This window comes from Gopherus evgoodei, chromosome 6, assembly GCF_007399415.2.
Source record: "Gopherus evgoodei ecotype Sinaloan lineage chromosome 6, rGopEvg1_v1.p, whole genome shotgun sequence".
In the NCBI taxonomy this organism is placed as follows: Eukaryota; Metazoa; Chordata; order Testudines; family Testudinidae; genus Gopherus; species Gopherus evgoodei.
Window position 1 is genome coordinate 100,928,546 of NC_044327.1, and position 140,051 is coordinate 101,068,596.

Below are 140,051 nucleotides of genomic sequence, written 5' to 3' on the forward strand. Positions count from 1 at the left end.
AGAGCTCTGAGTTACTACAGAGAATTCTTTCCCAGGTGGCTAGTGGGTCTTGCCAACATGCTTAGGGTCCAACTAATTGCCATATTTGGTGTTAGGAAGGAATTCTCCATCTGGTCAGATTGGCTGAGAGAATGAGGGGGTTTCGCCTTCATCTACAGCCTGCGGCACAGGTCACTTGCAGGTTTAAACTAGAGTAAACAATGGATTCTCTGTAACTTGAAGACTTTAAATCATGATTTAAGGGCTTCAATATTTCATCCAGAGGTTTAGGGGCCTATTGCAGGGGTGGGTAGGTGAAGTTCTGTGGCGACATGCAGGAGATTCAGACTAGGTGATCACGATGGTCCCTTCTGGCCTTGAAGTCTATGAACTTATAACAGTCTGCCTAAGAAAATTATGAACAACACAGTCTTTGATCCATAGCAGAGCTCTTGTCAGTGTCAATAAATTATGTTCAGCCAGACTGAAGGCAGCTGACCTTTTTAAAAAGTAGTATTTAACAGGGACAAACTTGGAAGGAGGTTTCAACCCTGGCTCTAGTTTATTCTGAATAGTCTTAAATTACTGAAATATATTACATAGTTTCAAATGTTTAAAAAATAAGCAAAGCATTTTATGATACCATAAATATATAGAGCACTCATTATTTTGCTACATGGGACAGTTGTGGAAGAACTACAAAACATCACATGTAAGGAATCTGTCAAACAGCCTAAAACAGGCCTGAATCCAAATTGAAGAGATCCAAACAAAAGATAACGCTTAGAGAGAGCAAAAAATTTGCTGGACAGTAGCAAGTGGAGGAGAATTGGTGAGTCTCTCTGACATCCCTGTTGTGAAGACCTTGAATTGTCTTCCTAGTAGATTAGTCTTTGTGTGTAATCATCATAGCCCATGGGAGTGTGCCTGCCAGGAAGCCTCATGTCAGGGGTTTATATGTGCCTGACACATTGTGGATGAGGTTGAAAAGAGGGAATCCACAATTAAAATTCTAACAACTTGTGGCACCAAAACAGCACATTAAAATCAGACATATGGGAATCCCAAGAAAGTGAATTAAGATCAGAGTATCTTCTTTACTGTATTTCTTCCAGTTTCCCTGTCCAGATCCAATTTTATTCACTGATACTGCCCTATAAAGGCCGATATCTAACTTTTTAATAGGCTCTGTAGGTGGTTGGTCCCCTTCTGGATCATGCCTCTTGCAGAAACAATTTGTTTTCCACCCCATCATACTATTGCAATGTGGTGTAATGTGCAGAACCTGATGCGTTTGCAATGGAAATCATAAAGGGCAGATTGTGATTCTAGGCAGAGCACTGAGCAAGGAGTAGCACATAAAGTGCATCTCCTCATAAACAGCACTGGGAAGCACTGTGACCAACAAACACATCCTGAGCTGCATTTCCTCCTTGCTCAGAGGAAGTATTCATTTACTGCACCGGGAGTCCAAATTTCTTGGTCAAGATTCAGACTCCAAAGATGATAATGATGAAAAGTAAGTCAAAAGATTTCAGGGTCTGTTCAAAAAAGTCTAGTGGTCTAGATTTGGCCCACGGTCCACCTATTTACAACCCCAATTACTGCTTACTGATACTAGCAGTAACTTAGCTACTCTGGCGAGTGAGTATGAGGAAGTGGAGCCAGGCTCTACTCATTCCCCATCTACTTGCTCCTGGCAGAGTTATCAGGCAAGTAGCCCCACTTACTCCTGTGCACCTGGATGCAAGATCTGGGTAGTTCATAAAATGTACAAGAGGCTGTCTGTGTACAGGGGGGAATTCTTACTCCCACTTGTTCTCTTGCACAGGCATGTAATCCAAGTGTCTGGCAAGCCCATAGTTTGACTTGGCAGAATTCAATTTTTATTTAATAATTTCAACAGATATCAGTTTATTTTCAACCTTTTTAAAAAAATTATCTGTTTTTTGTTTAATTTTCACACTTGAGGGAAATTATGGGGAGGAAGTGTCAGACAATAATTGTTTAATGACAGTAGATGTTGAGGTTCAGAAATTTAAAGGTCTGTAACTGTAAAGACACAAATTTGTCAACATCACCAGACAAAATATGCAAAGTAAATATCCTTAATTCAAAGTTCTCAAGCAGAATGTTCGTACTCTCCCTATCTGGAAATATTTTTTTCATAGGCTTGTGTGTGTGTGCAGTGAAATCACCATATGCACACATTGTTTACTGACATTTGCCAATAAAGATCAAATCCGTCCAAGCCTGCCCATAGTGATGCAGAACAAAAGCTACCTTTCAGCGTGGTTTTTACTCCTCACAGCAGAATGAGTTCTGCCTTCTAGAAAATACATTATGTACAGTACTACACAAGGGCCTGAACTAATACCCCAGAGTCAAACACTGGTTCTTGATTTAGGATGTCTTTTAAGACTAACCATGTTAAGAGCAGGGGTGTCTGTTTGCCTTATCACAGAGTTCAGAGGCAGCTGCAATATTTGGATACAGATGTCAATCCATTCCCCTCCCTCTCCCATATTAATGCTTGGATCCTCTTTGGGGTCTGTCCCATCTCAAATTAAATGCATATTCTTTCTGAAATGCGTATTTAATATATATTTCATATATATGCAGGGTCTCATCTGTTGCATTTTTTTTTCAGGCAGGTGGAACAGGATAAAATAACATAACCCCTGTGATGGACAGGGTGTCCACTTGAACACAAACTCAGACTAATATAATATATACCTCAGGGCCTGCAAGTGCTGCCTGTCTGCACTGTTGTCTAAACTCTACCCTTGACCTTTGCATAAGGTCAAAGGGAGTTAAACATAGATAGGGCAATGTATGACCCACAGGCATATGGAGAACATTAAAAGAGTTAATCTTTAGGTTTCCTTCCTACCCCTGTAGTTTAGGCATGCCAAAGCAGGTTCAATACTGTAGATATATATATTAAAAAAAAAGTCAGATGAACTAAGAAATCTGGATAGTAGACATGCTGGTAAACTTGTTTCTTTGAATTTTTAAAAGCATGACTGTTGATGAAAAGGGTTGGAGGGACAGCCTGAAGCCTTTGTTTATCCATGGAATGGGTACATTCATCAAATAGAGATGCAAGCTTCCTCACACAGCCCAACCAACCAGCCTCAATCCCATCCTGTAAAAGCCCCTGTTTCTCTAGGGGTCCTGACCCAAAAGGGAGTCACAAGACTATTGTGTGCGTATTGGGGTGGTGGGGGGGGAGATTTGCAGTATTTTTACCCTTCTGCACTGCTGTCAATGCTGGGTGGCTGGAGAGCACAAAAAAGGGACTTTTTGAACTTTCCATTTAAAGTTTAAACATGCCCTTTGTCATAAGGTGATTACGTTGTAAAAAGACCACAATCTGAACAGTTCCTGTAGCCTGATTTGTGCCTGAGCTACCCTGAAAGCTGGTCAGGCACCCAGCTCTGAAGGCAGCACTGGTGTCAGCAGAAGTAAGGGTGGTGTAATATGAGAGGGTCGTCACTGTTTAGGGGCATGGAGTCATCACAGCCTGAAATATTTTCGGGGGAGGGGGCAGCCAAAAAAGTTTGAGAGCCCCTGCCCTAGGCCGTCTCACTCCCTCATGCACACCCACTGTGAGGAGGCAGTTTTAGCCCTACATGCACACACCACTCTAGCACTTCCTCTTTACTACCAGATAGTGCAAAGCAGACAAATGGCCTCTGAAATGAGCCCATGGTTGGGCTTCCTGAATGAAATGTGTTTTTAAGTAGGTATTTGAAGGGGACGGGAAGGAAAATATTTGGCGCACGGAGGTGGGAGGCTGTCTCAATGTGTAGTGGTGGCAGAAAAGAAGTTACAAACCGCTGTCTTAAGGGACATGCTTATATTTAATCCACTGTAATTGACAGAAGATGAAAAGCAGTCTAATAGCCAGCTGGGAACCACAGTGTTTCTTCTTGTGTCTCTACGGCTGTTTTCTTGTTGTAACAAACCAGAGCAAAGTACTGCTTGAACAAAAACCACAGCCTTTTGATTTTTCTCTTATCTACAGCATTCTGTATTTTTATCAGTATAGCTATGTAGATGGGAAAAAAACTATATCAAATGGACCTTTTGGCTAAAATGTGGCAGCTGGTTTATGTCAAACGTGAATAATTTTACATCTTTGATCTTGCAGCTAAGGCAAGTAGGCCAGCACTTTTAATGACTCACACTAGACAGAATGAAGTCTGTCGCTGAGAAAACAGGAGGGGGACCATTAATCTATTTATTTTTAAATAAACAGAGTTGTAATAGCTCTTTAAGCTGAAGAGGATAGATCCTAAGCTGGAATGAAGCACCTAAGTATCAGCCAAGTTCTGTGAATAGTGTGTATATAATAACTTATTGTGGTAGTGCTTTTTTGTGATCTACAAGAACACGTTCATGATGTTACCAATTTAGCAACTGCATGAGAGAGAGAGATTTGTAATCACTAGGTGCATTGGCTACACATTTTCCTCCCTCCACCCCCCCAAAAAAAAACATTTTAGTGGCTTTTTTCTTTATCTATTCAGTTTTCAGAATATGTATATTGTATTGTCCTTTCATCTAAAGGACCTCAACTTAAAACTAATTAAAATCAGACATTTCTGATGCATGTTAGTTCTATAGTGACTAGAACACATTAGACTACATCAAGAATCGCTGTTAACTAAATCTGCCAGTTCCGCTAAGCAGAAGCCCAATATAATGACTATAGCAACAGTTTTTCTCTCTTTCTAATCCAACCTGCCTATCCCAGTGGCCGCTAAATGTCATTTTCTTCTGAACCTTAAGAAACAGGTGGCTTTCAGGGTAGCTCAGGCACAAATCAGGCTACAGGGACTGTTCAGATTGTGGTCTTTTTACAACGTAATCACCTTATGACAAAGGGCATGTTTAAACTTTAAATGGAAAGTTCAAAAAGTCCCTTTTTTGTGCAAAAACTGTGGGAGTGTCTACACTCAGAAGTTTCACTGCAAACAGAAAACTACCTCCACGAAAGGCGTACAGCTCTTACCAGTGATACTTTTGTGGCAATGTGCAAGTGAAGACACTTTCTTCCTGTTTACACAGCTTTTAGCCTCCGGAGGATATCCCACAGTGCCTAGGTGACCACTCTGGCCACCAGCTCTGCTGCTGTCATGCCAGGTAAACAGACATCTGCCCCTCCCCCTGTAAAGCCCTGGGAACTTTGAAACTCCCCTTCCGGGTTCTTGGCAAGTGCTCACTCATCTGTCCAGATGACAATGCCTGCTCCACATGATCCCCTGCTTGGAGCAATGCTGAGCTACTGGAGCTGATCTGTGTTTGGGGAGAAGAGGCCGAGCAGGGACCCAGGATGCCCCGTGATCATCCCCCCTACACGAGACCTTGTCCTCAAAATGGAGAGAGCTGCCCTGTGAATAGCTGCCCTCAGTGGTGATGGAAATGCTGCAAATGATACCTGTGGAAGTAAGTGAACACAAACCAGTTCCCTATCACCGGTGAAACTGCCAATGCAAAAACTCTGCAAGTGTAGACATAGCCAAAGAAAAGGTAAGCCTGTGTGTTGATTGTTAGAAAAAAACAATCCTCCATATGGTCTAGGCTGGCTTAGTTTTAACCATGTGCTCAGGACCTTGCTAAATGCAAAGTAACTCATTACAAGCTGTTCTGGAAAGTCACCAGCACCTTGCCAATGGACTGTCTTAATATGGTTCACTAACAAGCTTCAAATCTGTCAACCTGCAACAGTTCACTGGGTTTTTAGTTAAGCCACTAATCCATTCAGCTAACACGATTTAGGTTCCACGAAGACTTGTCTTGATGGGCTTTTGTCAGACTGAAAAAATAGTACCAATAGATTAAAATATGTGTAAGCAAAAGTGCCTGTAAATGGCAACAGGTCATGAGAAGAAAGTCACTAGCATGATACAATGTGGAGAGAATTCCCTAGTGTCACTAGAGCATTTAACAATCGCTAGAATGATCTCAGGGTTCAGTTCCAAGGTTTTTGCTTTCTCAATTTTTTTATTGATGACTTTGACTTAATGAGTTGGATCTGTGTATGGGGGTCTTTCCATTGACTGGAGCTGGATTATGCCTTTAGAGCTGGACTGCACCTTTAGAGTGGTAAAAATTTAATATCCACAATGAGTATGTATTCAGTCTTTACTCAGTCCTAACTCAAGCAAACTCCCATTGAAGTCCACAGTAACTTTGGCTCACTCCCACAGTAAATAAGTATTCTCCGACGGCATAACTGGCCTTGGTAATCAATGGACCGTTTCTGGAATCCTTGTAATGAGGCAGAGTGGCCTCTGTGCAGATCTGAGAGGGAGGGACCATTACACTCTCCCAGGTGGACAGAGCCAAACGTGCCCTGCGCCGCTCACCAGAAGTACCAAGGTGGGACAGCATGTAAAGGGAGGGCTCTGTAACTCGGGGCTGGACCAGGGAAGGAGGTGGTCATTTCCTTTAGGGAGCCAACCCCTCTGGTGGATCCCAGACCAGCAGCCAAGCAGACCAGCGCCCTACTTACAGGGAAGCTGGAAGGTTCCAAGGAATTGCTGGAGATGATGCTGCCCACCCACCCCCAATGCTCGGCCCCGTCACTCACTCCTCTTCCCCCCTCCCCTGTTGCTTGCTGGATTGTCTCAAGAAGCCTGTCTGCAGGTAGGAGGTGGCCCTGGCAAGCAGGGTTGGTGCAGATCAGTGACCCGGCACCTCACCCATCCTGCAGTAACTGGACTTTTGGTATGGGTACCATTTAATGCTGCCAGGTCCCCAAAAATCAGGCACCCCTGGAAACCCTAAATGGCAGCTGGACACAGAAGCCAAAAACCAGACTGTCTAGGTAAAAGGTGGACAGGTGGCAACCCTACTCCCTCCAGACCCGAGAGTGAGGGACCATTACAGTCCTGTATGTATTTTAATGGTGACATTTCAGTAGGATCTGGTTTGATTTCACATAGGACTCGTAAAAATATGTCCTGTTTGTCACACTATATTTCTCTCTAAAGTATTGCTCCAGCACCCTTAACTAAACTACCTTAAAATATAGCAAACTGTATCACATTAAAATATCAGCAAAATGGGCAGCGTTGTAGCATGGTTCCCCTATTGCTTACACCAGTGTCACTCATCTAACAAGCAGTAGCAGCTGTTTGAGGCTTTGCTGGTTGGCTTCCGAACGGAGGAGAAATCAGTGATGTGAAGTCTGGGTACAGTCTGAGTGTAACATGTTTTATTTACACATATCCATCCATTCTGGAGCAGAGAGCACGCAGGGCAGTTGGGAATTTCAGCCTAACTGGTGTCCTGTTCCCAGAAGGCAGAGCTGCCTTAAGAATGTTTTCCAGTCAGAGACCACCATACTCTCCTGCTGCTCGCACAGCTCCCTCGTCAAGGACAACACCACCATCTCAACACTGACCCTTCCACATCCAAAATGAACACCACAGCATGTCTGAACATGTTTGCACACTGAGAACTAGGAAGACTATATGTAACAGGGCCACCTACATGGCACCTGCAATAGCATTGCACTATTTATAAATATACATTTAGCATCTATTACATTTAACAGAATATTAAACTATCAAAAGTACAATAGAGAGAATATATTTTCCCCAGAAAATATTTATAACATTATCAAAGATTATAAATTCATAGTCAATAACTTACCTCCAGCTTATTTTAGTGTTTCTTAGTCAATGTTATCATCACTCCAAACGTACAAGGTTTTCCACCATTTCACACAGTATTTTATGTGGTGGGAAGCAAAATCCAGACAATAACTATCTTCTGATGGAATTGGAGTTCTGTTTGTGCCAAAGATCCTGTTAATGATTTTCTATATTTATTGATTAAAACTCGTTTGTTCTGTCTCCATCAATTAGACGTTTGGATCAGCTAGCCAGGGATCAGACAGCGTGTACTGAAAATGTAACAGATGCCCTGAAAGCATATCCTGCTCTCCTAATCTTGTGCCCCTTTCTTTTGCTAGTTAATGTGAATTTGTTTCTAAATTAGCAAAAGGCCAGTAATCAGCAAATGTATACAGAATGAAGTTGAAATGGATGGGAGACAGCCTGTTCCTTTTGGACTAGTTATTCAGTCCAGATGTGTCTTGCATAATTATTTTGCATAAAACCTTAGACATCTAGACATGCTGGGCCAGATTTTTGTTTGCTGTAAATTGTCACTGCACAATTGACTTCAGTGGAGCTATGCTGATTTACGCCAGCTGAGGATCTGACCTGCTCAATATATATTTTTGGAAAGAAGGAATCTTATCTATGTCCTTGAAATAGAATAACTCCAGGTGCCACCAAACCTGCTGTGTCTGGAGACCTGGGGCAAAGCAGACATTTTGAGTTCTATTTGTTTTGACTATAAGTCTGTATCAGCCCTAGAGGAGCTGGCATAATGGGGAGTCTGAAATAGAGGATTTCCTTTGCCTCAGAGCACAAGCCTCTGCTACTTAGCTGATTTGTGTCTGACATACCAGCATGGCCACCTGGCAGACATTTCAGTTCACCTCTGCCTGAGACATAGCAGCATCAATTGTGTTCATGGCAGCTAGTAGAAGAGAAAAGTTCAGGCCAAACTGAACCCAAAGAACCAAAAACTGTTCTAGGAAGGGTGTAAGGGAAGTATTGTTTATTATTTAAGCTAATTTACATGGGGAGGGGTATTTTATTTTTGAGAACTTTTGTGTGAGGGATAGCTACTCACATGAGCTCCATTAGTCTTAGCAATGGAGAAAGAAAGGAAAAATAACCAATCTAAATACATTTTAGACTTTGGAAGATAAGGAGCTGAGTGGAATATTTCTGGTGGGACCAGGGGCATGACTTTGATCTTGCTAATGCTAATGTATAAAAGAAGTAACTCAGTGGAAGTCAATGGAGTTACAACAGGCCTATGGTTTCCAATCATGGCTGATTTACTGAGCTGAATATAGTATGTATGTGAAGCACAGGAAAAATAGCCCAACCTTGTATTCACTTGGAGCTGGGCAGGGAATCTTCCTCTCTTCCCCTCCTCCACTGAACAAACTGCTATAAGATGTACATAAAGCTGTTGCAGAGATAATAACTAAAGGATTTGCAGCAGGTGTTGAGCATTATAGTACCATCTGGGCCTGTCTAATTCAGCCAAAACAATCTCCTCTGCAATTGCACAGAAGGGTAGAGATCTGATAGTAACTAGTAGTAAATCAAAGTGAGGACAGGGGGAAAGGACAGCAGAAGCCCTGGCTCAAGCATGGAGACTGTTACGGAGGCTAGTAAGGTGGTGGTGGTTCCATTAATCATAAGGAAATGTCAATGCTAGTGGCCAGCTTGCATTCTTTGGCCAATAACTTTTTTATTTCTGTATCATGAAATTTTAAATTTGCCCTGGCTCAGGACTGTTAGGGCATGTGCCAGGTTTCAAAATCAATGCAAAACACACCAACAAATAAAGGAACAAAGAGTTCCCTGCCCGAGTTCAGTTAAAATATTTTCACTTAACTTAGACATAAGGCTGAGAAAATAGATGGTCCATACACAATGCTCTGAAACACAACCATCACTTAGAATTCACTGTCACTGTGTCCTGAATTGCAGCCAGAAAATGACTGGAAATCAGTAGACTTCAGATGTAAAAACTTCAGCAATAGAGAACTCATGACAACTGGTCCAGGACTGATGGGGTGGAGACAGCTGGGGAGGAGAGACAATTGTAATGAGACCCTGAGCTCAGGGGGCTCCCGAAAACATACCATCTATGTAAATAAAGAAATGGGAGAGCTACTGTCCCAACAAACATGATGTACCAGGGCCCCATACTTCTCTTGACAAGCCTGTGGGAGTGGCATCGCTAAATAACCTGCATTCTGCACCAGCTGCAGCTTTTGAGTGAACTTAAGGACTCTCCCTCTCACTATAAAATGTGGCAGCTGTGGGATGTCTGTGCAGCAACTGCACAAAGAAAGACACACACAGACACACATCTCAACCCTGAGCTCCTCCTGTACCCTAAACCCTTCATCCCCAGTCTAGAGCCCCCTCCCACACCCTGAACCCTCATTCCTGGCCCTACCTTGCAGCTCTCACCCCTGCAGCCAAACCCTGAGCCCCTCCCGAGCCCCTCCTAAACCCCTCATGCCAAGCTCCGTTGGGTCATGAGCATCAACAATTTTCTTCAACCGAGTCCCCAGAAAAAAAGCTTGAAAACCACTGCTGTAGGCTACATCACAATAGCAAAGTTGGGGAAAATACTCATAAATCTCATTACTACAGGAATATAATTGATTCTGCAACTGTTCTTACTCAAAAAATAAGAACTAGACAATGGATAGTCATTAAGAAACCAAAAGTTCACTGTTGAAATGTAAATGTAGAGGTAGGACCATACTTCAAACACTTATCAGAAGCCAGAGCCCTCTGTACTACTCCATGAATTATTTGTAGTAATGTATGTTAGATAAATAGACATGAGCAGGAAATGAAATACCCTTGTAGCTCACAAGGTTTGAAATAGGGCACTATGACCCAAACTAAATACCTAAAAATGGTTAAGAACTGAGTGCCTGTTTCAATAACTAACTTGTGACTCCTGATGCTGAATCTTGAAGCAGATGATCTAACAAGGAAACAGGTATCAGGACACCCAATGAATGTCATGCCAGTTGAGACTCTTAGTCCTTAATGCTGTTTTCTGCAATGGCCAAAATTTGATGTTTCAGAGAGACGTTGGGAAGCCCATTACATTATCTTACTGCCATAGACTATGGGTGGGATAGTCAAAAGTCCTCCGTATTGGCATAACTGTGCTCTTTCTGATGTCAATGGGAGCAGAGTTAGGCTGCTTTTAAAAATCTTACCCTATAAATGCAGAATCTCCTTCCAATGTAAATATATAGTCTGGAAGCCTGTATTAATTTAATTTATTAATTAATTTAGTTACTATGCTGCAGCTAATCACTGATTCATCAATATTTCTTGCTAGCTTTCATGGAGGTGACTGATTTGAAATATTTTCTCCTTGATTTTGTTTTTCTCTTATGTATGTTAACATTTTTATAGAGGAAAAGAATTAATAAAAAGATCTTACAAAAAAATTTAGGGTACAGAATGTTGCAATACAAATTAGCCTGGATACTCGTAATTGCAGCATTCATATTGCCTAGGAGAAAATACTGTGCCAGTGGGGCTTGAGCTAGCATGCTAACAATAGCAGTGTGGACATTGTGGCTCGGGCTCTCAGGTCCCCCAGCTTTAGATCTGGAGCCACACTGCTATTTTTTAGCATACTAGCTCGAGTCTGTCTATCCAGGCTGAGTGGGTAGCTCAGTTCTCCTGCTATGGTTATTTCTGCACTGCAGCTGGAAGCAAAAGTATAATGAGTGTATGTATTAACTTCCAGCCCAGCACATCATAGCCTGCACTTTTGCAGGTCATGGAATGCCAGCTTTCAGTAGCCAGAAGCCATATTTCTTCCTTGGCAGCTGAAAGTGTTAATTCCCATGACGTGATAACATAATCATGTTATCTTGTGGTGCTGAGCAGATAATGCATGTCTCCATTGTGAATCCAGGGCTTCCTGGGGGGAGAGGCAAGCAGGGCAATTTGCCCCAGGCCCCACAGGAGCCCTCACGAGATTTTTCAGGGCCCCTGGAGTGGGGTCCTTCACTCGCTCCGGGGGCCCCGGAGCTTCTTCTGCTCCGGGTCTTTGGCAGCAACTCGGCGGTGGGGGGTCCTTCCGCCCCGGGACCCGCCGCCGAAGTGCCGGGTCTTCGGCGGCAATTTGGCTGCGAGGGGCCCCCTGAATCCTCTGGATGGCCCTGTGTGAATCTTTTATATCTTGCCCAATTTTTGTTTTCACAGATTCTGATTTTAAATGAAGTGTCTACACAGAGCTTTCTAGGATCCAAATGCAGGTTTTGGTCATAATCAGTATAGTTTTGGACTCTCCTATCAATAGGTGGGTAATAGTACTCATTATTTATTAATAATCATGTTTGTCACAGTTTCAGGATTAACCGCACCTTTGACACACATTCCCAGTCTTCCTTAAGAGCACTCACTTAAGATTTTAGGCTTTTCACCTGTTGTTTCTCTAGGGGTGGAGTTTTATGTGCCCCTCCCTTCAGATGGGGGTTTTTAGGCTTGGAGTCCTTCTACACCGCACTACAATTTTCCAGCAGGTCTGATCAGTGTCTAGCACCTGTGTTTAACTCTCTTTCTTCAGGGGATAACACAGTATATGCCAATTACCAGCCAACCTTCACAAAACAAACCATTTAATATTAGGGCAAAAGCATTTACAGAGAAAATATATAAAAGAACCTCCATGTATGCTAAAAGTGTTCCAGAGGTCATCCCCAAATCCAACCTAGGGCTCTCATTGACATCTGTCTTTTAAACTGGGTTGCAGCTACCAATGCAGAGTATTAAAATGTTCAGTCTAGAAGTGGGGTACCAGAACATCAGAGCAGGAGTACACAAGTACACTAGAGTTTGTTCTTGAAAGGGGGTTAGCAAGGGTGTCATGTCTCTGCCAGGCCAGAAACAGTGGTGAGTGATCAGCAGTCAATAATGATCTAGTCAAAGTAGCACATCTTGGGACAGTGGGTTTGCTCTAGCTGGGAGAAGACACTTCCTCCTCTTGTCTGAAGGGATGGGGGTTGGGAGTAATGTGAAGTTACCAGAAGCTTCACAGCTTTGGATGGAGTGCTGGGGTGTGTTTAAGTCCTGAGCAGTAGGAAGGGTCAGCAGTGTTCCCAAGGGGCTTGGTGGCTGGACAGTGGGTTCCAATGCTGAGGTGGGGAGTGCCAGACATTAGGTCTGCAGAGGGTGTCCCTAATGATCCTGAGAGTGGGGCACCGGCTGGACTCTATTCAGGCTCCAGGAGCATGAAACACCCCAGGGATCCAGAGTGGCAGAGGTTTCAACTCCTCTCACAACAGGCCTAGTGGGTAGCCAGGAAGGGGCGGGCACTCACTAGGATCAGTAATGGTTTATTACAATATTGTCTAGGAACCAACTGAGATTGGACCCCATTATGCTAGGCTCTGTACAAACACAGAGTAGTAGATAGTCCTTGCCCCTAACCCATGACCTGTCTATCCAACAAAATAATTTCCTAAACTCTTTTGCATCATCTCTCAGAGCTCTGGAACAGCTCCCTATGATTGATTATGTATATTGCTTTAAACTTGATCCAAACTGTTAGTGCCCATGCTTATAAATACTGGCCTCGCTCCATACAGCATGTTTTCCTATGTCTTATCACAGATTATAGAAACTAGATCTTTTCCTATTTTTTATTTTCTATCATCTTGTCCCTCTCTCTGTTAGTTCAGGAATGTTCCCTACAATATATTTCAGAGTATCTTTTCCTGTTTAGTTTTAAGTGACCTTCAGGCTTCCATCAGACTATTTTGTAGTCTAAGAGATCATTGCTAGGAAAAAATTCCAGATAGCCTAAATTTTACTTTGTTCAGTTTCATCCCACTATTTCTAATTGTTATCTTTGCTTTTACTGGTAAGTAAAGGACCTGGATCCCTTTTAGGTTTTGGCTTCTTGGGAAGTGTAAAATAATTCTGGAGTTAGGTGCTGTGGAAAATCCTAAAATAGATAGGAAGTATAAGCAGGACACAATAGGTAGAACAGTACTGAATATTTTGGAGCTATGCAGCATGGATCTGCCTCAAACTTAAAAAAAAACATTATTGACGTTTTATGTTTGTTCGATTGAATAAGCTTTCTTCCTATTATTCCACTTACTGTCCATATTGTCCACCTCTGCTACAAAATTCAGTGGATAGAATTTGTCCTGTAAATATTACTCTTTTTTTCATCCTTCCATCTATTTTTAATCCATTGTTTTAAAAAAAAATTGCAATGTATGTTCCATGTTTGCATTCAGGCCCATACCCTTTGACCCTATTCTGATAGAGCCTCTTTTCTTCCAAATCGTTCTGCTCCACCACCATCCCCTTTAGAAGGAGTCCAGTGGATAGGCCAGCCTAATTAACAAGCAGTATTATCTAGATAATCTCATTAGACTTCATAATCCTGATTAAAATGTGCAGCCAACAACAAATGACAGTTTGTGGCTAAAACAGTTTCACAGGACTGCAATTTTTAGTTGTCCTTCTTATTTCAGAATATGAGGGCATTTTTTTCTGGCATAGTTTCACTCTGAAAGCAGTAAAATATGACAGGAAAAGGCATAAAAAACACATTGCCAATTCAAAATTAAGATAACTAGATATTAATTCATGTTAAGATTAGTTTGTGACTCATGAAAGTTTCTTGAGTCACAAACAAGATTATCTGGTCACATGGCTGCCAGAATACTTGTGATTAACTAATGATTCCACAGTCTCATCAAACCAAACTAAAGGCTTTAAACAGTGGAAGTATGTACAAATCAGTTCCTTTACTACTTCTGGACAGCGCCCCTAATGTTGATACACCTCAAATCCAAGCATCTTTCTCTTAGAATTAAAAAAAATAAAACACACCAAATCTAATCCATAAAAATCAGCCTTGAGTTTATAACTTGAACTATTAGTAATAAAGTTAGTCTCATGTTTTCTCCCATACACACAGCCTCGTTCCTCCCCCAGATAATGTGGTAATTAATAATTTGGGACTATAATCTTCATAACTGTCACTCAGTTAAAGAAAAGAGAATGAGCTACTATTCTGTAGGAATGCAATTGTACCACAAAGTGAAGATTAAAAACCTGCTTAAGGAACTTTTAAATACTACTAGGACTAGTCAGTGACACTACCATTTAAATAGACATTCACACTATCTTGCGTTTATTTCAGTGCTGTCCAAAGGTTGTCTTTCAAAGTCATCTTTTTATGGTGGTTTTTCAGAGTCCATGAGCTAATGAGATGACAGTCATGCCTTCCTTCATACCAGGCTACACTCAGATTCTTCTCTTTCTGCTTTCACTGCCTTTCTGTTAATTCATGTTGTACCTTAACACTACATCAATACTCTGAAAGACTGAGACACATGTTACATAGCTTGACATACGTGGAGAGGGGGAGAATGAAGGGTCAAATCACTCCTTACTTTGTTCCCTTTAAAACAAAGATGAAGCAAAAATGCTTGCATGACTAGTAGCATAGTACAGTCAAAAAGCAGGTGGGGTGTGCCTGACACTTCTGTAACATATGTTTTAGCATGTGATAAAAAGCTTTCATTTGGCACCTACTCTTCATGGTCTTCTCTCCTAAAGAGTTAAATGATCAGTATTATTTAAGACTCTTGTTTTGCTCCGCTGAGGAAGTCATGTGACTTGCACACAGCAGGTGCTTCAAATAGTGTGTAGGAAGAAGGGTGTGCTTGGCAGTTGAGCTACAGGCAGACATGCTTGGGATGTGCTCTGATGCTATCTGTATCACTGCTACTATTTAGTGAGAAACTCAATAGGTGATCATACATGTGACTAGACTGAGTATCCAAAATAGGGGATATTGCAGAATTGTCTGAGATAATCAACTGTGGGAGGGGCGGGGAAACCAGCATTGATTATCTCTCTGATTTTCCATCATAAACATAAATGTGCTTCAGAATATGTCTCCTAGTTAGGAAGATACTTGGTGTGGTTCTAGGATGGAATATCACTCGAGCCTATTCTGTATTTGGCAGCCGAACAAGCCAACATATGCTTTAAATCTTACCTAAAAATATGGGGCCAGCTTTTGACAGAATATTAACCATGTGTTCTCAAAGCGAATGAGAACCCGTCTGACAGTCTGATCTGTTTACTGAGATTCATGTTCCCATTGCCCCACTCACACACAGATCAGCAGCCAATTGGGAGAGCAGCCTGGGTGTCTTGTCAGCAGAATTTAGCTCTTAGGATGGATCTACGCTTGGCAAAACGAGCAAGTCACAGTGACTTTTCTTAGTCAGACAAGGAGCAACTCTGACACCAGCTGGCCGCTTGAGTGTCCTGCATGTAAGGATCTCAGGCACACAGTTCTATTTAGCAGTGAATATTATGTTTTGGTTACTGGGCCTTTCTATCCTTAATGCTGCTTTAATCAAATAAATATTGCAAGAATATTTCCCCTGAACAAGCCACTTGCAGAAAAGTACATGTTTGTTTTGTATTGTTCCTAAGGGAGTAAAATCTCACCCATATCTTTCCGAACACTTGTTTTCTCTCTCATCCTGTCCAGTACATGCTTTACTTTAATTTTTGTTGCTCAAAGTGAGAAATGTTTCTCTTTCCATTGAAAACAGAAGAATGGCAGTTTTGCCAGAACGGGATATGTGGGTGTGATATACCTTGAGCATTACTCCTAATGCAGACTCTGGATTTGGGATGAAGATTTGCAGTTTCATGTGTCACCTAGTGTACCACATAAAACTTAATTCAATGCGAAGTACTTTGCACTTAAATATTGCACTGAGCCATGCAGCGCTGCTATTCTGATCAGGTGCTATGGCTCCATAAAATGCCAAGCTAATTATTGCCTCAGGTCAAACTGCAGAGTTGCAAAACCCTAGTTTAGGGGTTGGTTATGTCATATGGACATAGTCCTGTAGGTGAGGCTGTGCAGAGCCACAGTACTCTAGAAGGAACAATGCCTCTGAGAGCTCCCCATTACACAGAGGCAGCATTCTTCTGCTGTGCTCACAAGGTTTAGATTCCTACTCCCTCTGTGGCCAACAGGGCCGGCTCCAGCTTTTTTGCTGCCCCAAGTGGTGAAGGAAAAAAAAAAAAAGCTGCAATCTTCATTCTTTGCCAGCAATTCGGTGGCCGGTCCTTCCCTCCGAGAGGGACCGAGGGACCCACTGCCGAATTGCTGCCAAAGTCCCAGACATGCCACTCCTTCCCATTGGCTGCCCCAAGCACCTGCTTCCTGTGCTGGTGCCTGGAGCTGGCCCTGGTGGCCAAATGCTGAGGTGAGAGGAGTCATGGCCACACACTCTCCCATCCTTTCTGAAGTGCCTATGAGAATAAAGAGGGAGCTGGCCCTGCTTTTTTTTCTTCACACAGGTACTCCAATTCTTCCTGCCCTTATACACATTGCACAAAGGGTTGAGGCTACTCTCACACTCACCAACTCTTGGATGCCCATGTAAGAGTCATGCAGAATCTGGCTTTAGTAAGTACAAAGTGACCTAAATATTCCAAATATCTCTCTCTCTCTCTCACACACACACAGTTTATATGGTATTTCATCATGATTAAGGCTACAATTTAGTCATGAATATTTTTAGTAAAAATCATGGACAATAAACAAAAATTCATGGTCTGTGGCCTGTCCATGACTTGTACTTAGAGCCCTACCAAATTCATGGTCCATTTTGGTTACTTTCACGGTCATAGGAATTTAAAAATCATAAATTTCATGATTTCATCTAATTAAATCTGAAATGTCATGATGTTGTAATTGTAGGGTCCTGACCCAAAAAGGAGTTGTATTTGGGGGGGGGAGGGTACTACTACCCTTACTTCTGTGATGCTTATGGCAGCAGTGTTGCCTTCAGAGCTCGGCAGCGGAAGAGCGGTGGCTGCTGGCTGGGACCCCAGCTCTGAAGGCAGCAACACAGAAGTAATTGTGGCATGGTATGGTACTGCCACCCTTACTTCTGCACTGCTGCTGATGGGGTGCTGCCTTCAGAGCTGGGCGTCTAGCCAACAGCTGCCACTCTCCGGCCGCTCTACTCAGAAGGCAGCATAGAAGTAAGGGTGGCAATACTGTGATACTCACCCCTTAAAATAATCTTGCGACCCCCCCCAAAACTCTCTTTTTGGGTCAGGATCCCCAATTTGAGAAATACTGGTCTTCCCCCATGAAATCTGTATGGTATAGGGTAAAAGCACACAAAACACTAGATTTCACAGGGAGGAGACCAGATTTCACAGTCTATGATGCGTTTTTCATGGCCGAAAATTTGGTGGGACCTTACTTATACTATAAATACCCATTACTAAATCTTGGGTAGAGGGGGCTGCTGCTGGGGTGCCAAAGCCAGCGGCACCAGGTGCTGGGGCTCGCCAGGCAGCATTTGCCCCAGAACTACTGCTCCAGCAGTACCTGGGGCCAGCTGCCCAGGGCCACCTGAGCAGCAGCTGGTGTGGCTGGCTCTGGGGGCACCTGCTTACTTGTTCTCATGTTTGGGGTTTAGGGAAGCACTTGCTTTGAAATGTAAAAATATTTGATCATGTATGGGGTAGTGTTATTTTATTTTTATATATATATAATATATACCTTATAAATCTGATATTTACCTAGTTAAACGTGGTCTAACCATGTAAAAAGCAAAGTTAAACAAGACATTATTAGGCTTATATCATTTGACTTTCACCTGCTTCCACACAGGTTTTTATGTTTGAGTTTATGAACTATGGGATAGGGATCAAAGACTGAAAAGTCAAACAAATTTGTTATGGTTTATAGTAACAAATATATGCTGCTGCCTGGTCATTGTATACAGTCTCTCCCTTTGGGTTTTGTTTTTGTTTTAAAACTGTGTGAAGTTCCATTCTTAATTTTAAATTATATTTGTAGCTGCAAACATCCCAATCTAAACAGGTTTTTTTCCTTTTTAATTTTGCAAAAAATGTTTTACCTTTTATGTAAATAAACCTAAAATTCTCACTTGTTTTAGTAGTATCCCAGTATCTTCCACTCTATTCAAACTGGCTTCATAAGATAGAGATGAAGACCCTGGCACAGTTTCTGGCACATTCCTAATTACTAGTGCCAGGAGCACTCAGGAATAATGGGAGATTTCAACTGTCCCTATATTGACTGGGTACACGTCACCTCAGGATGGGATGCAGAGATGAAGTTTATTGACATCTCAAATGACTGCTTCTTGGAGGAGAGGCAATTCTTGATTTAGGCCTTGGTGGAGCACAGGACCTGGTCCAAGAGGTGAATATAGTTGGACTGCTTGGTAATAGTGACCATAATATAATTTAAATCTAACATCCCTGTTGCAGGAAAACACCACACTGGCCCAACACTGTAGCATTTAATTTTAGAAAGGGGGACTACACAAATATGATGAAGTTAGTGAAACAGAAATTAAAAGGTACAGCGCCAAAAATGAAATCCCTGCAAGCTGCATGGAAAATTTTTAAAGACACCATAATAGAGGCTCTACTTAAATATATGCCCCAATTTAAAAAACATAGTAAGAGAACCAAAAAAGTGACACTGGCTAAACAACAAAGTAAAAGAAGCGGTGAGAGGCAAAAAGGCATCCTTTAAAAGATGGAAGTTAAATCCTAATGAGAAAAATAGAAAGTAGCATAAACTCTGGCAAATAAAGTGTAAAAATTATAATTAGGAAGGCGAAGAAAGAATTTGAACAGCTAGCCAAAGACTCAAAGTAATAGCAATATATTTTTAAGTACCTCAGCAGCAGGAAGCCTGCTAAACTACTAGTGGGGCCACTGGACAATTTAGATGTTAAAGGAACACTCAAAGACAATAAGACCACTGCGGAGAAACAAAATGAATTCTTTGCGTCAGTCTTCATGGCTGAAGATGTGAGGGAGATTCCCAAACCTGACCCATTCTTTTTAGATGACAAATTGGAGGAACCATCCCAGATTGAGGTGTCATTAGAGTTCCATTAGCGTGTTGGAACAAATTGATAAATTAAACAGTAATATGTCACCAGGATCAGATGGTATTCATCAAGAGTTTTGAAGGAACTCAGATTTGAAATTGCGGAATTACTAACTGAAGTCTGTAACTTATCGTTTAAATCAGCTTCAGTTCCACATGAGTAAAGGATAGCTAATGTGATGCCAATTTTTAAAAAGGACTCAGGACGTGATCCTAGCAATTACAGGCCAGTAAGCCTGACTTCAGTAGTGGGCAAACTGGTTGAAACTATAGTGAAGAACAAAATTGTTAGACATATAGATAAACATAATTTGTTGGGAAAGAGTCAATATGGTTTTGGTAAAGGGAAATCTTGCCTAACCAATCTACTAGAATTCTTTGAGGGGGTCAACAAGCATGCGGACAAGAGGGATCCAGTGGATATAATGTACTTAGATTTTCAGAAAGCCTTTGACAAGAACCCTCACCAAAGGCTTTTAAACACAGTAATGGGATAAGAGGGAAGGTCCTCTCATGGAGTGGTACCTGGTTAAAGGTAGGAAACAAACCGTAGGAATAAATAATCGGTTTTCAAAATGGAGAGAGGTAAATAGTGGTGTCCCCCAGGGTCTGTTCAACATATTAATAAATGATCTGGAAAAGGGGGTAAACAGTGAGGTGGCAGAATTTGCAGATGATATAAAACTACTCAAGATAGTTAAGTCCCAGGCAGACTGCAAAGAGCTCCAAAAGGATCTCTCAAAAATAGGTGACTGGGCAACAAAATGGCAGATGAAATTCAATGTTGATAAATGCAAAGTAATCTACACTGGAAAACTTAATCCCAACTATACATATAAAATGATGGGGTCTAAATTAACGGTTACCACTCAAGAAAGAGATCTTGGTGTCATTGTGAATAGTTCTCTGAAAACATCCACTCAATATGAAGCGGCAGTCAAAAATGTGAACTGAATGTTGGGCATCATTAAAAAGAACTAGATAAATTCATGGAAGATAGTTCCATCATTGGCTATTAGCCAGGATGGGCAGGGATGATGTCCCTAGCCTCTGTTAGCCAGAAGCTGGGAATGAGCTACAGGGAATGGATCACTTGATGATTACCGGTTCTGTTCATTCCTTCTGGGGCACCTGGCGTTGGCCATTGTCAGAAGACAGGATACTGGGCTAGATTGACCTTTGGTCTGACCAACTATGGCCATTCTTTATGTTCTTATTGAACTAGCTACATCACTCAGGCAGTGAAAAATTTCCTGCCCTGAGCACTGTAGTTATAGATCTAACCTCCGATGTAGATGCAGCTAGGTCAACAGGAGAATTCTTCCATCACCCTGGCAAAAGCCTCTTGGGGAGATGGATTAACTACAGTGATGGTAAAACCCATTCCTAGGTTTCTTCTGACAATGTCTTTCAACCTAGTGCTCCCTGTTCTCTGTTTAGTTTTGCCCATTTGGATTTGCACACTTCCCAGGTTAAACCATCCATGTGTCCCATTCCACAATGAGAAGAGGCAAAGTGATCAAAGTTCACCATCTAGTGGAATTTGGCAGCATTACACTAATGCTATAAATCGATGAGAGGAATTGCAGTGTTGACTATGATATGTTACTGTCTAATAGAATCTTGGCAATATAACAAACATACCGTGCAAATCCTAGTCCCGCTGAAGTCAATGGCACAATTCAGACTGATTCAGTAGGACCAGGATGTGGCCCTGTATATCAGTGGCTAAATGAAAAATCTGAAAAAATAAAAATGTTTTAGTTCAAACCAAAACTCTCTTGTTTCACATGACAAAATGTGAACACCCCTCCCCTCCCCCCAAAAAATCATTTGAGTCCAACAAAATTCCATATGATTCAAAATGAATTTTTTTCAGGTTTTGTTGCTACTGCTGCTATGGTTGTTACATTGTCAAGTGGTTTTTACCTTTTTAAAAAAAATTAAAGAAATCTAGCTAAATTTCTAACCCCTATCACTTCAAAACAGAGTAAAAACATTTTTTCCAAATGTTCAAAATGATCTGTTTTGACTCTTTAAAAAAATTTTTTAATTCATCCTAAACTGTTCTCAAATAAAATTTAGTGAATAGTTTTGGTTGTCCAGAAACTGCCTTATTTGGCAAATAAACTATTTGACTGAAAAATTTCTTTCAGCTCTAGTCTGATTATTTTATATTTCATCTGCTATATCTCACGATCCAAAATTGGCTTCATTCTTTACTTCTCTAGTCACTTTTTTATCATTAACTGTTTGGTAGAGGAGCATACATAGGACTGGAACTTAGAATCTCCTAGTGGTGCATGAAGCAATCCATTTTCCCACTGCTGTCTATCCAGAGCAAGATGTTTGACTCCATTGTGAACTGTCTCCATGATGGGAGCATTGTTTTTGATCATCCTGCAATAGGTCATTCTTTGTCCTCCAGGTAGAATCTTGTCTAAGTCATACCTTGTGCTGCTGTCACAGGATTGCCTGATGACATGGCCAAAACACTACAGCTGTCTTTCTCTAATTATTGAGTCCAGTCTGCTGACTAGGGCTGCCAACTTTCCAATCGCACAAAACCAAACACCCTACCCCTTCTCTGAGGCCCCACCCTGTGCTCACTTCATCCACCCTCCCTCCATTGCTTGCTCTCCCCCACTCTCACCTACTTTCACTAGGCAGAGGGTTGGGGTGCAGAAGGGGGTAAGGGCTTGCTCTGGGTGGGGTTGGGGATGAGGGGTTTGGGTGCAGAAGAGGGCTCCAGGTTGGGGCAGGGAGTTGGGCTGCAGGAGGGAGTGAAGGCTTGGGCTGGGGATGCAGGCTCCGGGCTGGAGCAGGGGGTTGGGGTATATGTGGGTCTGCGGGGTCTGAGTGGTGCTTACTGCATCTCCCAGGAATTGGCCATCAGGTCCCTACGGCCCCTAGATATATGGGTGGCCAGGGAGCCTCAGTGCACTGCCTCTGCAGCTCTAGTTGGTCTAAGTTCCAGGCCAATCGGAGCTGTGGAGCTGGCACTCAGAGCCTGCCCATGCATTTAGGGGCTGCAGGGACACGGTGACTGCTTCTGGGAGCCACGTGGAGCCAGGGCAGGCAGGGAGCCTGCCTTAGCCCTGGGCTTTTAATGGCCCAGTCAGTGGTGCTGACCGGAGCTGCCAGGGTCCCTTTTTGACCAGGTGTTCTGGTCAAAAAACAAGACACCTGGCAATCCTACTGCTGATCCATGTAGTGCAGCACTTCCATATGAATTCCCAAGAATTTTCTTAAACAATGCTAGTGGAATGCATTCAGCTTTTTGTTGGCTACTTCTACTTTTTTTAATCATACAGTAGTGTTGGAAGGACAATAGCATCATACAATCTAATTTTAGTGTGTAGATCTATCTTCTTACTCTTCCAGATAATTTTACAAATGGGAAAATATCAAGTGGCTTGACCAGTTCTTACCTTCGCTTTAGTGAGCTGGCCACTATCTGCTATTGTACTTCCAAGGTAGACAAAGTCATCAACTTTTTCCTAATCTTCTCCATTAATCACACATCCACCAGTGTTGACAGCATTCTCTGTCTCCATGGTCTTGGGTCTTCTGCACATTCATATGAAGTCCCACTTTAGCAGCTTCTGTTTTTATAGTCATAAAAAGTCTTTCATTCCATCCAAGTTAGTATCCAATACGTCTGTGTCATCTCAAAATCAAGTCTCTCAGCTTTTCTCTCGCCCAAACAATACCAGTGTCCTTGGCAGCTGCAGTCTTTGGCAATGCAGAAGAGAAGTGGGGATAGTATGCAACCTTGCCTTATGCCACTAACAATTTAAACGTTCTGTGTCTCCACTCTGTCCTGCTTCAACCTACAGATTTGTCCTAAAAATTTTATTCTAAATTAAAAATCTTCACTGGAATTCCCTAGTGTCTATGGGGATCTTCCAGAGGGTTTCTCTGTGGACATTATTAAATGCTTTCTAAAATCAAGGAAGTTAAAAACCACCTTATGCTCTGAATACTAGCAGTTCTCAGTAAATCTTCTCAAGGTGAAAATCTGGTCTGAATATAACCTACCAGATCAAAATCTAGCTGCTGCTTCTCTGAGTACTTTGTCAACAGCAGTTTTCATCCTATTCAAAATGATAATGCAAAACACTTTTTATTGCCAGGCACAAATAGTTGTCACCTCTCTCCAGGTATCACAAATAAACTGCTCCCCCTTTTTAGGGAATCAATAGATGACATCTCTTCTCCAATCTTTAGGATAACTCTGTTTCCCAAACCATCCAGCACACGTAACTCACCATCACTTGCTTTCCACCTTTTTACATTTCAGCTTCTGTCTCATCAAAGCTTGGTGCTTTACCACTCTGCAAGGGTCCTCCTGGGTCATCGAGTCCAGGCACTTGCTATTGCAGGCAGCCACATTATATAATCTCATTCATAAATTTATCAAGCTCCGTCTGAAAACTGCCCCCACTGCTCCTGTTGATTACAGAATGTCACTTCTCTGATGGTTAGAAACCCTCTTCTAATTTCCAGCCTGAACTTGTTCATGGCCAGTTTATATCCATTTGTTCTTGTGCCAAGATTGTCCTTTAGCTTAAATAGCTCTTCTCCCTCTCTAGTATTTAACCCTCTGATGTAGTTCTACAGAACAATCACATTCCCTCTCACCCTTTGTTTTGCAAGACTAAACAAGCCAAGCTCTTTGGATGTGTCTGTGCGGCAACTAGGAGCCAGCCTGGGTAGACAGACTAGGGTTGCCAATTTTGGTTGGATGTATTCCTGGTGGTAACATCACATGACAATTTTTTGTTAAAAATAATTAATCTTGGAGATTCCAGGACAATCCTGGAGGGTTAGCAACCCTAAAACACTCATACTAGCTCTGCTCAAGCTAGTGGGCTAAAAATAGCCAGGTGGAAGTTGTGACTCAGGTAGCAGCATGGGCTTGCAAGCCCACTTGATCCTCTTCAGTCCAAGGTTTGGTCAGTAGTCCAAGGTGCCACAATGTCCACACTGCTATTTTTAGCACACTAGCTCGAGTCAACCTAGCACAAGTCTGTCTTCCCAGGCTGGGAGGTGCACTCACAGATGCAGTGTAGACATACCCTTTGACACTTTCTTCTGAGCCTCAGCTAAGTGTTCAGATCACGGAGCCACAAGGCCCACTTGGATTGAGTCAGTAATCAAGCCCTATCGTAATATTTATCCACATGTGGGCGCTTACTGATACCTTTGTCACTTCTTGACTTGCATGCTTAAGCATGGAACCCTCATGTTCTCTGATTGCCAGCTGTCTTGCAACAATTGCTACTCTTTCACTCCTTGCTCTGTATCCAGGATCAACCCCTCTGCCTCTTCCTTTAGAAGGCAACATAGTAGCTAAAGCTGCACAAAAAAATCTTGTATTTCAGTTTTCATGAAAAATTACAGTGTTGAGACTTTTTAACAAAAAGAATATACTGAACTTTGTGATGGTTCCTCCCCCCCCCCCCCCCCCGCTTTTCTAGTGGCACAGTGGAAGAGATGGTGGGAGGAAGAAAAGGAAAAAAAACTGAGGTGGTAAGTTTGTTTTTAAAAAATCAGACTACTGAAAGAGAGAAATTTTCCCAAAAAGCCCCTTTGTCAATAGTTTAGAACACAAAATATTGTCCCGCTCTAATCATGACAGGTTTGTCCAGCCAGAAGCACAAAGTGTTTGTCTCTTGGCTCTATACTCAAACAGAAACTAATTTAGGTTTCAGAAGCATGTGGTTGAATGTTCGTATGTAGAATTTGTACGTGAAGTTAATGGTCTTTCTTCTACTGTGCATCTTTCATTCATAGTCAGTTTTAAGACTTATATTCAAACTAAAAAGCTATGGAAAAATTTACAGAAACATCTCCCTATTAGTTACCATCTGTTGCCATTGTCCCTAAACTGTGGGGTGCACAGGAACTTCTTGGCGGGGAGGGGGAGATGTGGCAGGGCCCAGGCCAATCCCTACAGGGACCAGGGAGGGCGCACCACCCACCCTTACCCCCCATTGCAGCCCTGGCCACAGCTCCCAACCGCAGCCCCACTCCTGATCCTACACTGAGCAGGTTCCTGCATCATCCACAACTCTGTCTTTTGCTGGCCCAATTGTGTTCTCATGAGGCCAAAGTAAATTCAGAGTAAATCCATTTGATCATACTTATACAATGGTAATTGCAACTAAACATTGACCTAGTATAATGCAAAGATCTGAAGGGCTTCTGTCCTGTACATTGCACAGAGTCCACCCTGCACACTGAAGGAGGCAGCCAGGCACAGGTCCTGCAGAAAAATATATAACACAGGCCATAGAACTTCCACAAAATAATTCCTAGGGCATATCATTTAGAAAAAAATCTACTCTTGGTTTAAATATCGTCAGTGATGGCAGATTTCCCATGACCTTTGGTAAGCTATTCCAATTACTCTCACTGTGTGATGGGGAATGCACTGGGACTGCAGTTAATTCCTCTCTTTGAGCAAAGGAAGATCCACCCCCTCGACCCTGCTGGGTATGCTCTGGTGGGAGGTAAGGTATAAAAGGGAGCAGCCCAGTTCATTTGGGGCTGACCACTAGAGAGGAAGGAGGTTTGCTGTAGACTCCTGCTGAAGGATTGCTCACACTCCATGCCAGCCAGATGGCAGCAACCCACAACCTCCAGGCTCCAGATGCCACAGAGGGAGGAAAGCCCAGGGGCGCCACGAGACCACAAGCTGCAGAGAAGTGGATAGGAAGTAACACAGGGAGGTAGTTGCTGTATTTTGACTGGATCCCCATCCCACCACCGACAGGGCCCTGGCTTGGCACCCCCTATCCTGGCTGCTGCCCACCCTGGGGTGGCAGCCTGCCTCACCAGCCCTACTGTCTCTAGCCACTAGGCCACACAACCCTGATTGCGAGGGCCACGCTACAGACTCTGGCTGCTAGGCTGCACAGCCCTGATAGAGAAGGCAGATAGGACACATCACTCTGAGACCAGAGGGGTTGTGCAGACTTGCCGATGGGCCTCTAATGACCCGTGCCCCATCCCAAAAATGGACGGGGCATGTATGACCTGCTACACACTTTTAAAAAATATATGCCTTATTTCCAGTCTGAATTGTCTAGCTTCAACTTCCAGCCATTTGAGCACATTATACCTTTCTCTTCTAGAGAATATTTATTAAATATTTGTTCCCCGTGGAGATACTTAGAGACTATAATCAAGTCACACCTTCTCTTTGTTAAGCTAAATAGATTGAACTCCTTAAACCTTTTAGTAATAGACTTGTTTTCTAATCCTTTACACATGCTCAGGGCTCTTCTTTGAACCCTCTCAAATTTATTAATATCCTTCTTGAATTGTGGACACCAGAACCGAACGCAGTATTCCAGCAGTGGTTGCACCTATGCCAAATACAGAAGTAAAATAACCTCTCTAATCCTACTTGAGATTCCCCTTGTTTATGCATCCCAAGATCATATTAGCCCCTTTGGCCAAAGAATCACACTGGGAGCTCATGTTCAGCCCCCGCAACCTCCAAACCTTTTAAGTCACTGCTTCCCAGGATAAAGTCCCCCATCCTCTAAGCAGGGCCTACATTCTTTGTACCTATTTATATACCTTTATATTTAGCCATATTAAAAGGCATAGTTTGTTTGCAGCCATCTTAGCAAGTCATCCAGAACACTCAATGAGTGACTTTTCCTCTTCATTATTTACCATTTCCCCCAATTTTTGTCAGTTATGATTTTGTGTTTTCTTCCAAGTCATTAATAAAAAGGTTAAATAATGTAAGACCAAGAACAAATCCCAGCCAGATTCCACTAGAAACACTGTTCAATGATGATTCCCTGTTTACAATTAAATTTTGAGACCTTTCCAGATTTTAATCTATTTAATATGTGCCATGTTAAGTTTATATCTATCTAGGTTTTTTAAATCAAAACATTGTGTAGTATCAAGTCAAATGTCTTACAGAAGTCTGTAAAAGCAGCAAAGAATCCTGTGGCACCTTATAGACTAACAGACGTTTTGGAGCATGAGCTTTCGTGGGTGAGTACCCACTTCCTCAGATGCATCTGAGGAAGTGGGTACTCACCCACGAAAGCTCATGCTCCAAAACGTCTGTTAGTCTATAAGGTGCCACAGGATTCTTTGCTGCTTTTACAGATCCAGACTAACACGGCTACCCCTCTGATACTTTACAGAAGTCTAAATATATTATATCAACATGTTTGCATTGTAATCTCAACAGAGAAAGTATCAAATTAGTTTGATGGGGTCTATTTTCCATAGTCTTTGTTTATTAGTACTAATTATATTACCCTCATTTAAATTCTTTATTAATCAAGTCCCATATCAGCCTTTCTATTATCTTGCCCAGAACTGATGTCAGACTAACAGGCCTACAACTGGACTCCCTCTTCTTTGGCTTGGACATAGGACTTGAAGAGTAAATATAAAATGTGTATATTACAAGTTGCATTGGAATATCTCATTAAAACACTGCCTAAAACACACCAAACATGTTTACATTAAAAAGGCTTTCTGTTGCAATTGACTGTAGTTACTGAGAACAGTTATATAGAACTTTTAAACCTTATCTATTAAGTACAGCAATAAATGTCATTCCCTTTTATTTATGTTCTCCATGCTATTCAAAACTCACTCAGTTAAATAGGTGGGTGGCTGATTAATTAATAGACTACAGAATGTATGCCTACTACAATATTTATGTAATAGTCAGTTAAGACAGTATTGTCTGCGAACACAGCGTATGCAGTTTTGGCTTCTAAAATGAGTACATCCAGCATCCAAATTGCATTGGCAGTTTTGCACATGCTCTGTTTGCCAAAGTGAATCCTCATTCACTCATTGAGATTTCTGTTTGTTTAAAGCCAGCATTCTTGTTGCTGATGCTGGGTGATCTGCAGTGTCTTTTTCTCAGGCCTGATCATAGACAGCTTGCCCTCTTAAGCTAGTGTTTTTTCAAGACCTAAAAGCTTAAGTAGGCTATTTCTGGAGACATCTTTTTAACAGGGCCCGTAACTAACAGAATATGCCATTCTTATTATGTGAGTGACCATGTCTTTGCCTTGACAACAATCTGCAGCAGTAAAGTGAATTGAATTCTCAAACAAGAAAATTGGTGACAGCTATCATTGCATATATTGTTTACTGTAATATATGGGATTCTTCCATGGAAACCACGGAAATGGTATTTGCCTGGTCTAACAGCAAATAATGAGATAGACCACAATGGATTTTAGTACCTCATCAGTGTTTGATCAGCACAAAGGTAAGTCACTTGCTATTAATTTCAAAAGCCATTGGTCCTAGCATGCCTGTTGAAATTTTATGGTTTTGGCTAGTAAATCAATGCTGCATATTTTATGGTGGAGGTCTGTTCTAATGTGTATTTCTTATGTTTATCATATGTTGCTTCACTCTGTCTGTACAAAAGGGACCTTCTTGCATCAGTGTTAAGGACAGTTATTTTTGCCTACTAGTATTGTTTAAAAAATAAATCTATGATTTCATCAGGAAGAATGACAGCATTTTTTTTTAAGGTCAGCTCTGAGATTTGTGTATACAACAGTTGTTACATTAAACTAGAACCAGTTAAAATGTGGTATTTGACTTGTACAAAGCTAAGTGCCCATTCTCCTAATTAAATTCATGAATTTTGGAATTATAAGCTGTAAATAGTGAAAGAAATACACACTGACAAGTGATTTATCTTCAGGAAATCTTTAGATGCACTGCACAAATATTACTGTGTCTTAACATATGAAATCTAAAATAAGCCCTATCGCAATGATAGTTTTTCTACAGGAATAGGTTGCTATGGAAATATAGATGGATCTTAGTTATCTGTTTTGTAGTTAGATTATTTGAATTGTATTTGTTAGGGTGAGGGCTATGATATCTAATATAATTTACATCCTTTCTTGCTTAATTCACTAAAATTCTATATTTTCTATATTCCCCTTTATTCACAAAGCAGGAAATTTTCATTGTTTAAACAACTATGTTACATCAAACCTCTCTGTCCATTTACAAAGCCCCAAAATGACTTATGTGCAATCTTCCCAGTCACCAGTATGCACCTGTAAGGTGCACATGGTGATAAAGCAGAGTTGGCCGTAAAACAAAAGGTTGTGACTTGCTGCGTAGGTGAAAAGGCTAACATCAAAATTCTTCAAAATGCAAGTGATACACCCAGAATACTGCTTGTTTAGTCTCTTTAACACATCAGCATCCCATTCTGGTATTTGTGAATAAATTGATATAAATCAGATACATATGCATCAAATTGCAATGGGAATCAGTGACTGTGCAAAACCCAGTTTTGTCATGGTCATTTTCTGGATCCATTTTGATTTGAGTTTTTTTCTCTTAGTGTTCTATAGCATTAGAGCATAAGAATGGCCATACTCGGTCAGACCAAAGGTCAGTCTAGCTCAGTATCTTGTATTCCGACAGTGGCCAATACCAGGTGCCCCAGAGGGAATGAACAAGTAATCATCAAGTGATCCTTTCCCTGATGCTCATTCCCAGCTTCTGGCAAACAGAGGGTAGGGACACCATCCCTGCCCATCCTGGCTAATAGCCATTGATAGACATATCCTCCCTGAATTTATTTAGTTCTTTTTTGAACCCTGTTATAGTCCTGGCCTTCACAACATCCTCTGGCAAACAGTTCAACAGACTGACTGTGCGTTGTGTTAAAAAATACTTCCTTTTCTTCATTTAAAACCTGCTGCCTGTTAATTTCATTTGATGACCCCTAGTTCTTGTGTGATGAGGAGAAGTAAATAGCAATTCCTTCTTTACTTTCTCCACACCAGTCATGATTTTATAGACCTCGATCATATCTCCCCTTAGTCGTCTCTTTTCCAAGCTTAAAAATCCCAGTCTTATTAATCTCTCCTCATACAGAAGCCGTTCCATACCCCTAATCATTTTTGTTGCCCTTTTCTGAACCTTTTCCAATTCTGATGCATCTTTTTTGAGATGGGGAGACCACATCTGCACGCAGTATTCAAGATGTGGGCATACCATGGATTTATATAGAGGCAATATGATATTTTCTGTCTTATTATCTATCCCTTTCATAATGATTCACAATATTCTGTTCAAATTTTTGACTCCCGCTGCATATTCAGTGACTGTTTTCAGAGAGCTATCCACAATGACTCCAAGATCTCTTTCTTGAGTGGTAACAGCTAATTTAGATCCCATCATTTTATAGATATAGTTGGGATTGTTTTCCAATGTGCATTATTTTGCATTTATCAATACTAAATTTCATCTGCCATTTTGTTGCCCAGTTACCTAGTTTTGAGAGCTCTTTTGTAGCTCTTCGCAGTCTGCCTGGGACTTAACTATCTTGAGTAGTTTTGTATCAAAACAGAGATAGACAAGACCTATTACTTCATTGTGTTGGCTCTAGCATTTGGTGGGATTCCTCTTCCTACATAAGCATTCTTGCCAAACTTTGTTATTGGTCATTCTGTAGGCCTGGCTTCACATGAATAATTGGCCATGGGGCAGCCTTATTTTTTGGGAGACAGGATTAAATAAATCAGGGGGCTGGACACAGAATATCTGTAGTAGCTAAGATAAAAGGTAACATCATTTACAATGGACAAGATAACAATGGATAAAATAAGCCTGGAATATAAATGAGGTAAAGAGTAAATTGTGCATGGACAGAGCACGCTGTACAGGAATTGGTTCCTACAAAGTAACCAAGCCAGTCCCAAAACATGTAATGCAAGGTATAGTAAATGCAGTGTAATGTGCAAGTGTAGCAGAAGTTTGTTTTGTAACTTTTGGAGGTGTGGTATGCCCTGTACTTACCCCCTACACTTAGCCTGATTAACTCAAGTGTAGTTTGATTGTATGTTAATAAAGACACCTCAGTGATTAGGTCTGGGAGGCTACTGAGTGCATAAGTTTTCAGAATTCACCCCAAAAGACTCCTGAGTGGAAAAGGTCTTGAGGCTACCCCAACATACTGGTGCCGTGACTCAGTTTGACATTCTATACCTTGGTTGTGATCTTACATATAAAGTATGCCTTGTAAGGTACCAAAGAAAAGGTTATGATCTGCTGAAAGACATTTCTCTGTCATATGAAGTTCTGAGAATTGTGTTGTATGGTGGTCACTAAAACATGCTGTAAATTGGGGAATCAGCCACATATTAGTTACCCAGAAGCAAAAGCAAGGAAAGTAACCAACACCCAGGTGGGGTGTCAATCAGCCCATCAACAACCATTGTCCAGCAAGGGAGCTACAATGCAATGACTCACCTGGATAAGGCCACACCAAGGGAATTGCTTAACCTTGCCCGGTGACTCAGCAATGCCCACCCAGACTGCCTGGACTTGTGTTTTCCAAGCACATGGACGGGGTATAAAACTGAACACAGAGGGCCCAGACTGGGCCTTTCTCCTTCACCCACTTATGTGGCAAGGAACAAGGAGACTATGAATACTCCAACTGAGGGGACTGCTCCAGATTTCAAGGGTGAAATCTGTGTACTATGAACTGCAGTACCCAGTGGGGTGAGAAACTGCTTAATCTAGCTGTTGCCAACTCTAGTAGTGTTGAAAGTTTAGACTGCATGCTTTTATTTTATTTTGGTAACCAACTCTGACTTTTTTGCCTATCACTTATAGTCACTTAAAATCTATCTTTTGTAGCCAATAAGCTTCTTTTACCAGTGAGTTTATCTGAAGTGTGTGGCAAAACTGCCCAGGTTTGCAAAGGCTGGTGTATATCCACTTTCCATTGATAAAGTGGTGAACCAATGAATAAATTTGCACTGCTCATCTTGAGCAGTGCAAGATGGCATATTCATGGGGTACAGTGCTGGGAGCTGAGGGGATTTGACTGGTGCCTTTCCCTGTGTGATTCCTGAGTGGCTATGGGAGCATTCCTGCAATCTAGCTGGGTGAGAGGTCTCCACATGTGGTTGTACTGAGTGATAACAAGACCTGGATAAGTTTGCTGCTGGTCACAAGCAAGGCATTGTTAGAGACAGCACAGGCTGAAGAAAATTAAGGGGAGACAGTGGTCCCACGGTCCCAGGCTGCACCTCGGGGTTCCCATCACACTCAGATCCTCTAGTCTGGAGTAGGTAACATACACTTCATAGTGTAAGAGTCACCGCCTAGCGTTAAGGGAATGGCACTGGAAGGATTTAAGGGTTTAAATAAGAACAAGTTGGTACCATGCAGGAGAAGTGGGTTAAATATAAGGATGGACCCTCTGGACTCCTAAGTGAAGTATTAAGGGCAGATTGGGACCAGGTGAAAAAGGAACTCCAGAGAATATTATGGGTGAGGGGGAATGCTTGGAAGAGCACAGCAGAGATCCTTTGGATGCCACTGAAATTTCCAATATGGATTAACTGCTTCTGAATATACTATGGGGGTGTAACCTAGGTACAGTTGTGTTTAAAAAAAAATGGAGTGAGAAGGGAACACCTAGTAAGTTTAAAAAAAAATACTGCCTGTCACAAATTTCAATGTAACAATCAGCTTACTAAAGCTTCAGCTAGCTGAGCCACAGAATTAAAATAAGGGAGTTAAAGAGAGCAGTTATCAGGGCGCAACCAAAAAGTTCTCGCTTGTGTTTTTTTTTTGTCTTCTTTTTGTTTTTTTTTAAATTGATCATTTTTAAACTGCAATTTTTATATTTAAGAAAATTAAATGGTATTTGCTTATAATTTGCAATTTACAAAAGGAAAATGTCAGACATGTAAAAGCATTTAAAAAAAGAAGAAAGTTCAAAGGCTCAGCTGACAAGGCTAAGCCAAAGCAAAATTAAAAGATTTATTTGGTCTCTCTTACTAAATTGCTTACAGCATAGCTAGGGACCACAAAATTTAACAAAACACCTATTTAATAGGTGTTCTAATAATAACAATACATGTAGTAGGTGGCAATACATGCTATATCAGCGGTTCTCAGCCTGTGGGCCACGTGCAGCCCAGCTGTGTGCTAACTGGGCCACAACCATGTGATTTAAAAAAAAAAAAATCAAAATTTGCTAGTCTGGCAGGGGCAGGGCTGTCTGAGGGGAGGAGGGAGAGAGAGAGAAGTAAGGCAGCCTTCAGGAGCACTGCTCTCACCGGCTGGTGAGTACTTCAGGGGGCAAGAGAGAGTGAATCTGTGGGTAGGTTGGTGGGGAGGAGCACTGGGATTTAGAGTTTTGCTGGGATACTGGAGCACCCCCAGGGGTTCAGCTCAGGGGTCAGTTCCAACTCCTCAGCCCATTGTTGGGGGTGGAGGGTCCAGGTCCAGATGTGACCCGCCTGGCCCTGTGCAGTGCGGTCCTGGAGTCTGGCCACCTGGCCCTGTGATGTGAGGTCCTGGTCCAGCTGCTAGCTGTCCAGGTTAGGCTGCCTAGCCCCCATGCAGCAGGGTTCCAGGGTTAGGCTCCAGCTGCTAGTCACCTGGCCTGGCTGCCAGGCCCCACATGGGGGTGGTGGTCCCATGGTACAGCCATCCAGCCCTGCACTGCAGGGTCCGGATCTATTCCCCCCATCCGGCCCCACATCTCAGGTTCCCAGTTTCTGGCTGCTGGCCCCTTGGCCCTGCACAGTGAAGTCCCAGACTCCAGCTGCCTGGCCCCATGCTGCAGGGTCCAGGTCCAGCCCCACACAGGGGAGGGGTGTCCCACATTCCAGCTGCCCAGCTCCACATGGGAGTCTGGTGTCTGGCCCTGCTGCAGGGCCCAGGGTTCAGCTTCCCAGTCGCACATGGGGATCTGGGTCTTGGCTGCCCGACCCAGCACCCAGAGTTCTGCTTTAGCCCCACAGGGATTGTAGAGGTGTTAAGGGGGGCATGGAGTGGTTCTCAGTCTGCAGCCCGTAATGATAAACAGGTTGAGAACCACTGTGATATACAAAGTGAAAGCAGCCTTAAATGCTATGGAAGCAAGAAAACATGCATTCTTTTATCTTGACAGAAAATCTAAAATTTGGCACAAGAGGTGACACGAGTTGGTGCAGGGTGTAAGAAAATTAACAAAGGCCCAATACCATGAAGTTAAATGAAATCACTGTAACATGTACATTGAGGAAGAAGTTTGTTTTCCCTCCTCAAATACTGTTGTAAGACAATGCAAGGTCTGGAAAGTGCCAGGCTTGAACTGCTGTTTGCACCTGGACGACATTTGCATGTGCAGGTGTAATGTCTTACAAACAGAATTGCTGGCATGTGGATTCACTCTGAGGGAATAGTCTCCAAATTTCACGGTACGGTTGAGATGTTGAGAGGCTGGTAAAGTAAAAATTGCCTATGCTGCTGATAAGTTTTTTGTGGTGGCTAAAGAGGGCCACTTCTGGTACAGACCCAGGGAATGCTATTTTAATTGGCCTATGTTCTGTTTCACACCCAAATCTCCTGTGGTAATAAATGGAAAGATTTTTTGATATTTTGTACCAGTTTTTTATACTATAATGAAAGCAAATTACAGAAGGATGCTTTAAAGGCAGAGCAAGCTTCTAATGTGGAATTACACCCTGGTGAACTCTACTGGAAGAGGTGAGCTTGCACCGCCTGGTTTGTACTTTGAGCCCGATATTATGGTGGTTCAAATGATCACAGCTACCAGTCTTGGGAATGTGTTGCTGGGTAGTGAACTTAAAAAATGAAACGAATGCTAATATAAAAAAAAAGCAGTGGAATGTAGGCCTGGCTTGACATGAGTAAATGGACATGGGTGGAGCCTCATTTCTTGAGGGAGATGATTAGGGAGGCAAATAAATCAGCAGGCAAGAAACAGAATGTTGGTACTAGCTAAAATAAGGGGAACACCTTGGACACCATTAACAATGAATAAGACAAGCCTGGAATGTAAAATGAGATAAAGAGTAAGGCGTGCGTGTGACGGATTGAATCCTCTATCCGGGGTGTCACCTGATGTGCTGAGGTCCCACTGAGCCCACCCGTTCCACTAGCTTAGGCTTCCTCCCCCTGTCCTTGTTGTACCTCAAGCCTTCTCTAGCATATGCACAAGTAAGGCCACACCCAGCTGCAGACACAGACTGAAATCAGCTCTGTGTGGGAGGATTCAGCTCGGGGATTTACCCAGAGCTCACGTGCATATCTCCTTTGGGGAGTAAACCCAAAATAATATAGTCTTATGCTGTATAGAGAGATCTGTACCACATAAGCTCATAAAAATTGACCCCTCCCTCAATGTGGAGGAAGATATGCACAGATTTTTGTCCCCCCATCTCCCAGATATGAATTGCACCAACTGGGTTTTGGAATAAACAAAAACAAGTTTATTAACTACAAAAGGTAAATTTTCAGTGATTATAATGGATAACAAACAAAACAAAGCAGATTACTGAGCAAATAAAACAAACACACAACCTAAGCTTAATTTACTAAAGAAACAGGTTAAAAAAAGGTAATTTTTCACCCTAAATGTTGTTTTAGGCAGCTTGCAGAGTTTCTGCAGCTTAAAGTTCCAGTAATTTCTCTTCACAGGCTAGACCCTTATCTCAGCCTGGACTCAGCCCTTGCCTTTCCACAGCTTAGTTCCTTTGTTTCTTCAAGCGCTTTCAGCAATTTTCCTTCTTAGGTGGGGAGGTGTAGTGAGGGGGCCCCACTCCCCCGCGCTCCTGAGGGACATAGGCCAGAGAAGGTGCGGCCACAGGCGGAGGCCTCGCCGCCTGTTCCCGCCCCCCCGGAAGTCAAGGGGCGGGACAGGAAGTCCAAGGCCCGTCCTGCCTGTCCCCACCCCCCGGAAGTCAGGGGGCTGGACCAGAAGTACAAAAGCCCAGCCCCAGCACTCAGTTAGGAGGAGGCTGCCAGAGAAGGCAGACGTTAGGGCCCGAGCTCCTGCTGGGCCCGGCCTACCCCATGCCCGGTACCCGGAGGGGTACTGGCCTGACCTCCCCTGGGGCCAGTACTCAGAGGAGCCGACTGAGCGGTCCAATGCTCGGCCTGTGGAGGAGCTGTCCAGACCTCCCGGCGCCTGGTACCCCGAGGAGTGGACCGGACCTCCCGATGCCTGGTACCCCGAGGAGTGGACCGGACCTCCCGATGCCTGGTACCCCGAGGAGTGGACCGGACCTCCCGATGCCTGGTACCCCGAGGAGTGGATCGGACCTCCCGATGCCTGGTACCCCGAGGAGTGGACCGGACCTCCCGATGCCTGGTACCCCGAGGAGTGGACCGGACCTCCTGACACCCGGTACCCCGAGGAGTGGACTGGACCTCCTGATGCCAGACACCCTGAGGAACCCATGATCTGGGATCCCCCGGACTACGCTGGCAGAGGGCAGGTACCCAGTGAGGGGGAGGTTGGAAGTGGCCCGGGGGCAGCCAACCCCAGTCAGGCTGCAGGCTCACCTGAGCCGATGGCAGTGTGTTTCGGTCAGGATCCCCCACTGACCGCTAGCGGTGTTGACCGCTACTAGGGCCCCAGGCTGGAACGCAGTGGAGTGGGAGGGCCTGCGTTCCCCCTGACACCCCTTCAAGGGTGGCAGACTCCCTCCTCCCCTGACCTGTGGAGGCTATATACTGTTCCCCTGTGCTCAGCCCCGCTGACGAGGCCTGAGCCTCGACTGTGTGTGTTGCCCCGCCCTGCCTAAGGGCCTGGGCCACTTGCTAACTGTTGTGGGTTCACTCCGCCCCACAGCAAGGCATGGACCTCGAGTTGATGGAGCGCGGTGGGCCGGTGTGGCTCCCCTCCACCTGCAAGGAGGGTTGAGCCCCAGCGCCACTCTACTACAGGAGGCAATGGAGAAAAACCTTGACTGACTCACTTCCCAGCCTTAAATAGGATTTAAGTGGAAAAATACCATCAGTGTCCAAGACGGTACTCTGTACTAGGTGACATTATCACATGACCTTACAGTGTTAAAGCAACTATGAGACCAGTTTTATTTGTAATGACCACAGGAAGGAACTCCATGAAGACAAGAGATCAACATCTTCATAGACCTATTGTCTTTCCTAATGGCTTATCCAGGCTGATTGCATACTGTCTAGTGGGTGCTTCCCAGGTGCAACCACAGTTGTAATTGTTACATAGTCAATATTCCTAACTTCAGATACATAAATGATACATGTATACAAATAGGATAATCATATTCAGTAAAACATAACCTTTCCAATGATACCTTACATGACCCATCTTGCATAAAACATATCTTACTTATGCTATATTTATATCATAACAATATTTCTATGAAGAATATGGGGTGTAGCGACACAGAGCATATGGTACAGGAATTGAGTTCTTCAGAATAACCAAGCCAGTCCCAAAACATGTGAGGCAATGTAATGTATAAATGTATATAAAGAAAGAGGTTTGCTGTGTAACTTTGGATGTCTGGTACACCCTATATGCACCCCTACACTTGAGCTTGATCAGTTCAAATGTAGTTTGATTGTATGCCAAAGAAACCTCAGTGATAAGTTTGGAGTTGAGCTGAGTTCTTGGGAACTGAGTGGACAAAGTCTCAGAGGCTACCCCAACACTGTCATGGGGGAGGTCTATGTTGGATAGTAGAAAACATTATTTCACTAGGAGGGTGATGAAGCACTGAAATGGGTTACCTAGAGAAGTGGTGGAATCTCCATTCTTAGAGGTTTTTAAGGCCCACCTCGACAAAGCCCTTGCTGAGATGATTTACTTGGTGTTGGTCCTGCTTTGAGCAGGGGATTGGACTAGATGACCTCCTGAGGTCTCTTCCAACCCTAATATTCTATGATTCTACCCCCTGTTGGGGGTGCTGCCAGGATAGGTGGGTACTAATGTAAGGGGGCTGTTATCCCCTTACTAACATTCATTGGGAGTGTTTGGTTGCTAGCTCCCAGCACTAAAAGGGGAAGGATCAATGGCAAATCAGGACCCTGAGACTGACAGTCCCCAGGAACAATAGCGAGAGGCCAATGCTCCAGGTCAGCCTGATTGACAGGGCGAGCAGGCTAATCAAGGAGACAGAAGGCCAGGGTGGGTCCCGTCCTCTGTGTGAGCTGGAATTACCTGGGTCAGACAGAGTGGGGCCGAGCTAAGACGAGAGTAAGGGCCCAAGCTAAGCTGCTAGGAGCAGAGCTGCAGCCCAAAAAGCCAGAGCACAGCCCAGAGAGAGCAGACCTGCCCTGGGAGCAGAGCTGCAGCAACCAGAGCCAGAGGGGCCAGACATGCAGCCCAGGAAGCAGGTGCTGAGAGAGATTCACAGAAGCAGCCTGCAGAGCAGACCTGCCCTGGGAGCAGAGCTGTAGCAACTGGAGCCAGAGAGGCCAGAGAAGCAGCCCAGGGAGCTGAAGGCAGAGCAGCAGCGGCGCTGAAGCAGTGTGGAGCTGGAACGGGCTGGAGCAGTCCGGAGCTGGGTGCAGTGAGCAGCTGGGGAGAGCGAGGGGGACCCTCGGCAGTGGGCCCAGCACAAGGAGACGTCTCAGCCAAGAGGCTCTGCAGGCCAGACTTGGAGGGGGATCATAACCCTGACAGAGCAGGGGTGACACTGGGAAGAAGGGTCCCTGCCACCCAGAGCCTGAAAGAGTGTGGCCACCACCAGAGCAACTGTCTGACCCGCAGCATCCCTGCAGCACAGCTAGGGCCTGAGAATGAGGCCTGGGACCTACAAGGAACAGACTGTGAAGTGCCCTGATGTCCAGAGACACTGTTTGTGATGGTCCCTGCCACAGAGCAGGGTGATGTTTTCCTTTAACCTTTCCCATTTTTCCTTATTCTTTTTTAAAATTATTTGTTAATTAAATAACTTGTATTTGCTTTAAATTGTATGATGTGATCAGTGGGTCAGGGAAGTGCGCAGTGCAAAGAGAGTACCCCGGAGTGGGGACACCCTAGCCCCTGTCCTAGGTGACCACAGCAGGGTTGGGGGTTGAGCCCCCCCAGGAATCCTGGGCCCAGCCTTGTTGGGGTTACGAGGACTCTGTTAGACAGGAGAGTGGAAAGGGAGTCCTCAAGGGCAGGGAGGCCTCTGGGTAAAGGATGTGGGAGCGAGGACTCAGATCCTTTCGCTAGCCCACTGCACTACCCCGGTGAAGAAGCCAGGAAAGTTCCCCACAATAGCGGGACCATTCCCCCGCTTACACTATGCTAGTCCAAGAGCATGCAGAGGAGAGAAGATAAAACACATGGGGCGGGGGCTTGGAGGGAAAGAAATGGAGGGGGAGGCTGACATTTCTAGTTTATTTACGAAGCATAGGAGGGAAAGTGTCCCATTAAAAGTCTGTGAACCACTAGGTTAAGTGTTGTTTAAGCTCTTGCAGCTCCTAAGATGATCTCTGGGTCATCCATGTGGGATAGAGGGGGCACTACCTGGTAATGGGCCAGTAGGGCCATCAGCCAAAAAAGAACCTGATACTCCGTTAACAGTACACTCTGTTAGATTGTCTCAGAATGACATATTGTTGCATGTAACTACAGGTTTAGGCACAAAATATTTGGGCTTTGAAAATCCTGCTGTCTTTCCCTCAGATAGTAATGCTTATTATAATTTATTTTTATTATGGCAGCACCATTAACCAACCAAGATCAGAGTCCCATTGCTCTAGGTACTGTACAAGCGAGTGAGCACCAGTCCCAAAGAGCTTTTAGTCTAAGTAAGAAAAACAGACACTTGGGAGAGGAGGAGAAAAGACAATGTGATGGTGAATAAACATCATGTTTAGGTCCAGGACTTTGGGGGTTTCTTTAATAGAGCAGAGAATCATATATTGTACTCCTGTCTTCTAGGTATAATTCACTTTCAAAATGACAATCCCAAAGAACAACATGTAGTTTCATGACTGTGCATCAAAAATTTTATCTTTATGGATTGAAATTGTCATGTACCTACTCTGGCATACTGTGATGGTTTTGTTGGTGTGTGTTTTTATTTATTTTCATAAAGAAACAAAGAAAAAATACACCAACAACAAAAAGGTTCGCAACTTGTATATGTTACCAAATGCCCCACATTTCACAGGATATCAACACAATCATATAACTTGTCAAAGTTGTGAGACCAGTCAATATAAAATCCGAAAATGTTACACAGACATAGCATATTAGGGTGGTGGTAACAATAACACCAAAAAAAAAAAAAAAGCAGGGAAGGAGAGAAGGGACTTGGGGGAGAGTGGGCAGGAAGAGGGAGGGGAAAAGCAGAGAGGTATTATTTGAGCTATCTTAACATTCTTTATCCAAATGTATCAAGAGATGAGGTCTAATTTTTTTTTAATCCATACAATTGGTCTCTCCATTAATAAGTTGTTCTTTCTTACATTGCTAACTCACAGGTCTGAATAACACAAGGATGTTTTAAATAACCAAATCCATAAAATAAGAGAATTAAGTGATTTCTGAATTCTGTGTTCATACACTGCATGCTGTTACTTGAGTATTAATTAGCTGTTGCTGGAAGGCCGAAGAGAATACTAACATTCATGACACAGGTTATCACAGTACAGCCAGAAAGGAAAGCATGTCCCATTACTTCAAGCATCAAAGGGATGGGGGAGATGGATGCTTGTTGTTAAGCACTGTTGTTCATGCTGATCTGCTGTGAAGTGAGCCTGATATGTCATATTTCACTATCTGCCAGACACTGGTGGTCTTTAGAGGAGACCAAGCAGCATCTTACTGATGATGGGGAAAGCAAATAATAAAAATACATAATTCTTCACAACATTGAACATGTAACACCTGGATTTTCAACTTTTCTGTTTTACAATCACTAAGAATAATACCATAATTAATAATGTATAAATGTCTTGTCAGTAAGATCATATACATTTAGCTCCAGCAATTCTTTGAGGATGTTAACAACTGAAGTCTAGTCTAACAAAAAGATCACGTGCACATATAACATATTCCTTGTAAAACACTATATTAAGATCATATTGTATACACTTCCTTTCAGAACAAACTGCTAGTATTTAATGTCGTGAAGGAAATTATATCCTTGTGGAACGCTACTACATATTTCAGAAATGCTGAACAGAAATGTCAACCTTTAACATTCCTTTTTCCTGAACATTAAAGATACACTAGAAGTGTTTAGTGTTTTTTGTTTTTTAAACACAGATTTGTAATGATGACAGCATCCTGTACCCATACATCATTTGGCTCTTTGCCCACAATGGTACCTGCAGCTCTTTCTGTAGCAGTGCTATGTGTAGCCACACTACAGGCTTCTCCTAACACTTGACCCATATGCACCTTTTGTGCTTCTGAGAAGATAAGTGACAGCTTCCATTCAACAGTGCCAGACAGTAATTTCCCAGATAAAACAGCCTAATAGTCAGCTTAGATGAAACAAATGTAGCATTTATTGATGTTTTTAACAGAATAATGAGAAAGCAAATTAAGTTAGGTAAATACACTTGAATGCAGAGGACCTGTTCCGCTGCTGGGGTAAATTGGTGTTGCACCGTCACAGTCTGTTCACTCCATCTGAGAATGTGACCCCAAACGTGCAATAAAAATCCACAAGCTGGTACTGTAAACAACTTACAAAAGGAGATGAAAAAGGTGATATGTTACCTGACTGCAGTATTAGTCCCCTTTTTGACACAATTTCTCAGTCTGTCAGTTACCTTCTAGTGACATGTCTGCAAAAAGAAATTAGGTGAGCTTAGCAAAGGGAGCATTTATAGTTCAACTTGTCTGTGATGCAAAAGTTTAGCATGTTGCAAAGGAGGTACAGGAGATTAGAGGTATGTCAAAACACACAGCTCTTGTTTAAGCCACCTTTCTGAAATCAAATCAATGGAATTAGCATTCATTAAAATGTGTGTCAAATGATATATTATGGCTTTGATGCAGTTAGGAATACATAATATGCTCATTTAGTCATTCCTGTTATTGGTTAAGGATTCCCCACCTATCCCCATGCCTTGTGCTAGGATTTACTGGCTTTGGGCTATGTAAATCTTATAAAGAGCCCTATGCCACTGACAGCAGTAGAGTCAATATTTTTTGGAGGGGAGAAAGGGGAGAGAGAGTCACTGAATATTTCTCTGGCTCTCCTGGGGTGGGAAGAAGGTTGCTATAATGTTGCTATGGGGATTAGGATGGCAAGGTTAGGTTACTGTGGCTAGGAAGGTTTGTTGGTTGGTTTGTTTGTTTGTTTGTTTTTCTTATGTGGGAAAGTGCATCTAAGAGCCACCTGCTATAACTTAAATATTAATGTTCTATTGCTTTCATTTTATTGCTCTGTGGCAGAGTAAGTGCCTCACATACTCAAGGACTGGAGAATTTGGCTTCCTTTTCTAGATGGATCACTCCATGTCTCTGCCAAGAGTTGGCCTGCCTACGCTTTATAAAGCCTGAAGATTTTTGCATAAAACTTGCATATGCAAAGTGTATGCAATTTTAAAATCCCAGGTGAGCACCCAGGCTACAAATACCTCAATTTCATTAGTTACCCTCACACAAAAAATTGATCCTGCTCCTTTGTTCCATCAATTTCTTCCCCTTGCCACCCCCATAACATTTCCAACCATTTATAACTGTGAAAGATTCCCACTGACAGCACTCAAGACGGAATTCCCCATCTAGCTGCAGAATAGCTATAGCAGGAGTACCAGTAACATAAACGTCACCTCTCTGCCCTGCCAATTTGCTTCAAACTTGATGTAGCAGATGCTCCTTTTGGAGTACGAAATTAGAACTGATCTCCATGACATAATCAAGTCTTGGCCTCTCTGCCAAAATTACCAGTTGTGATAGTGGTTTGTGTAATATGGAAATCTGTTTATTATTGGACACTGAACTGAAACCACTGCCATTATTTCACATACTTGTATGCTGCTGAGCATCCATCAAACAGTAATGGCTCTTAGTCACTTCTGATCCCACCTATCTTGAAAGCTGTGACCTACAGGTCAAAGGCTCAATATCTACTTAACAACCCCAGAACATTCCTCTTCCACTACTAACTGGATTTTAAATTAAAATTATCAATTTTTATTTATAAGTTGTTTAAAACGTGCAATTTAAGAGACTAACTGAAAGAAAAACAGCCTGTGCTACAGTCTCAATTTAACAGTAATGGAATGGGAGGGTCTGTATTTCTGGAGGCAGATTTCATGTCAGTTGTCTACATCTACCAAGACTATAAGCACTAACCTTGAGTGGGGCCTGGTCTACACTACGCGTTTAAACCGATTTTAGCAGCATTAAACCGATTTAACACTGCACCCAGTCCACACAACGAGGCTCTTTATATCGATATAAAGGGCTCTTTAAACCGCTTTCTGTACTCTTCCCCGACGAGAGGAGTAGCGCTGAAATTGGTATTACCATATCAGATTAGGGTTAGCGTGGCCGCAAATCGACGGTATTGGCCTCCGGGCAGTATCCCACAGTGCATCATTGTGACTGCTCTGGACAGCAATCCAAACTCAGATGCACTGGCCAGGTAGACAGGAAAAGCCCCGCAAACTTTTCAATTGCATTTCCTGTTTGTCCAGCGTGGAGCTCTGATCAGCACGGGTGGCGATGCAGTTCCAAATCCAAAAAGAGCTCCAGCATGGACCGTACGGGAGATACTGGATCTGATCGCTGTATGGGGAGACAAATCTGTTCTATCACAGCTCCGTTACAGAGGACGAAATGAGAAAGCATTTGAAAAAATCTCCAGGCTATGATACAGAGTCCACAGCACAGTGCTGTGTGACAAGCCTAATGGAAAGCCAAAGAATCAAATGGACGGTCATGGAGGGAGAGAGAGGGTACTGAGGACTCCAGCTACCCCACAGTCCCCGCAGTCTCCGAAAAGCATTTGCATTCTTGGCTGAGCTCCCAGTGCCTGTAGGGTCAAACACATTGTCCAGGGTGTTTCAGGGTATATGTCATCATCATTATTGTGCTTTGTGTGACCGTGTGCACTCGACTTTATACAATCTGTTTTACAAAACCGGTTTATGTAAAATCGGAATAATCCTGTAGCGTAGACGTACCTTGGGACAGACTAACTTTTCTCAAGGTGAGAGTTGATTCAGTTTCCCTGGTAGCCAAGTTTTAAAAGTAAGAATGATTGTTTCCTAGGGAGAGAAGGTCATGTGTGAGGAATTATGCTGGATGGGAAATTATAATGTGGAGCTAATGGGAATGGAGCCGAGACCACATAGGATCATGGATTGGACTTGTATGTCAAATAATTCTTAAATATTTTAAAGACATTTTATCACGTATTCATCCAGGAAATAACAATAAGCATTTGTTTGTATGTTAGTAAATAGTTTGAACAAGCTTCTTTAAAGCTGCTTGGACTTTTTTATCCTACAAATAATTTTCAAATGTAATTATGTTAGCACAGAAAATTATGTGCGTAAGGCTATGCCACCCTTAACTTAGATTCCCTTTCCATTGGTCAACTCCTCCCATTCACGTTACTTAAACATCACTTTTCTGTCACCTTCCCTTGCTAACATTGTAGTCCAGTGGCCTGACAAACTTCACTCTAAAGAGCTAAGGGCCTGACCCTCAGTTACATGAATGGGCCTTAAGGTAGCTGGTCAGCTTATGTCACTCTGGTAGTGTAACTGAGCATCAGGCCTGAAATCTATTGCATAACTGAAGCAGGTACTTTGTTGTGCCAGAGATATGTCTATGTTGCTGTTGGGAGCAAACCTCTGAGCCCCAGATATAGAGACTTACACTGGCTTGGCTTGAACTAGCGCACCAAAAATAGCAGTGTGGACATTATGACTCAGGCTGGAGCTCAGGCTCTGAAGCCTAAGGGGTCAGGTGGGCTTGAGAGCCCAAACCTCAATGTCTACACTGCTATTTTTAGCGTGATAGCTCAAGACCTACTAGTGGGAATCTGTCTACCTAGTCTGGGAGGCTTGTTCCCAGCTGCAGTGTAGACACACCTTAAAGACCAGACTGTAACAGGCCAGCAGCATTTACCTAAAACCTCACACCACAGTAGCAGATGTGAGCCTGTGGAGAAAGAGTAGGAGAGTTCTCTTGACTTATTGAGAAAGATGACTCCTTACCCTACCAGATATAAGGGAAGAGGAGGGGGGCTTTCTAGAGAGACGCCCTAGGGTGTGAGCTACACAGGCTGGATGGAGGAACCCTAGAAGAAGAGGGAACGATTGAGCTGAACTTTATCTTATTATTAACTTCTATGTTAATAAAAATAGACTGCATTAAAGGGATGAGTTTGGACTGTATATAATATTTTTATTTAATATTTGAACTGTGTTTGAGAGCAGGTTCAGAAAGACATGTTCACATGCACTTTTTTGCTATTGTAAAAGCAGTTCACTCTGTCTTACACTCTTTTAAAGTTTATTTAAAAACTCAGTATGAGATCATAAAGAAAATACAGAAACATCCTTAATCATTGTGTCAATAAATGATAGGAGACTGCAAAGGAAATTCTGAAACAGCCTGAGACATGTTGATGCTACTGAGCACTGAAGAAGGAGATTAAAATTGAAAATACATTCAGAGTCCAACTTAACATCTTAACGCTAAAGCTTCATAAATGCTCATCTTCATTTCCCAGCAATTTTGCTAATGTGCAAAATGAAATTGCCATTCACTGTGCCGCATGAGAGATTTCTTAGATATGTCAGAAGTTTGGGTAATAATAATCAGATCTAGTACACTTTCAAAAGCAGATTAGTTGAAGTGAAAGAAACTCTAACTACTAGGAAATATACCCCATGTGGCTCTTTAATAGGCACCCAGTAAAACCTCTGAAATGCTCAAAGATGTAATTTATCTGTAAGAATTACTCATGGCCAGTGGAGAACATGCTTATTTTTCATTAGCATTGGAACCAATGCCATCTGTGGGCTTGGGCAAACGATCTGGTTTCTCTGGACCCGTCCTGTAGTCCTTTCTAAGAATAAATGTCCTGGACCCCTTTGCCTTAGTGCCCCCTTCTTTAAAATAGAAATAATTATAATTATCTACATCACAGAGGTGTTGTGAGGCTTTGAGGGGGGTTGTACTGTGAAGACATAAAGTGTTACCTAGCAACATTTATAACATTAAAAGTAGGGTTGGGTGGAGGTTGGGTTTGGGGTTGGTTCTTTTTTTGTTGTTGTTGCAATTTTGACAATATAGATTTGGTTTCAGTTTTTAACTATCTTTACTTTTACAAACCAACAAAGAGTCCTGTGGCACCTTATAGACTAACGGCAGTATTGGAGCATAAGCTTTCGGGGGAGAATACCCACTTCGTCAGATGCATGTAATGGAAATTTCCAGAGGCAGGTATAAATATGCAGGCCAGAATCAGGCTAGAGATAACAGGGTTAATTCAGTCAGGGAGGATGAGGCCCTCTTCTAGCAGCTGAGGTATGAACACCAACGGAGGAGAAACTGCTTTTGTAGTTGGCTAGCCATTCACAGTCTTTGTTTAATCCTGAGCTGATGGTGTCAAATTTGCAAATGAACTGAAGCTCAGCAGTTTCTCTTTGAAGTTTGGTCCTGAAGTTTTTTTGCTGTAGGCTGGCTACCTTAAAATCTGCTGTTGTGTGGCCAGGAAGGTTGAAGTGTTCTCCTACATGTTTTTGTATATTGCCGTTCCTAATATCTGACTTGTGTGCATTTATCCTTTTACGTAGGGACTGTCCAGTTTGGCCGATGTACATAGCAGAGGGACATTGCTGGCACATGATGGTATATATAACATTGGTGGATATGCAGGTGAATGAAGCGGTGATGTTGTAGCTGATCTGATTAGGTCCTGTGATGATGATGCGGGTGTAGATATGTGGACAGAGTTGGCATCAAGGTTTGTTGCATGGGTTGGTTCCTGACATAGAGTTGCTATGGTGAGGTGTGTGGTTGCTAGTGAGAATATGTTTAAGGTTGGCGGGTTTTCTGTGGGCGAGGACTGGCCTGCCTCCCAAGGCTTGTGAAAGAGAGGGATCATTGTCCAGGATGGGTTGTAGATCACTGATGATGCATTGGAGAGGTTTAAGCTGAGGACTGTAGGTGATGGCCAGTGGAGTTCTGTTGGTTTCTTTCTTGGGCTTGCCTTGCAGAAGTACATATCTGGTTCTGATGATTTGTTTCCTTATTTCCTCGTGCGGGTATCGTAGTTTTGAGAATGCTTGGTGAAGATCTTGTAGGTGTTGGTCTCTGTCTGAGGGGTTGGACAAATGCAGTTGTAAACCTGCTTCTGGGAATTTCCATTACATGTGTCATGGTATAATTCCCCACTCTGAACCTTAGTGTCCAAAAGATGGGGTACCAGCATGAATTCCTCTAAGCTCAATTACCAGCTTAGTACTTGTAGCGCTGCCACCAACCAGGAATTCCAGTGCCTGGTACACTCTGGTCCCCCTAAAACCTTGCCCGGGGACCCCCAAGACCCAATCCCTCTGGATCTTAACACAAGGAAAGTAAACCCTTTCCCTCACCGTTGCCTCTCCCAGGTTTCCCCTCCCTGGGTTACCCTGGAAGATCACTGTGATTCAAACTCCTTGAATCTTAAAACAGAGAGGAAATTCACCTTCCCCCCTCCTTCTCGCTCCCCTTCCCAGACTCTCCCTGAGAGAGAAAGTAATCCTAACACAGAGAGAAATTAACCTTTCTCTCCGCCTTCCCTCCTTTCTCCCCACCAATTCCCTGGAGAATCCAGACCCCGTCCCCTGGGATCTCACACCAGAATAATAAAAAAAAAAAATCAGGTTCTTAAACAAGAAAAACTTTTAATTAAAGAAAGAAAAACAGTAAAAATTATCTTTGTAAATTTAAGATGGAATATGTTACAGGGTCTTTCAGCTATAGACACTGGGAATACCCTCCCAGCCTAAGTATACAAGTAAAAATTAAAATCCTTCCAGCAAAATACAAATTTGAACTCCTTCCAGCCAAATACACATTTGCAAATAAAGAAAACAAACATAAGCCTAACTCGCCTTATCTACCTAGTGCTTACTATTCTGGACATATAAGAGACTGTATCAGAGAGATTGGAGAGAAACCTGGTAGCACATCTGGTCACTCTCAGAACCCAGAGAGAACAACAACCAAAAACTAACAGCACACACAAAAACTTCCTTCCCTCAAGATTTGAAAGTATCCTGTCCCCTGATTGGTCCTCTGGTCAGGTGACAGCCAGGCTTGACAGACTGAGCTTGATAAGTTTCTGGAGGCGAGTATGATGAGGTTGCCTACAATGGCATATTGTCCATCCACAACTATTAGCAAATACCTCCAATGTCTGAAGATGGGGAGGGCTCTGAATTACTAAAGAGAATTATTTCCCAGGTGTCAAGTTGGTTGATCTAGCTGATGTGCTCATGGTGCAACAGATCACCAAATTTGGGGTCTAGAAGGAATTTTCCCCAGGTCAGAATGGCAGAAAAGCTGGAGATTTTTTCCTTCCTCTGCAGCATGGGGCACAAGCACTTGCTGGTTTGAACTAGGGTAAATGGTGGATTTTATGTAATTTTAAGTCTTTAACTCAATATTTGAGGACTTCAGTAACTCAGCCAGAAGTTATAGGTCTATTACAGGATGAGGTAGGTGAAGATCTGTGCAATGTTTAGGAGGTCAGGCTCATAATGGTTCCTTGTCGACTTAAAGTCAGAGTCTGAGTTCAAGAAAGAACAATGGCTGTTTTACAGCCCTCAAATTGGGCAATATCACATGCATTATATAGTCTAGCCAGTCTGTTCTCATTCTCCCTCTCTTATGCGTACAGACTGAAGACTAGAGATAATGGGAGAAGAAAAGAAGTTACCAAAATGACAGAAGGCTCAGGTGAATTCATGTTAGTGTTAAGTGAAATAACCTTCCGTGAGGAACTCACTTGTTCAGCTTTTTAATTTAGCTTTATCATGAAGCAATTTTGCTCTTAAACTACTTCTTTCCTAAAAAAAAAAAGACTTAAAATTAGCACTTTACTTAAATGGTGTTTTTTTGCTGATGAAACGAGTTACATGTTCACACCTTGGAAGTATTCTAGTAATTTGCCCTATAAGCAACATATATGCAACATTGTATGTAAACTGGGAATACTCTTCACAACTTGAGACTCCAACTGGTGTTTGTGCCATTTCATGCAGTGTAGATTTGGCAGGTGGCTGAAAATCAGGTTTCCCTGAGGGGAAGCCAGGTTTTTCATGAGAAAAAGATACTGGGTGGGATTTTCAAAGTTATGACCAAGCAATTGCACATGTACCCTTCAACTCATTTGCATATATTCAGTGTGAATCCACAAATAACGTATTTGCACGTGCACATGGACAGATAGGCACCTACTGGCTATGTAGGCATGAAAATAACTTGTTTGTGTATATAAATAAAGCACATACTAATATGCCGTTTTAGACACGCTTGCCTAACCTTGAAAATGTAACGTATAATAATCTGGGAGTTAATCATAATTTTTATATATTCAGATAACAGGCCACATTCTCACCAAAATGAATTTGTGTGTGTGTGTGAGAGAGAGAGAGAGAGTATGCCCATCGATCATTTGCTTTTTCTCTTGTACAGATAGCTGAATGTTTTTAACCATTTCTGGGAGTGGAGTGAGAATGTTACAGATTCAGTGACTTTCAACTATGTCGCTGCATTTTTGGATTACAAACTTGAAAATCTCATCATGGTATGATGAATTAGGAGTCTTTTTAGTTTTAAGCTTATATGGGTCTAGAAATACTGTATTAAAACATGTATGTTTTTACTTTGTTTTCACTGTTATTTAAATTTACTTGGACATTATTTTTCCTCATCACTGGTACAGAAGGTTCAGAAGAGTGTGCTCATAATTCAGTAATAGATGTCACAGAGACTGCAACCTCTGTCTAGTGAGACAAAGCTGCCTTTTGGAATAAGGGCCACCAGTGAAATTATAGATAAATTCCAAAAGAATCCCAACATGAAAACAAATAAGATTCCCAGAAATGAAGGAGAAAATTAGATTAGAAGAGACTTTCACCTGCGTTTTCAAAACATTTTGACCGGTGAAATTTGTTGTAATTGAAGCAGAACTCAACTATTGCTAATAAGCAACTGCTTTGCACTTGATCTTCTGTAACTGTTAATGAAACCAGTGTAACCTCCTCTGAAATGAGCCTCCTGGATTTTTCCTCTGACCAAGCTGTTATCCCTAAGTAATCATAAGGGCCTTTTTGTTTGCCTTCTCTATGAGTTGCTGTTGATGATTAATTTAAAAAGTACTTTTTTCTGAAGGATTGCACTTGGCTAAATTAAGTCATTTCTCTAGTCAACCCATTATTGTTTTTTGCTTTTTACTTTTTCCTTGCCAGCCACACAACCCTTTTAGGACTCTAATCTATGCATGGCAGTAATATGTAAGCAGGACTTATAGTTGCATGAAATCCAAATGCAGATATAGGCAAAGTAATGACTGACCATTCACTTTGGTAAGGGTAGACTCTATTTACCAGCCTTTCTGAAACAGAATTAAAAACCCAGCTGCTAGAATAAAATGACACATGGAGCACAATCAAGAGAACCTGGAAGCAAAATTTTTGTGTTTGAAGACTAGAGCTGGTTACTTATGATATAACAGACAAATGGTCTGATTATTTGAAAATATTACATGCAAAGACCTGCTTGCGGTTAGCTTCCAGTGTAACTTTACATCAGTATTAGATTGTGCAAGGAAGATATGTTAATCCATATTTTCTATTCTTTCATTTTTAAATACAGATAAATAGTGCAGAATGTTTCAACAGAGTAAATTATACTCTGGATTTCTATAGTGCCTTCTATCTAAGAATCTCAAAGTGCTTTACAAACAACTAAGTCTCACATCCCTGTGAGTTACAGAAGTATGGTACTTGGCTGGATTCTCCAGCAAACTAAGACCACTCTGCATGGCCATGGTACAAAGTGGCTTTAAAGCAGCTGGAGATAGCCAGTGTCATAGTCCCTGCACAGGCAAACTCTGCACTGATGGCATGCTGGCAGAGATGGCTCCAATAATTTTTTTCACCAGCCACCCCACCTTTACCCCTCAGGGAAGCTTCTTTTAAATCAGACCAATGTCCATGTAAGTTTGCAAACCATCATCAGGATCACCTGTCGGAATATGTTACTTCAGTTTTAAATCAGTGTTTTTGTACCACCTGGCACTATAGAATGCAAAGAGAAAATAAGGATTATACAATTCTCATTGATTTTCACCAGCCAGTTTACACTTCTTTGTTTTAAACACTGTTTGCCTTTAAAACCAACAGTGAAATTGGAAACATTTATATATCCTGGAGGACGATCAAAATACTTCAGGGAAACAAGTGCATAGTCTCCACTTCATGTTTTGTGGTGAGGTAATAAAGAAACTGAAAATACCTCATTATATCATACATACATATATACATATGTGGCTGCTAATCTTTTGAGATGGGTTTCTTTTTTTTGCAACTTAGTGTTTTTCACTCCAGACTTGATTCTGTGCAATTAATATGGCTTTCATGAGTTGAGTCATAAACCTAGCCCCGTCAGGAAATTGCTTGTGCATACGTCTCAGCGACTCTGTTTGAGAACTCGTAGGAGGTTGTTGATACTGAAGAACATGATTCAGATGACTAAATGCAACATCATGTTGGTTGGATCTGTTTTTGGTTGGACCTCTCATGAGTTATGTGGTCAACCCAGCCTCATGAAAATAAATGGGATTATTTTCACCATTCATCATTTGTAGAGTTTCCCCACATAATTAAATGTATCTGTCTCTAGGTGATTCAGCAGAAGAAACTGACCTGACTGTGGTTTACCAAGCAGCTGCCAATGGCGACGTCAACACACTGACTGCAGTGATTCGTGAAGATCCTTCAATATTAGAATGCTGTGACAGCGAGGGTAAAACTGTTTAGATTGTTCCCAATGGGTTAATCAATACAATATGTGATTGAGCTATCATCTTTTTTCATTTTTAATAATGATTTTAAAAATTAGTGAAACATCATAAGTAGAATTATATCTAGTTTTCCCCTTTATAAGCAGTAGAATGGGAAATTGGTATTTTCTTTGGGCTATCCATTGGGAATATTCATTTTGGATGTCCCTGGATGGCCATAAAATAATATTGTTGTTCTTCCTTATAAGTCTATTTATTTGCATATAAATAAAAATATCCCATGTATCAGACAGTGGACATGAGACACAAAGTCCTCTGCCATGAATTTATATTGTTTGTCATAAGAAGAGAAATGCTGGAAAGTTGCTGAAATGTCAGGGGAGGATGGAGAAATATTTATTCTAGTCAAATCCAAATTATATATAGTTATGGACATATTAAAGACTCATTAGGCCAAATTTTAAAAAGTAGACACCAGCAGTTATTTGTGCTTGCTGAATATGGGCACAGGTACAAACAGACAATTAATAAAATGGTAACATATAGAGTTTCTTGCCAAAAGAGCAATTGCATGTATAATCAGTTACCTGTTTTATGCTTGAAGCTGCATACTTTTTTCTATTCAGGTTCTCATGCCATGCCTGACATGGTGTCATCTGAGTGCATGCAGTTAGTTGGTTGTCTTTACAGGCATGTATTTTCCAAGTGAATCTGAACCAGAGATCTTTAAAAGCTTGTCCCTTGAAGTATTTTGTGTTCAATCAAGGGTCTAATTTTTCCACAATGGCATTTTCCCAGGATTACCATGAAAATTGCAGGGTTCCCAATCATTTTTAAAAAACCCAAACCCCTGCAGAGATCTGTTTCTGTTTCAGAAAACTGATTGTAAAATCTAGATTCAGAAATTGGGATCCTTGTATTACCTTCAAATAGTTCTCTGGATCTCGGTAAAGTCAAGACAAGGGCTTTTTGATCTTCTGGCTCCTAAAGCAGAAAAATAAAGGCAGGATGTCTAACTGCCTGCAGTAGACTAATCATTACCTTTCAACTCCAGAGTAACTCGGTTGAAATGGATTCACACACTGATGTAACTGAGATAATCTGTGTGACACCCCATATTCACCATTGTAATATAATTATATGTTTCATACACAGTATGCCTTGTAAGGTATTATTCTAAAAGTCTTGATCTGTGAGACATTAATATATTATTGGATTGTATATGCTATCATTGTATGTGAAGTTATGAAGTTTGGCTATATCTGTGTTACTGAAACATGTGAGGTTGAGAACACCCACAAGCAGCCTTTCAGGTACAACAATAAAAAGGCAAAACAATGTTGATGGTTTATTGAGGAAATACACACAAGCACCAGGATTACCCCAGGAACTGTGTACAATAGAAACCTCGCAGAGATAGCACTACACAATGGGAACTGTTTGACCCAGGTCACAGCAAAAGAGCTTTCCAGCAAGTTGGAAGAAGATATAAAAGGGGGAAGGACCATCATGACTGGATCTCACTCTCCCTATAATACAACACTTGAAAGTACTGGAGGAAAAAGACTGAACTGGGTGGGAGGGTGAATACTGGTCCCAGGCAGGAAAGAAGGCAGAGGCCTGCCTGTATATGCAAAAGCTAACCTGCTTGTACTATCTAACTGAGACACTGCATGATTCAAATCCTAACTAGTACTTAGATTGCGGTTTTGTTTTATTTCTTATGGTAATCTACTTTGATCTGTTTGCTGTCACTTATAATCACTTATCATCTATTTAATTAATTAGTATCTATTCCCTCCCAAGGTTGTACCCCCTTGATGCATGCTGTTTCAGGACGCCAAGTCGATACAGTGAAATTGCTGTTGAAGATGGGAGCAAATATTAATATTCAAGATGCCTGTGGACGCACCAGTTTATCTCTTGCAACGTATATGGTACCAAGACTTTTGTCTGTTACAGAGCACTTTGGGAGGGCAAGAGGGTGAAGTAATAAAGACTAGTTTTGTATTTCAGAAAGGGGAGAGTAAGTATAACACATGTGTGGTCCTAGAGAGCTGTGCAAAGAACAGTGCTTCACTGTGACATTTCCAGCTAGAAAATGTGTCAAAAGTATCAGAATGGGCAATCGGTTCAAACATATTAAATACGCATGTTGCTTTCAAGAATAGATATTTTCTTTGCCAGATATTTTCAAAAAATCCCATGATACTAACATTCTGTGTTTTCCCTTCCTCTTTTCCTGAAGGGGCAAAAAACATCTGTGGAAAAAAATAAATGACCGGAAAACATTCCAATCACTCAGGCTGGCTTCATGGCTTCAGAATTCCCCTGTTTTAGCTGAATTTCTTATCCTTACGGTCTCTAAGGCTAAACAGGAGGCATAAGATAAGGATGACAATTTGCTTTCCCACCCCAAAAGGTTAATTAAATTATAGCGTGACTAGTGCCACAGAATTTACATAGGCTAAAACCCCCATGGATATCCTAAGGATTAGGCTCACAATCCTTTGCAATTTAATCAGGTGCCTGGGGTAGGGAGAGTGAATCATTGTAATATACTCCCTTGATTAGCATTAAAGAGACAACAAGAATAAGAGCCTTGGATGCATGGGGAAATTTCAGATCCATGAGCCTTATTGTGAGTGTGCTACATGTGATTTAAATTTGTGAGTGATGGTTTCTATGCTGTATGTAGTGTGAGACCTAGTGAGAATCTGGGTGTGATGTCTGCCCAGAGGATTGACTTCAGTGGGTTTGCATGTGTGCATGAATGCAACTGAGTGCTAGAATTAACCCAGTTTGCAAACTTCCCTGCAACAAAACTTTGATCAGTGGGCAACACAAGGGTGCTTTAATTCCCTCATTCCATCTCTCCCCAGGAAATACTGGTCATGTTAGGCAGGCAGATGACTTGAGCTGCAGGGGAGTGACCCTGCGGAGGTCCCAGTTTGAGAAAAGCACTTAAGCACATGTTTGACTTCCTTTGGACTCAAACACATACCAAAATACTTTGCTTAGTGAGAACCAGAGTGCCCCTCAGCTTTGGTTTGTGTTTGAAGGTGACAGTGCAGCATTTTACTTCCGTCAGTGACCAATCCCCATAAATGATGGTGCCATTTTCAGTATAACGCTTCTATTTCAACTCTGTAAAAAGCCATTTGCTAGAACAAGAAGGAATTGCTGAAAGCAAAGCCTAAAATAACTCCAATTCTCAGGCTTTTCATATCGATTTACTACCTCTGGTAACCTCTTATAAAGAAAATAAGATCAAATGCTCAGGCTCTTGGCTGACTCTCATTTAAATAAAATCCATATGCAGGAATGTACATAAGAGTTTCTAGTACAACAGCAATTAACAACATTTTTAGTGCCATGTCTACTGCAAATCTTAAAACAGCCCTCCAGTCCCACCATAGCCAAAGAAAGGCCAAAATGCAGTGGAACTAAAACATTTAATTACAGCAATGGATGGATGAACCAATCCAGGATTTGAACCAAACATGAACCATCTTTGAAGCTCTAACAAGCAAGATGTTTTTCTGAAACCAAGGTCACATCCTCAGCTGGTGTAAACAGAATTACACCAGCTGAGGATCTGACCCCAAATCTTCTCCATTCCTCTTTGATCTTCAGTACTTTCTTTCCTAGGGGTGGCTTGAAGGCTGTGTCAGTCTGCTCCGAAATGGTGCCAAGCAGAACATACCTGATAAAAATGGGAGACTGCCACTGCATGCTGCTACCGCAGAGCCTGATGTAAGGTAAGCCCCCATATTAAAAGGGCTTTTGCTTAAACATCTTCTCGGTCCAGTACATAGTCACCAAAAGAACATGGAGACTGACTGATTGGAGGCAGTGTAGGGCAAGCAAGCTAGTTGTGGCAATTACTCTTGTGATTTGCTATTTCATCGGGTGATCATCATACATTTAAATGAAGAGGCTATTGGGACTTTAGACCTAAGTCTAGGGCTCTTTGGGCTGCACTTGTTTTACAGGAATGTGTTCAGGCAGGATGAAGAATCTGATTTAAACCTCACAAAAGCAATGGAACTCAGAATGGAGGCTGAAGCTCCAGATTTCCCATAGTGAACAATCACCACCAACGTGATCAAGCCATCCTCTATACTAGAAATACCACAGGAAATTTGTTCCCATGATAGTTCAATGCTGTATTTTCCCTAGCTAACTTGGTGCCGGTGTTCAGGGTGTTCTTTAACTCAGGCTTCAGCATTATTTACAAATGCAGGTCTCCCAGCAGGTGTCACAAAACCAGTTGCCCTCCACTCTATGTCCACTGAATATTATATAAATTTAAATGTTATAGGTTGTATGCTAAAGCAGAGGTTCCCAAAATGTGGTTCTTGTTCGTGGTTTGTGGAGAGGTGGCTGGTCACATGGTTCTGGCTCCTCGTTTCCAGCTGCATTAAAAGACAGCTAAAAATTATTAAATATTTTCCTAATGTTACTTTCTCATGTAAGTAATTGCTACAGCTTCTACCATATTATGTGGATGATGTTAGTGGGATTAAAGAATAAATATTTGTATTATTATTAGAATTTATTAGTATTATTATAGTGCCTTGGAGCCCCAGTCATAGAACACGTTTCTGTTATATAACATATATATATAATATATTTATAATATGATGTATTTATATTATTGTTTTGAATATAATAGTTTATTGTTGGGAGGGGAGGAAGCCTGTGGGATTATGAATGGGAGGAAAGTTGTCCAAAAGACAAATTCTGTTAAGATTTGGTCCATCCTATGGAAAGTAGTTCTAAAGGATCAGGTAAGATGTAGTACAGTTGATTTTTGACAACTGTTACTAAAGTCTGAAGGGCAGTTCTCCAAAGCAAGTCACAAGCAAATGTGCTATTTGTATCATAGTTTCTGTTGTGAACAGGAATGCTTCTTAAAGCCTTTCAAGTCCTGATTTATATAAACTGATTAAATTCATGCAAAATCTCTCCTGAGTAAATCATTTATGGGTGGCTGAAAAAAGCTGGGTTGAAAATGTAAGTTGCAAGAAATGCATAGAACTTAGTGGTGGTTTGACACATCTGAAGCAGCAAAGCTGTAACTTGATGTTCAAGTTACGGGTAAGTATTGTGACAGTCTATAATGTCTCCGTATATATTAATTTTACACCTTCATAATTGTTTTTCATGCATCACTTGGATGGTACAGTTGGAGGGTTTCAGAGCAAGAGTGCATTATTACACAAAGCCTCCACAGAGAAAAGGCTATGTTTGTGCAACACTGCACATGCAGATATTAGAAAGGAAACAGTAATTGACTTTAACAGCAGCACACAGAGTTCCCTGAAGTTTTTTCACAGTCCCCATGGAAACAAGCAGACCTTTGCTCCACACAAGAGTGTGCCAGCTGCTCAGCTTTCTTTCTTCTGTCTTATTAGCCCAAGTCAACAAAATTAGTTCTGGATATGATTGCCCTGTTACCAGAAGGCACAGTTGGAGTGCCATACCCATTAGTGAGATTTTTCCATTGAACTCATTTTTGCTCTCTGCCAACTATTTAGATTTGAGAGGAAGACAAAATGTGGTGGCTAATTATGAAGTGCTTCCTCACCTGAGTTTAAGAACTGGCAGCCCATTGCTATGAGTCAATAGCAAATTGACTTACAGCAAGGAGGAATAGTTAGCAGCACACAGACCACACTGAAATTGACAGGCTGTAATCAGTCCATTTAAACACTTCAGGCACAAGGGCTGGCAAGTTTTTAAACTTCAATACATGTTTCGTAGAGTGGCTGAGCCTTCAGTGAGAAATGGGATAAAAGGACTCTACTGACTCTCCACATGCTACATGTGTAGTTAAAATTAGCATATCTCATCTGGGTGGTTTCAGGATTTCAGCACTGGGGCGGCTGTATTGGTTGGATCACCAATTACATTGCCATGGAGTAAACCTGAGAGGAAAAGCTGTGTATAGTGTTTGATAGATTGGGATGGGCTGAGAAGAGCCCCAAAGGCTAATCAGCCCATTACTCAAGAGGCAGAAAAGACACAGGAAGGATGTCCCTCAGGGAGAAGGAAAAGACTGGTGGGCCCTTTAGGGTCTGAGTCTGGAATTGGGTGAGTGGAGGTGTGTATGCTATTGTAAAATTAGACCTGCAAACATTTATAAGGGTGGTGAGGAGATGACTGTGAAGAATTGTACAAGGTGTTTGACCAGAAGGAGGTCTCTGAATGGTTTATGGCTAGAAAAGAGACAGGAGTGGGAATTGGGATGATGCTGCTGGGTCACAGTTTGCTATATTTTTGCAATCCACACATCATATGTCCACCTGAGCTTTACCTGTTTTAAGATGAGCATGAGGTATGCCACTGGAATACCATATAAGAATGATAGGCTTTGAATTTATCAAATGTGTTTATAGAATGTTATGAAATAACTAATGTTCTAACTTTGGACATGTATTTATTGCTTTAGTTACATAGCCTGTCTTCTGTTAAACCTAAGACTGATAGAACGCATTCTAGGGCAACTTGATGCAGAAAATATACTGTAAGAATTCAGGATTGTCCAGCTAAGAAGTGGAGTAAAAGATCTCAAAGGAGAAAAGAGCCTTTCTCTTGTATTTTGTTTGAAGGGGAAGTAAGTATTCTCACATAACTCACCATGCCTTGGATGAGCATTATGATTCCAATCTGACAATGGGCTTCTGCTAGCACAGACCCTTACGTCTGCCAGTGTCACATGGATTCTACTCTGGCATAAGGGTCTATGTTGGCTGATTCTGATACAAGATATGAGGTTGTGACAAGATTGTCTGTCTGGAGTGATATCTCCACACTTTAATGAATGCTCAGTGCCCTTCTACAAAACATAATTTGCCTCCTCCAAATCCAGTGACTTCAGACTATTTTCACAGTTAAGTGCAGTAATTGAAGGGTGATTATGAAAATCCTGGGGCAAAATTTTTCAGGTTATAAAACTTTGCTCCACCTACAGCATGGTCTACACTACACCGTCAGGTCCATGTAAGACAGCTTACATCAACCTGATTATGTCAGTGTAAACACTACTGACTAGTCCTGCTAATGTAAGTGCCCTACTACATAAACATAATAACTCCACCTCCATGAGAAGCGTAGGGCTTATGTTGGTGTAGTTAGGGCGACGCAGTATCTGTGTAGACACTATGTTACTTACATCAGCTGTTGGCTGTCTTGTCAATTTTAGGGCTTCATAACCTAAAAAACCTCCATCTCATGTGTAATATTTCTAACTGTTCCCTCCACAACATGGGAGTGTTTACTCTACTTCTCTACAAAAGTAAACAGATGTACAGCTCCATAAACTCTGGTTTATGGCATAATAATTGCCTTACTCCCAACAGAGAGACTGTGAGCCGTAATCTAACTCTGTGTGTGTGTGTGTGTGTGTGTGTTCTTATAGGGGCTTGTTAATCAAAGAATACAAAAGTGTAATAGGAAGGTAATAAATTTGCATTTATGTTTAAAACAGGATCACATTAAATATTTCTATGCTATAAAAATGGCTCAGGCATTCACTACATTCTGATATTTGATATTAATTAATATTCTGATACTATTTTAAAAACTAGCACTGGAATTATTCCTGATTGTATCCGCTTTTGCATTTGCATAGAGATGGCCTCTGATTCCAAGTGAGTTTGTGTTCTGGTTTTAGTTAGACATAGAGTAAGCCACAAACTTCAGAACTGGATCTGGGTTTGGCTTTCAAACATGAACGTGTACCAGATTTGGGGTTCTGGTTCACATCCATCACTGCTATTAATTTTGCTTTCAATTGGGGGCTCTGTTTCTCTTAAAAAAAAAAAAAACACACCTCTCATCCAGTTTTAGCCTTGACTGTAGCATATTGAATATATCTTTGCTTCCACAGGCTTCTAGCAGTGCTGCTTCAGCAATCTCATCTAAGTGACATTAATCATCGGGACAATGAGGTGAGTAAACATGCACCAGCTGTAATGATCCCATGCAGCAGGTAATACTCTTCCCTGTTACTTAAAATGGGTCCACAGAACTACTGCTTTTATTACCGTACATTACAATTAGGGTTGTCAATCGCAATTAATGCCTGCAATTAACTGAAAACAAAATTAACGTGTTAATCACATTCCTCTGGGGGGGAAGGGAGGCATCCACTGCAGGAGCGGGGCTGAAGCCCCATCCCACAGCTAGGGTGGGGGAGGGCTGAAGCTCCAACCCACAGCTTGGAGGCAGTGACGGGCTGAAGCCCTGAGCTGAGCTGGAGCCCTGCATCCAAGAGGGGCTGGAGCCCCAAGAGCAACTGAAGCCCAGAGCCCCGCACCCTGAGGTGGGGAAGCCCCATGCCCAAAGGGGGGGGGGGGTGAAGGCAGGGGTGTCACAATTTTTTCTAGTGGGGAAGGTCAAAAAATATTTTTTTAGTCCAAACAGGGTCGCCAGCACAAAAAGTTTGATAAACGCTGTCGTAGAGAATAGTGGTCTGGCAAGCCCACGCTCCCTGCATCAGCCTTTCCCCACAGCCCCACTTCATGCCAAGTTGAGGTAAAATCCACCTGCCCTTGCAAACGAAGGCTCACTCAGCTGAAGGGTGTTATGTAAAAATAATAATAATACATTTGTAAGTTCAACTTTCACGATATATTGCACTACAGAACTTGTACGAGTTGAATTGAAAAATACTGTTTATCTTTTTATAGTGCAAATATGTGTAATAAAAATAATATGAAGTGAGCACTGTACACTTTGTATTCTGTGTTTGTAATTGAAATCAATATATTTGAAAATATGGAAAACATCCAAAATATTTAAATGGATATTTTACTATTTAATACTGCGATTAAAACTGCAATTAACTTTTTTAATTGCTTGACAGCCCTAAATATAATATTATGCACTGATCTAGCACCTCTAATCTAATGGCCTCAGAGCACTTTACAGAAGCCGGTTTCATTTTTCCCAGTTTATACACCTAGTGGATTGCCTCACCGTGAATCTCCTGGCTGACTGCTCTCAAATGGAGCTGGCAGATGCAAATGGAATCTGGGCCAATAAACCCACACTCTCCACATGCGCAGGGAAGCAAAAGTGGTGGCATCCTTCCTACCTCACGTGCCAAGATAGGGATTTCTTTGCTTATTTTCAAGTTAGATAGATTCTCTGTTTTCACTGAGCATCTCACCATCAGGCAGATGGTTCTTGAGAGATCTGCCTGAAGCCCTGTTGTAGGTTACAGCAGCCATTTTATGCCAGATTGCTATGGTCCTTAATCATACATCAACTAAATATACCCCTGGGCCAGGGAGATGGATTAGATATGCTGGCTCCACATCCCACACCAGAGGAACTCTTGTTTGCCACACCTGGCTGCTTACCAGCTCCATCCATTCAGCACAAAGGAGCCAGAACACAATAGAAAATCTGGTGCATTGCTTCAGCTATGTGTGTCTTCCAGCCTGGCAGCAGCTTGAGGACATTGCTGAAGGGCACTAACTTGCAAATTTCCTTCCTGCCTTGTACTTCATGCCCATTGTCACTGTGGTTTGCAGAGCCTATTTACTTGGCTCTATGGAACTTACAGCAGCCTGAACAGGACCTAAGATTTGGCCCTTTGTTGAAAATGTGGGTTATATGGTCAGCGAGTTGCACAGAATTAAAACTTAATGTGAACCATGAAGGACACTTGGAATCCTCAACACTTTCTCTGTACGTGTAACCACATTCAGCCTAAAATCTCCAGGATCAGAAGTATATTAAACACCCCTTGGCATCAAGATCATATTTGGTTGAAGGCTCAGTGCTAGACCCCTGGTTATTCATGTTTGCTTGGAAATGTGCTCAGATTGTCTGCACTAACCAAGCTCTTCTCCTAGCTATTGCCCAATTTAAAGGAAAAAACTCAAGTTTTTCTGTAACTTTATAAAACTACACCCCCAAACCAAACACATTTAATAGTAAGAAACACAGCTGGCAGCTGCACAGTTTCTATGACTGTGGCTGTCTCTCTAAGGACTTTCAGTGGAGGCTGCCAGGAGATGTGTATCAAAAATCCCCTCCACCCCCCCCCTACCCTGCCAAAGCAGGGCAGCTGAACAAAAACCAGAGGCACACAATTCCTCAGGAAGGCTTCCTGAGGGTGCAGTTTCCAACGCCTGTCAAAGTTATAAAGTGATTATCTGTCCCCACTTGCTCTCCTGATGGCTTTGTTTAACTTGCGTGGCAATGTGCTTTTTTTCTTTGTCTTTGATCACACCTTGCTTAATTTATGCTGGAGACTCATTCAAGCACATTTCTTTGTCTGGAACTGGCACTGTTGACAAATACATTTTCTGAACATATTTCTAGCTCATCTGTAAATTCTGTTGTGGGTTTATTGTATGTACATCACATGCAAATATTAATGATCAAGGAGCTATTAGTTTTCTAGTAATACATTACATGCCCCCTTTGGAGAGGACACAGACGGCAGCAAAGAAGTTTGGGTATATGAGCTGCTACCTGCAGGCCTGCTCATTAGGGGCCAAAATGGGAGGTGGGTAATTTTTCAAGGTGACACCTGACCTACCACTTTTATCAGCAGATGGATGAGAGGAGGCTGATCTGGAGTCCAGTAGCTTGCCCTGGTTACACTGACTCATTGTTCCCCAGAACTAGCTTCGTACGTACTTCTCAGGGTGGAAAACACTGCTGTAGAGCCTCAGGTCAAGAGTCCCAGGATTTTCAGTGTCCATCAGCAGTGTCAGGTCCCTGGGGTGAACTTCTGGCACCATTGAAGTCTACGGAAAAACTCCCATTAACTTAAATGGGGCTGGATTTAACCCTGGTTTTTATTTTTACCAAAAACAAAACCCCAGTGATGAAGTCTTGCAAAACCAAAATAACCAAAACCTGGTTTGACTGCTCTCTCCTCCCTATTTGTATTTGGATTTCTCAACCCCTGCCCATACCCGATAAGCCGAGAGAAACTAATGTTAAGGAATTTGGACTTTATTGGCAACTGTTTCTGTACACACGAATGGCATCATACAGGTGAAACAAATGACAAGTCTTTTCACCAGGGAGCTTGTGATCTAATTTGTGGAGTTTTATTTGAAGTTTGTTAATTTCTCTTCCATTCTACATGATTTGGGTTTTTACCCTCTTGGAAACTAAAAGAAACAATGGAACTAATTTCCACACATTGTGTAAAGTATCAGAGGGGTAGCCGTGTTAGTCTGGATCTGTAAAAAGCAACAACGAGTCCTGTGGCACCTTAAAAACTAACAGATGCGTAGTCATTGATGCCTGTGCAAGGTGGGTGTATAACAAGCCACCAAACAAAAATGGTGCTTATATTATGTTTCTTAAGACTGATGTTGCTTAGATAACTTGATAGGAAAAGTGTGTAACATAGATTTAAAGTGTGCATGTGGACTTGCTTTTGATGCTGATTAATGTGCACATACAAGGTAGATTCTTGGTCTGCTAAGACCAGTTTGCACTGTATAAGAACAGCTTGGATAGAGCAGAGAATCAAGTTCTCCGTTCGTTTTGGTTTTTTGTTCTCTTTCAAAATGATGCCTGTGATGTGTTTGGTTTTTTTTTTGTTTGTTTTTTGTTTTTTTTTGTTTTTTTTTTGTATTTTGAGATTACTGTTAAAATAATTGGCCCACTTTCTCAGCTGGCACAAACTGAAGTCTGTGGGACTAGACTGCTTTACACCAGATGAGAATCTAGCCCATAGTAATTGCTGTGAGTTAGAGATAAGGCTGTTGCACTGTGATAAAATACAAGCCTAAAAGAGGGCTTTCTATTGGAAACTGTGTAAAACCTTAACCTATGAGGAACTTTATTATGCTTCTGACTGATGTATTACTTATAATATAAGCAGGCTATAAACATTTACAAATATTAGATACATGCCTCTTTTATATCAGTCTTCTATAGTAGTCAACTTTTTTTTATTGGCTACTTCTTTTTTTGATACAACCCCATTAAGCCAGAAACTGCTTCAAATTATTCCACCTTGAGAAGGTGGATTTCCCCACTCCAGACTGATCTCCAAATAGTCCAACTCATCTCTAATTAAAAGGAAAATTAAATCCTTTGAAGTTTTAAATCTTCCTGTGAATGATAATTCTTTACTGTCGTGGATTGTGATTGATTTTATTTATTTATTTTATTTTTAGGGAATGACCGCACTTCACTGGGCTGCTTTCCACAATCGGCCCCAGCATGTGCAAACCCTGCTGCAGAAAGGAGCAGATCCAACTCTGGTGGACAAAGACTTTAAAACAGCTCTTCACTGGGCAGTGCAAGTGAGGGCCCTCTACCAATATTTTAAAAATATGCCATGTGCATTACAATGATTGTTTGTTTGTTAGAAATTCTAAGTCATGGGACATCAGAACTGAAGAAGAATTTCAGTTTGAAAGTTGGAAAGACTTAGGGCAGGAATCCTCAGCTGTGTAAACTGGCCTGCATTGCTCAAAGCCAGTGGAGCTGTGCCAATTTACACTGGCTGACAATCCAGCCCATGTTTCCTATGGCAAAACACCATCTTTATTAACCAATATTAAATACGGACTTGATGCTGCAAGGTGCTGAGCTCTCTTGCCCTGATCCAGCAAAGCATTTAGTCCCTGGAACTAGTCCTGTGCTGAGCATTAAGGACATGCCTGTTTTTGATGGATCAGGGCCAGAGTTCTCCACACCTGTCAGGACTGGGCTGTAAACCAGTGACTCCAGACTATGGAGAATTAAATAACATACATGTAGTGTAAAATGGCAAATATTGTTGTTACAGGACAGTGTTCTAAAGGCTTGAAGCTCTCATCCTGTGGAAATCCTAACTTCATTAGAGTGTAACATTAAACACTCTTCCTATCAAGTTATAAACAAATCATTGCTATATGGGGCAATCAGGGAGCCTCTTTTGGGACCTCATAGGTCTCTACTACCCATCACAAATGCTCCCCAAAATGTACAACAGCTAAGAAATTACTGACGTACTTATTAAAGATGGAAAAATACAGCAGGCAAATATCAGATGTGACTAGGCACTGTAGTAATACTTATAATAATTAATAATAGCCTATAGAAAAGTGGATGGTTTCCTTAGGATGTATCATGTTAAGCAATTGATAAGGCATCATCTATAATACTGTTTAAGTGTCCTGCATGTACTTTGCTTCAGATAACTTTTTAAAGCTAAATACAAGTTCTGTCTGTGGGTTACATTACAATTATCCAAATACTAAAAGCTGTGTTATCCAGCACTTTATCAACCAGAAAGCTCTAGAAATCGGCAATTCTGATATCTCCCAATACAAATCCCCAGAGGGTTGCCAGGTGTCCAGTTTTTGACTGGAAGGCCTGGTCAAAATTGGGACTTTCCCTATAAAATTGGGACACTTGGTCACCCTATAAACAGAAAACACGAATTGCGAGGAGAAGATACACTGTGATTAAACATCCCCGTTCTCCCATTTTTGGTCTTAACTCTACTATGCTTAAAATATATCAATTTTTTTGTCTAGAATAGAATTCAGGTGTGGCCTTTATACGTATCATTACTTTCAACTACATTTCCTCTCTGATTTCATATTTTTCTGATCATTTCAAAACTATACTGTGCTTTATAGATTTTGCCTTGGAAGCCACCCCATTTGCAGGGTCCTAGGACCTGTGTCCTGAGCAGTTGCTGACCCAAGTCAGATTGATTTGTGTGTGGATGGCCCAGCTTAGTGTGCAGTGTAGACATACCTACTCAGTTCACATCCCCCCACACCTTCCTCTCAGAACAACAAATGTGCAAGGCAAGTTTTGGGAAAACAGGGGCAGTTGAATGGTGCAAATAAGCCCTCAGTTTCCTGTGGTTAACAAATCCCTGCTCTTGCTCCTTTCAAGTCACATACTTACAGCTGGATTAGTCTTCTGCCTGCCTGAGAGCAGAGGGGATACATGTTGTTTCACTGCTGTGATTTGTTCTGTGAAATTTCTGTTAGTGAACCCAGCTGGCTTGCAGTCTTTACTTCTTGGGGGTGTGGAGTGGAGAGGGATGGGCAGGTTTAAATATCTGGACCAGGCATAGTCTCTTTAGGTCAATTTAGGGCTGTAGTGTAGACATGTCTATGTTAGGTCGACTTAAAGTCGGCACAGTAATTACTGCGGTGGCTGATGTCCATACTACCCTCCTTCTGTCAGTGATGCGTGTCCTCACCAGGAGTGTTTCCTCCGACTGAAGAGGGCAGTGTGCTGGGCTAAGAGCCCTCCTACCCGGAGCTCAGTTGCCCCACCCAGCTCTTGGCAGGAGCCAGGGAGGGAACAACTGCCCAGGCTGCTCACCTCCCTGACTGGGGAGCCTCTCAGCAGCAATATGGAGCCATGAAATTGACAAGACACCTGATGTAAGGTAGACACTGCATCACCCTAACTACACTGACATAAGCCCTACACTTCTCATGTATGTTTGTTGGTGTAGTAGGGCAGTTACCTCAAAAGGACAAGGCTGTAGTGTATACATTGACATAATTAAGTCAGCTTAAGCTGCCTTACATCCACCTAACTGTGTGGTGTAGACCAGGCCTTTAGTGTTCTTCTCTGACTTGAGCTTAGCCAGGGAGAAGTATTTGACAGCTGTTTCTCTCTACCTCCCTGTCAATATAAGGGCAGATAGAAGCTAATAACTGCTGCCAGGCAGGATAAGGCTTTGGCATGTCTAAAGCTCCTGCCAAGCTTACAGACACGTGTCTAGACTCATTGCCACAGTCTGAGATCTGGGGAACTCTGAAAATGCTCAGTGGATGCCTCCCAACTTTTTCACAAGAGCCTAGAGATGGAGTCTCAGGACTGTGCTGTGGAGGTGGCAGTGACAAGGGATGTCTAATAACCACTTCTGGAGCTGCTGAAGCAGGGATTTTTTTCCCTTAAGAGCTGCGCTAAACATCTGTGGAGCACAAGAGGCCTAGAGAACTCCCAGAGCCAGCAGCTGCAGGAGCTGTTTTCAGCTGAATAGGGCCTTGTGCTTTCTTTCCTGGGAAAGTAGCAGATGAAACATCAGGCATAGTAAAGAAACTTGTGCCAGAAGGCACAGAAAAGAGGCAGCCTGGGTAGATATTGCTAAAACATACACTATCATGCCCCATTACAGTTAGTGTGTGAGTGGGAGATACATACACTTCCTCTGCCTACAGTTTCAAAGAATGCTTGTTCAGTACTCAGCAAGGTGCAGTCAAAGAGTTTGTACATCTGAAGATTTCCCCACCAGAGTTCCAGGCCAATGACACTAGTGCACCAGACAGGCCTTGCCTCAAACAGAAGTTGGTTATACAGAAAGAGCAACAGTGATGTAGCTGCCCTAGTGTAAACCCCTATTTTAGACATGCTGCATCAGAGTAAAAAACTCCTTTGAAACTAGAGTAAAATATTAGAGCACGTCACAGTTTACACACGTGCAGCAGATGTGCACTAGGGGTTTGCACTGGTTCAGCTCCATCAGTGTTGCTGTGTCAGTGTATACAGCTCTAATGGAGGCAGGCCACAGTAGTGAATCAGGCCCAAAGTATTTTCATTTATGCAACAAAAGTACCTAGAAACTGAAAGTCAGGAAGCTGGGGGCAGGCTGTATCTGGTCCTGCATGGGAGCAATACAGGACACAAGGCACCAGCTACAGTACATTGAATTCTGACCTCCTGGTGGGGTGAGGTGAAACCATGGTACCTCCACCCACCTCCATGCAGCTGGCCCAATTCAGTAGGGTAATGCTTGCTGCACCATAAAAAAGGGTGGTGAGAGCCCCTGCTCCAGCATGTACTCCCCTAGAGATAGCCAAAATTGCTCTAGAGATCCCTACTGCCCCCCCCCCACCCCTCATCTCTTTCACACATGAAAATACTCCAGTTTATACCACTGAACAAGTGGTGCTGAACTGGGCCCACCATTCTAACATGTCAGCACAGCTACTTCCATGTAGTGGAACAGTCAAACAGGTGCCAAACTGTGGACCTACTTAGAGTCAAATACTTCCCTTGTATATGTGTAACTCTTCCCCTTGGCTTCACTAGGAGCGTTGCATGTGATTTCAGCACAAACACAGGAGAATGTCTGTACGTGAGTGAACACCCTGTCGTGTCATACCTGTAGTTTCACTTGCTCTATTTAAACAAGGCCTCAGATGCTGTTTTTCCCCTTTCAGTCAAACAAGCAGTAATCTTTGTAACCAGAAGGAAACTTAGTTGCATCATGAAAGCCTGTTTACTAAAGTTGAGACCAAATGTAATTTCTTTAAAATGTTCTAAATCCCAGATAATGCTGCCACTTAAATACTACAGTGACAAAGGTTCTAGAAACACCCTAAAAAGGTTTCCTCACTGTGCTGTGTTGCCAATTCTCATGACTTTTACAAACAACTTCACAGTATTTGGTCTTTTTCTTAAAGCTCCAGCTCCTGGACTCAGGTAATTATATAAAAATCTCAGCTTTCATTTAAAAAAAAAAAGTTTCTAGGCTACAGGGTTGCAGAGAGAAGTTGGAAAACATGAACTCTAAAGACTCAAAAATCAAAAGGGAAATAAAAAGAATTCAAGTTTCAAAACAAAACAAAACAAACCCACTCCTGATCTAGTGTAGCGCAAGTTAAGGTTATTTGAATGATGCTAAGTTTATCAGAGTTGTACCCAGAAACATTTGCTCCTTGGCAACAATTAAACTTTCATTAGTACATGTTGTATGACGAAACCATAGATTATTTGTTTGGATTTATATGGGAAGACTTGACAGCTTTTCTTAGTCCTACTTACTGAGATGTTAATTGAAGTTCAGGATCTCTGAGAACATACCCTTTGCAGCTGTGGGTGGAGGGGGCCCTTTGTTTGTGGAAGGATCTTGGCTGCCTCTTCAGCAGTACTCCTTTCTCTCCCACTAGGCTCCACAGAAGGCTCTCCCTTGGCCTGGGGGATTTCCATATAGAGAAGGTGGAGGGAGGAGGCAGGCTCTGGGAGGTGGGAGCACTAGGCAGAGGAAATGTCATTTTCCCCACCCTCCATCTCCCACAGACAGCCCTTGAGGAAAGTTAATATGGCCTGATGAACCCCCTATGTGCTGGGGAACCACTTCAGGGGGAATAGCTGGCAGCACAGGCTGGAGACAAAGCCACCTGTGGCAATGCAGAAGTGCAGGATCTGCATATGGATGGCTCTGAATCCCTTCTGAATCCCGTGATTCAGGAGCATCTTGGAGACCCCTGGTTTCTTTGAGGAGAGGCAATTCCTCCCTCAAAAGGTATAATGAAGAAAATAGTTTCCTAATTCACAGTGGATGTTTCCTTTAGGGCAATGGTCTAGCCCTGTGTGTGTTGGTGGATTAGGTTTGGATAAGGTGTGTAACCTATAACTCTTTGCTAAGTAGAGTTTGGTTGTGGTTTCAGACAACTTTCTCATTTTAAAACTTAACTTGCTCTTTGCTGATTTCATGTGTTTTCCTAGGAATGCCTAAGGAGGGGGTGGTGACTATTTTACTTAAAAAAAATCAGAATCAGGCCTCACCTTCCAGTCCCTCATTCTTCAATGCACTCACATCAGTAATCTTTCCTCATGCAAATAGGGTCCTCCCATTGGAATGCTAGTGACTTCTGACATGGATAGTTTTTTTTCCACAGAAGTGAAGGCTGAACAGTTGGGCTGTTGATATTCAAAAAGTGAATAATAAAGAATTGCAAATAAGGAGGATTTAAGTAAATAAAAGTTATTTACATCTGTTCTTACAGGGACTTTTCAAAAATTGGCCTCTACCTTTGCATATAAACACCTTATAATAAACAAAAGGGCTTTTGCATTGCTTTGGATGCTAATATTCAGCTAGAAACTCACTAGTATAATCAGATCATCAAAACAACTAACCAGAGCTTAGATGATTTCCCCCCTAAATGCAAGCCCTTCAACGGAAGACATGCCATGTCGCTTTTCCAGTCCACCAGCTACTGTAGAAGAGGAATGGGGTCATGACACCTCCATGTTTCCTGCAATATGTCTAGTACTACCGATGGTAACAGTAATCCAGAGAATACACATGCAGGGCCAGCTGTGATCTAACCCTTAGATGAGCCACTGACAATTTAAGGTATGCCAGGGTGTTCAGTTGTAATGAGATGGAGCTATGTGATAGAAACAACAGGTGAATAACAGATGATTAACAGACATCTTCCTCGCAGATGATCTGTGTGTAACCCACTCACTGAATGCCAGAACATGAATAAGGGGCATACCCCCACACCTTTTGTATGCCCACATCTGTTTTAATTGTCTATATCTTATCAAAATGCAGCATCCATGATTCATTTTCTCCTAGGGTACCAACAAATGAATCCTCAACAAAAATAACGGAAAGTGCTGCTTCTTCTAGTACAGAATAAAGAACCCGCAGGAGCAAGCTCGTTCATTAAAACCACATCAGTTAATCATCCACAGAAACCAGTTGATACAATACTGTGCTAGAAGGAGGAAAGATCACAACTAGTTTTAGTCATAATCATAGTACTTGATAAACCCTGTGTGCTCTTTACAGAAATTTCCATATACATATAAGGTATCAAATAGACAATGTCAGTCATACAACTTTTATTTGAACAATACTTACAACAGACAGGGACAAACCAACACTTCAGCCAAACAGCTTTTCCTCAAGGAGTCCTTGGTCATTTGGTAGTCTTTGAAAAGCACAAAGGATATACAGTAGAACCTCAGAGTTATGGACACTTCCGGAATGGAGGTTTTCCATAACTATGAAATGTTCCGAAACTCTGAAGAAGAGGTTATGGACTTCAGCCACGTGGGGGGTTGGTGCTGCAGCCGCAGGGTGGGGAGAGTCAGGGCTCAGGGCAGGGAGGGGAAGTCAGGGCTTCTGACTCTCAGGGTGGAGGCTCAGGGCTTCTGCCCCGCTGGAGCACCAAGGCTCAGTGCTTTAGACCTGGGGGGAGTGCCACAGTTGGAGCTTCAGCCCTGTGGCTCCAATCCCAGCTTCAGCTCCTCAGGGAAGCCAGGGCTCAGGGCTCTCCATGGCTCCACTCCCTGCTTCACTGGGGGGGACCCACACCAGGGCTCGGGGCTTTAGCTACAGGGGAAGCACTTGGGCTGAAACTGGCACTCCCCTTGTAGCTAAAGCCCTGAGTCCCAGCACTCCTTGCAGGGCTGAAACCAGGAGCACAGCTGCAGGGCCCCAGTGCTCCCCCACACTCCCCATCTAAAGCTCTGAGCTCCAGTGCTAGAGCCCTGACTTGCCCCCTCCTGCAGTTAAGCCCCAACCCCCCACATGGCTGAAGTCCTGAGCTTCAGGGATAAAGCCCTGAGGCAGTACAGTATTTGCCTGGGTTTTTTGGTGGGGGGTTGGGGTGGGGGGTTGGTCTGCGCTTCTACCTGATTGACTTCTGGTTTCAGAGGATGTCTGGTTCACCGGTAAGTCCGTAACTCTGGTGTTCATATCTTTGAGGTTCTGCTGTAATATGATTGTGGCTGGATAGTTATTTTAGAAATACGTCTGCTAACTGATCCAGTGACAAATATTTGTCTGTCGTGTTTTCAGGGCCCTTAAAGCAGAGTTTTTTGCACAATACAATCTCACTCCAACAGTGGCACAAAACAAAACCACATTAGGACTGTGTGGTTCTGAGAGAGTCACTGAATCAGTGGGCACTTTGAGGCTGAAGTATCAAGGCTAGGGGCAAACAAATGACATCATGGATTCACCTGGGAAGCATACGGGCTTCATTCATTCTCATCTATGTAACTCCATTGACTGCAGTAGAGTTATTCTTAATTTACATCGGTATGAAATCATCATCAGACCTCATGAATCCATAGGCCCAGTTTCTGAGCTGTGTCCAAGCAGTATTTGGTTAAGCGTCACAGGGAGGAGAGAAATGAGGAGATGGTGTTAAAGCATCTTTATACTCTCGAATGCTGGACTGCACCCATCCTGTCCCCAGCATAAAGTACAGCAGCCTTAGGGCTGCTTTACTTTTTACTGACTTCCAACCCTAAAGGGTTTTGTGGCAGCCTGGGAACACCAGGAGTAGAGGTGTCTCAGCCATGTTCCCTCTATCCTGGTGTAGACGAAGGAATGTGCATCGGTTATACATCACCCAAGGAATCTTCCGTTCACGTAGAATCCTCATGTGACCAGATCTGCTGGATTTACAGGAAATACCTCAGAAAAAGGGAAAAATTAGGGTAGTTGGCATAGGGCCATTCCAGAATAAGAAGCAGAATTACTGAGGACTACAAAATAACTGAAATCTCAAATACCTTGTTTTGCTCAGTACTCAACAAAAAAGCTCTAGGGTAATTAAAGTGATCAGTCAAAAACCTAGAAACTACCAGTTCTAGAGAGGCACAAGTGAATGTTTTAAAAGACTGAGATGAGGAATTTTCAATAAACCCCATACATGTTGGAAGTACCTGATGACTATAAAAATAAAAAGGCAAATGTACTTTTAAGGAGGAAAGACTGGAAAACCACTGGCCCATTGGATGAAACGTTCAGACATATTTTAACGGAGAAAAGATTCAAATCAACACACTGCTCAGGTTTATCTTTGATGAAGTTACTGATTTGGCAGGAAGCCAGTGGATATTGTATATTTGGATTTCAATGTGGCCATCAGTTTATTACCACATTATCAGTTAGCATTTTTCCAGTTTATTTAGAAGCTTGTAAAGTACGATTGCATGGAACACAAACAAGGTTGTGAAACAGGGTCATCATCAAAGGTCCAACTCTCTGTCCCTTACTCTTGCTGAGCAGTACTTACAATTGTAATCCCATTGAAGTCAGTGGAACTATTTGCGTAAGTATAACTCGCCATGATGAAGGGGTGCAGAATTCAGTCCCAAGTTAAGATCCCCAGTGTGGAACAGAGAGAAGGGAATAACAGAGCCTAAGCCAGTCTGGGGACTTATACTACTTTGTATAGTCTTGATTAAAAACATAAAGGAGAATGTAAATGTTTTTCAAAGGGACACATGCATATATATGCTTGTATCCCTCTAAATTCTGTGTTTCAAAAAATCGAAACATTTCTGAGAAAGTATTCATGTAAGTTTATATGCTGTCTTTCTTTGGATATTTCTATTATGGTACCTTATTTGTTATTTCTACAATGCCCAGAAGCATTCTAGGAAACTCACAGACCAAACAATTTTGGGAGGGGCAGGAATTCTCAAATCTGAAATAAACAGAAAATGCCTTTATTGTATTTATTCCTCCCAGGAATAGACAGTGCAGCAAAACATGTGCTTCATTGTTAAATGCTTCTCTTCCCCTTGCTTGTTTTCCAGAGTGGAAACAGGATTCTGTGTTCCATCATTCTGAACCATCACCAGGGTCCATCGATAATAAACTATGACGATGAGAATGGGAAGACGTGCATGCACATTGCCGCTGCTGCAGGTTACAGTGACATTATCAGTGAGCTGGCTAGAGTCCCAGAGTGCAATCTGCAGGCCCTTGATGTGGATGACAGGTACTCATGGAAATTTACTGAAAGTGATGGAAACCCCCTGCTCTAAGTCCCATTGTATTATCTGAACCTAAGAATGTCTGTTGAATAATCATGTTGTTTCCTGTTCCACGGGCCATGACCTATTTAATTTAACTGAATTTTCTGAGAATCATGTGTGCTTAGTGACTCTGGAAATCAGGCCATGATATTTATACAACTACTGACTCATGTAAATGGTTTTTACACTATATTTCTGGAAGGAAAAGATGGTGATTATACACACAGACTTGTTACTATTTGATTCACTAAAATTAGGCATTCCTTCCAAAATACCAGAACAAGAACTTACAACTTTGAGGTAAGCCCTGGCCCCATTGAAGTCAATGACAAAACTCCCATTGACTTTAGTGGGTGCAGGCTTTCACGTTTAGTATGCTAAGATGTTAGCGCCTGATTTTCAAGATGCTGAGAACCTTGTCTCCCATTCTCACAGGAAGCACTTTGTACCATTGTATTGTACATGCAGAAGATTCCTCCTCTTTACTGTTTAGGATCCCGATCCTGCATCCATCAAAGTCTATGGGAGTTTTGGCCCTGAGTTCAGTAAGAGTAGAACCTGAGGGCTGTCAGTAACAGCTCTCAGATTTAATCAGTTATGGGCCTATCCTATTCCCCATGGAGTCAATGTCAAAAGTCTCACTAGCTTCAATGGGATCAGGATTGTTCCTTTAGGATTTACACATTTAATCCTTTATGGAAAAGTCCTATAAAACTTAATAGAGATTAAACCAACAGGGTTCTATAGATTTTACCCTAAACATCTTCAGTATGTGAACGGGAAAAGATTTTTCTATTAAATTCCCTCACGTTTTCCTTTAAGAGATATCATGTTGGAGACTGGACAATACCTTATAAGCCCTCATTAGCTGTCCTTTCAATTCTGTTCCCTGTTACACTCATCTGAAATCAATGGGTTGCATCATGTTCACACACTTCCTCTTTTATTCACCTATTGTCATTCACAATCTCTCTTATCTGGGATGTTCTGTACCTTGCAGCTTATTTCAATTTCAGAAATATAAGCAGTAGTTTTTCTGTGTAATGTTAAAATTTTGAGGCCAAATATTATTTTCTATACACTAGGCCCAAATAATGCTTCTTCCACTGTGACTTCAGAGGTTCCTGGTTGCAGAAAATCAAATAGGTTCCCCTACACAAGGAAGGATCAGGACAGCTTGATTTAGAAAATGGATCTGCCTCTATATGGGTCTTCTGCTGGTCATCGTCCACTATGTAATAGGAACACAGCAGCAAAAAAAGCTACAGTAGTCTTATGGATGAAGTAACAGTACAGAATAACTCCACTACTGCTCTGTGGCTGGAGAGAGCATCCTTTGCCCTACACCATCGCAGCTGGGTCCGGTGCAGAGGTGGGAAGCAGACAAGGGAGACTAGAAAACTTTTCTTCAAACTCCACACTGAGAATTTTAGGCAATTCTTTCCCTAGTTCAGATCCACCAGTGCTAGCAATCATGGAGTGTTAATGTAGATCAACCACAGGCATTTTTACCACCACATCAAGACTGCTAGATGATGCACTCTGTGTAGATGCAGGCTAGGTAGTACTGAAATAGTTCTCACTGGGTCATTAATTTGTTTCATATTTTCCCTAGGACGCCTCTGCACTGGGCTGCAGCAGCCGGGAAAGCTGACTGTGTACAGACGCTGCTGCAGCTGGGGATAGATAGCAGCTCTCGGGACATCAACGAAAACACTCCTCTGACATATGCAATGTACTGTGGGCACACAGCATGCATCAAGCTGCTCTCTCAGGAGAACAGGTAAAGGAACAAGAAGTCAAAGAACCTCTTGCTTTTGCCAGCAGGTCACTTGCTAGAACAGCGTATCAGTAGGAAAGAAATGACATTTACTTCTCTCTGCATGCTCCGAAGAGTGCAAGAGCCGCGAAACTACCGAAATTAATGTCCAGTTCCTATACAATGCTTGGTTCAAATTCTTCACTATAAATAGCAATGGTAAAGTCAGTCAACTAATGAATGACCTGTCTCAGGTAGGGTTCAGAACAATAAATGTAGGGTTCAGAACAAATCAAACATGAATTTAGTTGTAAATCAATACAGCAATGTCTCCTTCACAAAATACATGTGATGGGACAATTTTTGCCCTCAAATATCTGCCTTGTGTTGAAGCTCATGGAGATTAGCTATGTGTTCATGTAACCACCACTGGTTCATGTAACTACGGCAGAATTTGCCCCACTAAATATAATAGTCATGTTCAATAAACGGCTAATATAAGCTTTCATACCCATAACTTTAAAATAGTTTTCACCCTTGACAGAATGTTTTTGTCTATGATTAGTTCTGTGCCTTTCTGTGTACATGTTTTCACTTTTCTAAACCTCTTCTATTAAAGAGGCTTCATTATTTGTCTCTTTAAGAATTATTTTTCCTTTTATCAATGGCCCCAGTTTTGTTCATTTAGGTTCTCCTTCACGGGTAGAAAAATTCACTTATGAAGAGTGAAAGCTATCATGCTGTGCTTTTTTTTTTTTTTTTTTTAAAGACTTCTGTCACATTTCTTTATCCTGCCCCTTTCTTTCCAGTCAACAGTCAGTATTATTTCCTGTGTTACAAAGGGTGAGACTACTTCAAATGATCTTTGAGGCTGCTGCAAATGCTACTTCCTGAGCAGCCTCTAGAAGCTGATTATTTAGGCAGCAGCAGCCTCTTGTAAAACCTGCTGAGGCCAGACCACTGCACACTATGATCTTGACAGAGCTCCCAAAACTGTTTGAGGTCCTCTTGGCACTTGGATGAGCAACCTCCAAGGAAAGTGCTGGGGTACAGTAAATGGATTTAATGGTGGCTTTTTTTCTCTCTGGTTGATGCTGAACCATTGCCCCTCACGTGGTGCTACTGATCGTTGTGCAGTTGGAAATACCAGCTTTCAAATTTGACATAAAACAAAGGCCGCTTTGTCTTTCAAGATCCCAATACATTTTTTCTTGTTAAAAGGAGTCTCAGTGTACTGGCATAAAGTGCATTTATACTCTGAAAACTGCCCACAAAATTGGCATCCCGGGTTCCAAATCTATTAGTGTCTCAAAGATTCCAGACCAAATTTACTCAGTTTCCAAATAAAAAGAGGTTGTTTTTTTAACTACCTGCCCTGCAAATTCAGCCTTGCATTTGAGTTAAGCTCTGTTAATTTTGGCTAATGCATCACCAGCTAATGTACTCTTAATACACACAAAAAGCAGATCAGTTGAGTCAGAAGATGCCATTCTTAATTTCTTTTTTGATCATAAGTGTCCTGTACATTCCAGTTTTGTCAATACCATTCAACCTACTTAAATTCATCCTGCAGTTTCTTCTGGATATGACAGTCTTCATTTTGTGTGCTAAGACAGGCAAGATTTCTTTTAAGATTCAGTACATTTGTACAAAAACTCTGCAGGATTTCCACTTTCTGTTCACATATTTATTTTATTTATTTTATTTTCTAGTAGATCGGAGCCAGTCCATCACCCTCCGTCACAGAACAATAAAATCCTAAAGAAGGAAGGAAGATTCAGTATGCTTAACCAAATCTTCTCCTGCAAAAAGAAGAAAGATGATCAAAAAACAAACCAGAAAGACAGAGGCAGAGACAGATATCAAAGGGAAGAGACCTCAGAAGTTGATGACATTATCACTACGTTTGATTGCATTATGGACACAAACTGTAAAGACAACTCCGAGGAATGTATGACCGCTGTTGACTTTAAAAGAAGGAGCACAGACACCCAGAAGTACCTCATATCAGAAAAGAAGCAGCCAGAGTGTAATGGACTTCCTCCAATAAGAACACAAAGTCTCCCCCCCATTACTATAGGCAATTCTTTTCTAACAACTTCCCAGAGTGCAACTTCAAGTGTCTCCTTGGGCAGTAATGCCTACCATTTTGCACACCAGTCTCAGAAAAGTAGAAGTGAACATGACTTGCTAGATCACAGAAGTAGCTGCCAGACTTTATCAGACAATCCTTGGAACACAGATGCTAACCAAATACTCTCGTATAAAGTCTGTACTGCAACTTCTTCAGATAAACTGATAGATGGTTTGCTCTCTGAAAGATCCAGCCATGTGCTTTTGTGCCCTCCCCACCTTCCCTATCTGCCTAGTTCTCCATCAGGTAATTTCTTTGTTCAATATCCCCCGTATCATCTAATCTCTACAGACATGGCAGGTTGGATAGGGGCATATTGGAAATATAGGTAAGTCTGAGTGCTGATATTTCTAATTTTTTTAGTTTATTCTTCCTATATGCAGTAGGATTCCCAAAACAGCATCTTAAGAGATTTTTAGTCAATAGATTATCTTTTCAGCACTTCAGTTATATGTGCTGTGTTCAAATTTATGTTGTCTTCAGTGCTGAATTAAAGTTGCTAAATTTACTGAGAGTGTAAATGTTTTAATCTAGTATTTCGTAAGCTGTTCTGTAATGATAATGAAACGAAAGATGAGCCTGAGCTACAAGGTTCTGAAATGAATTTGGAGCTGATGTTTGGCAGTTTGGGATCACAGTTTGGGATTCACGTCTGTCTCTTCATGAATCTGTCTATCAGGCCCCGATTCAGGAGATAATTTAAGCATACGAGCAATTTTAACTTCATTCCCAATTGTACTTCTTGCATGCTTCAATTTCAGCACATGCTTATGTACCTTCACAAAGTGGGATCTTATAGTACACCAAGCACCATAATATCCAGATGCTAACTGAAAATTAAACAAGCCCGTCCCCCCCCCCGCTGCTATTTGTACACCAATTCCAAGAATAGATGTAATTTAAGTATTTGTATCTACCACCACTGCTGCTGTGGGACCATGTCAGAGCCCACTACCCTTCAGTTCAAGGAAGACTGGAAAGGACTCCTTTCTGACACTAACTCCTAACTGGTCAGATGCATCACTAATGAACCGTGGCTGCCTCGTGCATGGCAGTGAAAATTGAACAATCCACTTAGCTACTTGCTGCACAGTAGCTGAACTTTCATTACATTTGTAATAGAGATTCTGTAGACAAGATAATTTCAGAATAACTGATGTTGTGAAAATAAGGGCTAGAAATTATTTGTAGGGGGTTAAGTAGAGCCAGGTCCCTAAAAGTTTGACAGACCTTGGCTGATTAAGTTCACACAGTCTGGAACCCCAGATCTCTGCCTAGATGTTTTTTTCCCCCACCTTCCCCTTTGCCATCCTTCTCACTACATGTACCCAAGACTCCAGGTGAACTAGCAGTGACTGATGTGATGCAATCACCTTTAAACTGAACTCATCATGGTTCACTTCACACAACCCCTATTAAACAAATCCTGTCAGACTTTTTTGCACTGTGAGAGTTCAGTAGTCTGTGTACAGGCTCAGCTGCTCTTTAACAAGGAAAATTTTCTAACAATAAGATGATTCCCATTTTGGTAAATAACTACCAAGGAGGCTGAGGAATCGTTTAGGATCATGCAAGAGGTTTTCACTAGGGATAAAACTGAATAAAGGAAAAACAGAGGCTGAATATTTGAAACTTTCCTCAAAGGAATTGTCTGTTTGACTGTGGAGTACTTTCACTGGGAAATGATGAAAGCCCTATCACTTCAGTAATTTAAATCTACATTGTTGGCTTTTCTTAAGATGGCGTAATATGGTAAGGGTCAATCCTACTATGCTGGAGGGAGGTAGAGTTGGAGGCACACAGGATCACCTAATTGCTATCTTTCCAAGAGTTTTTTATGTCTTAAAGCCCCAATCCTGCAAATGAATCTGCAGAAGTGGACACTTGTATCCACATAGAGACCCCATTAACTTCCATGGATCCTTGGGTGGGCGTAAAGGTCTGCCTGCATGAGTCTGCTTGTGGGACATGACCCAAGCATGGAACCTACAGGAAACAGTTAACTCATTATGATGGGAGCACTTTTTGTGTATGGAAGGGAAGAATGTATCCCCTTATCTCTAACGGTTTGCAATTTGCAAATTATAGTTAGAAAATTAACTTACTAAATAAAGCTGGAGCACTGTCAGAGTTCAGTAGTCTGTACAGGCTGAGCTGCTCTTTAAGAAGGAAATTTTTCCAACAATAAGAAGATTCCAATAAGGTAGAATAGAGGACATCCATTGAAATGAATAAAACAAGGGCAGCTCACTAGTTGATGGGAATATATTGCATAGCCCAGGTACTGTCTTAAAATATCATGATAGAAAAGAGCTGCGTGTGTTGTCTAAAAATGTGTCTTCTGCTGTAATTAGGGTCACCTGAATCCCTGTTATTAACACTACATTTACTTCATGAATTCAGAGCCTCATGGCTCTTACTTAAGCTCTGGATTTTTAGTCCTCTGTAGCTTTCACAGCATTTCCCTGCCTGCAGAATTGTACAGTTTTGGAAGTAAATGAAGGTTCTCCTCCAACAGCTGGGCTTGATATAGGGGAGGCCCTTTCGTGAAGCCCATTAACTTCATCTTGCATAAGGGGTAGGGACTAGAGAGAGACACATTTGGCTCTTTGTTGTAATTAAATGTTAATATTCTTTTCTTTCATTTTCAGTTCTGACAATGGTTGCTACATATAACTTCCTGTCCACCGAAAATATAGGACAGAATTATGGTTATCAGTCATTTGGGGTTTTTTTTAGTAACTGAAGTTAATTTTCAAGTCATTATCTCAGCTGAAATTCAGCATTTAAGCCCTTATATGGAGTTATCTTTGCTAAAATTTAGAGCTATATTTTATGCTAATGCTACTGAGACATCTGTCATGAAACTGGGGATTTTTTTTTGCGTTTTTTTGTACTCTTGGAAATGAAAGCTCAGCTGATCTATCCACTGATTGCCCTTTGAATAAATGTCAGGTGAGTTTGGTGTTGGTAGCATTGGGCATTTTGAGCCTTACCATCTTACCACTGGCACAAATTTGAAGAAAAAACACTTTATCTTGGATTGTCTCCATCAGTGCATGACCTTGGTAGAACCAGGATGATCAACTACCCCAAAAAGCATTGGCAATATTGCAGCAGAAACTCCTGTCAACTGTAGCTTTGAGTTGGTATCAGCAATACAGAACATTTTGCTTAAATGAGCCTTGCTAGTATATCCCTTCGTAAAAACAGACAACCCTTCATCCACTCTGTGGACCAGAAAGGAGATAAATTACAGAAATTCCAAGCAATATCGGAAAGGGAACCCCTGTATAGGGTGGAAAGGCAGGTGCAAGAGATGTTTCCCACCACCACCATGTAACCACCTCCTGCCCTTCTTTATTGTTCATTTGTTTGTTGTATATATTGCTAAGCCATCAGGCACAAGACTATACCTTGTTGTGTGTTTGTACAGCACCCAGTACATCTTGAGTGCTGTGATAGGTAATCTAAAAATTGGGCTAATAATAAAAAAGGGAACATGTTTTGGCAGAGAGGGTAAGGAGCTGGCAATAGTTGATCTGTGTGACCTGCTCCCTTTTTCAAAGCTAAGGGGTAATTTGATACCCTATGCACCAGAACTTATTTCTGTGCCACATGAAACCCCAATGGAGGGATCATGTGCCCATTTGCAAATGGGGTGCAAATAGCAACAACACAGCTGCAGTGCCAGCTATCATAAAACTTGCAATGTAATAAAATGTCAGCAAAGATTACAACATTTTGCAATCAAAACAGCATATCCTTACTACCCCATACAAAAACAAATGCCATCAAAGTATGTACTTTGAGCCCAAAGAAAACATTTGGGAGAAGAGAAATTCTCTCTGCATGGTGAAATACGTCCACTTTATTCCAGACCTTCTAACCAACAACAAGGATTAGAATATCAGGGTTGGAAGGGACCTCAGGAGGTCATATAGTCCAACCCTCTGCTCAACGCAGGATCAATCCCCAACTAAATCATCCCAGCCAGGGCTTTGTCAAGCCTGATCTTAAAAACCTCTAAGGAAGGAGATTCCACCACTTCCCTCTGTAACCCATTCCAGTGCTTTACCATCCTCCTAGTGAAAAAGTTTTTCCTAATATCCAACCTAAACCTCCCCCACTGCAACTTGAGACCATTACTCCTTGTTCTGTCATCGGGTTCCACTGAGAACAGTCTAGATCCATCCTCTTGGGAACCCCCTTTCAGGCAGTTGAAAGCAGCTATCAAATCCTCCCTCATTTTTCTCTTCTGCAGACTAAATAATCCCAATTCCCTCAGCCTCTTCTCATAAATCATGTGCACCAACCCCCAATCATTTTTGTTGCTCTCCGCCAGACTCTCCAATTTTTCCACATCCTTCTTGTAGTGTGGGGCCCAAAATTGGACACAGTACTCCAGATGAGGCCTCACCAATGCCGAATAGAGGGGAATGATCACATCCCTCAATCTCCTGGCAATGCCCCTACTTATGCAGCCCAAAATGCCATTAGCCTTCTTGGCAACAAGGACACGCTGTTGACCCATATCCAGCTTCTCATCCACTGTAACTCCTAGGTCTTTTTCTGCAGAACTGCTGCCTAGCCACTTGGTCCCTAGTCTGTAGCAGTTTGTAGGATTCTTCCATCCTAAGCGCAGGACTCTGCTTTTGTCCTTGTTGAACTTCATCAGATTTCTTTTGGCTCAATCCTCTAATTTGTCTAGGTCCCTCTGTATCCTATCTCTACCCTCCAGCGTATCTACCACTCCTCCCAGTTTAGTGTCATCTGCAAACTTGCTGAGGGTGCAATCCACGCCATCCTTCAGATCATTAACGAAGATATTGAACAAAACCAGCCCCAGGACCAACCGTTGAGGAACTCCGCTTGATAAAGGCTGCCAACTAGACATGGAGCCATTGATCACTACCCTTTGAGCCCGATGATCTAGCCAGCTTTCTATCCACCTTATAGTCCATTCATCCAGCCCATACTACTTTAGCTTGCTGACAAGAATTCTGTAGGAGACTGTATTAAAAGCCTTGCTAAAGTCAAAGAATAACACATCCATTGTATCCCAGTCATTCATATCAAAGCATATAAATTATGCTCTATTGTCATTTTGTCACCACACTTCCTCATTTATGAAATAAGTCCTTTTCTTTCGAGAAATAACAAAATCCCACAGTCAGTCAATCTCATATACATACATTCAAATTAAGCAAAACCAACAGTTTCCAATTTCAAGCATCACAATAGAGCAAACACAACTTGATTATAGTAATGGAAGCAGATGGACATTCTCTGCTACCTTGAAGTTTATGTAGTCATTTATCCTCATGCAAAGTGGATGTAAGATAGCGACAGCATTTTACAACCGTTTGGCTGTATTAGGGACTAAACAGAATGCCAAACAAAGGAAAAACAGGTCTAGGGAGTTCACTGGCATTTAGACTCTAGTGGTGGGGCAAAATCTCTGATTTCCACAGGTGGTGTTCATATTTTTACAAAGCTTTTTGGCCTGATCCAAAACCCATAGAAGCCAGTGGACAGATGCCCATTGCTTTCAATGGGCTTTGAATCAGGCCTTTTGTCCAGAACTGGTGAGATGAATTATACTTGTCTACGTAGAGGACAGTAGGCCTGGTCTACACTAGGGGGCGGGGTCAATGTAAGACACTTTGACTTCAGCTATGCTATTCCCATAGCTGAAGTTACGTATCTTATTTTGACTTACCTCCTGTCCTCATGGCGCGGGATCAATGGCCACGGCTCCCCCTGTCAACTCTGCTACCGCCACTCACCCTGGTGGAGTTCTGGAGTTCTCTAGATGAGACGCAATATATCGATCCCTAATAAACTGATCACTACCCACCAATCCAGCGGGTAGTGTACCATACCCTTAGGTATGAAACACTGACTTCAAGACCTCATTTCAGAAATGAGAACAGCAAACTGTCTATACTACAGATGGACGCACATGCAAGTGTTCAGCCCTATTGGCTTCCTATGTGGATCTAGTTACAAAATGTTGGGCCAATTTTAAACAAGACAGTACAAATGAGTGTTACGCACAAGATGAGAGAACGGGAACCAGAGTGACAGTAACAAGGTCATGTTGTTATGTAGACCTTTTATGTGCATAACTTAATGATGTCAACTCATTTTTATGAATGAATGTAAATAAATAAATATCAGCAATCACCACTGAGCTTCTGTCTAGCCATTTTCAGTTGGTTTTCTGTAGACAAGAAGGTACCCATTTCTGAATATTAACACAGAAGTTGTTAGTCTACCAGCAAGTAGAGTACTGTCATGCTCCATATTATTTCCAAGTACATATAGTATGTATATATTTTTCTATCACAGGGAAAAGTTTTCAACAGATGTTCCTAGACCGACCCAAAGTAAAAGACCTTACTCCTGTACGGAACAATCTAGCTCCCATACCAGACCACTGTGTTCAGAAAAGTAAGTAGAGCATCTAAATTACTGTAGCACTCCTATGTGAATCTGTAAAGCATTTGCATTGAGATTGTTTTTCAATTTTTCTTTATCCCAAATGTGTTTGATATAATTGGTCTAGCAACAGTTATCAGCATTATCATATAGGAGAATTTAATTCTAGGATAGCAGGGGCTGGAATATGTTGCAGATGTAGTATGTTCAGCCTTCAGGAGAAGTGAAAGTGCCTTGTACCACTCTGGTAGCAGCCCTTCCTAGATACTCCGAAGCAATGTTTTACTACTGAAGAGCAGGAATGTATATACAATGTGCTGTAGACGTTTCTGATAGGTACAGTGCCACTGAAAAGTGAAGATTATCCTGCTTGGTGCATTTTGGAGCAATGCTTGATGTGTGCAATAAAAACATGGATACACAATGGCTCTACTATAGATAACATGAAAAAAATCCATCATCTCCCATATGTCCTTGTCTGTGATCATGGCCAGAAAGATAATTAGATCTGGAACTTTGGGTGCCTACCACACACCAAGTCATTTTCTTGAGAGAGAGACTGTGCACAAGTGAGAAGGTGGTCTGTGCTGATTTTCTACTCTGTATTATGGTCTGGTGCTTAGACTTGATCTTAAGCAAGAGCATATAACTTTATATCCTCATATTCAGTCTAATGTATTGTATTATATATTGCACAACAGACCTTTCAAAGCATTAGTTTATCTGTCTACAGTAACCTAGGTGTCTAGGTTTTGACAGTGTGCACATTACCATGGTGTCTGAGCTGCTAGGTAATTTTGGGTCACTATTTCATCATAGACAGCTACAAATGTGTACAGTTTATGGGTCAGAGACTCTCAATCCTATCTGCAAGTGAAAGGATGGGAGGTGGAACTTTAGGCTGTCTCCTACTTCACAGGAAGCTGGTGGCAGTTGCCTTCACTCATTCTCTATGGCTGTGCTCGGTGCTTGCAATTATGGCTGTCTTGATAGCTTCTGCTGTAATCAAGGGGAGCAGGAAGATAGTGAGGGCCTCTCTTGCTGTAGACTGCCAGCCAGTTCCTCTCCATTTCCATGGGAACCCCAAGAGAGCTGCTGCAAGAGCAAAGAGAGCCTGTCCCTGCCCCATTTATCAGCACCAGCAGGGGAGAGAATGTTTAAAAAGTCAGGACAGAGGCCAGTGTCTGAGCTTTAGCTGGAGCCAGACACAGTGAGGCACTTGGGCGTGACAACCAATGCCAGCCCCACTCTCAGCACAATAGCATGGTCTCACATTTCTGTGCTCCATTAAGCTGCAAGTCCAGACATCTGTTTTGAATGAGGATTTGTGGGTTTGCCATTTATCAAAGCACAAATCAGCCAGGTCCTATGCCACCAACTTTTAGAGCTAAGCAAAAGGCTTCTTGCCCATTAGGACCTGAGTTCTACCACTCCGGAATCTGCGTGTCTGCAGTTGAAGTTGACCACATTGCTAACAACAAAAAAATAAAGGAAGCTGCACTCCTTACACTGCTCTGCACGTTAATGATGTTTCCAGCCAGGGTGATGGGAAAACAGAACCCTGAACTCTGCTGTTGTCTAGAAAGTAAAAGAGAAACTCATGTTCACCTCTTCTCTTTTGAAGCAAAGACATGAAGAATGCATAAGTGACACTCCATGTCTTCAAAGAAAAATTCTTTAGCTACTTGAAGAACCAGAGCTTCAAGTTGTCTCTTTAATTTTAAACTCTGATGTTTAAATATTATCTGCTCATCCCCAATTAGCATACTGTTAGGTATAACTTTCAATGGTGGATTTCATAGTCATTGGTATTTATGTAGACTTAATTCACACAAGCAATCAGGGTTTTTCAGCTACAAGCAGCATATTACTGTTAAGCATCACAGATAGAGGTGTGAGGTATTAATGTTTAGCAGCAGTGCCATATACGGGGTATCATCTTTCCTAGGGCAGGGGAAATTTTAAAAAAGCTGTTTGCAAAACTGATTACATGTTTTACTTGCTGTAGAAAACTGCAGAGAAAAACTTAAATATAACGGGTGAAATCCAACACTGTTGTGGTTTATCTTACTCAGATGAACTTCCCTGGGAGTAAAACTTCAAGAGAGTGGTACCTAGATCTACTCAAATTGATTTCAGTATAAATCTAGGTTTCCACTCCTGAAGTTTTACTCCCAGGGAAGTTTACCTGAGTAAGAATGTTAGGATTCAAATAGAAAAGACTGGATTTCATGATTTTTTAATTAAATTGAAACAAGTGCTAAATACATAGAATAAAAAGGTGAAAGAAAACACAATAAAAGTATAAAAATAATTAGAAAGAGAACTGAAACCTCTGTGAATGTCAACAGAAAAAGGTACATCCCCTCAAAAAAACGGAAGAGAAACAAAAAGAGGAAGATGTTTTCGCCTTAAAAAAACTTTAAAAATGCCTTTTAGAAAGAAGTTTATAAGTAGCACTGAAGCAGGAACATACGAAAATAAACAACATATGGTGGGAGGAGCTACTAGGCTGGCTTTAAGCCATCATTTTGACCTCCCAATCTTGGGCTTCTTCTGGGAGCTGGAGACATTAGTTTCTAAGGAGCCACAAGTACCCCTCATTCTTTTAATTTCCTATGGCTGCCCTGTTGGCCTGAAATCTATGCAGAGTTCAGTGCTGCTGCCCCACCCCCAACACACCCTTCCTGTTCCTGGTATATACCTCCTAAACCAAGGCTTGCAAAAGGTTCCTCATAAGACAGCCTTAAGCCTGACTTTCACAGCTCCTGCAATGGAGGAGTCCTCCCCTGGCAAAATATTGGGCTTTTAAGCAGGGCCGGCTCTAGCCATTTTGCCACCCCAAGCACGGCGGCACGCCGCGGGGAGCGCTCTGCCGCTCTCTGGTCCTGCGACTCCGGTGGACCTCCCTCAGGCGTGCCTGCGGATGCTCCATCGGAGCCACGGGACCAGTGGACCCTCCGCAGGCACGCCTGCGGGAGGTCCACCAGAGCCGCCTGCCGCCTTCTCGGCAACCGGCAGAGCGCCCCCCCCACGGCATGCCGCCCCAAGCACGTGCTTGGCGCGCTGGGGCCTGGAGCTGGCCCTGCTTTTAACGGCCTCTTATACTGCTCTGGCCCTTTCATGTGGCAGAAAAGGGCTAGAACTGTGGTGAAATTCACACCTCTTAAATATAAATATGAGTAGATCTGGTTCAACAGGTCAATTCTGAAAATAGGAATAATGGTCATTTTTGCCATTATTCTTTATAACTGAAAATTTCTTCATCAGCATGGGCTGAAGAATAATGTTTACTATAGAGAATTCCACAAAGAACTCTCCTCTTTCAGAATGGCTGCCATCTCCTATTGGTCTCAGTGGGAGGAGGCTAAAAATGCCCTTTGCAAAGAAACCCTCCTTCAAAATGATCACTGCCTCCCATTTTTCTCAATGAGAGTGAAGCCAAATTGCACTCAGGGAAGTTGTGGACTCAGGCCGCCATCTTCTTTGAGGGCAGGTTGGCATCACTCATTGAGAAAAATGGGAGTCAGTGGCCATTTTGAAAAAGGGTATCTTTGAAAGATTAGCCCTCTACTCTCACTTTCTTCATGTGTAACAAAGTGGTTGAATTCTCCATTTTAAGTGAAAAATCTCAATTTTTAACTTATGGAAGTGCCAGTCACTGTTCCAAATATTTCCCCAACCTTTGCCTTTCCAACCAGTATTATTTCCATTTTGTCATGACTTACCCTGCTACATTCTCTTTCCAAGTCTTACCTATGTGATGCCTTTGTCCTCACTCCACTGTTGCTCTTCTAGCATCCCCTGGGTACCAGCTCTCTGACAATCTTCCTCTTGTCTCTGCAGACACGAGCAGTTCACAATAGTCATACTTGAGCATTGAGGAACCCAGGGCTGGACAGGCATAGAATTCTTCCCCAGAGGACTGACCCTGCCCTGCCCTGCCAGCGGAGCTGCCCAGCTAAGGCAGGCTAGTGCCTACCTGTTCCAACACTGCACTGCGCCCCAGAAGTGGCCAGCAGCAGGTCCAGCTTCTAGGCAGGGGGTCACGGGGCTCCACACGCTGCCCCCACACCAAGCACCAGCTCCACACTCCCATTGGCCAGTGAGGGCGGTGCCTGCGGACAAGAGCCGCATGGAGCCATTTGTATGCCTCCGCCATGGAGCCGGACCTGCTGCTGGCCGCTTCCAGGGTGCAGCATCATCTGCGGTGCCAGGGGACAGACAGGAAGCCTGCCTCTGCACCCTGGCTACACCACTGATTGGGAGCCACCAGAGGTAAGCCTGTGCCCCAACCTCGCACCCCAATCCCCTGCCCCAGCCCTGGGCATTCCCCAACCCAGATCTCCTTCCTACACCCCAAACCTCTCATCTCTGGCCCCATCCCAGGGCCTGTACTCCCAGGCCAGAGCCCTGACCCCGTCCCAAATCCCAATCTCCTGCCCTGCCGTGAGCCCCCTGAAAACCCAGAGCTCCCTCCCACACCCCAAACACCTCATCCTGCCCCCCAGAACCTGCACCCCCAGCCCAGAGCTCTGACTCCCTCCTGCACCCCAACCCCCTGCCCCAGCCCAGACCCCCCTCCCACACCCTGAACTACTCATTCCCAGCTCCACCCTGCAGCCCTCGCCCTCAACACTCTGCCCTAGCCCTGAGTCCCTCCCACACCTCAAACCACTCATCACCAGGTCCATTGGGTCACAAGCATCAACAATTTTCTTCAACTGGGTCCCCAGAAAAAAAGTTTGAAAACCACTGTCCTAGAGGGAGTTTTGCATTATTCAGGATCCGACAAACAGGGCTTGACTTTTGGCCACCTCATCTTGCCAGTTTGAAAGAATGTTACTATGTAGTGGCTTCTGATGCTTGGTGGTGACATCCCCACAGCACAGCAGGCCCGTGCAAGGTTCTCTAAACCACTTACACTTTTAGTTAAGGGCTTAAATGAGTCTTGGTGTTTAGGGCCTTCTGCAGACCCTTTGCACTGGTGTGAATTTCACTTAGGTGAATAACAATCTGCAAATTTCACAGATGTTGAGCTTAGTGCTGTCCTCTTAAGAAATGAGTGAGTGTTCCTCTGGATGTGTTCGGTTTCTGTGCAAAAGTCTCCACTAAACCAATTTTACCACATGCCACAAAATAGCAATCCTGACCCTTTCCTTTTTAGCACATTACACTGCATGTGTCCCAGGAGTCATCCAGGCAAATTCTGTACAAAGTGATTCAAACCATAATCGGTGCATTTTTTCTTGTAAAAATGTTTCTTGAATTACAGTATAGTTAATGAACCATGAATCTGAGCTGTGCATCATGTTAAACTGCAAAAGACCAGGCAGCTGGCTTACAATACTGCCTATTACACACCATGATAACTTGGTTTGTGTGCTTTGATCAAGATTGAGTTTGGAATAGACTTGTGTGTTTAGAAGCTAGTAAAAATTAAAAATAAATAAATAAATTTAAAAAAAAAAAGACTTCCAGTACTTTTAAATCCTTTTTATAAAAATCTGCTTTGCAACAAACGGGACCCCTGTGGCCATTCTGGACTTATTGTTCATCGTAAATGAAGAATTATTAGATAGGCATGTGGCTTTGGAAGGGGATGGTTGGGAGAACTTCAGCCTTTGTTATATAATGCATACAGCAAAAAAAAAAAAAAATCCTATCTATATACGGAGAGGGGAGCTGTTTCAGTGTCCATTGAAGCCAACAGGAAAACTACCATTGACTTCAATAGGAGTTGAATCAGGTCCTTGATGGCAGGGCCGGCTTTAGGCCGATTCGCCCGATTCCTGGGAATCGGGCCCCGCGCCTAAGAGGGCCCCGCGCTTTAGGAGCCTTTTAAATTTTTTTTTACTTACCCTGGCTGCAGTCTGCTCCGGGGTCTTCCATGGCCCTGCTCCCCTGACCAAAGCGCTGGCGGGAGCGTGGCTGCCCTGCGGCCCCGCTCTCCTGGCTGGAGCTCTGGCTGGAGCGCGACAAGCCCCGCGGCCCCGGCTGTAGCTCCGGGGCCTTTAAATAGCCCCCAGAGCCCTGGGGTAGCAGGGTGTTCTAGGGGCTATTTAAAGGGCCAGGGCTCCAGCTGCCTCTGCCACCCCGGTCCTTTAAATAGCCACCGGAGCCCCGTCGCCCCCATGCATTCCCTGGGGCTCCCACGGCTATTTAAAAGGTCCAGGGCGGGGTAGAAGCAGGGGAGTCCCGGGCCCTTTAAATAGCCCCCAGATCCCTGGGATAGCAGGGGGCTTTTTAAAAGGCCAGGGCTCCAGCTGCCTCTGCTGCACCCCCTGCCCTGCCCGCACCAACCCCACCCCCCGCTGCCTGCAGCCAGCTCTGCACCCTCTGCCCACAGCCAGCCCCTACCAAACCTCCTGCCCTGTCTCCAGCCAACCCCTGCCACACACCCCTGCCCACACCAGCCCTGCACTGCCCGCCCTGCCCTGTCTCCAGCCAACCCCTGCTGCACCCCCTTGCCTGAAGCCAGCCAGTCCCATAGTCCTGTCTCCAGCCCTGCCAACCCCTGCTGCACTCCCCGTGGCCCTGCCTAAAGCCAGCCCGCCCCACACTCCCCTGTCTCCAGCCAGCCCCGCACCCCTTGCCCTGCCTGCAGCCAGACCCTACCTCCAGTCAGCCCCTGCCCTGCCTCGAACCAGCCCCATGTCCACTGCTGCCCTGCAGTTCCCAGGCCAGTAACCTGCACACCTGCTTCAATGAGGGAGGCAGGAAGCAGCGGGAACCCACACATGTGCATGCCCCCAGGGAGTGGCGGGGACCCACACATGTGAAACGGCAGTCATTAATAACCAATCAACAGCATATATGATGCAATGTACATAATATACAATTTTATTATTTATATAGTTATGGAAAGTAAATAATACATGGAAGAAATGGAAGGCTTTTTTTTTACACTTTTTTCTTTTTAAGTCATCCCTGCCAGGGCCCTGCCAAAAGTGTTCAAATTGGGCCCCGCACTTCCTAAAGCCGGCCCTGCTTGATGCACAAGGGAAAATTCTGCTTCCCTATCCCCTGTGTAATTCTGCAGGCATAGAGGGTCCTGAGCATGACAATACTGTTCTGATTCCACTCTGCAGGGACAGGTGGGATTCAGGGATTCCACATAGGGTTCTACAAATCACAGAGCTTCCCTAGACGTCTGCTTGGAAGGAAGTCATGAGATTGTCTGAAGAAGAATAGGCATGGAGGCAGTGAATCCTCAACTAGTTGGGGTATCTCTCTGGATTAAGCTTAGAAGTGTGAGCAACAAGGGTGATGTCATGGTGGGAGTCTGCTATAGACCACCAGACCAGGGGGATGAGGTAGATGAGGCTTCCTTCAGGCAACTAACAGAAGTTACTAGTCACAGGCCCTGGTTCTCCTGGACTTCCAATCACCCCAATATCTGCTGGGAGAGCAATACAGCAATGCACAGACAAACTTTCTTAACAAAAAAAGTGTTGATATGAGACAAACTGGGAAAAGCATATGGATAGGTAAATTACCTAGAAAAGAGGACAAGCAATCTCAGTGTGTAGCAGAATTTTTTTATTTTTTTTTTTTAAAAAAAGGTCTTTCAGATACTGTTTCAGTGGTGGCTCACACTAGTCAGGTTAAAGAATATTTATAGATTGAATGGGGATAAATGTTGGAGAAATTGTGGTGGATATTTCCAGTCAGTGGAGTACTGGGGTGCAATTTGTAACCAACATGTCACAAATTACTGGATATTTAGATATTGGTTAGCATTTTATTCAATACTCAAAGTACATTCACCTCTACAAAAAAAAGCACACCAGTTAATTATTTTTATTAACATTCAGTAGACATGCCCGGTTTGTTAAATATAATTCAATAGATCACTAGAAACAATATGTCACGGATAGTGTGAAGATGCTCACTTTGTAACATGCATCACACACACTATGTTAAGTAGAGAGATCCAACATGTTTCGCCAAACCAAAGCTCACTGTCGTAACATTTATTGTATTGTCTCTAATATTTATATGGCTAGGATTTGTAAACCTATTAAAATATCCTAAATAAAAATATTTTTAAAAAAAGACTTAGATGTGTAACAAACAGGCCATTATTTTGTCTGCACATTTTTTGATCTGCTATTCTTTCTAAAGGTACAATTAATCAGTAAATATAGATTCTACAGTGTTCCATATATAGCAAATCTACTCTTAACAGATAAATTCATAGATTGTTTAAAGAGGACTTGTAGGACAAGATCCTCACTGTATATAAATTGCCATAGCTCCATTGACTTCAGTGAAGATACTCAACCGACACCAGCTAAGAATGTGACCTGTTGACTCTAACAACAATTGATCCATACTGGGTCAGACCAAAGGTCCACAAAGCCCAGTATCCTGTCTTCTGACAGTGCCCAATGCCAGGTGCCCCAGAGGAAATGAACAGAACAGGTAATCAAGTGATGCATGTCCTGTTGCACATTCCCAGCTTCTGGCAAACAGAGCCTAGGGACACCATCCCTGACCATCCTGGCTAATAGCCGTTGATGGACCCATCCTCCATGAATTTATCTAGTTCTTTTTTGAACCCTGTTATAGTCTTGGCCACAGCATCCTCTAGCAAAGAGTTCCACAAGTTAACTGTGTGCTGTGTGAAGAAATACTTCCTTTTGTTTGTTTTAAACCTGCTGCTTATTAATTTCATTTGGTGACCCCTAGTTAATCAATCTACATCTGGATTAATTCTATTGTTTTCAGTGGCATTACACCAGATTTACATCAGATTAAGAGAGGAGAATCTCCTCCTTGTTGGCTTGTAGAATTTACTTAAACTTGTGCAAAGAAAATCCCCATCAGGTGGGTTGCTAGGAAGGAACAAAGATTGAAGAACTGTCAAAGGAAGGGAGGGAGTCATGAAGATTCATGTTCAGATAAGTTTTGGATATGTATCCATGTGTTTCAGTGATTATCAAAAGAGCCCTAAAAACTCCTTGTAAATAATCGGTCATTGGCATTGTTTGCTTGGTTATCACAAAGAAAAGTATTTCCACACATGATTAGTTCTGCCAGGATGTGCTTTAAATTACTTTAATTCTTTGCTCATTTTCTATACTGTTTCTAAGTTTCATGGGTTCAATTTAAATGCCCATGATACAAGATAAACGTACAAGAATACAAAAGTGACAAACTGACAAATTATAGAATTTGTTTCTGACTTTCTGGGCACTCTCTCTCTTTTTTCCTCAGTCCAGCTACCACCTACTGAAGTTTCTCAGGGTGTCAAGAAGTCAAAGTCTCTGTCTTTAAACTCCTTAAGGACTGGCACAACTATACTCCCACCAGCACTTACCTCCAAAACCCAGAGAGGAGGACTTTCTCAAAGTCATTCACTGCATTCCTTCTTACCTGTTCTATCAGGGGAATCTCTCAGAACAAGCCGTGTCCTGCCTGCTATCCCGAGCCAGAAGGGGTCCACTCTCACAGTGGAATACTTTAAGAAATCTTCCAGCAAATCAGACAGTGAAAATTAGGTCATCTTGCTGGCCTCAAACACATAGATGGAAATATTTCTAAGCTTTTTATTACAGGATTACTATATGGTAGAACCTCGTTAATCCACACTAATGAAAGCTGATGTGAACTAGACTGTTAATGATTAAACAATCTAAAAAGCAAGGATACTGCATCACACACAGAATTTTGTGCGTTGTTTTGACATTTTAAGTGTCGTTTTAATTTATGATTAATTTGATAGTGAGTAGTAAATATATTGTAGTATATTTTGTGAAAGGAGACCCTAATAGCAGACAACCTCACTACAGCACTGTGCTATTAAATCTTTGCTGAGAAGTAGGGCTAGAATGCCAGGATTTGTGTGATAAGTCAGAGTGTTTTGATAAGTGAAACATGAGTTTGTCAGGTTTTACTGTAGTTCACAAAGCAAAGGCTCTGATGCTGAAAACCAATTTTTTTAAAAACTAAAATTCTGAACTCTAAAGAAACATCAGTTTTGGTAAATCAGCTGTTATTTTCCAATTTATTTCTAACACATTTTCTACACTGTGAATTTGTGATTGTTGTGATCTCCACATGCCAAAAAAAATGTAATACAAAAAACAAATCTTTGCAGGACAGACAGGGACATACCACAGGCCTTTCAAAATGTTTGCTGATTGTACAGATTGATTTATGTATCTGATTTACTTAATACTTTATATTCTTCAACAACAAGACACTATTATTTTCATATAACAAGGATAATTCAATCAGATTGATGAAATAACAGCTAACACCAATTTATTCCTTCTGATCTACAAATTAAAAAAAAAATTAAAACTGAAAGCCTTTTAATAAACAGTAATTTGAGTTGCATTTATATGGGGGAATGCTCTATGGTCTTTTGCAAAACATTTTCTAACACTGTATTCCATTGGAGGCTGACAGAGTTAGTCAGTGTATGATTGCTTCAGGGTGCTCATCTCATTATTTTGCCATACTACAGTCTTCACCTAACAATCTACTTCTCCATTTCTAGTAAAATGTGTGGGCTGATTAGCTCCAAATCCCACTCTGCCAATGAGAATAGAACAAGCACTCCCAAGTAGTTTTAGATACATGTTTTATTAGCTACATGATTCTTTCTTAACTGCCTCACAGTAGAGGCCAAAGCCAGCACAACATACTCCTAGGTATTCAACCTGTGCAAGTGCCAATACCTAAGTTTCTGATTTCAATGCAAGGTGACCTAGTCAAAGAAAAGGATGGCTTGTCCTTCTCATGGGCAGTTTTTTGTCTCAGGACACTTAACAGTCAAGAGCTGTTCTTGGAAAGGAGAGGGGAAAGAACTCATAAATGGGTTCCTGATTCCTGTGCTTGCACCTAAGCACCTGATCCAAATATCAGGCCCTAAATGCATGGGCCTGAAAGCATCCAAATCCTCTGTAGCTAGGTGGATAAAAAGCTGTATCACTGAAGCACACTCAGTCAATGGTAAACCAATTCCACAAGGATGCAGAGCCCACTGAATGCATTGCCCAACAGTCTTCTGGGCAAAAAGGGTGGCAGCCACTACAGAGGAAATCTGCAAACCTACCACTTGGACATCTATGAATGTGTATAACACTCTACAGATGTGAACACAACAGTCTCAAGACCCACTCTCCTGGAGCTATGTTATTACATCAGAACCTAAGCTTTCATGAAAAAAGTAAGTTTCTGGCCCTCATAGTTGCACGGAAAGTTTGAGAATGTGACCCAAGTGTTACCAGAGTGATGTCTGCCTCTGTATGCATGCTGCCTGAAACAATAGCTCTGAGACATGTACCCTGCCTCTCAATAGGGTGTGAACTCTAAGGCTGGCCCAAAAGGGGCACTGTGTGTGGCCTGGCCCACCAAACATTCACTGAAGCAGATACACCCTGGCTCCTCGGGTAAGTACTTAATGACCCCCTGTTGCCACTCTTGTCCTTTGCAGGATGAAAGAAGCAGATGCCTGTTGGCTTGTAGGGAGAGGGACTCTGCTTCTTCTCCTGGGGGGACATGGACCCACATGCCAAGGCCTTTGCCTCTCTGGAAAGCAAGGGGATCTTTCTGCCACAGCCCCTGCTGTTCTTGAGAGGAATGGGGACTCAGCCCCTACTCCAGGGGGAAGTGTCTCCTCCCAGCTCTGCCTGTCCAAGGAGTAGGAGGACCCTAGATTGCCCACAGAGAAGTGGTGTCAGGCCATGTACCAGTCCAGCAGTTAGCTGTTATGTAGTTGGTCTCTACGATTCCAAGTGGAGGCAAGGCCACAGCAGCCCCATATGATGGTGTCTCTAGGGCTCTGGATCGCCTTAATCTAGAGACTGGGAGAAAAGTCATGATCCAGAATGGAAAATGTATTACCTGTAAATGTGAATAAAGTAGCATTGTTTCTTTTCTGGACTAACCACTTGCTTAGCCTTCCCCACCTAAGGCAAGTTCTTCAGGTAAAAAAGCATTACAACCTAAAACATTATATATAATCTACTAATAAGAATGGAATGTTTCCTTACAGCTTTGGGAGTATTCATGTGGATCGGGACACAGCCAATAGATCCCTGGACAAGTCTGAACTGCCTCCAATATTCTAAGAAGAGTGAGACAGCACGACGAGGCTTGGGCTAGGGGTCGGGTCATTCCCAGAAAATAAAGTATCAGGTAACAAATGTACCTGTCCATAAAGGTTTTATCAGTCTTGCGCAGACAAATCTGAGTAATGAACTAATGTTGCCAGCCATTTTCAGCTGAAAAGATGTCTAGATCAAAGAAAATACTTTCTTCCAAAGACTACATAAAATCCAAACTATGTAGAATTCAAGTAGGATTAATTTGAAGCTGGAAGCACCATTGCTCACTATAATAACACTCAGGTTTCAGAGTGGTAGCCGTGTTAGTCTGTATCAGCAAAAAGAACGAGGAGTACTTGTGGCACCTTAGAGACTAACAAATTTATTTGGGCATAAGGTTTCTCTCATAGTTAGTATGGCAACATCCATTTCTTCAGTGTGTGTGTGTGTGTGTGTGTGTGTGTGTGTGTGTGTGTGTGTGTGTGTGTGTGTGTGTGTGTGTGTGTGTGTGTGTGTGTGTGTGTGTGTGTGTGTGTCTCTTCCTACTGTATTTTCCACTCCATGGATCTGATGAAGTGGGTTTTAGCCCACGAAAGCTTATGCTCAAATAAATTTGTTAGTCTCTATAATAGCACTGTATCACACATCCTCACTATAATAATGTACAGTGTTTTGTATGCTAGCCAGGCAACCTCAGCCGACTGACATTTTCATACTGTATGCTTTTTCCCCAAAAGATAATTTTTCTTTTCCAGTGGTCCACAAATCAGGAAAGCATCCCATTTAAAATTAAGCATGTGCTTAGGTTCTTCCCTGAATAGAGATGGACTTATGTATGTGCTTTCCTGAATCAGGGCCATATACATTTTTGAAATGGTATTTTGATGCATTTCCATGAGGTTCTGCTAATTATACAATTGACAGTATGCCAAACATTGAACTTGAAAACATCCAGAACATGCTCTGAGAAAGCACTCAATGTTATTCCCAGAAGCAATCTCACCAGGAACTATCCTGACCTCTTTGGCAATGAAAGCTAGGAATAACAGTGCAGTAAATAAATAAAAAGACAACAAGTTTACAATCTCTCTCTTTTGACTGGGAACATATTGTTCATTTGAGAATACTGTATATAAGACAATAAATGAACCAGTAATTACTCCAACCCCAAGAGGTCATTGTGGCCTGAGTTTTCCTGGAAAATAATGAGGAAACGGAGTATTTAAGGTTAACACAATTGATTATTGGCTGCCAAGAAATGCCTTATGAGGCAGGCACAACTGGTTTTATTTATTTATTTAACGAGTGAAATGACTTGGACAAGTTCTCCTGTCAGTTACACCAATATAACTATTTGGGTGTTGCAGCAGTATCACTCAGAGGAAAGTTTTGCCCAGTGCAGGGATCTGGGAATGAATGTATACACGTATGAAATATTTATCAACCAAAATACAATATGGTCAAATGCATTTACATACTGTAACAGTTTACATTCAATATATTCTTACACTTACAATAGATTTGTAGGACCAAAGACTGACCCCTGTCAAAAAATGTTTTCTTTTGAAAATAAGATGCACTCCAATCTGCCTAAGTATTTAGTCCGTTGCCCCCACCCAGTAATATATTTACCCCAATATACAGAGTTCCACCTTTTCACTATATTGTGGAGGATGTTTTAACTGGAGTTATTATTGTTTAAAGAAAGAAATGTTCATGTGTAAAATGATGATGTTTGTGCAATTATCCTCATATAGCCTGATGGGGAAAAAAATAATCTGGTATTTGGGGGAATGAATGCTCGTTCAAAAGTCTTCAGTTTCCATAGTAGTGAACATACTATAATATCTGAAAAAATAAGTTAGATCTTAAAATCACACTAGCAAAATCTTAAAAGTCACACTAAAAATACGTACTTCTACAGACACAGTTTCCCACTGTTAAAATGTCTTCCTGTAGCCACTTAAGGGCCCGTTCTGCTTTGTCCATGGAACTCTTACAAACATTTATGGTGTTCTTTGTCTGGTGCCCTTACTGAGTAGTAGCTGAACATTTTTAAAAGTCGTAGTGTATAATGTAGTCATAGTTTGCGGTTTCAGACTCTTGAAAAAATAAGTGTCTAATGTCTTTTCACAGTTTTCCAAGTATGTCCTCATTCACAGAGGCTTTTTTCCATCTTCAGTGTGGCTATTTTTCAGTACACATGAGGAATCACATACCACAGTAGCTTAGAAAGCTATCTAATCCTTTATCACTGTCCCTTGGGTCTTTTTCTCCCAGAAATAAGTCATTCTTTGCAAGTGCAAGTGAGAGCACTATTCATTGGCAGTAGTGAGGTTGTGCTATCCTAGTGGAGAAGTTAAATTAAGATTACCATTTCTGAATCATAGGGCCACACTGCACTCAGCACAAAGCCCTAAAAGGGAGCAGAAGGGAAAACATTCCTGGTATTCCCAAGGGCTGACCAATGTAAATCAGAACTACTTCAAGATTCCTATAACTATGCCAGCAACTAATGGCCCTAATAGGCCATTACGTTACTCAAGGATCATGGGAGCACTGCTGCATTCTACACATGCCAGCACCTCCTGGGCACACATGTTCTTTCTGCCAAAGAGATGGAGCGGGGGGTTAGAGCTGGTTATGCCACCACCCAGGGATTCCCCAACATGAGGTAAAACCATTTGCAGGGTTAAGGCAATTACATACCCCCTTTGTGGAGTATTGAGGGGATAGGACCTAGCCCATCTTTCATTTGAGACACATATGGTTCAACCAAGAAGGCAGCTGACACAGTTTATTATGTGTTTGGAATTGTGAGGGGCTCTCAAGGCTCTGGAACACAATTAGGATTTCTTACCTTGGTCCCTTTCCAATTAATAAATCTGCCTCCTTATTTTCTCAAAATACATTTACCATGGAAAACAAGACCTCACTCACTTTCTAGATTGGTGTTTCTCAACCAGTGGGTCAAGACCTCCTAGAGGGGGTCTCAAAAGGTGATCAGAGAGGTCACAAGGTATTGAACATTTTAATACAATCTAAAGCAAAGAAAATCTCACTTCTCCACTGCCCACACACCTTTATTCTTAAAGGCCAAGTATTCTCTGTCAACCACTTGAAACATTCATATATAGGCTTGTTGTTATCATTGCTGTATTCTTGACTTCTACTTTTATAGTAAATGTAAGAGGATCGTGAACATTTTTTACTTCAAATAAGGGGTCACCAATAAGCAGTTGACAGGCATTGTCCTAGACCATAAGGTCATTGTTTGTAACAACGAGTTCCATTCCGTGCTTGGTTATTCTCTTTATTGCTAACCATCATGTGAAGATGATGATAAAATGTTTCCCTTCCATAAAACAACCAACATGGGAGAAAGTTCTCAAAAACCAAGACTGAACTGCCAGTTTCCAATACATTCTCCCTGAAGTCTTGCAGGGCTGAGAAGGAGTTATGGCTTTAAACCTTGCAGGACATCCATTAAGAGAACTGGTTCTATCGTGCAACTCTCTCGCAAGACACATGTCTATGCCCTACTGCCACCAAGACAGTTAATGCTGGATATCTGTATGCAAATTTCTACTCAGAAATTTTGCTGGCTCCGTACAGAAACATAATATGTGGAAGAACTTGTTCCACAGCTCAGCTTCCCTCTAGTATATGATTGGACTTGTTACTACTAAGTAACATCTGTTTTTAGTTCCTTTTTTCCAAACTTGAGCCTGTTGCAGGATCAGCTTTTACACCCAGGTTGTGGTTATTGTGCAATTCTATCTCACATGATGCTGTTCTACTACAACTATTTTAAAGCATAACTCAGGCCTTTCCCCATGCTATTCCTGATGCATGGTTTGTAATAATCAGTGTCAAAGAAAGAATGTGAAAGAACTAGTGAGTCAAGGCTTGCAGCTGCATCTTCTCTGAACCCTTTGGAAGAAACAACCATGGAGAATTCCAGTACCACCTCCTCCATTATCCTCGGGATATTCCAAGTTCCTCAGGCTCATTGCCTCTGACAGACAGACAAAAACTAAAGCTGGTCAGGAATTTTTGGACAAAACCTTTTTGGCAAAAAATGCCTGTCATGGAGTGGCCCCAGCAATCAAAGGGTTAATACAGGCACTGCTGATTCGCAGCCTAACAGCAGGAGGATAAAAGGGCTGGGAAGTGGAAGGGTGAGGTGGTGACTAGAGGCGTGAGCATGCTTGAGGAAGGAACGCCTGTTGGCAGACTGCTAGGGAGCCACCCAAGGACAACACCCCAGAAATAGACCAACAAGCTGGAGAGCTGCAGAGGCCCTGGGGAAGGAAGTCACTGTCAGAGCTGGCAAACCCTGGTCCTTCTTGTCTAACTACAGGGCCCAGAGCTGGAATCCAGTGGAGTGGGCGGGCCTGGGTTCTCCTACCACCTCCCTGCCACATAGGCGCTGACTCCATGGGTGCTCTGGGGCTAGAGCACCCACCTCAGCACCCACCAGCAGCCCTGCTAATCAGCTCCTTCCCATCTCCCCCAGCGCCTCCCACCTGCTGTGATCAGCTGCTCAGTGGCATGCAGGAGGTGGTAGGGAGAGGAGCAGAGGCAGGAACTGGCGCAGCAAGAGCAGCGTGCACTGTGGAGGCAGAACAGGATGGGAAGGGGTGGGGTGGGGCCTTGGGAAAGGGGTGGGATGGGAACGGGTCCTAGGGCAAAGCGGGAGTCGAGCACCCCCAGGGAAATTAGAAAGTTGGCACCTCTGTTACTAGATACAATATTTGTGTATGAAGCACATGCAGGTTGAATGCACTTGAAGACTTTATGAAGAAAATGACAGGCTGAGGAACTGTGCAAAGAGGGTGTCACCTGAACCTATCATATAGCAATTACAATAGCTTATGGAGAAAATGAACAAAGGATAGAATCAATATGCAGTGGCTGTTTGCCACAAGGTGAAGGCACACAGTCAGGAGATGCAACAGCCATTCACCCAGCAAACAGTTTTCTTTCCCAGTTCTTACACAATCTTCACAGCCAGTCTTCCATTCTCCAAACCAAAATCTAATTCCAAACTAAAACTGTCTTTTCACATTGCCATCCTGGAGACACCAAATCTGACACAGCTCATCATTGTATTGCATATTTGCCATCTCCAACACACTCTCTTCTTAAGGACATAGGCATATCATTTTCATTCATACAAGGTGCCAAATGAACAGCACTGGACAATGAGATATTTTATCTACAGCTCAGGGAACAGTATAGCAAATTTCCCAGCAATGTCTCCCCCCGATTTATTGGATGGACCATCTCTGGGGTAAGATCTTAGTTCAGTTTCCATGTTCTGCTCTTCTGACACTGCCAGCAATGAGGGTGCCAACCCTAATTATGCATACAACTGTCCTCTGAGAATTGAATTGAAATAATCAACCCGGTTCATAGAGGTCACCAAATAGTCATCAGATGATGACTACTGTTAGTGACTAGTGGCCTGAGCTGGATTTCAATGAGTGACCTAAACTTAAAAGCTTGTTATCCCATTACCAATACTCATAGCCATCCAGACCTCAGCTAAAGCACCTAATATTTCTGTAATGTTATTGTGTATTAACCAGAATCTTAAAACATCAGTTTCAGTTTGAGATGCACAAGTAGGGGTTGTTTCCATCTATAAATCAAACTGCCTTTAATAAATGTATTTTCATAAAGTACTGGAGAAACTCCTTATAGTGCTAACCTCTGTGTTAATATGCAGTTCAAGTCTTTTTTTTGAATTTCCGATTAATATAAACTTAATTTAATTAATCATCTGTGCCCTGCTTCTCAAGTCTCTGTAGTTCATCAGTGGCTTCTCTGTCAGAAGAATTTGCTCTAACTTGTTGTGTGTGTGTGTGTGTGTGTGTGAGAGAGATTCTCAATTTTTTCTGGTATAGCCTATGTGTAAGCAAGCATGTTACATTTACAGTCTCTCAAGTCAATTTGTATTTCAAATTATTTTTCCTTTTCTTTCTTTTTTAAAAAAGATCATTCTGTAGCTTAAACATATCAGATCACTGTTCAGTTAAGAGCCTTACACAAAGTCAATGCTAGATTCAAGATGAGCAATTTACATTGAAAACTTTTTTTGAAATGTTTTCTGCACAGCAGAAATCAGGCCTTGAAATGGGCCCAAGAAGTCATCTTAGGAAAAACATTATAGTGATATCTTTAGGAGAATACATAATTAGTCGTATGTACTTCTCAGGAAAAATTAGAGTTCAATTTTTTTATGCTTGAGAAACTTGGAAGCAGTCAGCATTGATCATCCAGCTGATTGAATTTGTGTACTTGGTGAGAAGGGTGATGGTAATTCTTTGGTACTAAGAACCAGGAATAACTAATCAGATGTGTTAATTGAATGTATTGTGAGAACTCTCAATCAACCAAACTGCAGTATCAAATAGTTGTAATAATTTGGCACTCATCAGGGTTTGGAATACCACCTGCAGCCAATCACATCTATTTGTTCAGACTGTGTTTTTACAAATTAAAACTGTTAGTCTCCATTTGTTTGTTTTCTTTGTATCTTTTGTGCAAGTTTCCCAATCTTCAGTGGCAAATTTCCAAGGGTATCTAAACTTACATGTGTGGTTAGTAAGAAACCACTGAAGAAGAGCACTTGGTGCTTTCTTTTATTTATTTTTTTTATTAAATTATTATTATTGGAAAAAGAACACTAGGTGAGTGTCAAAATGCTCAGAAAACAAAGCCAACTATTACATATATGTCAACTCAGTCCAGCTTTGGAAATCTGAAATATTCCTCTCTCTATAAGCTCTTTCATTTTATTTTTATTTATTTGGATTAAGTTCCCAGTGAGCTAGTAAGCTTTTTTTCTTTAATGGAACTTGTTCACCAAAGGCATATGTCATTCTCGATGTACAGCCAGTAGAGTGGAAACGGAAGGTCCCTAACACCCACAATTTCCCTTTATGGAATGTGGTGGAGGGGAAGATGGCTGTGTGTTACATTCTTCTCCACCATATAACCATCTCTTTCCCCTCTCAGCTGCTATAGAGGCACTCTGTTGAATATGGTCAAGAGGAAGTGTAGTCAGGTATAAAGGAATGAGTCAGAATAACTGCTGTATTAGCATGTTCCCAGAATAGTAGAACTGATTATACAATTTGACCTACGTAGTTGCCAGCTTGTTTCCATTAAGGTGAGAAACTGATGAAAGGAGTTAGGTTTTTCTTTGGTGTAACCCTGTGTTTACAAAGAATGTACACAAAGTCCTGTTTCCCTGAACACAGAAAGAAACAAGAGGTAGGTTCCTCGTTCAGAAATCCAAACTTTGTTTTCCACCCAGTCCTGTGCACTGAGGAGTTGTCTCTGCTCCCTCTCATGGTCATAATACCAGTGCTTCTGGGGCCTTTTCCTAGCTTTCTGGTCATTTTCTGCTTGCTTGCTGCTTTTGGCACACACCCACCCACACAGCAACTAATTAGTACCCTGCATTTACAATCAGTCCCCAGGGAAACCTTTCTTATTCTTTGAGTTAATTTTTGCTCAGGCTTTCCCAGGTAGTCCAATGCCTTCGGCGATGGTTTCTGTTGTTTCAGCTATCTTAGTCCACAAAGGAACTTAATTGCTTCTTCCATTTAATCTGAATGAAAAGTGGTAGGCACACCGAGTGAGGTCTATGATTGCCCATAGATCATAGACTCACTTGTCAGTAGGCACAAACACTGTCTAGCACAACACAGCTAACTGGGAGAGGTGGGGAGGAATGTCTCATGCACCACAGGAGGATTTGTGCCTACTTCAACTGTTGGAGAGTGAGCGGAAATTCATAAAATGTTACAATCTCACTGTGCTCTCATGCTCCAGATTATGATAGAAAAAGGTATTTAAAAGGGAGACAGGGAAACTGGAATAGTCTGAACAAAAAAATCTGATGATAGAAGCCAAAGACTGTTTTGAGATCATGATTAGCAAACAAGAAAAGAATTGATCAGGAATTAATGGACCAAAATTGATCTGTCAAAAATTAGGCCTAACTGGTGGACAAAATAATAGTGGGTAGAATAGCCCATCCGCTCAACAACAACCTTTTGGGGTCCTTAGAGAGCGTCTGGGATAGGGACTGAACTCCTGGAGGATTCCCTGGAAAGAGAGCAATAGGCCTCTGCTTTGTCCCAAAGACTTCATCCTATATTGTTGAGCCTTGGTCAGTGGGCTGTCTAGACCAGCACACTTATGAGGATGCCTGTCCATCACTGTTAGACCAGCAAGGACCCTAGTCCAATATACGTGAGCGGCTTCTCTGTTTTCCCCTCCCTCATGTGTTCCTTTCCATTACCCACTGTTTTCCTTCTGTCCATCTCTTTCTTGTCTTTTCCTGATCCTGAGACCAACTGCACAACAGGTCTCCAATGTAGTGGGATAAAATGGCCATCCATCTCAGCTCAGACTGAGAATGGCCAGTGAAGGAGAAGGACCTAACCTGACCAGACTGATAGTGTCCCAGCCTAGGACGTGAGCCAGGGTCCAGAACAGCAGCTGTCATGGCCAATCTGCCAGCCCAGACTAACTATCCATGACTGACCAGCTGCCGGAGAGCAATGGCAAAATCCATATTTCCACCACCTTTACTATCCTATCTCTTCTCCCTTTCTGCCTCTCTGGTTTGTCAAAAGCTGTGCTGGGGTCTTAAAGGAAAAAAGTATTAGAATGCAGGGCAGTAAGAGGCTCAGCGAAGGACAAGGAGCAGCAAATCTAGAATCTAGGCCTGCAGCTTCCCTAGGCAGCAGCTACTGCCACACTGCCATCTAACAAGGCCTGGTAGCAGAAACACTTGGCAGGCCATGAGCCTTAAGGACCCCACACATTGCAGGATGTGCCACCGCCCAGATGGCCCAAATGATAGGCCATTCCTGATTGGTCCAGACACTATTTAAGCCCAGGGAGGCTACAGGAAGCTTGTCTGTGCATCTAGGTGGAACTTCAGCTAGCTGCTGCTTCAGATCCTGCTTACTTGCATTGCTTCTGATACCTAGTTCCCGACCTTGACTCTACTTGCTGGCTCCAATACCTAGTTTCTGATGCAGCTTGTCTTCTGCTTCTGATCCTTGGTTCCTGACCTTGGCTTTAGCTCTTGGCTCCAAAGACTGGTTTCTGACTTGGCTTTGTCCCCTGCTTCTAATTTCTGGCTTCTGACTCTGGTCCTTGGTTCCTGAATGGACTGACCCACGATTCCAATTCCTGACATCTGGTTCCAGCCACTAGGCTGGCCACCTACAACCCAGTCTGACAGAGAGCCCATCCCATCCCTGCCTCCCTATCTGTGCCTGGCTTCTGCTTCCCAGGGGGCGGGTCCACTGTTCAGGTGGCCTCACTCCCCAGCTCCTGACATTGCCCAGATCTGCCCTAGACTCCCAGCAGCTCTAGCCCTCACATCCCTCTGCTTAGTCCTAGCTGCAACATCCTCAGCTCCTTCCACTGAGCACCCCTAGTTCAGGGAATGCTCTGCAGCCAGAAAGGGGAAAGGAGCTGCCTTGCCTGGGACAAGCAGAAGTACCAAAAAGCCATTCAAGTGCCAAAAAACAAAAAAAGTGTTGGAATGGTATTCTAGAGTGTTCTGCTGTGAGTCAAGCGAGGGTCAAAAGCAGGAAAAGTAATGACCGTTCACAGTGGTCAACTCAAAATTCAACAGAACTAACCCTTTCTTCCCCACTAAGATGGACTGTTCGACAGAATAAGAGACTCTAATTGATATCAAAAAGGGATTTTGATAAGTTTTGATGGCTTTGCATAACCGTTCAAAAGCATTGAATTTTTGTTTTTTTATTCTTTTATCCTTGTGTATCTTAATCAACAAATTTTCAAACTTTGGCATGAATTTTCTAGTGCATTTGCCATGGGACTAAGCAGGCCAAGGTCTCTATATTTAAAACCCTGAATCAAGTTGAACTGTGTAATGTTGCACAGTGACAAGGCTGTGATAACCTCTTTGACTCTCTGGGCCCACTTATGCCATCAAAATGACACCAATTCTTATTGGCAGGAGCTCTTGCCTGTATGTAGCAAGGTAACCAATATTTATGCTTATGAGGCTGTGGAATGTACAAGAGCAACAGAACACACAGTAGTAAGTTGCACTTGAGTTTACAGAAGATAAACCATTTAGGGAGCAGCTCATGTGACTGGTTTGCATAATAAAAAGAAATACGCTGCATATTAGTCACTGTTTCCAGAAGTACAGCTTGTGGCAAGAGTTGGCATTACACCAAACTATACACATGCCTTCCCATGCTGCAGACTAATATATAGGCCTACCTACACTTAAAAATTAGATCACCCTAGCTATGGCACTCGAGCTTGTGAAAAATTTTGTGCCAAGCACTGTAGTTAGGTCAACCTAACCACTGGTGATGTGGCCAGGTTGACAGAAGGATTATTCCATTGACCTAGCTATCACCTTTCAAAGAGATGGATTAACTATGTGGCTGTAAAATCTCCTTCCATCAATGTAGGAAGCCTCTGTGCTATGGGGCTACAGCTGCAGCACCATAGCAGCTGTAATGTAGATATACCCATAACATATTAGTGCTTGTTAAATTAGATGCTGATTTCACTACTGGCCATATATGTGTGTATATATATAATGTGTGTGTATGATACAAAATTATCTATTTATATTACAGTAGCAACTGGAAACCCAATTGAGATCAAGACATCGAGGCAGGCTCCATATAAGTATATAATAAAAGGCACTCCCTGTTCCAAAAGTCTGACAATCAATAGACAAGACAGATAAGGGGTGGAAAGAGAAACCAAGGTGATGTGCCTTGTTCAAAGTCACACAGCAGATCAGTGGCAGAGCCAGGACTAGATGTGACTCCCAGTTCTGTAGCCTACATTACTGATTAGCCTTATATAATTAAAAATATACTGCCTGCTTGTAACATGGACTGAAAACAGTGGTGTTCTTTTGTGGTAATCCTTAATGCTGGTCATATTGTGTGGTTATTGAAATAGCTCATCAGGAAGTTAGCTGTTCCCACATTGAGATACCTGTTCCGCTTATTGCCCTTACATTTCTTTATTACATCTGTGAAGTGGCTTATTTGGCCTTTTACCTCCTAACACAAATAGTAAATTGACAGGTAACATCCTGTACTGGGAAGGATTTGTCATTTTTCCCTTTTATTGTAATTTGTACTAGTGTCATTCTCCCCTCTTGCCAGTGATCATATTGGTACGTTCCACTTAATATCTTTATTAGCACTTCTTCATGATTATCCTAGCTGCAGTGTGATCAGCTGCAGTGATGATTGCTGACCGGTGTCTCAGTGGGCTAGGACTAAAAACATTGGATGGCATGGTGACATTCCTAGTGATTTCTGGATGTGTTATAACTGGAGAGGAGGATGCCAAAAATTGATACAGAAAAAAATTTGAAAGAGGGAAAAAAAACTACATAAATGCACTATTTGGTAAAAGGTGTGTTTGTTTTTATAACAAGAGTTCTTCTTCGAGTGATTGTTCATGTTGATTCCAATCAGGTGTGCATAAGCTACGTGCAGTCATAGGAAAGTTTTCCCTTAGTAGCTCCCATTGGGTCAGCTGTGGAACGCCCTAGAGTGGCGCCTTCATGGTGCTCAATATATAACTCTGCTGACCCAACCCCCCTTCAGTTCCTTCTTACCGTCCATGACAGACATTGGAACTGCATTCGCTTGCCTTGCAAGTGCTTCCTTTAGTTTTCTTCTTTAGCTTGTAGTTTTCCAGTCTAGATTTCAGTTAGTAGTTAGTTTAGTTTAGTGTATATAGTCTTTTGGGTTAGGGTGCAGGGTCATCCCATATCCCTTACCTCCTCTCGGCTCTGGGGCATGCCTCGGGGCCAAAGGTTTAAAATCTTGTGGGACCTGAAGTGTCTGGGGGAAGAGCACCAAACAGACAGGTGCAAAATCTGCAGGTCTTTCCAAAGAAAAAGAGGGATTTCTGTCTGAAACAACTTCTGATGGCATCTGCTCTCCGTCCACAGCCTGCCCAGACACTTTCAAAGCTGCCAGAGACCTAGCAATGACAGCACCTCAGCCTCTGGCTATCAGGGACAAGCTCCCAGTACCACCACGCTCAGGGCCATCTAGCGGCAAGCCAGCCATGATGCGGCTATCACCTTCCTCGGCACAGCACCATTCACCTCGGCACCACTCAGGTTCACCATTCCCGAGACACTGTTCCCCAGCTCGGGACCCAGTGCATGTTTTCCTGGCTCAGTCTCCAGCACCAGTGGAGCAGCACCAGTCTCCCGCACCAGCGGAGTGGCACTGGTCCCCGTCATCAGCCTTTCAGCACCGATCCCTGGCGCAGGAGCATCAGCACCAGTCCCCAGCTCAATATCATTTGGCTCTGCCTTGGTCATCACGATCTAGATCAGTGTCATCTGATTCAGTCGCAGACTCATTTTAGTCACACCGCAGCAGGCGCAGGTTGCATCGGTGCAAAGTTGAGGCACCGGCAGCATGGCCTCCACATTGTCAGCCACATCCTCAATAGCCCTTTTGGACTCCCTGGGCTTATCGCCAGGTCCAGGGCTCATTCTCCAGGGGCACCCAGTCAGTAGCTTCTCAGACCCAAGCATCCTAGCCACATAAAGATTGCCCGGTGCCTCGGGGATCAGAATCAATGCCAGCACAGGGCCCAAAGCCTGTCCAGGACACCGTCAACACAACCACAACTACAGCCCCGACAGCCAGCCAGAGGCAAGGCCAGCAAGGACTGACTCCAAAATCCAACGAGTCTAAAAGTTGAGATCTTTTTGGTAGAAAGGTCTATTCAACGGGGGCCCTCCAGCTGAGTTTAGCTAACCAACCAGCTGTCGTCAGCAGATACAACTTCAACTCGTGGGCCTCCATGTTGAAGTTCAAGGAGCTAATTCCATCAGACTGCATTGTTCACGAAGGGAAGGCGGTGGCACGAACCTGTCTTCAAGCCTTCCTTGATGCAGCGGACTCTGCTACCCACACCCTGTCATCGAGGTTAGCCATGAGAAGGGGTTCATGGCTGCAGGCTTCTGGGCTGCCCCCCGAAGTGCAGCAAACCCTTCAGGACCTGCTGTTTGAGGGCACAGGATTATTTTTGGAGTAGACAGACTCCAAGCTGCATAGCCTCATGGATTCCCAGGTGACCATGAAGTTGCTATGTATACACACCCCTGCAACCCAGCATAAACACTCCAAACACAGCCTCAACAGCAGCATTTCTACCGTCCTCGACTCGGATGGGACTTCTATAGAAGGAAGGGTAGGAATGGCCGGTGCGGATCATCACCCCTAGTCAGGTGAGGGCCAGGGCCTGACCAAACCTTCCTTTGGCTCTAAGCAGGCCTTTTGAAGTGACTCCCAAGGACTGTGCACCTGCCACAGCACCGGATCCTTCCCCTTGTTTTATGAATCGTCTATCCCACTTCTGCCATGCGTAGTCCCAAATAACATCGGACTGCTGGGTCCTTCACATGGTAGAGATGGAATATTATCTCCAATTCTGCTCTTCTCCTCCCTCCCACCCCCCTCCTCATCCCTCTTCAAGGACCTCTCTGACAAACAACTCCTTATCCAGGAGGTGCAATCACTCTTCACCACAGGGGCAGTGGAGGAGGTTCTTCGGAAGCTATGGGGCAGGGGATTCTACTCCCCATTATTTCCTAATCCCCAAGGCAAAGTGGGGTCTCAGACCTATTTTAGACATACAAGGACTCAACCAGTTCATGGTGAAGTTTAAGTTCCACAGGGTCTCCCTTCCCTGGATCCAGGTGACTGGTAGGCATCCCTTGACATGAAAGATGCATACTTCCACATAGCCATTCAGCCTGTGTACAGATGGTTCCTATGGTTTATGGTCAACCAGAAACAATATCAGTTCACGGTCCTCCCATTTGGTCTATCCACAGCTCCACAAGTGTTCACCAAGTGTATGTCAGTTGTAGCAGCCTTCCTCCGCAGGAGGCAGGTGCAGGAATATTCCTTCCTCGATGACTGGTTAATAAAGGGGCACTCCAGGGAGCAGGTAGAGTCTCAAGTCTGATTAGTCTGATTCACTTATGAGAGACTGGGACTCCTCCTCAACATGAACAAGTCAACCTTATCACTGACTCAAAGAATGGAAATCATCTGGGCGGTACTGGACTCAGTACAGGCAAGGGCGTTCCTGCCAGAGATCCGGTTCCATGCCATAACAGACATTATTCAAAACCTCAGGCAGTATCCTACCACTACAGCAAGGGGATGCCTGAGTCTAATCGGCCACTTGGCAGCCTGCACTTATGTGGTCCAACATGCCAGACTGAGGCTCAGACCCCTCCAAGCATGGCTCATGTTGGTCTCCACCTGGGGTACAACAGCCTGGACTCAGTGTTCACTGTGCCAGAGCAAGTACTTTCCAATGGTGGCTCGACCCTCAGTCAGTGTGTGAGGGAGTCCCCTTCAACAGCCCACAACCCTCCCTGTCCCTGGTAATGGGCACATCAGCTCTGGGTTGGGGGGCTCGCCTGAGAAATCTCCAAACACAAGGTCTATGGTCACAGGATGAGCTCTCACTCCATATCAATATCAAGGAGCTCAGAGTGATGTGACTAGCCTGCCAGACCTTCCAGTCCCAACTACAAGGCTAATGCGTGTCAGTGATGACCGACAACACCACTGCCATGTTCTACATCAACAAACAGGATGGAGCCCGTTCCTCCCCCGATGTCGGGAAGCCCTCCAGCTATGGGAGTTCTGCATAGCCCACTCCATTCACCTGGAGGCATCATATCTATTTCTCACTTGTGCTCTTTAAGAATGACCTCTAAATGTACTGTCCTGGGTAAATGACTCCACCTCCTGACTGGCTTTGTGGCTAAGAATTTTCTAGGGAGTGATTCTATATCCCTTACTCAGGAAATCTCCTTCTGTCTTCAAATGGGTGCAGGACCAAGCAGATGATTCAAAACCCACTGAAGTCACTGAGTCTTTCCACTGACTACAAAGGGCTTTGGAATAGGCCCTAAATGTGTGTCTCAAATTTTCCTTCTTTCATTTTCAAGTAATTTCTCTTTGTTTTACTTCCCTCCTTAAGCTACTCAGAATAATTACTCCCTTATCAGTATTAATTCCAGATGTTACTTTAAAATAATAATAATGAATCTGATGCAAATTCTGTGGCTCGGGTATATCTCTAGCATTGTGATCTGCTATCATGAACATGCTTGTCTGTCTTTATATAATTTAGATTGTATCTAGTAGTTCTATTGATGGGATTAAATAATCATGAGAAGTGACATCTATTAGGTTAAATTAAGACATTTAGAATATTATTTTATTTATACACACATTTAGCAAAGCACTTACATACATACTTAACTTCAAGTATGTGACTTAATCACATATTTAATCATGTACGTAAGTGCTTTGAAGAATTGGGCAATAGCACTCATAGTTTGTTAGGCACCTTACAGGCATCTAAGAAAACAAGTTCTTGGCCCAGTGAGTTTACAGTACAAGGCCCTGACTCTGCAGTCCATCCATACAAGCAGACTTCTGCACCAGTGCAGAGCTCCATTGACTTCCCTGAAAGAGTCTGCCTGTATGGATCAAATTGTAGAATCAAGGCATAAGTAGAGGGGAAAAATAAGGGATTGGGCATGGAATGCAAAGCAACTGAGAGGAGGCTTTGCCTGGGGCTAGTAAGGTCCATGATTTTTGTAGGGTGTTTTGTTTTAATCTCTTCTTTTTCCTCCCCGCCACACATCTCCTTTTACCTCTCAAGGCACCCTGACCTTTCACTGTCAAAGGAAGCAAAAAAGAAAAACCTTTCCTGTTTCTACATGTTAGGTATGCTTGTGGCAGCAATTCTGTGAGCTGTTTGCACTGAAGAGCTGGGTTACAAGAAACAAAGAGGAAATACTATAAGTAGAACCTACAAGCTCTGACATTTTTCATGTAGAAAATTGATGAACAAGGTGTTTTTCTCTCTAATATTGATTTTTTTCTTTTAAGGTCAAACTCCAATTTGGGCCACACTCAAATTGCCTGCATAGTTCTAGTATCTATATAAAAGATGATTTTTGCACCCTGATACTTCCAGAAACAAGTTTGCCTGTCAAACCGTTTGAGGCTTTAAATCCAACTAGAAAATGTGGCAAGTGTTCAGCAGCAGTGTCAAGTGGATTGTACACAGAGGTGAAATTCACCCCTCCCTCCTCCAAGTCAGAAAAAAAAACCAGTTACATGCCAGGAACTAAAGGTATGTGAAAGAATGGCAGGCAGCCTGGGGAACAGCAACACAGTCCTTCCACACCGACTGGGTTGGAATAGCAGCTGCTTTCCCCACCGTGAAGGTTGGAAGCCATAAAATATTATCACAGTTCCCATGGCTCCCCCCACCCAACTATACCATCTTCCTGCCTGTCTAGGCCTTCCTTATCTAGAGAGGTTGCAGAAGCCTAATTAGCAGCCACTCTACCCACATTCCCTATTTCTTAGGCTATGTCTACACTACACAGCTTTTAGAGACATTGCTGCGTTGCTACAGCTGTGCTGCTAAAAGTCGCGCAGTGTAGCCGTTGTTTGTCGGCTCTCCTGCTGAGCAAACACTTCCACCCCCAAAGAGCAGCATTTGCATTGTCAGAAGGAGAGTGCTCCTGCCAACAACACGTTCACACTGGCGCTTGTCATGGCAAAACTTGTGTCTTTCGGGGTGTGTGCAGGAGGGTTAACACCTCTGAAAGACAAACGTTTTGTCGTTCAATTGCAAGTGTAGACATAGCTTTAAATTTGCTATGGGACTTAAGTGTTCCAGAGTGTTCCAGCTTTCTAAATGCAGGTGAATTTACCCAGATGATTAGAACTGTTGATTTGAATGAAATGGCTGATGAAGAGATCTGGGAAAGCAGACTCTCTTCTATCACAAGTATTTAACCACAAAGATTAGACTAGTGTTACTACTGTCTTTCCTGCTCATATGCCTTAGGTTCAGCACAGTATTTCTTTACTGTGAATATACTAACTTGGTCCCTAAGAAAACCCATATCTCTAGTCTAATCTCTCTAAAGAAGAGATTAAATCAGTTTTCAAACTGCTTATCGGAATGGTCCAATTTTTCTTTTTGGAAGCATTGCAGTATAAAGGTGATTTCTCCCTCCCCCACTTCCAGTTAAAATGCAGAAGAAGGGCGTTAGATTATCTCATTGCCAAATTCAAACTTAGCAAGTTACAACTTGCCAAAATTCCTTTGCAGTTTCAACTGGATATCCTACGCTTAAAATGCCTGGTCCAAACAGGTGTGCAGAATTGCTGTGCAAACGTAAAGAGCTAGTGCTTTTTAATCTCATGGTGATGATGATGATTCATACATTCATACTGTACCAGCGTGTGTGTTGTGGGATTTTCTTAGCTAGTATAGGTAAAGGATTTTGACATTCTATAGAAGTGCAAAGCATGCTATTGGTTTCTAATATTAAATCACTAGAATCTATAGCAAATAGTCTCAGTCATAATGTGCAATTTGCCTTTTTAAGTCACGTCTACACTCAGGGACATGACTTAAGTTTCATGCAACCCATTAGGTGACCTAGGCGGTTGCCTAGGGCACTAGCATTTGTGGGGTGGCATTTCGGGTCCTTCAGTGGCAACCGCAGCAGCCGGATCTTCGGCCACCCCGGTCGTCGTCGGCATTTAGGCGGAGGGATCTGGGGCAGGGGAGCACGCGGAGGGCCACCTGCAGCAAGTAAGGGGCTGCACGGAACACAGGGGAACCGTTCCCCACCCCAGCTCACCTCTGCTCCACCTCCTCCCCTGAGCACGCCGCCTAGCTCTGCTTCTCTCCCTCCCAGGCTTGCGGCGCCAAACAGCTAATTAGCACCACAAGCCTGGGAGGCGGGAGAAGTGGAACGGTGACAGTGTGCTCAGGGAGGAGACGGAGCAGAGGTGAGCTGGGGGGGGAGCTGCCACACTGCTCCTCAGGCTGGGAAGAGCTGCCGTGGGGGGGGAGCCTCAGGGTGGAGCGGGGCAACTGCCACGGGGGGGCACCTCAGGGCAGAGGTGGGGTGGGGAGCCACTGCGGGGGGGGCGCCTTAGGGTGGAGGGGGTAGAGAGCTGCCACAGGGCTCGGGGGGGGGTGCGCAAGGTGGAAGTTTCGCCTAGGGTGCGAAACATCTTTGCACCCGCCCTGTCTACACTAGGAAAAAACTTTATGTTTTTCAAACATCTTAACTAGCACAATGTTGAACATGAATTTGTTGTTCGTGTAGACAGGGACAGCTGTGTTTAAAAAAAAAAACATGATTGCTGGTCATGGTTAACATGCTTTTTGCTAATGTAGAAATGGCCCTGATAGGTAGTATAATAGGAATGGGGGTTCTTCTATTCACCAAGTTGTTCCGGGAGGTATTGTGAGTGGCTCTACACCAGAGCCGGCTCTAGCAATTTCACCGCCCCAAGCACGGAGGCACGTGGCGGGGGGCACTCTGCAACTCGATGGTCCTGCAGCTCCAGTGGACCTGCCGCAGGCGTTTCTGCGGACGGTCAGCTGGTCCTGTTGCTCTGGTGGAGCTGCTGCAGGTGTGTCTGTGGGAGGTCCACCCGAGCTGTGGGACCAGCGGACCGTCCGAAGGCACGCCTGCAGCAGCTGCACCGGAGCCACCTGCTGCCCTCCCAGCAATCGGCAGAGCGCCCCCTGTGGCGAGCTACCCCAAGCACGCGCTTGGCGCTGTGGCCTGGAGCCGGCCCTGCTCTACACCATCGCCAACACATCTGTGCCTTAAGAGCACATTCTGGCTCAAAAGTGAGTCATAAGAGATGGATAAGGCAGTAGTTTCTGAACAATAGCATCAAGTCAGAGACAGCTGTTGGCTCATCAATATGTGGAACCATCAAAGAAAACTATGATGAAATATTATTCCAGTGGTATCTTACTCTGTTACTGCCAGAAACCGACATCAGCATTCTTTGGAAATGTGCTGAATGTGAAGGGAAAGAGAATTCCTCCACATTTGCTGGAAATAACAGCCTTATTTATTTTGGAGTAAGTATGGGGAAGACATACTGGAAATATTTTTTTAAAAAAAAAAGAGATGCCCACAGAGGGGCCGTCGTTGTCATAGCAATTAAAAGAAATTATAGTTTGGGAAACTACATGTACTGATAGCTGCCAGATGGCTAGTCACAATTAATAGTGAACACAAGCCCCTAGTTTGGTGCTCTGGCTTAGCAAAATAAAAAAATGTCCCTAAAATTGAAAATTTAATAGACTCTAAGAGGCCTAGAGCCAATAATTTCTTTATAATTTGGCTTTATACCCTTGAGTTTATAAAGAAAAATAAATACTGTAGACTTACAAAATTAGCAAATTCAATTTTTTTATTTAAATGTATTTTGCCTCAGTTTAAAATGTCTATTCTTCCTTCCTTCTTTCACCCCTCAATTATCTAAGGAGGGCAGGATAGGATCTATTCTGTTACTAATAATAACTCTTACAGCTTTCACTGCACAAGCTAAAATAATAAGATTATAAAATCTCATGCTCCATGGCATAATCTGATCACTGTTGTGGTCAGGAGGATTTCCGCTACCAGCATTATGCGTACTTAGCATTTATATCATACTTTCATCTGTTGATATCAAAGCACTTTACAAAGGCAGATATGCATTAGTATCCACTTGTTATTGTATTTGTTTTACAGTAGCACCAGTGCAAGTGCCCATTGTACCAGATACTGTATAAATTTATTATAAAAGATCGATCTGCCTAATCTTAACCCAGGAGAGCACCAGTAGCTACTTCTCTCCCTGTCTCTTGTGTGGAGTTGTCTATATGTTCACGTGTGTCAGGCTGTGTTGTCAGCGCTTTGCAATTCAATAAGAAGGAATAGGAATAACACATTTATTTATCTAAGTAGGCTAAGCAGGAGTTACTCCAAGAAGGCATAGAGTCACCTAATAAAAATAATAGATTTCATTAACAATTGGATAAACAAAGTTGTTTTTCACATGAGTGAGTTGGGCCCACATGTGTAGTTACTTTATGACTGTAAATGGAAGCTGACTGAGGCCACAGGTGTTTTAAAAGAAGAAACAGAATGGGCTTCAATCTAAGAAATGTTTAGGAAAATATTCCAGAAAATGTACTACAGTTTTAAAATAAAGTGAACAGTGATTTTTTTTTTCCTATAGAAATGATCTAAAAGTCCTGCTTCATCCAAAGGTTGTTAAAACTGCTAAAACAGAAATTGCAAAGCTAACTATTGCACCATACCATAGAGTAATCTGGTTGTTTGGGGCTTGTTTCTTTTTTAAACATGACAAATGTGGCCCTTGTCAGAAAATTGCTTTGCTGTGATCAACCTATTCTTTTTTTAGCACCAGCATAGGAAGTGGATCTGCTGCAAGTGTTTCCTTTCCATTCAAGCAGCAGGTAAACAAATGAGGTAGGTAGTGACATCCTGTCTTTGGACTGCTAGATTCTCGTTTTGCTTGAAATTCCTTTCACAAAGGAATTGGCACTGACTTATCATTGCTGTTCAAAACTCACACTTTTTAATAGCTGCAAAACCATATTATATTCAACAGAATTTTGGATTTTAAAGGAACCAGAACCAAAAGTCTGTTGTTAAAGTGAAATTTCTTCATCCTACTTTTGTCAGATTGCAACTACAGGTAGCCCTATGTTAAGAAAGGGGCCACAATTTCACCCTTAGTTTTCCATTAAAGTCAATGGCAAACCAGGATTTACCCTAATTCTCCTTTTAAACACTAGGCCTTTCTGAGCTAAATTTTCATAAGGCTTCTATTTATACATGGTCAGCTGTGTGTACAACAATTTTTGTGCACACAAATGATCCATTAGCAAGGAGAAAATCCTACTTGTATGCAGAAATCAAGCTCAAAGTTGTTTTGTGTATATAAATTCTAACGTGTGTACAATTAATAATGTGCAAAAATGGCTCAGGGAAATGATGTGTGTGCAAACTAGAGGCTGGGTTGTGGTCCCTTTGAAAAATGGGCATGCAGTACCAAAGAGTATCAAATATCATGTTTCATGGCCTAAGCTGATCATTGCTGGGGTCAGGAAAGATTTCCCCTACTAGCATTAGATCCTACCTGGCAGAGAAAACTTCTCATTTATCAAGAAACAGGAGATGCTGTAGCAGTTTTGAAAGAACTGTACGTTTGAATGTAGATATTTTTTAACATATTTAAATGGCCCCAAACAGCTACACAATGACCCCTGTAAATCGCAGCTATCTGTAAAGATACAGCAGAGACACAGAAAGAGAAGTATTTACACCATATAAGGATGCAGTACATTATAGAACACCTAAGGGCAGCCTATCTTGAGGACACAGCTGCATTCTTGTTTGGATATCTTCATGATGCTGAATTTCATCCTGTCAGTTACTTTGATTAAAACAAATGTTTAAAGTAGCCCATTATGGCAGCGTGATATTCTCTGTTGGATGTGTTTATAAGCCCTCGTCTCTTCCAGGAAATACTTATATAGATTCATCAATGCATTTTCCAGCATAGAAAAAACAATCATGTTCAAAATGGTGTGTAGATAGAGTACTTACTGCATGGAAAAATACCTGCATGTTAAGAAATTAGAGTATGAGACAGATACCAGAAAAGCTTCAGTTTAAGGTACACAGTCATTTAACTGACTTTTTGTGCAAAGTTGAAAGTTGCAGCTACAAGTGTATTGGATGTCATTCTGATCTCTAACATTCACAGAGTATTTTTATGCTGGTCACAAGTCATTATGTGTTAAGGGCCCAATCCTGCCAGGTGCTGAGTGACTGTATGTGGCTGTACATTGTTAAACAATTGCCACATTCAGGCCAGAGATGGTGGAAATAGATGAAGTGCAAAATCATAGAATCACGCTTAATCCTGCTGTCTTCATGTAAGCAAACCTCCTGTTGTGCATGGCAGCATTTTTGAAGCAGGGAAAACACTAGACTAGTACAGGAGAGGCATGGAGAACAGGAGAGAACATGTCAGCATGAGAGGTAAGGAAGTTGCAAGAACCCAGATACCATTTCCCCCCATCATCTCATACAGACACTGGAAATGTGCTGATACATCTGCGGATAAAAAAGGAAGTGGTTTACTGAAAGCCACTTACCTTTCCTCCCTGCTCCTATTCAGGCCCCAATGTATCTGTCTGCACTGCAGTGACACGTATGTACAGGCCTGCAGGCTCAGGCAGCAGCTCACCCACTGGAGCTCTGCTCCTTAGCATTCAGTTCAGCTTTGGATGGAAACAACTGACATCCACAGAGTAGAAGAAAAGTCATCAAAAAAATGTAAAAGAGCAGAAAGAAAAGAAGAAATATACAAAGAGGAGGAACACACTAAAAAAGAGAAGAAATGAGGAAAAAGGAGAGGTGACAGCAACTATGTAAGGACATAGAGAGGAAACATGAGGGCAGCCATCTGCCAATCCATCCCACGGGGTAGGGAGGGCTCCAAAATAAACAGGTTGGGAACCATTAGGGTATAGACTGTGGGATGAGGGCTGTACAGTAGTTTCTGAAACATCTGGAGAACTTTCTGAGAGAAAAGCATGGTTGGCTAGATTTTCAAAACAGGAGGACAATCTTCCATTTATACAGGGCTGCTGTTCAAAATTAGAGGTGTGAAACTCTGTGCCTAGTGTGTGACTCTAGTTACTACTGTTGTATGTGCTAAGTGGGTAATTCCATGAACATATGCCGAGATGCATAATTGGCTATTTGGGAGCTCAACTACTCATTTTGCATGCACAGTCACAGTAAATGTGTGTGTAATTGTGCATGCCTAATTTTGAAAAGGACCAATGCCAGTGTAAGGACATTATCTAATTGTAGATCTAAAAACATTGGTTCAATCTATTCCATTAACAGCAGCTCATAGATAGGATGACCCATGTAGTTATGGACCAGTTTTCAGAGATGGTCATTGGTTATTAGTAAAGTAAATAGAACTGTGAGCATCCGACACCTCTGGAGACTGGAGGTAGATTAACATTTTCCAACCACAGTATTTAAAAGAAGCCATCCAGTATATAATAATTGTGATGGGTTCGGTCACAGAGACCCCCTTGGGATGTCACCTGAGGTGCTGGAATTACTTCTGAGCCCATTATCCCTACCAGCTCTGGACTTCAGAACCCTGTCTTGTTGAGTCAGACATGCTAATCTGCTGCAACACAGACCCAGGTCTGGTCCACACCCCCAAAGCTGCAGACCTTAACAGGAAACCTGCTGAGCAGGTTTCCTATCTCTAGCACCCAGACACCCAGCTCTCAGTAGGATCCAAATCCCAAAATAAATTTGTTATTTACTCATGAATTGTCCACCCTCTATAACACTGATAGAGAGATGAGCACAGCTGTTTGCTCCCCCAGGTATTAATCACTTTGGGTTCAATAATAAACAAAAGTGATTTTATTAAGTATAAAAAGTAGAATTTAAATGGTTTCAAGTAATAACAGACCGAACAAAGTAAGTTACCAAGCAAAATAAAATAAAAGGAATGGCTCAGTGGTTTGAGCATTGGCCTGCTAAACCCAGGATTGTGAGTTCAATCCTTGAGGGGCCCGTTTAGGGATCTGTGATAAAAATCTATCTGGGGATTGGTCCTGCTTTGAGCAGGGGGTTGGACTAAATGACTTCCTGAGGTCCCTTCCAACCCTGATATTCTATGAAAACATTCAAGTCTAAGCCTAATACATTAAGGGCTTGTCTACACTACAAAGTTGCAGCGCTGGTGAGGGGGTTACAGTGCTGCAACTTAGGATGTGTACACACCTGCAGGGCATTACCAGCGCTAAAACTCCCTGTTTGCAGCGCTGGCCGTACACCCGGTCGTCCCTCGGGTGTAGAGGAACCAGCGCTGGTCATCAGGTGTAGACACTCACCAGCGTTTTTGTTGACCTCTGTGGAATAAGCAGGTATCCCAGCATACCTGAGGAAGCCTCTCAATTAAGCAAACTCCACTGTCCTCCAAGCAGGTCTCCTTCCCCGCGGTGTGCTCTGGTGTTCCCCGACCCCCCTCCAAGCAGGTCTCCTTCCCCGCGGTGTGCAACAGCGCTGCAGCGTGGCCACATCTAACACCACTTGCAGCGCTGGTTGCTGTAAGTGTGGCCACTCTGCAGCGCTGGCCCTATACAGCTGTACTAATACAGCTGTAACAACCAGCGCTGCAAAATTGTAGATGTAGACATACCCTAAGAAACTGTTTACAGGTAAATCTCACCCTCAGATATTCCAATAAGCTTCTTACACAGACTAAACTCCTTCCTAGTCTGGGCCCAATCCTTTCCCTAGTACAGTCACTGTTAGCCCCTGCTTTTCAGCTGAGATGCCTGCTGAAACTTTCTCATGACTGAGACCCCCTTTGTTCTCTTCCACTCCCTTTTATAGCTTTGGCACAAGGCAGGAAACTTTTGTCTCTGTGGATCCCCACCTCCCCTTATAAATGAAAAAGCACCAAGATTAAGACCATTCTTCCCGGGCTATCTTACAAGAACACAGGAAGGCTTGCAAGTAAACAGAGCCATTTGCAACCAATTGTCCTAGTCAATGAGAGCCATCAAGATTCTAAACCACCATCAATGGCCCACACTTCACAATTACAGTAGGACCTCAGAGTTGTACTTTATATTTCTAGCTTCAGATACAAGAGTGATACATACATACAAATAGGATGAATACACTCAGTAGATTATAAGCTTTGTAAAGATACCTTACAAGAGACCTTTTGCATAAAGCATATTCCAGTTATATCATATTTACACTCATAAGCATATTTCCATAAAACATTATGGAGTGCAACATCACAATAATGTTCTTATATTTTGAAACACATGTGATATGCAGCATCTCTACTCAGTAAACAGGAACTTAATAGAGAACCTCCAGATTTTATAAGAAATTTTCAGTAAATGAAACATGTTAGTGATAAGGTCTAAACTGCTAAATATTTTATGCTTCAGTCTTAGGGCTTGTCTACATCTGAAAGTTGCAGCGCTGGTGAGGGAGTTACAGCGCTGCAACTTTGAGGGTGTACACATCTGCAGGTGATCACCAGCGCTGCAACTCCCTGTTTGCAGTGCTGGCCGTACTCCCGTTTTGTCTCGGGTGTAGAGGATCCAGCGCTGGTGATCCAGCGCTGGTAATGCAATGTAGACACTCACCAGCGCTTTTCTTGACCTCCGTGGAATAAGCAAGTATCCCAGCATACCTGAGGGTACCTCTCTGGTAATCAAGAAAACTCCTCTGCCCTGTGCTCACCTGACCCCTCCTTTAAATACCCCGGGAAATTTAAAAAATCACCTTCCTGTTTGCTCAGTCAGGCGTGGAGTGCAATTAATCAATCAATCATTCAGCGACCATGCCTCCACGCAGCAAACGAGCCCCAGCATGGACCAATGCAGAGCTGCAGGATCTAATTAGTGTGTGGGGAGATGAGGCTGTTCAAACACAGCTGCGCTCCAGAAGGAGAAACTACGATACCTATGGTCAGATATCGCAGTCCATGATGAGAAGGGGCTACGAACGGGACGCCTTGCAATGCAGAGTAAAAATTAAGGAGTTGAGGAGTGCATACTGCAAAGCCCGTGAGGGAAACCGACGCTCAGGAGCAGCCCCCACAACCTGCAGGTTTTACAAGGAGCTGGATGCCATTCTTGGGTGTGACCCCACCGTGAATCCTAGAAGCACGATGGAGAGTTCAGAGCAGGGAGAAGTGGGGGACGGTGTAGAGGATGAATACAGTGATACTACTGGCGTTGAGGGGGACACCCCGGAGTCTCAGGACACAGGCAGTCAGGAGCTCTTCTCTAGCCCTGAGGAGACTAGCCAGTCCCAGCAGCTGGAAGCGGACGTTGATGAGGAAGCTGAGGGTCGTGCTCGTGGTAAGTAGACTGCAATGCTTTGTGATAGCAGGATTCTCGTTATGGCTGACTGCCAGCATGCCTAAACGTGGAATAGCCCATTGATTTGATCTATGACATCTGTGTAATCTGCCTGAGTAATCTCTTGAAAAGTTGCAGCTAGATCTTGGGCAATGTGCTTTAACAAGTTTATAGGTAGAGCCACCGTGGTCCCTGTCCCGTTCAGGCTAACTCGTCCGATCCACTGTGCAGCGAGGGGTGGGGGGACCATGGCCGCACACAGGCGAGCTGCATAGGGGCCAGGGCGGTATCCACATTCCTGTAGAAGACCCTCCCGCTCTTCCTTGGTAACACGCAGCAGTGATATGTCTGGCATTATGAAAGCCTGTGGATAGTTTAGGGATAATTGAGGGCAGGTAGCTAGAAGCACGGCTCCCCAGCGCAAGGCGGTCTGTTTCCTCTGCCCCAATCCACCCCCCCACGCCCTTCCCAGCACGTAGGCATCCAGGCGGGGTGCTTCTTCCTCACCTGCTCTGCGGTGTGCTCGTCCCCCACCCCCCCTTCCAAACGTGAAACCGGCTTTGCGGTGTGCTCTGTCCGTCCCCCACCCCCCCTTCCAAACGTGAAACCTGCTCTGCGGTGTGCTCGTCCCCCACACCCCCTTCCAAGCTTGAAACCTGCTCTGCGGTGTGCTCGTCCCCCACCCCCCCTTCCAAACGTGAAACCTGCTCTGCGGTGTGCTCGTCCCCCACCCCCCCTTCCAAACGTGAAACCGGCTTTGCGGTGTGCTCTGTCCGTCCCCCACCCCCCCTTCCAAACGTGAAACCTGCTCTGCGGTGTGCTCGTCCCCCACCCCCCCTTCCAAACGTGAAACCGGCTTTGCGGTGTGCTCTGTCCGTCCCCCACCCCCCCTTCCAAACGTGAAACCTGCTCTGCGGTGTGCTCGTCCCCCACACCCCCTTCCAAACTTGAAACCTGCTCTGCGGTGTGCTCTGTCCGTCCCCCACCCCCCCTTCCAAACGTGAAACCTGCTCTGCGGTGTGCTCTGTCCGTCACCCACCCCCCTTCCAAGCGGGAACCGTGTCCTACGGGGTGCTTTTCACCCGGCCCCCCTTCCAAGCAGGAACCAAGGCATCCCACTAACAGGGGAGAATTTTAAGCGAAAGTACTCACCACACAGCTAGACATGTCTTAGCTTTCTTGAGCTCTACAGTGTTATGTGAGGTATGTGAGAGGGATGCTACCTACAGTTTCCAGTGTCCTTCAAAAGTTGATAATAAACAATGATGCCCCTGTGTTTTACATGTCTCTATCTCTATTTTTTCTAGACAACTCGAGAAATGCAGCTGTGTCACCAGCCTCACATAGATTGCAGAATTTGAGGCGCAATCCTAGAAAATCAAAAGAGGAGCTGATCAAGACCGTTCTGAACCACTACGACAGGGAAAGTAGGAAGACTGAGGAGTGGAGAAAAAGTTTACAGGAATGGAGGCTGACTGAAAGCAGGAGACAGGAATTGTCTGCCAAAAGAATAGCCAGGCAGATGATGAGACTCCTGTTTCGCCAAACCAAGTCTTTTGAGTCTCTTGTAGCCATGCAGACAAATATAAACCGTGATATCCCACAGCCTTCCCAAAGCACTGTTCCTTGTCCCCCTGTGTATCCTCAAAATAGCTTTATGCAGCACCCAGTTCCTTTTTATCCTCAGCTGCCCCCAACACCTATAAGATCACCTAGTAACCAAGATATCTTTAATTCTTACCCAGTGCACTCCACCCCAATCATTCTGCAGCAAAGTAATGGTGAGTTGCATCAGGCGGTTACAATTGAGTAAAAGAGGAAATAGTAAAACCTCTGAATGTACTGTGAACCAACCATACCCCCTTTCCTGTTTTTTACTGTATGACAAATAAAAGGATTTGGTTTGTATTTCTTTCCCTATGTTTTATTGGTGATAGAAATGGTTAATTATACACAGCAAGGTAAAGCAAAGCACTACACATGCACCAAACATTACTACTGGCTCTCAGCATCAAATTGCTCCCTTATAGCATCCCTAATCCTTGAAGCCCTTTCCTGGGCCTCCCTATTAGCCCTGCTCTCTGGCTGAGCAAACTCATTCTCCAAACGTCTAACCTCGGAGGTCCATTCCTCACTGAACCTTTCACCCTTCCCTTCACAAATATTATGGAGGGTGCAGCACGCGGATATAACAGCGGTAATGCTGCTTTCCATCAAATCTAGCTTCCCGAACAGACTGCGCCAGCGGGCTTTCAAACGGCCAAAAGCACGCTCCACAGTCATTCTACAGCGGCTCAACCTGTAGTTGAACCGTTCCTTGCTCCTGTCAAGCTTCCCCGTATATGGTTTCATGAGCCATGGCATTAATGGGTAAGCGGGGTCTCCCAGAATCACGATGGGCATTTCCACTTCCCCTAGTGTTATCTTATGATCTGGGAAAAAGGTCCCGGCCCTAAGCCTCCTGAACAGGGCACTGTTCCTAAATATGCGTGCATCGTGCACCTTTCCAGGCCATCCAGAGTAAATGTCAGTGAAATGCCCACGGTGATCCACAAGCGCTTGCAGAACCACAGAGAAGTACCCCTTGCGATTAATATACTCCGATGCCAGGTGGGGTGGAGAGATAATAGGAATATGCGTCCCATCTACTGCCCCTCCACAGTTAGGGAAGCCCATTTCTGCAAAGCCATCTAAAATGTCCTGCACGTTCCCAAGAGTCACGGTTCTTCTTGTCAGTGTTCGATTAATGGCCCTGCAAACTTGCATCAGCACCATTCCAACGGTGGACTTTCCCACTCCGAACTGGTTCGCCACCGATCGGAAACAGTCTGGAGTTGCCAGCTTCCAGATTGCAATAGCCACCCGCTTCTCCACAGAAAGGGCATCTCTAAATCTCGTGTTCATGCGCCGCAGGTTGGGGGCGAGATCATCACAAAGTCCCATGAAAGTGGCTTTCCTCATACGAAAGTTCTGCAGCCACTGCTCGTCATCCCATGACTGCAGGACGATGTGATCCCACCACTCAGTGCTGGTTTCCCGAGCCCAAACGCGCCGGTCCACGGAGCAGAGCACGTCTGTTATTGCCACTAGCATTGTACTGTCTGCATATTGATGCGATTCAGTACCATCGTCCCTCTCCTCAATGTCAGTCACACGCATATTTAGCAGCCTAAGGATTAGATCAACAGTACGGAGAGATGTGCTGGCAATAGTCATTACTAAGGCATTCAGTACCTGAGGATCCATTCTTGAAAGAAAATGCAGAAAAACCGCTTTAGAGTCACAATGCTGCCACAGTGCTCCGCATGTGTACCAAAGCAACGCTGGCCGTTGGAACAGGAACAGGAAGCAGAAGGACAATCACACTTCCTTCCCCTTCCCACAAGCCCCAGCGCCGCTTTGGGACGAGGTGCCCTGTGGGATAGCCGCCCACAATGCATCACTCCCAACAGCGCTGCAGTGTGGCCACATCTAACAGCGCTTGCAGCGCTGCTAGCAGTAAGTGTGGACACTCTGCAGCGCTGGCCCTATACAGCTGTACTAATACAGCTATAACAACCAGCGCTGTAAAGTTTTAGATGTAGACATGGCCTCAGTGTATGTAATGCATCAAGCAATTAGGAAGTGACAGTAAATCTTTACATATGTCTGTTACTGAAACATTTATTCATCCTGCTGAGGACAGCACATAAGAGAACAGCTTAGAGGGAAACTCATGTTTCTTGTTGCATGGACTGGCACTGGTGAATGAATTCCCTTCTAAGTTAGCTTAAAAGTAAAATACAGTTGTATAATAGAATTATGATTCAAGTAGTATGCTATTTTGATCCATTTAGGGCAAATTTTGGCTGACAGTTAGACATAGGTGGGGAGGTGTAACCAGGGTGAGCTTTAGCGGCCCCTTGAAACCATGATTAATTCATCTCTGAAACTCTGAAACTTAGAATCTGGAATTTTTTCACATCTGTCACACTGCTATTGTTTGGTCCCCATCATCCACCCCATCTGCTACCAAAACAGCCTTTCAGAGGCTCAACCTCCATCTCCCTGTACACAATGCTTCTCCCCACTCTCTTCCACTCCTCTGTTTTCATCCCCCTCAGGTTCTCTCTCACCTCTTTCTCCCCTGCCTCAATCCTGAGTGCCCCCCAAAACAAACAAAACTAAAAGTCTCTAATACAAATAAAACAAATATATAAATAGGAAAAAAAAAAAGCAGGGCACTTATATGGTGTGTTAGTCTGATCACCTGGGATGGAGTGTTCACCTCACACAAACTACGAGCAGATTAATGTGGGCCAGAAGGGGCCAATTAACCTTACATGGTGCAGCTGGAGGGGAGCCAGGGATTGGTAAAGACCAATTGCAAATGAGGAGGAGAAGGGATAGGATTATAAAGCCAGGAAGTGAGAGCAGGAGGAGGCCAAGTAATGATGTAAATCAAAGTGCTGTTTTCTATCAGATTAAAAGACAAGTCTTTGAACAACAATATAAACTCTTATGTAGGTGGGGTAAATATGAAAACACTATGCTGAATGAATGGTTTAGTATGCAGAACTTGAAAAGGCTGTTGATAAGAGAAAGAAGATATCCCCAGGTAAAGATAACATATGCAATATAACCTTTAAATATCTCTCTGAAAGCAGTTTGAGGGTTCTTTCAGAACTATATAATACTATTTGGGGAAAAAGGAGTGATATGGAAGTGTCAGAATATGCAAACCCGGAAAATGACCCACACAAGTGTATGCTTATTAATCTATTGCCCTTTTGTCCTCTCAGGATAAAATTATGGGGGAAATGGTGAATGAAAGATTGGTTGCCTACTTGGAAACAATGGCAGTATAGACAAGGTAGAGACTGGTTTTAGAAGAGGAAGATGAACCACTGATCATTGTTAAAATAGACACTAAACTACAAAAAAGTATGATGCACCAAGGTTTCATGATAGCTGTCTTACTAGATATTGAAAAGGCATATGGCATGCTCTGGAGGAAAGGCTTGTTTTACAAAGTAGGTGCATTAGGGATAAGGGGAGGAATGTATGCATTTCAGGACTCTGGCCAAAGGTAGGTGGAATTAGTGGCAGGAGCTTGGTAGGCGGGAGCAACTGCCAGAGTTCAGAGTCAGTATCAGGGTCAATAGAAAGGCCAAAGGACAGAGCCAGAGGTAGATAAGAGAACAAACTGAGATTCAATACCAAGTACCAGGGTCCATGTGGGTGGTCTGGGGTTCAAGCAGGTGTCATGGTCAAGTCAGATATGAGGTCAATACCAGGAGTTCAGGGAGAGAGAATGCCAGGTGGTCATGGCAACTAGCTAGCAATCCACACTGTTTTCTGGATACTTCCTGGAAAGCCTTTGGGTTTACACAGGGTGGGGAGCCAATCAGGGACCGTGATGCTGCAGTCTGACAAACCCCTTGAATCAGGACAACTTGTGATCTTTGCCCCCAGCTGGTCATGTGTAAGGGAGCCCAAGTTGCTACTGTGTGGCAGTGTGAACGTGTTTGTTTCCTGGCAACTCTGCAGGCGCAGACAGAGTGGCTGAGCCTTACAATGAGTGGATTAGAGACCTTTTGAGTAACAGGACCATGCACATCAGAGTTGGGGAAATTATGTTGATAATAATATTAACACTTCCCTGTGGTGAGCCATTTTTATCAGCCTAACCTTACTTAATATTATGATAAGTGATCTCCCAAAATGAATATGTGCTGGAGTAGATGTCACTCAGTTCAGACATGATTATGCTCTAGGGGTTAGAAGCAGGAATACTAAAATGACAGAAAAGAGAACCAATCAAGTATTATGAGAGATGTCCGATTGGGGAATTGCATGGGGTTTCAAGTTTTCCATTGCCAGAACCAAAGAACTGATCTTTACAAAAAGGGAAGCTACAAAGGAGTATAAACTGTATCTGTAGGGAGAACAAATAGATATAGTTAAAGATTTAAATTCCTGGGGCAACATTTGATAAATCACTTGGGAAAGATCATATAGACTATGTTAAAGATAAATTAATTCTTACTGTAAATTTACTTAGTCTTGCTGGGACTAATTAAGGGGTGGCTAAGCAAACCTTACTGACGGTACACAGAGCCTTAATCAGAACAGATTATGGCTACCAAGCTTTTGGGTCATCATCAAAAACAGAACTTAAAAAGTATTTAATACAAGCCCAGGCACTACAAATTGCATGCAGTGAATTTGATACAACCTGTATGTGCATTTGTTACACCACCTGTCCCCCGAACCTGCAGGCAGGGCCGGCTTTAGGCCAATTCCCCGGAATCAGGCCCTGCGCCTAAGAGGGCCCCGCCTCTTCAATTTTTAAAATTTTTTTACTCATCCAGTGGCAGTCCAGGTCTTTGGTGGCACTTCAGCAGCAGGTGGGTCCTTCCCTCGCTCCAGGTCTTCAGCAGCATTTCAGCAGCAGGGGCTCCATGGAAGACCTGGAGTGAGGGAAGGGCCCCCCGCCACTGAAGTGCCACCAAAGATCCGGACCACTGCCCGTTATTCGAATCAGGCCCTGCAGTTCCTAAAGCCGGCCCTGCCTGCAGGCTCCACACCAACCCCCAGGGCAGGGGCTTCGCTGAGGGAATGGAGCAGCCCCATGCTAAGAGGATGCTAAGCCCCTGCCCTGGGGGCTGTTGTGAAGCTTGCAGGTTTGGGGTGTGAACAGGCTGGAAATAGCTCCCTTCCCATGACCACTCCAGAGCTTAACTGAGGGGCAGAGAGGCTTCCCTGTGCCAGCCTTGTGCAGGGCTTTGGCGCATGCAGGGCTCGGAGGAGCAGTGGGGCGCAGGGTGTTGAAAGGGCAAAGCAGGGAAAGGACAGTGAGAGGGGAAGCACGTAAAGGACTCTGCCACCAGCCTTGCACATCCACCCCCATCATCAGCCACTGGATTTCCCCCACACCCCTTACTGCTGGTGGGCAGGCAGCTGGTGAGCAGGGATCCAGCCACAGCAGGACCCATCAGTACTGATGGGGGGGGGGAAGACAGAAAATATGGGACAATTTGTCCATTTTTAAGAAAGTTGGGACACCTGCAGGACAGCTTAAATATGGAACTGTCCCTTTAAAAACAGGACATCTAGTCACCCTACCCTCTAGCCACTTCTCTCGGCCACTTGCTAGACTCTCTTGTCCAAGGCAGGATCCCAGGGCTTACCCCTCTACACACTCCCCCAAACCAGACTTCTGCATTGTCCCTAACAACTCTTTCCCTTTAGAGAGTGATTGCAGGCTCCTTCCCTGCAGCCTCTTCCTCTTTTTTTTCCTCTTCCCTTTTTTATTAAGTGGTGAAGCAGACTTAACTGAACAGTCTATAGCCACCACCAAATGTAATTCTTTACTACTTAGCAGTTTATAGTGTCACTCGGCCCTGTGTCCTTCAGGTAATAACAATGCCTTTCTAGCACAACCCTATTTCCCTGATACTTTTACTAAATAACATGATGTAACTGTTACCTTTAGATGTTTCAATTTCTCAGAAAATTTCTCTTTATGAAAGCCCTTATAAATGCGTGAAAAATGGCCTGTTGTTTCTTTCACCTTACAGAGTGCACATAGTCCATCTTTGAGTTTATTTATTTGAAAAATATTTTTGTTTAAGCCACAATGGCTAGTTAGAACTCTCAACAAAAGGAATTAATTTTTCTATCCAGGTCCTGAAGTATGGCATTATCTGCAATTCTAGGGCACAATTCAAAAAAAATCTTCCTCATTTTTTCCTTAAGTCCAAATTTGCCGTTCCTCTTTCAAATTTTTCTGCAGTAGACTTCTGAATTCCTGTTTACTCAAGGGTATTTCTATGTCAATCCTTCAATTTCTTAGTGTTTTTTTGCTGCTTTGTCCGCTATTTCGTTCCCTGTTACCCTGATATGCACTGGGATCCAAGTTAATGCTAAAGAATCCCCATCGGTACTAATTCTCATATTAGAAATATAATTTCATTGATTAAATCATTTCTACATGCTGAGATACCCTTTTTTTTAATTTCCTGAGATTGAATCCAACAAAAGAACCACTGCTGGTGTCATAAACAGATAGCTAAGGGTTAATGTTCTTTTACCTGTAAAGGAGTAACAAAGGAAACCCAACACCTGACCAGAGGACCAATCAGGAAACAAGATATTTTCAAATTCTCTGTTCTTCGTCTTGGTTCGGTGACTCTCTCGGCTCTGAGAGTGATTTTTCTGTCTCCAGGCTTTCTAATCTTCTGCTTCCAAGTTGTAAGTACAAGAATAGTAAGACAATAGGTTTATATTTTTTTTTTGTATTTACATGTGTGTAGTTGCTGGAATGTTTTTAAAATTGTATTCTTTTTGGATAAGGCTGTTTATTCATTTTTTTTCCTTTAAGCAATTGACCCTGTATATTGTCACCTTATTACAGAGACCATTTTATGTCCTTTCTTTCTTTTTATATAAAGCTTTCTTTTTAAGACCTGTTGGAGTTTTTCTTTAGTGAGGACTCCAGGGAATTGAGTCTGCAGCTCACCAGGGAATTGGTGGGAGGAAGAAGTCAGGGGGAAAATCTCTTTGTGTTAGATTTACTAAGCCTGACTTTGCATACCCTCTGGGTGAGGGGAAAGAGAGATTAGATCTCTTGGTACTTGTGTTTCAAGGACTGGAAGCAGGGAATCTCCTAGGGTCGTCCAGGGAGGGGAGCTGGGAGGAAGTAACAAGGAAACAAGGGGAGGGGGTTATTTCACTTTGTTGAAAGACTCAAGGCATCTGAGTCTGGGGGTCCCCCAGGGAAGGTTTTGGGGAGACCACAGTGAGCTAGGCACTGTATAATTCCTAGCTGGTGGCAGCGATACCAGGTCCAAGCTGGTAACTAAGCTTGGAGGTTTTCATGCTAACACCCATATTTTGGACGCTAAGGTCCAGATCTGGGAAGAAATGTTATGACAGCTGGGCATACATACCAAATCTAATTTAGTGCTAGTGTGGTTATTACTAGTTTGGCTATCATGATAACTACAAAATCGAATAGCTAATTCCCAGACCTAGCCACAAAGAGGTGCACCTGCTGTGAGCGGAACCCTTTACATTGCCCTAACCATCTGACTTGTATGTTGTATTCCTGTCCCGTCCCCTCACCCACCCTTTGTCTTTCATCTTTTTAGACTGCAAACTCTGGGACAGGGACTGTGTTCCTATATGTTTGTACAGAAGCTAGTACGGGGTAGGCAACCTATGGCACGGATGCCGAAGGCACCACGCAAGCTGATTTTCAGTGGCACTCAGAGTGCCCGGGCCTTGGCCACCAGTCTGGGGGGCTCTGCATTTTAATTCAATTTTAAATGAAGGTTCTTAAACATTTTAAAAACTTTATTTACTTTACATACAACAATAGTTTAGTTATATATTATAGAAAGAGACCTTCTAAAAAATGTATTACTGGCACGCGAAACCTTAAATTAGAGTGAGTAAATGAAGACTCAGCACCCCTCTTCTGAAAGGTTGCTGACCCCTGAGCTAGTACAATGGGACCCTGATCCTAACTGAGATAGGCATGCTACAATAAGAACACTACCACTAGGGATAAGGTTCCCTTGGTATACCCAATACAAAACTAAGTCTTGGGAGATTTTAGTTTGATCACACTTATTCATCCAAGGACAAAATTTATCTGACAGAGTCTAAACCGACAATGAAAATTTCAGAAGTGGGTTAGTAGGCAGAAAATTGAAACCTTCTTGCACAGTATGTGGTACTAGCATGTCTGAGTCATATCTGTCTACTTTACTGTCAAGCAAAGTTTTCCTTGCTGCTGGCAATTTAGCCCTGAAAGAGTGGGTTGGATTTTATTCTGCCTTATGCATGATCAACACCAATGTTTGTTTGCTAAATTCTGATTGCAGAATGCTTATTACTGCAGATTATGTAATAGGGAGAAAGAATTTAGCTTGATTCTCAGATTTCAAACTGAGCTTGCAAAACTGGCTGAAAAGTCCTGTTTGGACAAATAAACTGAGTAAAAAGGATCTAAAATAAAAAGTTAAATATGGAACCCCATAATGTTCTTGTCAAGTCACTTTTCTAATAACTGCACTTTTTTAAAAATGCACTCTTTAGGATTTGATCTGGTCCACCAGATGAAAATACGTAATATCTATATATAAAATACATTGGCATATGAAGGAAATAGAGGAGACATAAAAAGGCAAATAGCAATACGAGAAGCAGACAAAAGAGCCACCAAGGATGAAAGAAAGGAATGGAGGGAAGAGGGCCATGGAGGTTGGCTAAATGAACACTTAGTTCATGGCAAGCTAGGATATGAATCTATCCCATGCTAACTTGCCAAGTACTTAGCTGAGGTGTCTTTGTGGACCCTGTTGCCATGCACTAAAAGTTCCCATGTGCCTTTTGAAAAGCAGAGTAGATCAAAGTGCATTAGCGAAGTTTTAGTGTCTGGTGGCAGGGTCCTATTGACACTTTAGTGTACAATAGGCTAATGAAAGGTCCAGTTACACTCCAGCTTACCAGGAGCTAAGTATTCATTTAGACAAGCCCACTGAATAAGGGGAAAGCAGAGGTGGAGCAGAGGTTAGGAGTATAGAAATCGGAGATGGAAAAGACAGATCTCCAAAGATGGTGAGGCTTTTGGAGCAAAGATCATGCCTACATCTAACTTTGTATAGCTCCTGGCACATTAAGGCACCAATCCTGTCTGGAGCCTGTGTACATGCATACAATAATGTAAATATTTAAAAAATCTTCATCAGCTCTTCCATCTCCCAGACAGTACAGAATAATTTCCTGTGTTCTTGAGAACTTTGTCCCTCTAGATTTCAGTAACTCAAGTCCTGAAGTTTCCACCATTTTCCTTGCAGGAAAATATACAGTCTAATTTCTCCTTTGCTCAGTTTCACCTGATTTAGTTACGCCACTGTCCATACAATTCCTGTATGCCATCTGAACAAGTTCTCCTATGTCTTCCAGACACTTGTATACCATGTGTGACGGGTTTGATCACAGAAACCACCTTGGGACCTGCCAACTGATGTGCCAAGACTACTTCTGCCCCTGCTTTCCTGCCCCATCAGCTTAGGACTTCAGTGCCCTGCCAGGTTTGAGCCAGACCCGCTAGCCTGATGCAAACCCAGACCCAGGTCTGAACCACATCCCCTAACAGCTGTAGGCTTGACTGAAAGCAGCTTACAGAGGTGTTCTTATCTTTAACACTCAGATGCCCAAATCCCAGTGGGGTCTAAACCAAATAAATTTGTTATACCCTGTATAAAGCATATACAGGGTAAACTCATAAAGTGTTCACCCTATAACACTGATAGAGAGAGATGCACAGCTGTTTGCCCCCACCCCAGTATTAACACATACTCTGAGTTAATTAATAAGTAAAAGGTGATTTTATCAAATACAGAAAGTAGGATTTAAGTGGTTCCAAGTAGTAACAGACAAAACAAAATGAATTACCAAGAAAATAAAATAAAACGTGAATCTAAATCTAATACAATAATATAACTGAGTAAAGATAAAAACCTCACCAGTAAGCTTCTGTTTACAGACTAGTCTCCTTTTAGTCTTGGTCCAGCAATCACTCACACCCCCTAGGGTTTTGTCCTTTGTTCCAGTTTCTTTCAGATATCCTTGGGGTAGAGAGGCTCTCTCCTTAGCCAGCTGAAGACAAAATGGAGAGGTCTCCCACAGGCTTAAATAGACTTTCTCTTGTGGGTGGAGACTCTCTCCTGTGCAAAGTCCAGTTCCAAGATGGAGTAATAGAGTCACCTGGGCAAGTCACATGTCCATGCATGACTCACAGCTTTTACAGACAGAAGCCATTGCCCACCTGATATCTTGAATGTCTCCAGGAAGACTGCTTATGAGGATTGGAGCATTCCAAGATGCATTGTTCCTTAAGTGCTTCTTGATTGGGCACTTAACTTCGCAAATTCCTTTCTAAAGGAGTTGACCAAATGCCTTACAAAGCTTACTTAGAAATCAAGCAAGTATACAGCCAATATTCATAACTTCAAGTACAAAATGATATATGTGTACAAATAGGATGAATAGATTCAGCAGAGTATAACCTTTACAGAGAAGTTTCATGGCACACGTAGCATAAAACATACTCCAGTTATGTCATATTCCCATAAAGCATTATGGGATACATCAGCACACCATGGTCAGACCCATTTTGGTCATCATGTTGCCAAAGTATATGTATTTAATTACCTTAATCTTTCTTCCTAAATTATTCTCGCCATCTCTTGTCAAATAATGTTTTTTTCTGAATTTAGTCCCCTTTGTCAATATCTTTCTGGTACCCAGAACTGAACACAGAATTTTAAACAGTCTTACCAGCTCTGAACAGCATGGATCAACATAACCAAAAGTTAAGAAGAAAAGGGCAGCAGTGGACTATGTCTGCTCCTCTTCTCATTCCTATCTGTTGATGGGAATTAACCAGCTGCGTAGGTGCAAGCAACTTAGTTTCAGTTTTAGGGATGATGATTCTGCTCCCTTGAAAATCCCACAGTCTTAGTTTGTAGTGTCAAGATTGGACCTTCATTTTTTTAAAGGCTCAGGTGCAGCAACCTTAGGCACAATGCAAGCGAGACTTTTTTTAACCTCTCTCAATATGAAGTAGGTAACTATATAACAATAACTACATTGTACAGTATCTCTCTTCCTGGAAATTATCTGTTGGTTTATGTGCACCTATGGTTACTATGAAGAAACATATCATCAGAAGGGTTTGTTGGAAATTTGATGGTAGCAGTTTTTCTCACCATGATATGTTTAAACCTGTGAACTATGGGTTTCATATATAGTGCTTTTTAAGAAGCCTTGACCACACAGTAGGGGAAGTGACAAGTTGTGTTATCTGGCAGCCCATGTTTCCTAGTGGAGCAATAGTTTCTGCTTAATGCAGCCTTGTACAACATAACATGCTGCAGTATAAAAGAGAACAGGTGTCACAACCATGTGTGAATTCAGAGGAAGTGCTATGTGGTGGTGTGACAGTGTACTGGCCCAGAGGCCCCTTGCTGGAGGCCTCAGTGTCCTGCCATACCTGTTCCAAGAAAGGAGCAGTAGAAGAGTCCTCCAAGCAGCCTAGAGTGGCTGCAGGGAGCAGTCAGTCAGGGTCCGGGGGGCCATATAAAAGGAGCTGCAGAGCCAGAGATAGTCAGTTCCTTGCTGGAGCCAGAGGAATGCAGATGATCTCTTGGCTGGCCAAAGGGAACTGCAGCACCACAGACAGCTTAGTGCTGGCAGGGACTGAGGTGATAATGCAGAGCTCCTGACTGGCTGCTTAGCCTGAACTTAGATGAGCCCTGAGGTAAGGGTGAAGCTTTGGCGAAGACTGGGGCCACAGGAAACTGAACTACTTAGTGGGCCAGATGAGGACAGAAGGAACTAAGAGGGTGAAACCATTGCTTCTGGGAGGAAGCCATTGGGGTACAGCCTGATACCAGGGCTTGGACTATTTAGACTGCAGACACACCTAACCAGAAGGGGTGCATGTGAGAGGCGGGTGCCATACTATTACAGGTTATGAGTAAGTCAAGACTAACCTATAATTAGAGATGGGGTGGGGGGAGGAAACCTTTTAGGTCAGGGTTTCTCAAACAGGTGTTCCCGCTTGTGTAGGGAAAGCCCCAGGCAGGCCGGGCCGGTGTGTTTACCTGCCCTGGCCACAGGTCCGGCCGATTGTGGCTCCCACAGGCCATGGTTTGCTGCTGTGGGCCAATGGGGGCCACTGGAAGCGGCAGCCAGTATGTCCCTCAGCACACGCCGCTTCAAGCAGCTCCCGTTGGCCCCGAGCAGCAATCCGCAGCCAATGGGAGCTGCGATCGGCCAGACCTGTGGATGGAGCAGGTAAATACACTGGCCTGGCCAGCCAGGGGCTTTCCCTACACAAGCGGCGACCCCTGTTTGAGAAACTCTGTTTTAGGTCATTGAGTCTATCCTCTCCCCAACCCAGGAACACCAAAAGTTCCTTACAAGATGTTTTAAAAAACTCAAACAGTGGGACTTCCATTATTTCTGTTCAGAGACTATTCTATGGTGAACAAGATCTCATAGGACTGGATCATTTGCTTGAGTGGAAAACACTCCCTGAGGGAACTCTGTAGGAGGAAATGCCTCAAGAATCCTGTTGCAGAGTTCCTCCTCTGTCATTCCACTGCGGGCTGGGTTTGCACAACCTGTGCAATAGGCTATGAAGTTCTGGGATCTGTAAGAGGCCAGAGTCATCTTCATGTATGCCCTATGCCTCCAATTGGCTCTGATCTCTGACAGCACCAGCCCTTGCTCTATTTTCTGCCCCAACTCTGGAGAGCTGGGTAGATGAGAAAATGTGCATCTCAGCATATCTGATGTTTTTCTTAAAGCCCCAGTTCTTGCATTAATTTGATATGGTGAGACTTTCCGCTTTCTTCTTTTTTAAAGTTTTCTAACCTTCCTGGTTGTGGAGAAGACCTCTAAAATGTGAGCCATATACTCCCTTAAGGCTCAGAAACCAGAAGATAAATAAAATGATCCCAACATCTATTTAATTTATTTTTTTTAAATGCTCGGGGTTGGCAGCACTCCTCCCACACAGAAAGGTCACAGGGGCAGAGTGGGAAAGACAATCCCATCCATTCTTAGCAAATTTTTCCCAAGAGTCCGCTCAACCTAAATGTTTCCTTTCTTCACCCCCTCCAGTTATTCGAAGTTATACCTGAAAGTTTATATTGGCTTATATATTCAATGTATCTAAGCACACTCAGTGTTGGAATTATTAAAAATTATTAATATGGGAGACCAGACATCAATTTAATCATAAATTGCCTTTAAGTTCAAAGGCCAATGGTATTTTATACAATTGCTCTAAACATGCCTAACAGCTTCAACATAAGCAGTCACTACTCCCAATACAGTAACAAGGTATTCATAAGCACATGATCAATATAATTACAAATAGGCCACACCTAAGGAAAACCGTCTCATCCTCCATGTGCTCCAGCATGATCACGTAGGGTCTGATACATAAGTCTCAAATTCCTAACTCTCTTTATACCCTTCAACAAACAAATGATGTCATAGCTAATTACCTCTTTAGCTAACAACTCTTTTGGGACAGTTTACTCTAATTTTTAACTTTAATCCAGTTAAGATTTACAACCTCCTTTCTTCCAAGGTCTTTCCTCCCTATCTCTTCCTCTCTTTGCTGCTGACCAACAGCTATTTCATTGCACCTGAGTTTAGATAGGCTTTAATTTTAAGATAACACTGGTAGGTGGGGTGAGAATAGTCCATATTTGCATCTTTTCAGACAGATTTTTTGTCTTATTTAAAACCATCTGCATTCACCCCCATCAGTCAGAGGCCTTCTTTTCAGAAACATTCCCTTATCTTATTATTTTTGAACCAGACATCCTCCCTTCTGGCCTTATAATTTTATTTTCAAAGCCTTTCTTCTACTTGTTAGTCAGGGTCTTTCTCTACAACATATATATTGTCTTAACCAAATGTAAGCCAACTCCAATTCTTTAATTTCATATTTATTCTATACTAAGGTATTTCATATGGCATAACAACTACTAGACAGTAGATTAAAGTACGAGAAGATTATTGATGGAAATGTTAAGGAAGGTGGCCACATCTGGGCCCTTTCCTTTGAATAAATCTGAGACTTTTAAAACTGTTCAATGATTAATTATATCCTGTCAGCACATCAGTATTTATGGAGACTTATAACAAACAGTATGGAAAGAAACTGTAAGGCAGTAATTCAGGAAAGTATCCCTATTCCAGAAAGGTGCTTTACAACATACTTAAATGTTTTCCTAAATTGGGACCCCTATGGGTCCTGACTCTTACGAAATGGAAATCTCAAAATGGTTTCACCTTGTTTAACCTGTTTGCATCAGTAAATGGGTTTTGTAATCTTACAAGGACAGACAACTGCTTTGTGTTACAGAAAGTACAGTCTGTATATTTTAAAAGGCCACAGTCCAGATAAATTATTTATATTCCAGTTTGAGATTGTGGTCCAAGGTGTTAGCTGATGCAACTCTACTGAATTGCACCATTTATACTAACAGAATTTGGCCCAGAATCTATAACCATAGGTGTAAGTTTCATTTTCACTAATAAGATTCAAAATGAAGCAATTATTACTAGGGAAGATGCTGGTACAGGACTGGAACTTACACTAACATTAGCAACTGTCCTGAAATACTAAAAAAATGTTTCAGATGAATGAAAACAAAATTTACTTACATTGTAGGATGCATCATTATTGCACAAAAGTTATTCAATTTACCCATGAAAGAATGAATCTCTACCACATTGGGTTGAGGTTACTCATTTGAGACAAGTAGCCACATCTTATTTCTTTTACTTTCATTTGCAACATGGACTTCAAATTCTGCATTTCTCCTGAGTATCCAGTATATGTAAAATAAAAAGCAGCCCTCACTCAATATTACTGTCTTGATAATCACATGGCAGGTTTATACCCCTGTCCTGAGCAGTGAATGGTGAAGACCCTCCATGTACAGATATCCCTCTTTCCACATGGAAGTGGGGTTCGGCCACTTTCACACCACCACTGCCCACATAGACCCTACAGCTACCTTTCCACACATCCAAAGCCCGCACAATGATGGAGGAGGAGATTATGTGAACTGGAAGGGACACATCATCCCTACTCCAGCCCCATGGAAAATCTTCAGAAAAGGTAACACAGCCAAGGGTCCTGGGAGCTACCACAGCCAGTAAGCAGTGCACAGTGATAGGGCAGCTCCATTACAACCACGTTAATGAAAATTCATGTGAAGACAAGAAAATTAGTCTTAATCATGAGGAAGTTGTTCTATTCTTCTGAGTAACTAATACAAGTACATGGTGTGATGGGATATTCACCCCCAGACTTGCCCTGAAGGGATTAATGTAAACTAAGAAGGGGTCCAATTAACCAGACAGACCACAGCTGAGTGAAATCAAATGGCTTAAGTAATCCCTGAACTGAATAATGAGGAAGCCCAGCTGAGGAAGAATGAAGTAAACTGGGTTTATAAAGACAGGAAGTCAGGGCACTGTAGGGAAGTAGTCTGTAGTTACTCCTTGGGAGAATGAGAATGACTATTTGGGGGCTACAGAGCAAAAGTAGCCTATAGTTACTCTCTGGGAGGAAGGTGTTTTGGACCTGGATTTGATTTAAATCACTTGTCAAGAAGACTCAATTTAATTATGGATTTCTACATAAAAAGTGTATTCTTGTTGGTTATTATAACTTTAATACATATTCCTCACAACTCAGAGAGAGATCTAATTTTCATTTTTAGAAGGTATATGGCTCTATATTTTTAAGTGATTTGTTTTGAAAACTTTTCTGATTACAGAGTAGTTTTACAGTTTTAACCAAACAATCATTCATTTTCTGATATTTCATTTACCAAAGGTAATTGAAGCAGTTCACCTCCCAATGACTTCATAAATACTATCTCCAAATCAACAGGTTAATCATTAATATTTGGAGGATTTTCTTGCCATTCAGTATTAGGAGGAGAACATCACCAGACAGACATTTAAATTGTTGTTTTAGTTAACTAAAACAATGTTATGTATTCTGGATTTTTTCTTCAACAGCAAATATATAATATTTTAACAAAACAAGTATTTGATTTTAGTTAAACATTCAAGTTTTTAAAATCAGGTTTCTTTTTGTTAGAACTGTTTTAAATGTTAAAGGAAATATTTTTTAAAAAACAAAAATTAAATTAACTATGTCAGCCACATCAACATGAGAAACTTAAAATATTGGCTTCTGCAGTTAACTTGTCATCTGCACCTTCATTTTCCTGTTTGTTCATAATCTGTAAAAGAAAAACAAGCTTTCTTGCTTT

General features: G+C 42.8%; 1 protein-coding gene across 3 annotated transcripts; it reads left to right on the plus strand.

The window, feature by feature from the left end:
- Positions 1 to 28,446: 28,446 nt before the first annotated feature.
- ANKRD55 (ankyrin repeat domain 55) lies at positions 28,447 to 94,484 on the plus strand. Of its 3 annotated transcripts, none has more exons than XM_030567904.1 (11): positions 28,447 to 28,849; positions 52,229 to 52,351; positions 54,156 to 54,286; positions 56,001 to 56,110; positions 60,247 to 60,307; positions 64,517 to 64,645; positions 73,659 to 73,843; positions 75,496 to 75,663; positions 77,352 to 78,019; positions 84,128 to 84,229; positions 93,440 to 94,484. In XM_030567904.1, exons 1-11 carry the CDS (start codon positions 28,810 to 28,812, stop codon positions 93,721 to 93,723), a joined length of 2,001 nt encoding a protein of 666 aa, XP_030423764.1. In that variant the 5' UTR covers positions 28,447 to 28,809; the 3' UTR covers positions 93,724 to 94,484. The 3 variants fall into 3 exon arrangements, with proteins under 3 accessions (XP_030423764.1, XP_030423765.1, XP_030423766.1); XM_030567905.1 differs by having other exon boundaries at positions 77,355 to 78,019; XM_030567906.1 differs by having other exon boundaries at positions 77,352 to 78,101; positions 93,440 to 93,545.
- Positions 94,485 to 140,051: the final 45,567 nt, after the last annotated feature.

Coding starts and splice junctions, on each gene's coding strand:
- ANKRD55 (XM_030567904.1), top strand. CDS start 28,810: ATGGATTTTAGTACCTCATCAGTGTTTGATCAGCACAAAG. Junction 54,287..56,000: donor TATCTCTTGCAACGTATATG/GTACCAAGACTT, acceptor TTTCTTTCCTAG/GGGTGGCTTGAAGGCTGTGT. Junction 56,111..60,246: donor ACCGCAGAGCCTGATGTAAG/GTAAGCCCCCAT, acceptor TTGCTTCCACAG/GCTTCTAGCAGTGCTGCTTC.